The sequence below is a fragment of the Phyllostomus hastatus genome, unplaced genomic scaffold (assembly GCF_019186645.2).
Source record: "Phyllostomus hastatus isolate PE091 unplaced genomic scaffold, TTU_PhHast_1.1 phas_contig_40, whole genome shotgun sequence".
NCBI lineage: Eukaryota > Metazoa > Chordata > Mammalia > Chiroptera > Phyllostomidae > Phyllostomus > Phyllostomus hastatus.
The window spans coordinates 58451674-58573569 of record NW_025333872.1 but is presented as its reverse complement, the minus strand read 5'-3'; the positions used below and the strand labels follow the sequence as shown (position 1 = coordinate 58573569).

The 121896-nt window shown below is 38.2% G+C and overlaps 2 protein-coding genes across 5 annotated transcripts; one reads left to right on the top strand and one right to left on the bottom strand.

Moving 5' to 3' along the window:
* Positions 1-326: 326 nt before the first annotated feature.
* On the bottom strand, positions 327-52332 carry CDC40 (cell division cycle 40). Its single transcript, XM_045844080.1, has 15 exons — positions 52123-52332; positions 39676-39762; positions 30484-30613; positions 22746-22826; positions 21193-21332; positions 19972-20068; positions 17795-17934; positions 16914-16988; positions 14890-14935; positions 12667-12768; positions 11539-11654; positions 11152-11285; positions 3716-3792; positions 2126-2270; positions 327-1124 (listed from the first exon to the last, which is right to left on the bottom strand). Exons 1-15 carry the CDS (start codon positions 52309-52311, stop codon positions 947-949), a joined length of 1737 nt encoding a protein of 578 aa, XP_045700036.1. The 5' UTR covers positions 52312-52332; the 3' UTR covers positions 327-946.
* Positions 52333-52882: 550 nt separating this feature from the next.
* On the top strand, positions 52883-94250 carry WASF1 (WASP family member 1). 4 transcript variants are annotated; one of them, XM_045843328.1, is made up of 9 exons: positions 52883-53317; positions 75157-75317; positions 81286-81420; positions 85662-85815; positions 86912-87029; positions 88582-88751; positions 90380-90559; positions 91853-92481; positions 93391-94250. In XM_045843328.1, exons 2-9 carry the CDS (start codon positions 75185-75187, stop codon positions 93546-93548), a joined length of 1677 nt encoding a protein of 558 aa, XP_045699284.1. In that variant the 5' UTR covers positions 52883-53317; positions 75157-75184; the 3' UTR covers positions 93549-94250. The 4 variants fall into 4 exon arrangements, with proteins under 4 accessions (XP_045699284.1, XP_045699283.1, XP_045699282.1 ...); XM_045843327.1 differs by having other exon boundaries at positions 88579-88751; XM_045843326.1 differs by having other exon boundaries at positions 86912-87056; positions 88579-88751.
* Positions 94251-121896: the final 27646 nt, after the last annotated feature.

The window sequence follows — 121896 nt, the reverse complement described above, 5'->3', positions numbered from 1 at the left end:
AAGATTTAGAAAGAAGTCGAAAACTTTTCCAGTCTTAAAAGTTTTGTCAAATATATTCACAAGCCCAATCAGAATACTTTTAAAGAAGTTACAGGTTGATATTTTGTTCTTTGCCCTATCTCCACTGAGGAGTATTTCAGTAGTAACATCTGTGAAGCAATGCCCAAAGAGACCCTGATTTCTGAGAGTACCGCCAGGTTCTTACTGACAGTAAATAAAAATAAAACTCAAAGTTTTGACTCATTCTCTTGAGTTTCATCTTCAAAAATTACATAATTCTCTCATTATAGACAGATTGGGAAGAAAGTCAAGGAAAGAACTCTGGGTTGATTTGTATTTTACATTGTTTAATAATTAGAGGAATGCTGCCGTCAGAGGAGACTGCTGGCTTACAGTGAAAAATACACAACATTTGCCACAAAAATAGAGGAACCCCTGAATCCAAAACACCAGAACTCGACGCACTGGAAATAATGGAAACAGTCGTCATGGGTGGTTTTATCCTCCTCCCAGAGTCACGTTAAACTCGGTCGTCCCTGTCCCTCACATCTCTTCTGGTTGAAGAGGTGAGTACAGGGTGTCTTTCTGGGTTACTTGTCATTATTACACCCCTCAGAACCCCCAATTCATGAGGGATTCTTTTCTGACTCCAAAGGGATCCTTCCATATGTCTTGGGGGTAAGCCCAAACTGCCTTGTCAAATACAAAATTGATGGTCATTCTCTGTATAAATAGTATCTATAAAGAACAATTTAAAGTTGCCAACAAAATTATATGAGCCAAATTTACAAAGTTTTTTTTTTTAAAAACAATGTATATCAACTTTATAAGGCCATGTAAGGAAATGACATCTGTAAATAAAGTTATCATCCCACACATTTAAAATGACATAGTTAAATATGGTATTGGATCCAAAATAATCCAGAGAGTTTAAGGACTAGTCTCATCAATCCCATAGTTTAATGAGGCCATCCCAACCGCAGGTTATGACTTTAGATGTCTCGTGAGGGTGCCACACCGCACCTATGCACACTTTGTCATGAGCTTTAAACCGACTGTAGAGTTTTGTGGTCTTCCAGTCCCAGATGTTTAATTTTCCATTTCCATCTCCTGAAATCACATAGCTACAATGGGAAGAAAAAGAAATTCAAATTATTCAAACTCTTAAAACTGGTAAAGTAAATGAAGAACAGAGGAAGAGTTTATCTTTTTTATTGTAACATAAAATATCAATGTGACTATACTACTATATATATTGTAACATATATACTCAGTGAGAAGAACACGGTAGAGCATAAAGCAGTCTATAATTTAAACTTCCATCAAAAACCATCCCCACTGAGCACCGATCTAAGAGTAAAAAATAATTTTTAACTTAAGACTGAGAGACCCAGGGGCTGCAATGAATGTGATGTCACAGTCCCCCTCCAGACAGTCAGAAACTGTGTAGGGAACCCAGTGTCACACAGAGCCAGCAAACACATTAGATTCTTCTACTATAGTGGACTCGACCACCTTCACGGTTACTTTTTGGCTCCAATACCTTTTGAATACATCTAAGACGGACTCAGAGGTAGGAGTCTAAGGCCCAATTATCAGGCTAAACATATAAAGCTACAGGGATCTGTGAGTAACTTATACCTATATACTTTAGCTAAGAATGGGGAAATAAATGCAGAGTTTCACTTAGAAAGACTATAGGCTTCACAAATCTAGTATGACTTAGAATTATTCCCATCCCAAAGTAGCTGGATTTGAGATTTCAGCACAGAAAAGATGCAGTGAAGTTGTTAACTTCAACAATGCAATACAGAATTAATTCTTCTGGTGTGCAATCACAGCAATATGGCGATGACAGTCCTCCAAATCTTGCTCAGAAAAGCAGAGAGGAAAGAAGGCACTGCCTACACAGGCAGGGATTTACCATGTGGTTGAAGGGCACAAGACTGATCACTATGAGGAGGCATATGAAAGAACTTGCCCTTTCACCTGGCATTTTGACAATCTGCATATTTCCCATACAATTACATATGTGAATGTGGTGTGTAAAGTATTATTATTTGTACAACAGAAATTTATATCATCATATTTGAATATCAGAACACGTGAGAAGATTTAAACTTACCTCATGTCTGGTGAAAAGTCCACCTGACAAGCATAGCCAGCTACCATATGGCCCTTAAAAATTTTTTTCTTATTTAATCTAAATCTGTTTTGTGCTCCAAAAATTAAGATTTGGTTGTCCATTGATTGGCATGCTAGCCATTTCCCTGTAAATTCAATAAATGAGATATTTTAGAGAAAAACGGAAAAATTTAAAAAGAATTTTTATTCTAAATATATTCAGTCACCAATATTCATTTGTTCTCAACTACTTTATATTAACAGGAAAATAAACTTACCACACCACCTGTAAAGTGTACACATTTGTTGCTGGCAAGAGGTGTTTACATCTAAAGTAATGGAACTGGCTCATACAATCCTATGTCATGAGCACTCTTCATATATAAACTTTTTTTTGGTTTTGTTTAAATAAGGATATACAGATATTCTGGGTTTGGTATTAACTGAACTAAACTAGAATTTACATGAAATTAACCTGTATTAAATATAGACAATAGAACTATAGGGAGAGACTTCTCTATGTTAATTATATAAAAGGAAAGATCAACTTTAGGTGAGAAAAACTAGGATTATCAATAAAATTATAAAAAAGTGATTAAAAAATTTTTAGTATCTGTTGTTGAAGGGCCACATTGCTTTTATCCAGCCAGGATTTCCCAAAGCCCCTAGAGCCCAAATTGCAGTCTTTTTGCATCCCACACACTTGCAGACACTAGTAGCTAAGGGAATGATCCTAACAATGCTCACAGTCTGAGAGGGCCAACGGCCTGTTCAAGATGGACAAGCTATCTGTAATGTGTACTTTAAAAACACACCACATAAAATGCACGTGCAGCGTCAACTGGGACGAAGTCTACAATATGGTGGTTACTAAAAGAGGACCCAGTTGGGTTGCTCCTCTCATTACGATGATAGGGCATCTGACAAAATGATTACTGACTGGCCTGGGGCAGGCGCCCCAAGACAAGAGCAAACTGCTTCTTACCTTCTTGTCCCTGTTCTACACACACAGTGATTCTGCGAGTTAACAGTAGCTTTGATGACAGTGCTGCCCAAATACCAGACATTCCCCTTTCACACCCTCACGCAGAGCTATAATTATATCAGTGCACTGTCAGGACATCTGCAGTACACAAACAGTATTAAATAGATTTATCTTCTTTATTTTGCCTAAGAAAATATTTTATAGTGCATTGTTAAGATATTCTTGTTATGGGGAACCCGGTCAAAATTTTCTATCCACTGAAAGAAAGAATTCACAATCAATCACTAAATAAGTTGTGGAATACCATTCTGGTGGAAGGAGAATTATTTCAAACCTCCCCACCCCCCTCATTCTCAGATGGAAATACTTAGATGCCCAGTCAATATTAGTTGCCAATAGTTTCTTTTATTTTTATTATTTTAAAAAAGAGACTGGGTGAGGTGACTCACATGTGAAAACCAAGAGTTATTCCTAATAATGAACAGATTTCCTTACGCAGCACGGCACCGTGGCAGACCGCAGAGAGAACGGCCAAGGTTCTTTCAAACAGAAACCACACCATGTCTCAGAAGCTCGTTTAAAAACACATTCCCTCTACTAACTCACCGTTTGGAGACAAAGTCACTGCAGGCATCGAGTGCATACTGGGTTCTGCTATATACTTGAAATCCACAGGGATGTCCCTAAATAGTACAACAGAATAAGTAATTTTTAAAAAGTACCTTTAGAAGAATTATCCCTAAACCAGAATAGATATTCTTGAAATGTTATACTTAATAACCTTTCATAAAACTTCCTGGGGGAAGAAAAATCACAAAATGACATCTGTCGCTTATTGTAAATCTTTTACTTCACAAATGACTTTCTGTGATAATTATAACAGTGTCGATGATTTAGTTTTTAAACTCTATTTGATTTAAACTTTGGTCTTTATGTTAAAAAAATCTGTTACTGAAACTTGTTTAATAATGAGCTCGTCTAAAAATGTATCATGGTAGGCAGAAGCAAGAGGCAGAGGCAAGCCTGCGGGGAAACATTCTTATTTTACTTGCCACTCAACCTTAACTTCATTCTGCAAGGAGGTGGGAATGCTAGAGAGCCTTCAGCAAAACGAGCGGAGGGTGCAGCTGTACAGGGATCTGCACGCAGGCCGAGCCCCTCCAGAAAGGAGGTTTCAGGATGGGCAAGCAAGATTAAGTGCTTGGTACCGGGTCACTTTCTATTTTCTGTTTACATGTAAAATATTACAAACATGAATGGCACAGGAGAAACAGCATTAAAAAAGTCTCATGTGAATGATATAAAAGATAAAACAAAGCAAAAAAATCCCACACCTAGTCACCTAAATTTAGAATCATCAGAAGTTCAAAATGCCTTTCCCATTTTTAATATTCTCCATGATAAAAAATCCTTCAGTAATTCTGAAGGATTTTAGCCTTGTTACTTTTCATGACAGATCAAAAATGCTTTTAAAGAGTAGCATGTGGAAAAAGTAATCTCATGTTATCTCAGAATACAAAGCAATTTCAAACTATGGTTCAAGTTCTAAGACTTTACCTAAGTGGAAAATAACAATAACAACAACAACAACAACAACAATTTGCCTTTAAGTAAGGATTTTCTCTATCTATCCATAAGAAGCAACTGATTTTTAAAAAAACCCTATCAAGGTTTTGGTTAAAGGAAAGCATTTTCAGGTACAACCTGGGGAACAGTAGCATTTATCAAACTTCCGACCCTTTACACATCTAAGGTATCAGTGAAAACTGACATTCAGAATGACCCAAATGTATTGAAAAGAACCTCAATTTGAAAAAGGTTTAACTGTTTTCCCTCTTCATATTTATTAGTGGCTAACAATTTTTTATAACTTGAATTAAAACACAAGTGCATTTTCTAAATTAAATTACCCATAATCCAGGTTCATGTCAAAATGTTTTACTGAAAGTAAACAAAAAATGTAAACAGATCCCTTATTTCAATGACTCTTGATACAATAAGCTCTAAAACAAGTAATTAATCTGAACACCCTGTGGCCTTAATTATTACTAGTAAAATGTCTGCTAGGCATAGTTATATTTAATGAACACAACACTATTTTCTAATTAGAAACTGTAATTCAGTATAATAAACTAGTAACATATACCTTACAAATAATCTTCAGTCTGGAAATGAAATTATTTAAAAAACCCTTACAACAATCTATGAAAACTTAAAGCTAAAAGATAAACAACAGTATCAACCTCTGCAAATTTTTCTTTTAAAAATATTTTAACAACACAAAGCATTATAAGACAACATGTCTATGATACTTTATGAATTTCATCAATTAGAATACCACAGGCTGCTCAGTGTCTAATTATAATTTCTTAATCTCCCTTAAAATTATATGGTATTGCTTAAGAAAACCAAGTTTCCTTGGACATGTTTTCCTGTATCATTGTGCTACTCTAAACAGGTACGGGGTGTAAAAGTTTTAACAAACACCACCTATCTGAAAGCCCCAGTGATAATTTTCCTGACTACTGTCGGAGTCAGTTCTCATTTTAAGGTGGTCAGGGCATCCCTTTTCCTCCTGAGCACGCTGCCAGTGTCACCAGTAACTGATTTTGGGGGTGGCTGTGTGTGGTGAAGACAGCTCTAGGGATCCTGAGGTAGTTTTGCTTCCTACTTGTCTTTATAGCAACACTGATCCTCACATTTATCGCTTTCTGACTGTTCAATCTAGATACAGGTTATCCTCTCTCCGCCAGACCCTTCATTCATTTAACTATCACCCATATGATTAAGAGCCCAAGTTGTGGATGTTTTATGTAAGCCTCATGGTATCCACAGAGCAAAAACCTGTAACAGAGATGTACAAGAGAAAGGGAAAGGAATCAAAGCATACCACTGCAGCAAATCATCAAGTGATACAGGATGAGAGAAGAAACAAAGGAACTAGAAAACCACCACAAAACAATCAACCAAATGACAATAGTAAGTCCATAATTTAAATTTACATTACTAAATAGACAGGGGGAAGTTAAGAATAGTAGAGGAAATGGAAAAACCAATGAACTTAACATGTACAACCCATGGACATGAACTAAGGAGGTGAATGCTGGTTGGCGGTGGGGGGGGGGCGGGGGGGGTGGTGGTCCAGGGTGGAGGGGTATAAAGGGGAGAAAAAAATGGAATGACCATAATAGGATAATCAATAAAACATACTTAAAAATAAATTTATATCTACTTTAAATATAAATGGACCAAATTTTCCAAAAGATACAGAGTAGCTTAATGGGCTAAAAAAAAAAATAAATAAATAACAAGAACCACCTACATGCTGCCTACAAGAGACTCACTTCAGCTGTAAGGACACACATAGACTGAAAGCGATGGGATAAAGATGTTCCATGCAAATGGAAACCAAAAGAACACAGAGATGGCTATATTTATATCAGAAAAAATAGACCTTAAGCCAAAAACTGTAATAAGAGACAAAGGAGTAAGAGACATGGTAAAGGGGTCAATTCATCAGAAGGATATAACAGTTGGAAATGTTTATGTATCCAACATTAGTGCAACTATGTAAAGCAAATATTAATAGATTTGAGGGAGAAATAACTTATAATACAATAATAGTAGGGAACTCCAATACCCCGTGTTCAACAAGGGATAGATCATCCTGACAAAATCAACAGAAAACACTGAACTTAAATAATATGTTAGACCAGATGGACCTGACTGGTTCATACAAAACATTCCAACCAACAGCAGCAGAAGACACATTAGTTTCAAGTGCACAAGAAACATTCTCCAGGACAGACCACATATTAGGTCACAAAATGAGGCTTAATAAATTTAAGAAGTCTGAAATCGTATCAAGCATCTTTTCTGACAACAATGACATGAAACTAGAAATTACAAAAAAACTGGAAAATTTACCAATATGTGGAGATTAAACAGCATGCTGCTTAACCAAAAAGAGGTCAAAGACATCAAAAGGGAAATAGAAAAATCTTGAGACAACTGAAAATAGAAACAAAACATATCAAAACTATAGGATGCAGCATAAACAATTCAAAGAGGAAAGTTTACAGTGACAAATACCTACATTAGAAAAAAAAAAGATTTCAAAGAAAAAAGAACCCAAGCCCCAAGTTAGTAGAAGGAAGGAAAAGACAAAGACCAGAGAGCAAATAAATGAAAGAGAGACTAAAAAAATAATAGAAAAGACCAATACGGGGTGGTGAACACACACTATAGTATAGAGATGATGTGCTGTAGAACTGTGCACCCAAAACCTGTATGATTTTGTTAGCCAGTGTCCCCCACTAAATTCAATAAAAAAATCAATGAAACAACTTAAAATATTTAGCTAGACTAAGAAAAAGACAAGAGATGTAAATAAGTAAAATCAGAAATGAAAGGAGATATTAACAACTAATAATACAGAAACAGTAAGGATTGCAAGAATACTATGAAAAATTATATGCCAACAAATTAGATAACCTAGAAGAAAAAGATGAATTCCTAGAAACATACAACCTACCAAGACTGAATCATGAAGAAATAGAAAAACTGAAGAGATTAATAACAACTAAGGAGAGATGAAGTAATCCAAAACCTTTCAGGAACAAAAAAGTACAGGAACAGATGGCTTCACTAGTGAACTATACCAAACATTTAAAGAAGAATTCGTATCAATCCTTCTCAAACTCTTCCCAAAAACGGAAGAAGAGGGAGCACTCCCAAACTCATTTTAAGAAGCCAAAATTATAGCCCAATGTCCCTGGTGAACATAGCTGCAAAAAGTCAACAAAATATTAGCAAACCAAATTCAACAGCACAATGTAAGTATTATACACCATGACCACGTGGGATTTTTCCCTGGGATGCAATGATAGTTTTGAATATATATAAATCAACATATGTGATACACCACAATTAACAAAATACAGGATAAAAATCATGATTATCTCAACAGATGGAGAAAAAATAAATTACATACTTCAACACACTTTCATGTTAAGAAGTCTCAAAAAACTGGGTACAGAGGGAACATACCCATATGTGACAAGCCCACAGTTAATACACTCAACAGTGAAAAAGCTCAAAGCTTTTTTCCTCTAAGATCAGGAAAAAGACAAGGTTGTCCACTCTTACTACTTTTATTCAACATAGTACTAAAAGTCCAAGCCAGAGCAGTTAGGCAAGAAAAAGAAATTAAAGGCATCTAAATCACAAAAGAAAAGGTAAAATCATCTCTGTTTGCAGATGACATTATATATAGAAAACCCTAAATACTCTACCAATAAAACTGTTAGAACTAATAAGCAAACTCAGTAAAGTTGCAGAATACAAAACCAATATACAAACATTAAACTACTAGAAAGAAAAATTAGGAAAACAATCCAATTTACAACAGCAAAACCCCCCCCCCAAAAACCCCAAAACCCCCAAAACCAACATCAGTAAAATACCTAGGAACAAATTTAACCAATGCAGTAAAAAATCTATACACTGAAAACTATAAAATATTAAAAAAATTGAAGACATAAATAAATAGAAAGATATTCCACATTCACAAATTGAAAGAATATTATTGAATTGTCCATAATACCAAAAGTTATTTACGACTCAACACAATATATATCAGAATTCTAATGACACCTTATATAGAACCAGAATAATCCTTAAATTTGTATGAAACTACAGTAAGACTCTAAAGCAATCCTGAGAAAGAACAAAGCTGGAGTAAGCACATGTCCTGATTTCAAACTATGATACAAAGCTATAGTAACCAAAACAGTTTGGTACTGGCATAAAAACAGACACAGTGATCAAATGGAACAGAACAGAGAGCCAGAAATAAACCCACGTGTGCATAGTCAATTTTCAACAAAAGAGCCAAGAATATGCAATCAGGATAGGACAACCTCTTTAATAAATGGTGTTGGGAAAACTTGGTATCTACATGCAAAGAATGAAACTGAACCCCTATCTCACTCGAAATGGATTAAAGATTGGAACACAAGACCTAGAACTGTAAAACTCTGGAAGACAACATGGGGGATAAACTGCTTGATCTTAACCTTGGCAATTAACTTTTGGATTTGATATCTTCGTCAGGCAACAAAAGCAAAAATAAACAAGTGGGACTACTTCAAAGGAAAAAGCTTCTGTACAGCAAAGAAAACCACCAATAAAATGAAGAGTCAGCCTAGAAAATGGGAGAAAATATTTGCTAGCCAGTATCTGATATGGAGTCAATATCCAAAACATATAAGGAACTCACAGAACCAACAGCAAAAAACTAAATTAAAAAATGGGAAAAGACCTGAATATAGACATTTTCCCACAGAAGACATAGAAATAAATATCCAACAGTACATGAAAAAGTGCTTAATGTAACAAATCACCAGAAAAATGCAAAGCAAAACCACAATAAAATATCACCTTACACTGATGGCTAATATCTCAGACTAGAGATAACAAATGGTGAGGATGTGGAGAAAATGGAACCCTTATACACCACTGGTGGGAATGTAAAGTGGTGCAGCCACTGTGGAAAAAAAGTATGGAGGGTCCTCAGGAAATTAAAGCCAGAACTACTATATGATCCATCAATCCTACTTCTTCTGGGAATGTGTGGAAAGGAGAAGAAATCGCTGTGTCAGAGACACATCTGCACCCCCATGTTCAATGCAGCATTACCCACCAATGCCAAGGTATGGAAACGACCTGAGGTATCTGTCAATGGGTAAAGAAAATGTGGCATTTACATATAAAGTGGAATACTGTCTAACCTTAAAAAAGAAAGAAATTCTGCCATTTGTGACAACATGGATGAATCTGGAGGGTGTTACGCTAATTTGAATGCTTAAGACAAATACTGCATGCTGTCACTTTAGTGTGCATTCTTAAAAAAAAAGTTGAAGTCATAGAACCAGAGATTAGAATGGGAGATTAGAAGCAGAGATTAAAATTAGCTTTAGTATTTCTTAACTTTAGAAAAGTGTTTTTTCCCCCTCTAGGAAAGCAAAATTAACCACCATATTCTGATTATATTCTGTAAGTAAAACATTTGTTTTCTACCAAATGGACTATAAATGGCAGAACACAAAGAGGATTTCATGGAGCAATTTCCATTACTGAATAGTCAAAATGTAGATATTTTTAAAAAATTGAGAGATTATTTCAATGTTTTCTTTGGGTTGGTTCTGAGGCTAGGATCTTATGCTCAAACTCCAGCATAACCTATATCGTCTATACATTTGTGGCCTCTACTTCCCATCAGCCATTTTGCAAAGATGACTAAGATAGCTAATAAAGAATCTAAGACTGCACTACAAAACCTTTTCACCACTGCCAGAAAAATGACTCAAAATACATATCCTTTAGATAGATTCTCCAAAGACTATGACAAGTAGTATGTTTATATATATATATTTTAAGATTCTATCCATTTATTTTTAGAGAGGGAAGTAGTAGAGAGAGAGAGAGAGAGAGAGAGAGAGAGAGAGAGAAACATCAATGTGCAGTTGCTGGGGGTTATGGCCTGCAACCCAGGCATGTACCCTGGCTGGGAATCGAACCTGTGACACTTTGGTTCACAGCTCGCGCTCAATCCACTGAGCTACGCCAGCCAGGGCTGCATGTTTACATTTTTTAAAAAGGTTTTATTTATTCATTTGTGGGGAGAGGGGAAGAGAGGGAGACAGAGAGGGAGAGAAATATTGATCGGCTGCCTCTCATGTGTGCCCCAACTGGGGATCAAACCCACAACCCAGACACACATCCTGAGTGGGAATCGAACTGGTGATCTCCGCTTTGTGGAACAATGCCAAACCAAATGAGTCACCACCAGTCCAGAGTGTGTTTAAATTTTTATTTCCATATTCTGGATACTTAAGTAGTTAAAACAGTTTGACTGGCAAGCCACAAATCACAGTTTTGAAAATATTTAACTAGCTGCATATTATCAGGGTCTATCTTTGGCTGCAGATTTTTAAATTGCTTGCTTCATATAATCAGATTTTCTACTGATAGAAACTCACCATTCCCAAACTCTTAGGCTCTTATCATCAGATGTGCTCACAAATCTCCTGTTTTCATCAACAAAAACAATGGTGTTGACAGCTCCCAAGTGCCGGTCATATTCCTGCACAATTTCTCCACTGCGAATATCCCACTGTGCATCCATCGAGAAGAGATAAAGACAGAGGTGGAACAAATTAATGAAAGCAAAGATTGTAATTATGGAAAGTGGACAAAAAAAGAAGATCTCCAACACCCTTTTTTAATGATCACACTGTTTTCTACTAAGAAGAGCATCAGCAAACCCTAAAAATAGCAAACATTAAACAAGTTAATATTCCTTATTCTGTCCCCTCATACAACATAAAGCTCAGGAATCTTTATAAGAACACTGTGAGAAGACTTACTTGTACAATCTTTTTATCAGACATCCCGGCCACAAAGAGATTTTGCTTATCTTCATCAGGATTAAATTTGACACAATAGGGTACTTTTCGGTTTGTGAATCTTGATATACACTGTCCTAAAACCAAAGACCCAAGTTAAAACATGCAAAATAAATTTAACCACTTAAAGATAATTCTGGGATTAAGATCCAGAGATTATTTGCTTAATAAATCCTAAGGAAAGGCAGCCTGTTTGCTCTTTATTGTAAACCATATTATTCTTTTTCACAGATTTTTAATGATTAAAATAACTTTTTCAAAAGTAAATCTGTATCATGACTTGCAGAACAGATAAAGGTCTCCAGGTGATTATGCTGTGCAGCTGGAGTTGAGGACCACTGCTAAGGAGGTGAAGAGTTAGGGCTTTGGCATTAGAGAGGCCTTACTAATCAACCCGATTTGGCTACTTACCTGCTGTGTGACACTGAAAAAGTTACCTCTTTAAACCTCGGTTTTTTCCTTTATAAAAATAATAGCACTTTATCACATAGAGATATTTTAAGAATTGAATGAGAAACCAGATATAAGCATTTAGCATAATGCCTGGTAAACACAAAGTGTTTAGTAAATGTTAGCTATTATCTTTACCCTTAAAACACAGCAAGATGAAAGATGGTTCTTTAATTATATAAATTTATACTAGCCACAATGTACTGACGCAATTCACATGTCCGCGAATATATGAAACTAACTGGACCATGGAAGTTTAGAACTACATTTTAATCAATTTGGGTAATTAAGTTTTGCTCTGTCCATCAAACATCTACCGTGTTTCTATTACATGCAAGGCCATGTGCTAGGTGATGCAGAGGAACAAAAAGATCAACTGAATAGTCTATGGAAGATTTCACATGTCCTTGTCTATCCATATGTTTCCTTTATAAGCCATGTTTGGTGGAAACAAAGTTTCATAGTGAAAGAACTACTTACACAGCTGACTTTCAACTCTAGAAGCAAATGCGGTAAGTCAATGATAGGAGAATTAGCAGCTAGAGAAGGTACCATTTTGCCAAAGAAGACCACACACACATTTCATTTAAAAATGTTAACTCATAAGATAAATATCCATTAGTATAAGTGAGCTCTTACCTGTTTCCGTGTCCCAGAGCTTAAGATACCTGTCGTAAGCTGCGCTGAGGAACTGCGTTCCTGCAGTATTAAAGCAGATGTCCCTGACAGCTTTACTGTGACCTAAAGGCAGAAACAACAGAAAGGCAGGTGAAGTATCTTCTTTTAAAACATGAACACCATAAAGAACAGTATTAAACAGTGTTGTCCAAGCCATGCTGAGAGTCAAAAATCACTGGAACCCCATTCCCTGATTTACAGACTCAACTGGTTTTATGTGGAATTGGGAATACACGTGGTACCCACTCCTCACCCTCTTCGAAAAGCCCCTGAGGTGATTCTGATGTATAACCTCTAGGTACGAAGCAAGAGAAAAGACCTAACATTTTTAAAAAGTCTGTCATGGCAATCTCTTAATATGAAATATATAGAACTGATGACTAAATAGCTAAGAATTTAAGGAAACATAATAGGCCAATTACTGCCAATGAAAGAGAAATGACTGGTGACATTTTGGAGGCTCACTCTCAGATTACTCACGAAGCTGGAAGTAAAAACAGAGTGACCTAAACCTCCTCAAGTTTGTAAAACAAATCATAGCCCTTATTCGAGAACTGCACATTTGTGTTACCAAATTTCACAGAAGTGGACTCAGAGTCTAAGACTAAGTCTTTTTGAAACCAAATATTAACTTCTATTTTGTTTCAGGATAACATTTTGACAATAAAGTCATTTTAAGATGCTCTGCTTGGAAATCAATCTTGCCAGACCAATCAACTCTTTTGACAGTTACGGGGACAAATAAAACATGGCTAAATGAAAGCAGAAACTTCGTATTTTTTACCACCCCCGCATGACCAAGACTGCTAAGTACAATTGTGCAAACTGTGCGTGGCACGAATTGTCAACCAGGCACAACAGCCCCAAACCACCGCCGCCAGTGGGCTCTGGGGAGGCATGATGTGTCATGGCAACTAGGCAATCAGGAGATCTTTTCTATGGTGGCAGTCCAGTGAGAGCTGCTACCGTCTTCCTGAGCAGGAGATTTTCCCTTTTCCACTGAACAACTGTCTGCCAGCACAGGGCAGACAAATGGGGGCCACATCCACTACATCTGCAGGAGGCATTCTGTTCCCTGTATGCTGCTGAGAGCCTTCCCATGAATCTTTCTTTAGGCTGCTATGGCATCTCGGGCAGTATTTATTTGTGCAGTGAGGCCCTAAAATTACACAGCACTGCAGAACACACTCCCACTTCAATCTAAAAACAGAGCCACTAAGATTCACACACATACTGCTTAAATGCAATACAGTTAAATCGGGAAACCTTCGCACAAAATTTGACAAAGGCTATAAACTATTCTCTACCAAAAAGGCTAGTTGGCCACAAAGCTGTCCTCTGCTTGGCCCTCTTCTTTGCTTCAAGTTCTCTCAATCTCATCTTTTTCTGTGTTAGATGCCAATTCCCAATCTCTCTTCAAACTTAACATCTGGCTAGCTACTTGCTTACTAGACATTTTCATCTCAAAACCCTAAGGGTAGCTCAAATTCAACGAGTCTGAAACCTCGGCATCCCCCTTGGTTCACTCGCTGGGTGAATGACACCAGCGTTCATCCTGGTGTCATCTGGGCGTCACCGTAGATTCCTGCCTTACTCTTATCACTCACACCCAGTAAGTCCCATTGATTTTAACTCTCAATTACTTCTTTCCTCTCTATCTCTGCTGCTTTACTTCAGACTCTCACCATCTCTAATCCAGGCTGATGAAATAACCTTATAATTCATTTCCCTGCCTCCAGGCCTGCTCCTTTAATGCACCCTCCATACTGCCACTGTGATCCTTGTAAACTCCAAACCTGATTGTGCTGCTTTCCCGTAAGAGCCGTTTAATGTCTGGCTTTCCAAAGCCCTCAGCATAGAGTCTGAACTCCTTACTAACGGGACACACAGTCCTCCATACTCTGCTCCCTCTTTTGCTCCTTTCCTCACCCTATCATCTCATGCCCTGGCAGTCTGACATAAAAGTGGTTCCCCCAAAGTGGCATGGTTTCTCATACCACTTTTGCTTCTGCTGCTTGCTCTTCCTAGTTCTCTTTCTTTATTTATGTGGGGAGACTTACACCCTCTTCAAGACTCAACTCAAGTCTATGAAGATTTTTGTTCATATTAGTGCAGAAAAATTATAGTTTATAATGATAAAAAGTCTTTCTAAACAGTTATAGTAAGGGAAAAAAGAAGCATTACCAATAAATGTTCGCAGACAACGCCTGTCTCCATAAACTTCCCACAGCTGGAAAAAAAACCCATAAATAAGTATTAAATTTAATACTAGACTTTGATGAAATGACAACTTTCAATCAGTTACAGCAGCCATATGCTGCCCATGTGTGTGCATATCTCTGTGTGTGTGCAGGGGATTTAACCAAAAGCAGTCAATATACATCATTGAATCGATTGCTTGGCATATCTAATCTGTGTTGCACTATTTTGACTCATGGACTCACACACACACACATTTTACACTAAACCTTGATGTCAGATTCTAAAAGATACATCAAAATATTACCAGAACTTGGAGCTAATATAAGTGATTTGTTTTCTTCTTGTTCTTTTCTGTATTTAATATGAGGAAAAAAAGTTTCTACTTATATAATACCATGAACTATACTTTTAAAGAGTTAAATAGTATTAAAACTGTCATGTTTATAACATTTTGGTATTAAAAGGTTTTGTTTTGAACTTTTCTAAAGTAGTAAGTACTATAGAAGCTTTATTATGAAAATGATGACCCAGACTAAAATGTAATAGGTTCATAATTCTCATCACATCTAAAGTGAATTAACACAAGAGCTTCAAAGTACCTCTATTCTTTCCTGCGTAAACCCAGTTCTCAACAGAACTGCTAGTCCTCAACAACAGAAAGCACATCTGGCCACCCAGTGCCAATGTACAGTCTGGGCCCCCGCAGCGGAGCAGGCAAGGACCTCCAACGGGGTCCTCTGCTCAGGACTACAGTAGTCATTCTGTGTCTCTCAGATTTTGGCCTCCAGCTACACACACTGTAGTTTTCAGCACACAGCATGCTGAATCATTCTATTCACTCTTCTCAGGCACAGTCTACGCCCCACCCCTCCTGCACTAGTTACCTTCCTACTGAGGTATGCTTCCTCTTTGAAACCAGAACACTTTGTTTCTGACTCTATAATGATCATTAAAATCACAATGAAATGTTCATCCTAAAGGGAGAGACAGTGCCTTAATAATTTTTGGCCCTTGCACATCACAGGTACCTAATTCATGTTTATGGAAGTGAAATAAATTGTATTTTATGCTTTTTTAATTGGTTAAAGAAAAAACCTTAATCTTAATTAACAGAGTTTGCATAAAGTGAAAGATAAAGGAAATAAGCGTTTTCTTACTCCAAACTATTGCCTGTTATTTTAAGCTAAGTACAGACAAATGCCTAAATGGTTGCTCTCATTCAAAAAAAAATTGAAACAAAACAAAACATAAAACATCTGCCTTTATAGATACTGTTAATATCCATAAGTTATTTACAAAGAATAAAATTTTAACAATTCAACTTTCCAAGCTCCAAGAGCAGTACACAGTTGATATTTATTGACCATCACAATGAACCAGACATACAAGACAAAAAAGAGGTAAGAACTATTCTTTCGGATTTAAGGTTTTTAAAAAGGCTTTCCCATATTCAGGTTGACATACTCTGGCAACTGAGTTCTTCCTACCATGTGTCCTACAGCTAAACATTGCCCTAAAAGTGAAGCAGCTTTCCAAGACTATAAAAAGTGGGAGAAGCGTCTGGGAGCATTCCTGTTACTTGGTGTCTACTAGCATTTATAAGAAAAAAGGATGAATTACATTATCCACTCTCTAGAAATGGGATTTCTGCCACATGCCCCCTCTCCCTAATAAGGTTCTGAGGAACAAATAAACTCAGTTACATATACAAAAACCTCTATAAAAATGCACTGTTAGTGATAAAACATTTATGTGTCTGAAGCCAAAGTGATTGGTTACGTTCTAATGAGTTATCTAAGCTTACAAAAGAGCCTCACCAGCTGAAATCATACACCATATTTGAATCAACATGTTTAGAAGCAGGACATAAATTGCTGCATTCGCAGGGCCTAGGAGAAAATTATTAGCCTCTGATTACTTAACAAACCCAAATTTATTTATAATTAACCAGCTTTAACCAAAAACAGTAGCTTTGCAACACTCCTACTCTGTTACCAAAAACTCACCTTAATTTTACAGTCCATGGAACAAGACAGCAGTAAATGGCCGGAGAGAGGGAACAGCCTGACGGCACTGACGCCCTGTGAAAGGGTATTTGATTAGTTACCGATCAGAAGCATGCTAAAATCAGCTAAAATCAAACCTAAGAAAAAGGCAGTGTATCTTTAAGCAATCTAATTTATTGTTTTCTTTATTCCAAAACTTACACCCCAGGATAATCTTCATTGTATTCTAACAGCAGCCCTTATTGACACTAAACTTCTCAAGATTTCTTTTTTAACCTTAACATTGACCTCCTCACCTAAGGGGATTCTGAGTCAATCAAGCTGCCGATGCCCCACTCCTCTTCTCTTTCGCTCAGCCCCCCTGCCCTTTGCTAGGAGCTTAAAACGCTACTTGGAGTAGTAGGGATGGCAAGGATTATTAACATCAAAAGTTTTCAAGTACAATATCTTGTCCCTTCATTTGTTTAAATATTATCATAGTTCAGGGAACATCTGATCTTCTTGGAAGGGTGATGGCCTCAAGAGCTAAAGCAAAAGTGCTGAGGCTGTGGTGCTAGCACGAGCATCTATTACTCACTGACTTGGCACCCAAGAAGCAAATTGTGGCAGGAATTTGGAAGGAAAGGCCAGGGCTACCACAAGGGCAGAGGGGACCAAATCACAAATTCTTAAGTCATGGCCAATCCAGATGACCTTGAAGATTGACTCATCGCTGGTGACTGATATGCATGGATAGCTCCAAAGCCCAACTTAGGTTTCTCTTCAATTTGACTTCTCCACATCTTTACCAGAAATAGAGAATGTTCCATATAGTTAGCTGAAACTTATGTTGGCTGCCCTATTTCACATTACAGCAAACAAAAAACAACCAATTTGCTTACCTTTGTGTGTCCAGACCACACGTGAATTTGTTTTTTAGGAAGATAACATTTCTCAGGTGGCACAGTTGACCGCAGATTAACACCAACATCCTGGGGTATGTGCAGGTAAGACCGGCCTTGGTAGTCATACATTTCTTTAACTGAAACAAGAAGGTGAAGGAGAGCCATGAACAAACATGAGCCGTAGCCATGCAATCTATAGCCTTAAAATGACAAACATTTATTCATCAGGATATTATTCTACAGTAAGGCTTAGGTAATAACACTCTGGTGTTAAGGCCAACAATAGCTGAAATTTAGCTGCCTGAAATCACTGATCTTATTTATAATTAGAGGTAGTGTTTTGGAGCTCCTAAAGACCCAGAAAATATTAGATCTCTAAATAAGATCTATACTTCTTTTATTCACTTACCGATTTTAGTGACATATATAAAAGTCTTCACTGCAGTATGATTACAGTGAGGTAAGAAAAAATAATACTTGGGCCTTGTGAGTCACTGGCAAAGAATCACAAGCAAAACAGGGTAAGAAGGAAATTAAAACAAAAAATATCAGCTATTCTTTTCCCCTGCTTTCCTCTCTTGTGTCTGTCTAGGTTCCTTTTCCATTCTTTTTTACTTTCAACACAGATTTTATAATAAAGTCACCTGTGGGAATTAAATGACAAAGTGTATGAGGGGGGACCCCTGCAAAAACCAGAATTATCTTCTGAAAGCAGGCCCCTAGTAGTACAGGCTTCCCTTGCCAGGTGAGTGTTCTAGGAACCCATCTGTATCAGTGCACCCGCTGTCACTGTGAGAGGCTGCATTTGGTTTCAGTGAATTTGTTTTGAAAACTCTTTCAATGTATTACTAGAGCACCTTCCCACACTGGGCTGAGTGTTCAGTTTTTGACCAAAAACGGACTAGTGGACCACCCTCCCTATTCACCCAATCTTGCCCCAGGTGACTTTATTTTGTTTCCCTGGATGACAAAAGTCCTCCAAGGGAAATGGTTTGCCTATGTGGAAGAAGTGAAACAAAAAATGGCAGAAGCATGGGATCAAAATCAACATGTTCCAAAACTGTTTTGAGCAGTGGAAAAAAGGTCTGGATAGTGTACTGCATCAAATGGACAGTACTTTGAAGGTGACTGAACATTAAACATGTAAGAATAAATACACAATTTTTATAAATCAATTCCATTTTTTGCCTGCCCCCCCCTCCCCTGCATAGATAAAGCATTTAGTAGCATGCCTGAGTAAGCGAGTAAGCACTACATAAACGCTGGCCATTATTGTTGGTATGGCTGCAGCACCACAGTACTAAATGGACTCCTTAGAGACAAAAACTGGAGCTCAAGAAACCAAATATGGCTCCATCAAACCTAAAATGTTGATATATGATCTAACATTAGAATAATCAATACTATCAGTGCTGAATTATTCTTTACAGTTTCAGATAATCTCTACATAATTTTCAAAATACAGCTAATTATTAATGAGCCAGGTACATTCTAGAATATTTACAATTTATTTTGGTGTATATACCTTTCCTCCCACAAATCAAAATGAGTATGAGAGTCTTTTTTTTTTAAAGATTTTATTTATTTATTTTTGGAGAGGGAAGGGAGAGAGAAAGAGAGAGAGAGAGAGAAACATCAATGTGCGGTTGCTGGGAGCCATGGCCTGCAACCTAGGCATGCGCCCTGACTGGAAATGGAACCTGCGATGCCTGGTTCGCAGCCCATGCTCAATCCACTGAGCTATGCCAGCCAGGGCATGAGTATGAGAGTTTTAATCTCCAATCTATTCACATCAAAACAAAGTTTATTCTTTTAAAGTATAATTCAGTAACTGTGAGTAGACCTGCAGAATATTTGATTTGGGTTAAAAACAAAAAGTTAAAATGACAAGGGCACCACTGACACACTAAACAAAGACTCAATTCAGACTTCTTTATCATTTTAAAAAATTCATTAGCACTAAAAAAATTATCTGCAGCTATCATTAACCATTCTATCAGAACATAAAAGAGTTTGTTGTAGTTTCTTTGGAATGCAAACTGTCCAGTATAATTCTTAATATAATGAATTGTAGCAGCTACTTAATAAAGGCAATGAATATTATACAAACAGAGAACAGAGTAAATATGTGAAAGTTTAACATACAAACTGAAGAAGCATAACAAATATATTACCATGTAAGATTGTCTTTTCCTCCCCAGGTTTTTCTTCTTCCAGTTTGCCTTTTTTCTGCCTCTTTGCTGTGATTTCATCCAATTCTTTTTGTTCTTCCTAAGGAAAATAAGGAGTCAACTTTAAAAATGGATGTTGTAGGACCCCATCATGGCCTAAGTTGGTTATAAATTCTTTATAATGAGGTCCACTTTTTGCTGAAGGAATAGCTTCAAGTATGTCTCCCAGGAGAACAAGCTCAATTTGTCAACCAGATTATAAAATGATATTAAACACATAATAGGTACTAGTTAATAATTTTAAACTCATTTTATAACAAACCCATTTTTCTGGAACACCTAGAAATAACTTTAACATATTATGCTAATTATGCAAGTGAAAGGACAAAGCAATTAGAAAATCTAGTACCAGACAGGAACCTGGATTTTAGTACACAATGTTGTTCTTCAGTAAACAGTTTTTACATAGTCATAAGAATATAAACAATGCCAATAGGTTCATGACATGACTTTTATGGAAGAAGCAGTGGAACAAAGGGGGGGAAGCAGGAAACTTTTATCTATAATAACAAAGACGTCAATAGATGATATCTACAATAAATAGCAGCATACACATATATTGAGACATAATATCTCAATATAATAAAATGCATGCTATTGAGTGCAAGATATACAGCTAGACTATAAACTTCATGAGGCTACAATTTTCTTGAGCTTGTCCATTGTTGTACCCTTCAGACCTAGAACAGCGACCGGCTCAGAGACTGAAATTAGGAGGTGGGGAGGAATAGGGTAGGGGTCTGTCTATAGCTTTAGCTCATAGTAGAATGAAAAAAAATATGGATATATTACTTGGTTAATATATTGATACATTTTATATTGAAACATTTTAAATAAATTAATAAATAAATAAAATTCACATCAATTCTAAAATCATAGAAAGGCTGGCAATCTGGTACCAGAAGAGCAGCTACCATGGCAGCTTAATAGCATTATCAAGGTGATATTTATTAAAATTGTTAAATAAATCAGAAAAATATATGTAAAAATATTCTAAAGAAAAACAAAAGAAAATCTTACAGTATTTCCTCAGTTTACCTAGATAGAGAAATTTTGATGACTCATTTATTTCTCTAAGGAAATCTCAAGTTTACTGATACAGGCACCCTTCATAGAGACACAGAGCAGGCACCTGAACTGACAATGAAAAACATCAAGGCTTACTTCGGAAGGTTTAGCTACATCTTTTTCATCCACATATTTTGCCCATGGTCCCAGGAAACCATCAATATTAGATGCATCATTTTCTTTGAACTTTTTCCTCTTTTCTGTTTTCTTCTGACCAGTCTCAAACACAGTTAAACCTACATTAAAAAAAAAGAGACCTCACAAATAATTTTCTCAAGAAATAGCAGCATATATATAATTTTTACTTTATACTGTTCTTGTGACCAAAGACTCTATTAAAAACACAAAATAAAATCTATATAAATATGCTAGATATACCAAGTCATGTTATATAAAAAGGATTCAGCGTTCTAGGCAAAGAAATTTTCTACCACTGCAGTATTTTGCAAATTCTAATATACATAAAGAGAAGACCAGCTATGTAATCCTGTAGTAGTACACAATCCTTTTAATGAATTGTAGACCTATATCAGTGAATTTTACCACTTTTTGAAAGAAACTCAGCAATTTAATATTGTTAAATAGTAATAAAGCTACTTTTGAAGGAATAAATTAAAATTTATCATTTAAAAACTTAATTGAATTAAATTACATTAAGTAATTAGTAACTTATTTTGTTTACTTGTAATACAACAGCATAAAGTTTCACAAGAATCTGGTATTTCTCTTAAGTGATCTCAATCCAAATTTGACATTTAACAACATAAACCTTAACAGTAAGAGGGAAAAGAGGATGTTTCTGGGCTGGGATTTGGTCAGGAGAAGGTGGCACACTGTGCGTAGTCATTCAGTTGGAAATAGAAAGGTTCACGGGAGTCATAACTACAATTTAACTGTTAACTGAGAATCTAGCTACATAAATATGTGGCTTGCGGAAGTCCAACTTAAAGAAAAAAGCTTATCTATATTAATTCAAATCAATAATCTTTAGGTTGTATGTTGTAAAAGAATCTTGTTAAAATTCTACTTTAACAATAATCTAGCTTATACACTGAGGACAGCTTGACCACATAGGTCTGTAGCTACTAAGTGTCTTTGTACAAATAGCACATTCTGTTTTTAATGAGCATTTTATAAAAAAAGATTCCAATGGGCTGATAAGCTTTATTCAAATTAGCATTCAGAATAACTTTGCCTTATAATAACGCAAAATGAATATGAGCACAAATATGTATTTTAAAACATTCAATAACTGAACAACTGAAGCAACCTTCCAAGACAATCTCCCCAATGAAACATGTTCTGCTCTGTTAAAATGTAGCTTGACACTTAGTGTTGATAAATAAACTGCTAAAGTCAGGTATACATTGATTGTAATTTACTGAATGACTTTAACGGGGTTAGTGATATGCCAAGTACTCATAACATTACTCCCCCAAATAGGTACCATTATCTTCCCTATAAGGTTGTACACCTAGCACATGGCAAAAGCAAGCTCTAAAAACTATTAATAGTTCTAAACTGCAACACGCTACAGTATCAAATTGAAAAAAAAATCAAGAGCTAAATAAAATACTAGTTTTATTCCCATTGTCTAAAGTCAATCTGCAAGACAGTAATTACAGGTATATATAACTTCAAATAAATACCTTGATTTTTCTCAGCTTCTTCTACAGAACCAATATACTTAGTAGTCACTTGATTATCTAATGAAGGGTCCAATGCATAACCTAAAAGGAACAAAGTACAAATTACTGACTCAATTTTTTGCCATTTACAATTTATTTTAATTCTATACAAATATCCTCACTTCACATTTTCTTCACCAGATGTCGAAAATACTCCTTAACTTAGGACCAATCTTTCCTTCATGAGCTGTGTTTCTATTCAGAACAATTAACCCAAGTCTAGAGCTGTACCATGAATGACTTCAGCAGAGTAAGAAGGATCTTATGGGCTAAAGCTGGCATACTGGTGTTATATTAATTATTAAGATCCCTTCCAGCCAAAATATCCAACTGTAGTCTTAAATTTTGGAAGAGCTTAAAAAATACACATATATCATATATTTGGAAGTTTAGAAACTCTTTTTCTTCCTTTTAAATTTTTATTTATCTTTTAAAAATGTATTTTTTTGATTATGGTATTACAGTTGTCCCAACTTTCTCACCTTAACCCCATTCCCTCCAGCAATTCCTCCCCCCTTAGTTCATGTCCATGGGTCATGCATATAAGTTCTCTGGCTTCTCCATTACCTGTACTGTTCTTAACACCCCCCCATCTATTTTGTACCTACCAATTTGTGCTTCTTAATCCCTCCACCTTCCCCCTCTCAACTGATAACCCTCCAAATGATCTCCATATCTATGATTCTGTCCCTGTTGTGCTTGTTTGCTTAGTCTGTTATTTGGATTCAATTGTTAATAGTTGTGCATTTGTTGCCATTTTAATTGTTCATAATTTGGATCTTATTTTTCTTATATAATTCCCTTTGGCATTTCAAATAATAATGACTTGGTAAAGATGAACTCCTTTAGTTTTACCTTGTCTGGGAAACACTTTATCTGCCCTTCAATTCTATGTGATAGTGTTGTTGCATAGAGTAATCTTGGAGGCAGGTCCTCCAAGGACTTTCATGACTTCAAATACTTCTTCCCAGTCCCTTCTTGACAATAAGGTTTCTTTTGAGAAATCAGCTGACAGTCTTATGGGAACTCCTTTGTACATAACTCTGTTTTTCTCTTGTGGCTTTTAAGATTCTCTCTTTATCCTTAACCTTTGGCCTTTTAATTATTATGTGTCTTCCTAGGAGTGGGCCTTTACATCCATCTTGTTTGGGAATCTCTGAGCTTCCTGCACTTATATGTCTATTTCCTTCACCAAATTAGGGAAGTTTTCTTTCATTACTTTTTCAAATAAGTTTTCAATTTCTTGCTCTTCCTCTTCTCCTTCTGGCACCCCTATGATTCAGATGTTGGTATGTTTAAAGATGTCCCAGAAGTTCCTAAGCCTATCCTCATTTTTAAAAAATTATTATTATTTCCTTCTGTTCTGACTGAATGCTTTTTCCTTCCCTGTGTTCCAAATCATTGATTTGATCCATGGCTTTATCCACTCCACTGCTGGTTCCCTATAGATTTTATTTCATGTAATGCAATCTTCATTTCTGCCTGAGTCTTTTTTATGGTGTTGTAGTACCCAATGAGTTCCTGGAGCATCCTGATGACCAGTGTTTTAACTCTGCATCTGATAGGTTGCTTGTCTCCATTTCATCTAATTTGTTTTGTTCTTTCATTTGAGCTGTATTTATCTCCTCATATTGGCAACCTCCCTGTGTTTCTTTCTGTGTATTAAGTAGAGCTGCTCTGACCCCCTGTCTTAGAGCACCTGTTAAGTTGTATGGTGCAGAGCCTTAGGTAATCTCGCCAGGGCAGGGTAACCCATGTCACCACTCTGTTGCTGTGTGGAGGAGGGCTCTGAAGGGGCCCAGTGCCGCTGCCTGGCCTCTGGAGTTTAGCCTTGGAAGAAACTGTCTCCCCATTCCCACTTCACTTTCTCCCATATGCCACTGGTACCCTTCCTGCTGTTGTCCTGGCACTGAATGCCAGAAGGGATGGGTCTGTGTGAATCCTAAGTTTCTTGTCGGCCCTTTAAGAGGATTTATTTTTTTCTGCCACCCTAACCATCCTGGTTTTTACAGCCAGAAGTTATGGAGACTTATTTTCCTGGCACTGGGACCCCAGGCTAGGTGGTCTGGACTGAGGCTGGGATCACCACTCTCCATGGCATCCCTCCTGTTTTTTACCCACCACATGTGGATGTGTAACCACCCATTCTTGTCTCTGTGTCTCCACGCTTCTCCACATCTCTGCCTCTCCTACCTATCTGGATGACTGTGGCTTCTTTAAATTCTTGGCTGTCAGACTTCCACACAGCTCAATTTTCTGACAATTCTGGGTGATAATGTTCTGTACTATAGCTTTGTTTTTTGCTATTGTGCATAGAGGCGAGGTATGTTTACTTATGTCTCCATCTTGATCGGAAGTGCAGAAACTTTTTTTAATAGATAATACATGGTTATCAAATTATATCAACTATTAATATTTTTTAAAAAGAATCATATGTAATCTAGCTATTATTTTGAAAATCCTATTCTGAGTAAAGACAGTGTGTCCTACCAGTTTTAAGACAATACATTTCTACTTCATAAATCATTACTTATATTTCCTTGGTAAGAGAAGCAAGGGTATTAATTAGCATATGAATACACTCCTTCAGCTAGAGGTAAGAGTGTGGCTACATATAAATGTGGTCTTCAATGGCTTATGGGAACTTAAGCGAAAAAAGTATATATTAACTCAAATCAGTTTTTTCTTAAGTGGGGGTTGCTAGTATAATCAATGTTTGGTCAAGATCGATTTTAAAAATCTAGCATATTCACAAAAAGAACTAGATGATTAATCAATTGAGGGTTTAAAACCCATGCAAATAATCATGGAATACATAATAGTATCAGCTTATTTTTTTAAGGGTACATCTTAGTAGGTATACTTAACATTTTAATTTTTCAGCTAAAAATGAAAAGGATTGTCTTTAGAAAAGCATTTGTCATCAAACATACTTTTCAAACTAGCTAAGGATACAAGTGCCCAATTCACCCTAGTGATATGCTTAATATAGAACCAACCACCTGGCTATTAGCTCATTTGCATATAGTTTTTTTTTTCAGTATTTAAAATATGCTCTTAGCCAGAGGAGAGAGCTTGATGGCAGAAAAGCAGCTTTGGAATAGAATTTGTGAAATCACAGGTTCAAATATCATGAGTTCTTTTATCTTTCATCTCTGTGATGTACAAGTGTTCTGTAAATAACGTATTTTTTTAACCTCATCTAAGGACATTTTTTTTTCATTGCATTTACAGAGAGAGAGAGAGAGAGAGAGAGAGAGAGAGAGAAACAACGAAGTGCAAGAGCAACATCATCGGTTGCCTCCCATATGCTCCATGACTGCGGACCGAACCTGCAACCTTGGCATGTGCCCTGACCAGGGACTGAATCTGCAGACTTTCAGTTTATGGGACAATGTTCCAACCAACTGAGCCACACTGGCCAGGGCTAAATGCTGTGTTTTCAAAAATGAGACTAGATAAGGCTTACATAAAAATTTAAACACAATACCCCAAGTTAAAAAAATCCTCATCTCAATCATAAAAATGTATCTAGAATGTAATTGTCTTGAAGGAAACTTATGTCTACATAAAGTGTTGCACTGTGTGTTTGGAGGGATGAAGTAGGAGGCAGAGAGGGAAGGGTGACCCCTGGTCCTTCCTATATGAACTGTGTAAGCACCAATCCCCAGCTCATCTGGTCAGAGTCTTATTTCTGAGAAAAGGAACTTGTGCTCTCCTTTTCCAACCTCTGTGGTAAAATCTTTACTGCTACCACCACCATTACGCCTAGTGCCCCCCAACCCAGGTAATTAGGGGTTAAGAGTATGTTTCCTTTACAGGTAAGAGAAGTTAAATATTTAGCTGTCTGTCCTACTACAAGTCAGTTAGTAAAAGAATAAGATGTAACTCTAATACTACAGAATTTCAGTCCAATTGATTTTCTACTATTCTACGTCTCAAATAAATGAATATATTTGCATTTTAGTTCTGAAATATTCTCATTTGTCTTTCTGAAGCTTATTCTCCATTGTATCTTTTTAATGAAGCTAATGTCTACATTTTTCATTTGTAGTCCTATTTGAAATGGCTGTCAATTTATTACTTATCCTTAAAATTATAAACACTAACATCCTAAAAGGTAAATGAGAAGTGACTTTAAACAATTTGCAAAAGAATGGTGGTTACAAATACACGCACACCTCTAAGATATTGCGGGTTTGGTTTCAGATACAGCAATGAAGGACTATTGCAATAAATCAAGTCATAATCTTTTTGCTTGTGGAGGGAGGGTCTTTAATTGGTAAAAAATGCAAAATCTGTGAAGTGCAATAAAGCAAAGCACAATAAAATGAGGTAAGCCTATATAAGAAAAAACCTTCAATCTTACTAGTAGCTCAAAAGAATAAAATTTTAACAGAGATATATTTTTGTTTATCAAAAAAACAAACAAAGGAAAAATGATTATAAGGATCTTGGGTAAGGAGAAATAGGACTTTCGTACATGGCAGTATTAAGATGGGAGAATTCTTTTGGGGAGCAATTTGACAATCTATAACAAATGCTTTAAAAACATTTATATTCTTAGTCCTATTCTGAGAATTCTCTTTAGAAAATAATGAGAAAAACTCAACGTTTTATGCACAAAGATATTCACCATCACATTTTTAAAAAGTATTTTACTGTAATTTAATATATATATCACCACATTTTTAACAGCAAAAACTGGAACCAATTTGAACTTTAAATGATTCAAGAAATTTTAATATAAATATCTTCATTCAGTAGAATATTTAAAAATCATTTAAGAAGGTTAATAAAGAGTTTCTAGTATTGATGTTAAAACTAAGTTACTGATAACGTTGGTGAAACTAAAGGTATTTAAATTCTATTCTCCACTTCTATATACTGGTGTAGAGAAAATTCTGGGTGAACATAGAACAAAGGGAAGAAACCTCACTGAGAAGCCCCCAGGAAGACTAGTAAAGGAACAAGCGGGAACCCAAGAAGAAAAGGGAGGAAAACAGGACAAAAGAATCACACAAACCATTGAGAGGCTGAGAAGTCAGGAATAAATACCATAAATAGGAGCCAAGAGCAAAACTGTAGAACGAGTAAATGGAATGATACAGCAAACAAGATTATCTTTACTGATAAGGACCCCACCGGCAGGTTTTGTGATAAACTAAATGTACAATGTGAATCTTCCAGAAATAATAAACTTAGATTATACACTGCTACCACTAACCATGGCAGTAAAGTATACCCCAGCAGAATTACAGAGTGATAAATATAAAATTTAGGTATTCACGTGCCATCTCCTTCTATGTCTTGTAGACAACACCAGTACAAGGTCTGCTCCCTGGTACTCTGCAAATGAGGGAAGGTAACAGGAAGTTCTCACAGTCTTACATTCTAAAGAGCGAAAGAAAACTCTTTGTCTCACTCTCTGAAAGAAATCACTATCTGAGGTTAGACGAAAAATTTCTATGAGAAAACTACATGACTTTTAAATCAATAGAAGCTATACTTGCTTAATACTTGGGGGATAAAAAAAAAGACTGCTAAACCTAAGACTGATTAACTACTTTATTAATTAAATTTCAAAAAAAATTGCTCTCTGTTCTAAGATTATAATAAGGGAGACAAACAATAATTTTCTTTGTTTTGCAACTTTATTCTAAGCTGCCTTCTATAGAATAGCCACATTCATTTTTTGTCTTAAATTTCACTGAATAGTTCAACCTGGGCGCCCTAGCCCCACTCTTTCCCAATGGGAAAGGCAAAAATCACCAGCTATTAAAAAAAAAGTTAAGGTTATTTCTGAATGTAGGTCTAAAGACAACTAAATAATTTTAAATGGTTACTCTTTTCTATAGGATAATTTAAGAAAGAAAGTAGGTATCAAAATAAGCTTATTTGGACATTTTTTCCTGCCTTGTTTTAAGGTAGACTTAAGCTATATAAATTATTGCTTAAGGCCCTTGTAAGGTCTAAGAAAATAAGCAAAGTCTTTAAATCTGTTTTATTATAGGCTAAGATATAATAAATTCATGATGCAATAGAGTTAATTTTTATGCATTGCTTATATGCTTACATGGATCCCTTATACAAGCAATGGGCGCAACGCATTTATAACATTTTGTTGAACTGGAAGTGTCACTGAAGTCTTCTGGGAGATTGCAGAGGGTCACAGTCATGGCTGTGACATTGGGTTCACAGTTAAGTCAATTATAACACCTCACCATGCTGAAATACGATCTAACAAATAACAATCTTTTCACAAGTGGTTTTTAAGAATATATTGTGATGAATAATTAAGACTACTAAACTTCTAAACTAATTTAGAAATGAATCTGTTTGCATCACTAAGTATTAGAAAAAAGTAACTTTCTAACATTAGAATATAATGTAAATTATAACACAATCAATGGATTATTACATAGCTCTTAACACTAATAAGCTTTGAGACTGTAACACTGAAAATGTTGGTGATAAAATAGTGAACAAAAAAGTGAAATGCAGAATATTCAGTTTAGAAATGTTACCGCTCTGTAATACAAATATGAACATGAGAAAAGACCTGGAGGGACAAAGACCCAATGCCGAGAGTAGATCCTTTGGTACAGGGGGATTATGAGTACATTTTTCTTCTCTTTTCCCTAAATGTCTAAAATGTGTTTATATTACCTGTTAATGAAAGTAACTGTTACCAAAAACCATCACTGAAAACATAATGTTGTTCAAACTTTTTTGGTCCTATCTTATGACAATGGAAGTTAATGGAAGATAGGAGAGAAAAATTTGTTCAGAACTTTAAAAAAATCCAACAGTAAGAAATAAAAGAGTTACTAGAATTCTAACTGCAAAGAAAACTTTTTAAAAAAGACAATATTGCTGGTATCTAAAATGTGACTATTAAACCTATTCTAAAAGAAATTCAGAATTTTCTTTTTCAATTACTCTTTTGAGAAAAATATCAGCACAAGTACTTAATTCATAAAGAGGATAACAACTACAACAGCCGTAAGTCATTTACTCTGTGAGCCCACCCCTATTAAAAAGGTCTTTAAAGCAGAAGGTGATCAGCATGTCCGTCAAACTGCAGGTGTGGATTACAGGAAGAGAAAGCAAAGGCAGCACCAAATATGGACAAACCTGATATCTGTGACCAGAACCCTGATTTGCCAAACTCTCAACGAGGACATCATAAAGACCATCTTCTCTTAGAGAGGACAGCCAGCGTTGTATATGCACATGAACCTTTTATATCTTGCCATTGATAGCATGTGATTATTCTACCTAGTATATTTGTAGCCATTCTATTTCCTGACGTCCTTCAGTGATCAACAGAAAATTTTTCAGTGATAAGATCTGAGAAACAGAGTAAAGTCAACTAGTCTATACAACAAAAAGTGTAACCTCTTAATCTATCCTGTCATTTACTAACTTCGACAGCAATCTGCCCCTAATGGACATTCAATATCAAGTACAATGACAGAGAATACCCTGTTTTTAAGACCACAGAATGTTTCTAGTACTCAGAAATCATGATAGAATTAGAATGATAGCTAAAAACATTACTTTCCCATTTGTATAATTATTTATAGATGTGTATTAGAAAAACACAATACCCTTTTTGAAGGGTATTGAGTTTTCTTACACACACCCCCCACTTCTAATAAAGTCAAACTTGAAACTGTAAGTCTAATTACCTTACCATATGTGGCAAAAGTTCTTCTTTGCTGTTCAAACATAAAATCATTGATATGAGCTGGTTCAGCATATCCAGAAAGCATATTTCTAGGGGCAGCCATTTGCTGTGTCCTAAAGGGATTTTCTGGTCCAAACTGTAACATTATTTAAAAAAGAAGAAGAAAGAAAAAAACTTAAACTCTGAGTACATAAAGATAAAATTACTAGGATAATATACAATGTATAATGTATTTTCAACTTGAAATCATCCGAAGCTGAATAACCTAACTGGGAACATGCTCACCCCACTTAGTTCAGTGCCACTGGGAGATGGCTGCTCAGGACAGTTTGCCAACCTGAGGGCAGAAGGAAAGGAATCCAGCTCATCCAAGTCTACACGTGGCTCTTTCAAGTTAAACTAATTAAAACATTCAGTTCCTCACTCACACTAGGCACATTTCAAGAGCTCAAAGGCCATGCATGGTTATTGGCTACTATATTTCCATTACAACAGGGAGTTCTATTTGACAGTGTTTTTCTAGATAACTGACACTATAGTTTTGTTTAAACTATGATGTGGCCAGGTTGGGGTAACCTTTATATGAATAATGGCACCATGATGTAATTAAAAAAACACGTTTCTTCTCAACTAGATTATGAGTTCCTCAAAGGTAGAGACTTAGAATCCTCAAAACTCACCACAGGGCCCGGAAAATAGAAAGCACTAATAAAAGAAAGATTAATCCGAATACCATTGAGGGCAGAAGACGGTAAAATAGACAATAAAAGTAAAGTGCTTGAAAAAGTCTCCAGGAAGCCCTGGTTGGTATGGCTCAGTGGATGGAGTGCCAGCTTGCAAACCAAAAGGTTGCTGGTTCGATTTCTAGTCAGGGCACATGCCTGGGTTGTGGGCCAGGTCCCCAGTTGGGGGCATGCGAAAGGCAGCCAATTCATGTATCTCTTATACATCCACGTTTCTCTCCCTCTCTTTCTTCCTTCCTTCCCCTTACTCTAAAAATAAATAAATAAAATCTCTAAAAACAAAAGAAAAAGTCTTGAGGAAGAGACATTACGACTGTAAATAAAATTTCTCCACTCTGAAAAGTCAAACTATGAAAGCCTACACAAAATAGCACCATTATTACCTATTTGTTTCTAATGCTTTGAGTTTCCAGAATGGCTTTCCAAATGTTATTTAATCTGTACAAAAATCCTGTACAGTTAGAGAAGTATTTGCATTCTCATGTTAGAAATGAAGATGAAGGTAAAATATGATGTATTTCACCTGCCTTAGAGTCAACTGTTTTATTCATTAGAAGAGCCAAGGCTAGAAGAAATCCTAATCTAGCATTCTATTACATAATAATATTCCTTAAACATACAACCATAGCCTCTGACTTAAAAAGAAGTTATTGGGAAAATTCCACTCTTTTCCTTTTTTGTTTTTAAATAAAAAATAAAATGAACCTCCCTCTTCAGAAATAATGGAATCAGATATGATATTTTTATCTGAACTCTGGAAGGTGTACTGTCATGATGAAACATACTGACATTAGAGCATCTTAGGTCACTGGCCTTAGAGACCACATTTTCTATGATATACATCCAGAGCCATAAATGTAAAGTTATTCATCTTTTAACCAGAAGGTTGCTTCCTCTAAATATTAATATTATATTATACACCAAAATCTACATTTAAAGAATGTCAGATTTGTCTTACCATGTTTCTGCTTAAGAAAATAAATTACAATATTTTTTTTATTGATAGCTTCCATTTTAAAACGATTCAATCTTAAAATATCTCATTCATATATAAAGCTTTTACTACTATTTATCTAAATTAAAATAAAGGAGAATACAACACATTGTAGTCCATGTTAGCTTTTCCTGTGCTGCTAGGTGAAACAAAGAGGAAAAAAAATAGAAATCTAAATTGCTGAATGCTGGAATTTTCAGTTAACTTCATTCAGTCATGAAATTTATTACAAAACAAGAAACATCCATAAAATTAAAGATAATAAAATGATCTGAAAGTTTCCTAGATGCTCTACCTGCTATAGTTAGCTACCATCTGCATAGCTACACGTGATTATTTCTAAAACAATAAAATCCCCACTGCTCTTATTGTTACTTCTATCATATATAACAAACTACCAATCATAACTATAATTTCCATTTGAAAGTGGAAAATACAATTTCCACAGTCTTCTTTTATTAAGATTTTACAAAAGGAGAACAATTATTCTATAGGCCATACATATCAAACTGGCTCTAATTTTTAAAGAAAAATTCTCAGTGTTAAAGAACTTTGATTTCTATACAAATACAGATCCATATATTACAGTTAAGTATATCTTAATGTGGTATTATTCCTAACTCAGTCTAAAAATTTAAACATCCTTATGTTTTACTTTTTAAATTATATTTTATTGATCATGCTATTACAGTTTTGTCCTGATTTTTTTCCTTTGCCTCCTTCCACCTAACAATCCCCACACCTTTGTTCACGTCCATGAATCATGTGTGTAGGTTCTTGGGCTACTGCATTTGCTACACTGTACTTTCCATCCCCACAGCTATTCTGTACCTACCTATTTGTACATCTTAATCCCCTCACCTCTTCACCCATTCTCCCCTACTTCCCTCTCATCTGGCATCTTCCAAAACCTTCTCTTTATCCATGATTCTATAGCTGTTCTTATTTGTTCAGTTTGTTTTTCAGATTCAATTTTTTTTTAAATTTATTGTTGTTCAGTTACAGTTGTCCTGTCTTTTTCCCCTTTGTTCCCCCCAATACCATTACCCCCACTCCCTGTCAATCGCCCCCAATTGTCTGTGCCTATGAGTCCTCTATTTGTGATCTTTTGCTTGCCCCTTCCCCGGCTACCCCCCTCCTACACACCTTCTGGTCACTGTTAGTTTGTTCTTTATTCAATTGTTGATAGATTGTAATTTTTGCCATTTTATTGTTCATATTTTCATCTTCTTTTTATTAAATAAGTCCCTTTAACATTTCATATAATAATGGTTTGGTGATGGTGAACTCCTTCAGTTTTTTCTTGTCTGGGAAACTCTATCTCCCCTTAGATTCTAAATTGACAGCTTTGCTAGGTAGAGGAATCTTGGTTATAGGTCCCTTCTTTTCATTACTCTGAATATTTCTTGCCAAACTCCTCTAGCCTGCAAAATTTTTTTTTGAGAAATCAAATAAGTCTTATGGAAACTCCAATGTAAGTACCTAACTTCTTTTCTTTTGCTGCTTTTAAGATTCTCTCTTTATCTTTAACCTTTGGTATTTCAATTATCATGCATCTTGGAGTGGGCCTCTTTGCATCCACCTTGTTTGAGACCCTGTGCTTCCTACACTTGTGTGTCTATTTCTTTCACCAATTTAGGGACATTTTCTTTCATTATTTTTTCAAATAGGTTTCCAATTTCTTGCTCTTTCTCCTCTTCCTCTGGCAACCCTATAATGTGAATGTTGGACTTCTTTAAGTTGTCCCAGAGGCTGCTTGTACTATCCTCATGTTTTCAGGTTCTTTTTTCTACTTCTTGTTCAGATTGGGTGTTTTTTGCTTCCTTATATTCCACATCTTTGATTTGATTCTTGGTTTTATCCATTCTACTGTTGTTCCCTGTAAATTGTTCTTTGTTTCAAGTATCCTTTGTTTCTGACTGGATCTTTTTATGCTGCTGAAGTCCTCACTAATTTCCTTGAGCATCTTTATAACCAGTGTTTTGAACTCTGCATCTAATAGACTGCTTATCTCCATTTTGTTTAGTTCTTTTTCTGGAGTTTTGATCTGTTCTTTCATTTGGTTCATGTTTGTCTCCTCGTTCTGGCAGCCTCCCTGTGTTTCTTTCTATGTATTAGGTAGAGCTGCTTTGACTCAGTGTCTTAATAATGTGGCCTAATACACTAGGTGTCCTGTAGGGTCCAGTGGCACAGCCTCCCCTATCACCCAAGCTGGGTACTTGAGGTGTGCCCTTCATGTAGGCTACGTACACCCTCCTGTTGTAGTCAAGCCACGGTTGCTGCTGGCAGATAAACGGGGGATTCACCTAGGCCAGTCAGCTACAGGAACTGGCTGTGACTACTGAAGGCCAACCTCTGCCCTCTGTGCAGGGGCAGGGTACTGGTGCTCCAAAATGGTCTGTAGCTGTGTACTGGGTGCATTAGTCCTGGGGTTTCCCAGGAAGTACAAGCCAAGGTCAGCCCCCACCTGTGTTTTGCTCTGGGCCACGCTGCCTAAGCTATAAGGCAATCTGAGAGGGCTGCTACTTGTCCTGGGCTTAGAGATTCCCAGGGGAAGCCAAGCTGTGAATCTAGGCTGGCTGCTGCTAGTGCTGGGTCTGGGGCTCACTGAGGCCAGCTGTTGCTTGTTTGAGAGGATTTAGAAAGTTGTGAAACAAGAACCAAGATCAGCCATTCATATGGAAAAGCATGGTGGGTGGGCCCATAAGCTGGGTGGGGTGGAGTCTCTATAGATCTCCAGTACAGGTCAAACAGTGTTGTCCAGGTTGATGGAGTTTCAGATATGGCACCAGTTTACTGGCTCTGTGACCCAGTAAACCCCCTGGGAGGGTTTAGAGAAAGGACAATGGCCTCTGCTAACCTTGATGCCAGACACTCCAGTTTCTCCCTATATATCACTGGTGCCTTTCAAGCTGCTTCCCCAGGGGGCTGGAGCTCAGAGGAAGTGAGTCTGAGTAGATGAGTCTGTGTGTGGGTTTTTAAAGAGGAACTGCTTCGGGGGGTCCAGAAGTTTCTTCCACGGACTCAATTCCTCCTGGATTTTGCAGCCAGAAGTTGTGGGGACTTTTCTTCCTGGCACTGGAACCCTGGGCTTGAGCCTGGTATAGGGCTGGAATTCCTTGCTCTTGAGATATCCTTCCTGAGTTTCTATCCTTCCTGAGTTTCTATCCTTCACATGTGGGTGTGGGACCACTCCGTTCTGCATCTGCATCCTTCCTACCAGTGTGGATGGAGGTGTTTCCTGAATTCTGTAGTTGTCGGACTTCCATTCAACTTGATTTCCGACAATTCTGAGTGACAGCTGTTCTATATTTTAGTTGTAATTTTGATGTGATTTTGTGAAGTGGTCAGCCGTATCTGCCTACGTTGCCATCTTGACTGGAAGTCATCTAACATCCTTAAGTTTTAGGTATATTTATGCTGAGACATCAAAAAATATTCTAATGATATAGGAAGCTGTCTGGGGGATGTTCCAACTACTTCTGGCTCACCTTAACTGCCTGGTTACTGGCAGCTATTGAGTCTGACCTCACAGACATTAAATGTCAACAGACAAAGGCAGAGAATGTTACTTAGTAAGACTCTGCTCTTCTCAATTACTCAACAAACAAACAAACAAACAAACAAACAAAAAAACGCTTCCAGATGTTGCTGGTCTCTGTGAATGTGCAACTCTTTTAATTCTGGGTTAATCATTAAACAACAAAAACAATAAAAAAGCATATAAAAAACACATAACTGATTTCCAAATACTTTTTTTCAACCTTTAATAGTTAAGTGCAAGTTTGTAATTCATCAAGTGATTTTTAAAAATACATACTCAAGTTAATTAGGTATGAGTATTTAATAGTTCTTAGCTAAAACAATATTGAAATATGTAGTAGTCAATTATAATTGTAATCTCCTATATAAAAATATACACATTTAAGTATCAATTCAAATGACTACACACCCCAAAATGTGTGGTGTTCCTGGGAGAAGTAATTTTCTTTGCATTTTTCACCTTAGTGATGTACTTATAGAGTTGGGAGAAAAGCATTTTTAATTTGTTAAGGCAATGGTTGATAAGCCTACAGATCCGTACAGTATAAGGCAGTGATTCTTAAGTCTTCAGTGGGTAGAGAATTTGAGGGTCAATATCTTAGCAGTATATAATAACATCACAGGATTAAGGGAATTTATACTAGTAAAATGACATAAGCATGTACCCTGCACACCCCACCGTAGCCTACAAACTGGTCTTCTAGTTACAGAACGACTGCTAACAGTGATCTAGACTCAAATGTGCAAATCTGTCACTTGCTGGCAGTATAATATGAGACTTGGTTTCCCTGCTATAAAATAGGGATAAGAGTATTTACTTCATAGGGTTGTAATGAAGTCTAAAGGAGATGGGAATATAAATTTACAAGCCTCTCAGTACGGTACTTGGCATACGGTAATAAAAGGTAGTTTTATTTCATTAGTTTCTATCCTTGTTCTTTTCCATCATGCAAACCCTTACCAAATTCACCTTCCTATATTCAGCTTTATTTATGCCACTCTTCCCTTAACGAACCTTAGAAATCAAGACCAAATTTATTAAATCAAGACCAACTCTTCACCTTGGTCCCCAGAGCCCTGTGCAATGTTATACAAACTACCATTCTAATCTTACCTCCCATTCTCCCCTACTGAGAATGATTTAAGCATTCTTGTTCTTTAGAGCTTCTATGATTTAGCTCATGCTGTTCTCTTCTGCTTGGACTCTTTTCTCATAAAAGCCTTCCTAAGTATCAGTACCAGTAACGGTAATATAAATAACAGTAAGTGCTACCATTTATTAATGCTTACTGTGTCAGAGAGTTTCCTAAGCATATCATATATTATCTCATTTATCCTTATTAACTCAGTAAAGTAGAAATTATCTTCATTTTTATCTAACAAGAAAACAAAGATAATCCAAAGTCACATCAGACCAAAACAGCAGCCTGTTTAACTCCAAATCTTATGTTCTTAACCTGGGTTGTATTGCTTACTATACTATAAATACTATTTCTTTCATGGAACATTTTCTAATCTTTATAACAAGATGCAACCTCTCTTTAAACATGAATAGTACTTTAGAGACACTATAAGAAATAGTCTGGTCTCTATCTTTTAAAAAATATACTTAGCTTACCCTCTCTGGTAAACACTAGAGTTATACTTTGTTTCTAACAATGGATTCTCAAATATGGGAACTTGAATTTCATCTAGCAAATCTCCTGGTAATACCTTTCCAGACTTGGTCAAGTTACATACATCCTAGTCATAAAATCCAAAGTTAATAATATGTTATGTCTCAGACAATTCATTTGGTAACCAGGAAAACCTAGTTTTTTTTCACTTTTCAGTCTCATCATTCTTTTCTTAAATTGTGGACAAGCAGTGAAGTGTTTCTAATGTAAACTAATTTATATATATTAGGTTGGCCAAAAAGTTTGTGTGGTTTTCTCCATAAAATAAAAGACACACTTTTTCATTTTCACCAATAACTTGTTGGATTTGGATATTTTCAGTATGTCAGCTATCTCCCATGTGGTATAACATTGATTGTTCTCCCTTAATGTCTCGATTTGATTGCTATCAACTTCAACTGGTCTACCCAACTGTGGGAAATCTTGATTTCTCTGATACCCAACCATCAGCCAGTAAGAAATCTCCAACATTAAACTTTGCAAACCACTTTTGACACTTTTGATCAGTCACAGCACTCTCCATACACAGCACAAATCTTTTTTTGTTTCTGTTGTTTTTACCTTTCTTGAAATAATAAAGCATTATATGCCGAAAATGTGTATTTTCTTTCATCTTCAATATTAAAATGGCTACACAAAAATTCACCAATTTTGATAAGTTGTTTTTAAATGCATGCTCGTAATGACAGCTGTCACAATGAAATCTAACAAAATTGTTTCAAATGAAGTTAAAGACCACTAAGTGCTACTAGAGCCATCTTACAGAAAAAAACAAAAACTTTTTGGCCAACCCAATATTTAGTGGGAGGCTGCCTATCATGAGAATACAAAAGGACTGACAATCCCACAATGCCTACTGCCTTGTCAATATCACCACCAAAAATCTTGATCTTTTAAATTTTCTTGAAATTTTTGAAAACTGTAATCAAATAGCCATTTATTAGTTATATACAGGATCTAAAAATTTAAGAAAAATAGATTTCATAGAAAATACATATACTGACATAGGAATGTCATATCCCACATTACTTAGAATTTTCTCATTTTCTAAATTCAGCAATCCTATTTTATTGAAGTCCTTTTCATTAAAAAAAATCATGAGGCATATAAGTAATATACAACCTCTCTTCAATGTGATGGCTAAAATGGTGCTAAGGAATATGGGACAGCCTGTAGTTCAACAGGGTGAAGGATTTAAGAAATAATGGAATGAAATTTAAAATGTGCTATAGCCTCAGAGCATGAGAATGAGATTTTTGCTTGCTATATACCCAGAGAATAGCTAGAGTACTCTCTAAATACTACCACTGACATCACTGGCTGTGCTGCATATTTCAATTGCTATATTTTAAGCGACTAAGCAGGTAAATTTGACTCTGCTTTATCAAAAAACACAAAAACCAAAAAACCAATGACTATACACTAAAAAAGGAAAAATATTCAAAAGTACCTCTTTTTCTATCAAGATGCAATAAGATTTGGCTCTTTAAAGCGCTCCTTAACAGCCCTGCCACTAAAGACTCTTTGTTTTATGACCATTTCATGGCATTTCTATTTTGTCAATCAGGCATTCTTTTTCTTTTAAAGGCAAAATAGCTAGAAATCTTGTCTTTTCTACAATTCTTCCTAAATGCACAATTGTCACTGTTTCCCTTCCTCACCTTCTTTAATGTATCATCACACGGAACAAAGACTCTGTACGATGCCTTACGCAGAGCAGGCGATAAACCCTGAGACTGCTTTTGAGCAGTGACCACATCAGTACGGCACCTCTTTTTAGTGTTTAGCACAACAACATGCATAACCAGATGCTTCATAATGTACTGTGCAGTAATGATGTTAATAAACCAAATTCTTTTTCACTAATGGTTAATTTGCAATGTGCCCTTATCAACACTGAGAGGAAGATGTTAACTAAGTTCACATTTAAGAATCAGATATTCTGAGATTTCCTTTTTTCAAAAGCAATAGTTCAATGCTACCAGATGGTTCTATGTTGGTTGGTAAACATTAGTGGATTTTTAAAAGTATTCTCACAAAAGCATATACACTATTTAAACTTTTGTAGAAGGACATATTTTCTTTTTTCTTTTTAAACTGAGATGTAGAAGATATATAACAGAATATATTTTCTAAAAGCTTAAATAGTGTACTTTTGTGAAAATTTCACCATTTAGCTACCTATGTATAATTTAAATAGTTTGGTAAAAGGCAGAATCTTAAGTACAGCATGTTTTCTCACCTCAGGAGCAAACATGGTCTCATAGGTAGGATTATATTGAACCTCTTTGACAGCAGGGTCAAGGTGAACTCCGGTCTCCAAATCTTCCTAAAAGAAAACCAAATGAACATTAAATATCTGATAACTAGTTGTTTTATTTTAAAACTACACTAAGTCATTTTAACACCAATTTTACGATTATTATATTAGTGCCACATAACTAACAATTTAATAAACAAAGACTAATAAAAGTAACATATATAAGTATAAAGGTTAGAATGTATAACAAATTTTTTCCTTTCAAAATACTGACTTTAACCCATCTGAGCAAATTAAAAATTTCTAAATAAGTTAATATTACTCAAAGCCTTAAATTTAAGAGTCCAACCCCCCTCTTCTATTAACTCAAAAAAAGACCTGCTCTTCTAGGTCTAAATTCAGAAGCACTTTCTTTATTCACCAAACTTTACTAAATATATACTCAGATGGCACTGGTTAGGGACTGCAGAGGAAAACAAAAGAAAGTGGCAGGACCCAAATCTAAATCTCAAGTCTTATCATCTGTCAATGTTTCAACCTTCTTAAAAACCTCATCTCCACTAAATAATCAGTGGTAGTCTCTTTCTTGTGTAACCCTACCACTTATGTATTTTCAGACTATAAGATGCGCCCCTTCCCCATGCCACCCCTGCCCCACATTTGGAATAATGGTTGTTACTGCTGCTGTTGAGTTCTGTTTACATTTACATTCATGAAATATTATATTATTTATGTTATTAAATATTTTACATTTTTTGCTTCAAAAATTTTTTTCCTATTTTCCTCTAAAATCTAGGTGCATCTTATGGTCCGAAAAATATGGTAAACATAGCAATTCCCAAATTGGTATCTCTAGACTGGACCTCTCCCCTGAACTCTAGAGACTTGTGTATCTAACCTTCAATTTGTTATCTTTTCTCCCACTATGTCTAACAGACACCTCTGGTCTTCCTTTCCCTAATGACTCCTTCCAGCCTTCTCTAAGTTTACTACAATGCCATCCTTCCATTTGCTCATGCGAAAATTCCTGGAGTTATCTGACTCTCTTTCACTCTCACCTCAGTCCAATTTATTTCACACCTGGGTTATTGTAATAGTCTCTTAACAGGTCTCCCAGCTTCTTCCTATGCCCAGCAGCCTCACTCCACATAGGAGCCAGTGATTATTTTAAAATATTCATCAGATTATATTATTCCTTTGCTCTTAAACCCTCTGGCACCTTCCCTGCTCAGAATAAAGGCCTAACAAAGGCTTACAAGGCTCATTACCAGTTCAGAAAGTAAGTATGGTTCCCTGCGGTAGTCTTATAGAACATCTTTGTCTTCCTGTATTGTCCTGCCTTAGCTTTTACATACTAAAAAGAAGTTTTTATAGAGGTTTTATTTCCATATTAAACATGTCATAAATATCATTTAATTTAATTGGGACATTAAAGTTATGCTTTGAAATTTTAAAGGAAGTTACATGTCATTTATAAATTATATTTCAGTAAAGCTGACATTACAAAACTGCTGTTATAAAATTACGACATTTGAATCTAACTGGTTGGGAATTTACCCTCCTTGACCTGTCCCTCTTTCTCCCCTCTACCCCAGCCTCTGTCCTCATCTAGCCCTGTGCCTGTGCTCACTGTAGCCCAGCCTCATTGTCTCATATGTCATCCCAGAATTCACCAAAGGACAATCCTGCCTGAGGGTCTCTGGACTTACTGTTCCCTCTTCTTGGAACCTGGATATCTGCATGATTGTTCTCTCTTCTTTCAGGTCTCTGCTCAGTTTTCCTACTTTCCCCTTACACCTTGCTTCAACTATTGCCATTATACTTATCACCACCTGACACATATATATTTATTGTCTACCTCCCTCCGCTAAATATAAGCTACACAAGTTGGATTTTATACGCACAAAAGTATCTTTTTTAAAAATATATTTTATTGATTACACTATTACAGTTGTCCCATTTTTTCTCCCCCTCTGCCCTGTACCCTGCCCTCTCATTCCCCACCTTAGTTCATGTCCATGGATCATACATATAAATTCTTTGGCTTCTCCACTTCCCATACTATTCTTAACCTCCCTCTGTCTATTTTGTACCTACCATTTATGCTTCTTATTCCCTGTACCTTTTCCCCCATTCCCTCTCCTCCTCCCTGCTGAAAAACCTTCATGTGGTCTCTATTTCTGTGAATATGTTCCTATTCTAGTTACTTGCTTAGCTTGTTTTTGTTTTCTTAGGTTTGGTTCCTGATAGTTGTGAGTTTGTTGTCATTTTAATGTTCGTATTTTTTATCTTCTTTTTCTTAAATAAGTCCCTTTAACATCTCATATAAAAAGGGTTTGGTGATGATGAACTCCTTTAACTTGACCTTATCTAGGAGGCACTTTATCTGCCCTTCCATTCTAAATGATAGCTTTGCAGGGCAGAGTAATCTTAAGAGTAGGTCCTTCCTTGCCTTTCATGACTTAGAATACTTCCTTCCAGCCCCCTCTTGCCTGTAATATTTCTTTTGAGAAATCAGCTGACAGTCTTATGGGAACTCCTTTTCTCTTGCTGCTTTTAAGATTCTCTCCTTATCTTTAATCTTGGGTAACTTAATGATGATGTGCCGTGGTGAGTGCTTCCTTGGGTACAACTTTTTGGGGACGTGCTGAGCTTCCTAGACTTCCTGGAAGTCTATTTCCTTTGCCAGATTGGGGAACTTCTCCTTCATTATTTTTTCAAATAAGTTTTCAATTTGTTGCTCTTCCTCTTCTTCTGTTACCCCTATGATTCAGATGTTGGAACATTTAAAGTTGTCCCAGAGGTTCCTGAGCCTCTCCTCATTTTTTTTTGAATTCTTATTATTCATTCTGTTCTGGTTGAATGTTTCTTTCTTGTGGTCCAAACCATTGTTCTGAATCCTGGTTTCCTTCCCATCACTGTTGGTTCACTGTACCTTTTCCTTTATATCACTTTTCATAGCCTTCACTTTTTTCCTGTATTTTGCAACCATACTCTGCCATTTCTATGAGCATCCTGGTTACCAGTGTTTTGAACTCTGCATCTGATAGGCTGGCTATCTCTTCATCACTTAATTGTATTTTTTCTGGAGCTTTGATCTGTTCTTTCATTTGGGCCATTTTTTTTTGTCTTGGTGTCCCTGTTACATAGTAAGGGGAGGAGCCTTAGGTATTTGCCAGGACAGGGCAACCCAGGTTCCTGTGTTGTGGTGCTGTATGTGGGAGAAGGGTCTGAGAGGGAACGATGCCACTTGCTTGGCTCTCTGCCAGCCATCAGTCACTTCCTCCACTACCCACAAGCAAATGGGCCTTTCTGGTGCTGATTCCCAGGTAGGAGGTTTTGTGTACATTCTAGGACCCTGTGGGTCTCTCCAGTGAATTCTCCTGTAAGGCTGGGAGTTTCTCCCGCTGCTGCAGCAAACCCCACAGGTTTTTCAGCCACAAGTTTTGAGGCTTTATTTCCCCACAATGGAACCCTGGGTTGCAGTTGCAGGGTCTGTCTTACTCCCAGTTGTTCCTCCCAGTTTATCTGCATGCAGATGTGGGACTGCCCACTCCACCAGCTGCCTTGCCCACCCCGATTTCCAGCCATCGTCTTGCCATGAGTCCTCTCCACTCAGAATGCCTGTCTCTCTCCTCCTACCAGTCTGGATGAATGTTTCTTCTTTAACTCTTTGGTTGCCGGGCTTCCATACAGTTCAATTTTCTGGCAGTTCTGGTTATTTTTTGTTTTCAAATTTGTTGTTATCCTTATTTTGGTTGTGCGAGGAGGCAAAGTGTACCTACTTACGCCTCCATCTTGGCCAGAGGTCCAAAAGTGTATCCTCAATCACTAGAACTATATCTACCATATCACCATTTTTCTTCTGTTAGCCTCTTGCTGATGGTAGGACACATCTGTCAATACAATGCAAAGGCAATGGAAAGCAACATGGCAAATTTTGCAAAACAGGTGGGGTATCATGACACTGACAGTGATGCCGGGGAAGAAGCAATGCCACTGACAAATGAAGACTTGATAGAATTAGACCATTTAATGACCAAAGACTACAAAACTGACAAGAAAAATAACACCATCGGCACACAGATATTCTTCCAAAATTTTACATATTTTAAAACACCCTTCACCAAAGCAGGCAACTTAGTTTTTCTGCTTCTCAAAGGCAGAGTCCTTCAGATATGATGCCATTAAACTTCCTTCCCCATTAGTTTCAAAACTGCCCAAATCTTTACCATTATCTTATCCTCTTCATGATTTCAATTTCTACCACAAATTTTTATCTGCAGCCTTGACTGCACTCCTGGCCTCTGGATCTACATATCTAACTTGCCTTTTGAACTTTATGGTATGGGTGTTTCACAGAATCAGACTCTTTGCTATGTCTAAAACAGAAGTTGTCATTCCCCCATGACTCAGCCTGCACTCCCTAACAAATCAGGCACTGAGTTTTACAGATCCTACCTCTGCATTATTTCTGCAGCACCTCCACTCCCAACATCCCTTCTTCACATCGCAGCCACCACTATCCTAGTTCAGGGCTTCATTGTATCTTTCCTGGTCTATAAAGCTTCCTTATCAGGTTTAATATTCCCCTACTTTTGCCGCATTAGGCTGATTGCTGATTTTTTAAAATACCAAGCACTTTCACACTTTCTGTGCTATTGGCAATGTTACTCTTTGTTTGTTATGCATTTTCCTTTATTATCATTAAAGGCTAACCTGATGATAATGATGATAATATGTCATCTTATTTTCTCTGATAACTTCCCTCCTTCTGGCTCAAGAAAACTGCTTTTTCATCCACAGTCCTAAGGGATGTTTCACATAACTCTTTACAGCATGTGATATTATATTATTTGTTGCACATGGCCTTTACTTACACATTTTGTATCTTCACTGCCTAGTATTATACAGTGCACTCAGCAAATGTTCAATAAATATTTCTTAAATTAAACTGAAGAAAAGTCAAATCCATAGAATGAAGGCTGACCAAAATCAATAAATTTGGCGATCATGTCACAGAAAACCTTTGCCAGAGCAATTCTGGCAGTAGGTGGGAGATGGGAAGCCAGCTGCAAGGGCCTGAGGTACAACTGAGGATTTAGAAAAACAATTCAACAATACTTTTCACTCTTTCAAAACATTTGGGGATAAAGAGGAGAAGAGACAGGGTGCTAGATTCAAGGACTTTCAGGGTGAAATTAAGTTTCTTTTTTTCTCTCCATAAGAAAAAACTAGATCAAAGATTTAGTCAGTCATAGGCTAGAGGACCAGGTAGGGAGAAACACATGGAAAGGAGGGGATAATCAAAGGCATGGAAGCGGTAGAATGGAAGGGAGTCTAGGGGAGTTAGGAGATAGGCCTGTGAAAAGAGAAGGAGCTCTTTCTGAGATGAGACAGAGATGACAAAGATAAGAACCGACAGGTGATAGATGTGTAGAGTTGGTTGGAGGTGTAGGGAGTCACAGTTGGTCTTTTTATTTTCTCTGTGTAGTTAGGGGCGTAGGCATCTTAATAAAGCAAGTAAAGTAACTTCATATTTATTTATCCATTTAACAAATACTGATTGTGTGCCTACAATGTGCCAGGCTGCTCTTGGCCCAAACAAATAGAAAAAGATCCCTGCCCTTGTGGAACTTATATTCTAGTAAGGGATACAGACAATAACCACTATAAATAAATAAGTAAATTACCTCTATAGTTTGCCATAAAAAAAAAGTATTTAACAAGTGCCAGGACTGGGGTAAACACATTACTTCATATAATCCTTATGACACTGTGAGATAAGTATTAGCAAGATTAAATCACTTACCCCAAAGTATTAACAGAATAAATGAGAAGGGGAAGAATTTAAAGTAACCACAATGAAGGATGTCAGAGACCCAATTAGCAACAAACAAACAAACAAAATCATTGGCAGAATATCAGTCAGGTTCCTAGTTGCCAGCAATTGAAAACCTCACAGGCTGATTAAACAGTATTGAATCCTTCTAAGTTTCTCTTAGCGTTGCCAAGAAGGGTGGAAAATGAGCTTAGGAAAACTCGCAGAGATAAAGGGGTGAGTATACAGATGGAATCACAATTCCAAACCAATCATATCACAGAACCAGTCCTGTGAAGACAAGAGCTCACCATTTCTGTAAACCACTGCTATGGCTGCCACTGGATGCTGCTGTTGAAACTACTGGCCCAAGAAACTAAATAATGTTGGCTACCACTGTCACTTAAAATATTTTCTTGCTTCTTAGTGGATTAACATTAGATTAGAATTTAGGTGGTTGAATTTGTTGGGCTAAGCCTGAGCTGTAGTACTAGACTTTAAAAGGGAGTTGGGAGAATGAGAATCTGAGTTTTCAGCTCCTAAAGGTAGGGTACAGGGAGGGATATTCTTCACATTAAGACTCTTTAAAAAGCGGGTTCAAATGCTGGGCCACCAAAAAGATGATACATAGACGTCATGCTGGAATGCATGCTAGAATCTTCAATGATTAGAGATAGTATCTTGCCTAGGGCTCAGAGCAAAATCCAGTCCTATAAAGTTGAAAGGTTATATACAAATTGCTTAAATTGCATTAAAACCAAATAAAGTAATTTCTCTCTTAACATTCAACTTGTAGTGATTAAACTGCTTAATTAACAAGAGGCCCCATAGATGGATTTTATAGAATACAGCTGCTAAAACCACTTTATAATATGGTTTACCAGATCTTTCTAAATTTTAATTATTTTGAACAGAGTACCATGAGATACCAAGCTTTAAATTTAAAGTAAAATTTATAAAGAATTACCCTTTACATATGCACCAGTGGCAACTGATGGGAAAAATACAAATAGATCTTTGGCTCCTCCTAAAATCATGGAACAAACTGAACAAACTTCCAGAAAATAAAGGGTTATTACATTAATTAGAAAAACTTTGATACTACTACAACCTTGTTTTAAAACTCATTAAAAGTTGAATAACAATTAGGCATGCAAATGAAATTACTCTAGAATTACAGAGGATATCTAGCCATATAAATTAAAGTGCAGTAAGTGAAGGGAAGACCCTACAGACCAAATAAGTGTCGCAAGTTTATCTTTTGTTGATTCAAAGAAATTTGAGAACAAAACTATATGATACTTATTTTCTAGTCCTTTTCATATTTCTTACAATAAGAAAATAATGTGAACTTCTGGCCAAGATGGAGGCATAGGTAGACACACTGTGCCTCCTCGCACAACCAAACTAAGGACAACAACAATTTAGAGACAAAAAAACAACCAGCACTGACAGAAAATCGAACTGTATGGAAGTCCGACAACCAAGGAGTTAAAGAAGAAACATTCATCCAGACTGGTAGGAGGGGTGGAGTCAGGCAGTGGGGATGAGAGTGTTCGTGGCAAAGCAGGGGCTGGCGGACCCCAGGTGCAGAAGGAGGCAGCCGGTGGACCCACCGAGGCAGCGATTGTGGAGGGGCAAGGCACACAAGGTGGTTGGTGGGCCCGGTGGTCTCACATTCACATGCAGATAAACCAGGTGAAACTGGGGAGCAAGACAGACCTTGCAGCCCAGGGTCCCAGCACAGGGAAATAATGCCTTGGAGCACCGACTGAAAACACCTTTGGGGGCTGAGGTGCGGGGAGAAACTCCCAGCCTCACAGGAGAGTTCGCTGGAGAGATCCACAGGGTGCTAGAATGTACAGAAACCCACCCACCAGGGAATCAGCACCAGAAGGGCCCAGTTTGCTTGGGGGAAGTGGTGGGGGTGACTGAGATATGGGCAGAGAGCAGAGCGAGTGCCATTGTTCCTTCTCGGACTCCTTCCCCACATACAGCGTCACAACACAGCAACATGGATTGCCCTGCCCTGGTGAATACCTAAGGCTCTGCCCCTCACTACATAACAAGTGCATCAAGACAAAAAAAATGGCCCAAATGAAAGAACAGATCAAAGCTCCATAAAAAATACAACTAAGTGATGAAGAGACAGCTGACTTATCAGATGCACAGTTCAAAACACTGGTGATCAGGATCCTCACAGATTTGGTTGAATTTGGTTGCAAATTAGATGAAAAAATGAAGGCTACAATAAGTGAAATGAAGGAAAACGTACAGAGAACCAATAGTAATGGGAAGAAAACTGGGACTCAAGTCAATGGAGTGGACCAGAAGGAAGAAACAAACAACCAAACAGAAAAGAATGAAGAAACAAGAATCTAAAAAAATGAGGAGAGGCTTAGGAACCTCCAGGACATCTTTAAACGTTCCAACATCTGAATTATAGGGGTACCAGAAGGAGAAGAGGAAGAGCAACAAGTGGAAAAGTTATTTGAACAATAATAAAGGAGAACTCCCCCAATCTGGCAATGGAAATAGACTTCCAGGAAGTCCAGGAAGCTCAGAGAGTCCCAAAAAAGTTGGACCCAAGGAGGACACACCAAGGCACGTCATAATTACATTAACCAAGGTAAAAATGAAAGAGAGAATCCTAGAAGCAGCAGGAGATAAGGAGACAGTAACCTACAAAGGAGTTCCCATAGGACTGTTGGCTGGTTTCTCAAAAGAGACCATGCAGGCAAGAAGGGGCTGGAAAGAAGTATTCTGAGTCGTAAAAGGCAAGGAAAGACCTACTTTTAAGATTACTCTATCCAGCAAAGCTATCATTTAGAATGGAAGGGCAGATAAAGTGCCTCCTAGATAAGGTCAAGTTAGCCCTTATTATATGAAATGTTAAGGGACATGTTAAGAAAAATAAGATAAAAAACATGTACAGTAAAATGACAGCAAACTCACAATTATTAACAACCACATCTAAAACAAAACCAAACTAAACGAACAACTAGAACAGGAACAGAACCACAGAAATGGAGATCACATGGAGGGTTAGCAACAGGGGAGTGGGAGGAGGAAAGAGGGAGAAAAGGTACAGAGAATAAGTAGCATAGATGGTAGGTAGAAAATAGATAGGGGGAAGATAAGAATATTATGGGAAATGTAGAAGCTAAAGAACTTGTAAGTATGACACATGGACATGAACTAAAGGCAGGGAATGTGGGTGGGAGGGGGTGTGCAGGGTGGAGGGGAGTGAAGGGAGAAAATGGGACAACTGTAATAGCATAATCAATAAACTATATTAAAAATAATAATAATAATGTAAAAGCACTTTATGAACTATAATGCAGACCACAAATATTAATCATTATTATAAACTACTTATCAATTTATAGTCTAGTTTTTTTCCCCAAAGAGTAGTAATGAATAAACTTCCTAAAATGGGAGTCTAGGTGGATGAGTTAAAAGAACAGAAATTCATACAAAGTCATCCTTTTGGTTTGGTTATTAACAAATGCAGTGGAAAAAGGTGATCTATTTGAAGCTCACAGTATGAGAGAGATCACCCAAGAAGAAATTTTAAAATATGCTCAAAATTAGAGGCAGAATTTTCACTTTACTCAAGTAGATTATGCTAAAGCAAGGGATACACTGGGGCAAAAGTAAGTCATAAACTGAAATGAGAGAAAGCTAGGTCTGCTTCATTTTTTAAATTATTGCTATTTATTGATATGAGAGAGAGAGGAAGGGAGTGAGGGGCAAACGGTGAGAGAGAAGGAAAGAGAGAGAAACATCAATTTGTTGTCCCACCCATCCATGCATTCATTGGTCGCTTCCTGTATGTGCCCTGACCTGGGATCAAACCTGCAACCTTGGTGTACTGGGACCACACACCAGCCAATCGAGCTGCCAGGTCAGGGCCTGGAGCTTTTAACTCTAAAGTTAAATAGTAAGCAACTCTTACAACCCAACAGGGCTAATTACATGATTTCCAAAGTGCACAATATGATAATGTTGCATTAAAATACATTTTTTTAAACCAGAAAATACTGTAATACACTGCAGAACACAAGTACCTGTATACCTCTTTGAGAACTGAACCCTATATTCAGGGAAATAAATTAAAAACACTAATCCATAATGTTTTTATGCATTAAGTTCACTCTGCCAAAATGCTTACTATTAGTCACAATACAATTAGTTAAATACAAATGAGTAGATTTGCATGCTTCACATCTCCTCCCTTGGTCGCTTTTCTATCATTATATTTACTACGTGTAAACCTTCCCTCCCCTCTTTTTTCTGCATAGAAGCAAATGTTGGTCCACAAACTAGTGATGATTAATGTCCTTTACTATTACCATAGAACCCAGGTCACTGGGAGGTCAGCCCCAGCTCTGGTATCTTATGCAAACTCTTTTCCTGGATTTTCTTAAGTGATTGAATTAAGTGGGTTCTAGAGACATCCCCTCATCCCCACCCAATCAATATACATCGATTCTCAATGTATATATTTTTTCAAAGACTTTCTTTTTCACTTACTCTTTCATTTTCTCACCAAATATATTTTCCTTAGTCTCGTGTACTAGGTATTGGAAATATAAAAGTGAATAGATGCAACAATCACCTGTTACAACAGTCCAATGGGGGCAAAAGGCTAGCGATCCCGGTAATGTGGCAAGTGCTACAAGTGATGTCTGAAAAGGTGCTAACATAGACAGAGGAGGAAATATGTAGGAGACCGGAGGACAGTATAGTTTGGTTGGGGGCGGGAGGCAGTGGTGAGGGGGAAGGCACAAAGCAAGGGATTTCTAGGCAGAGAAATTAGTATGGGTAAAATCTAGAGAGGAAGAAGGAAGAAAATAAGGCTTTTGGGAGAATGGAATGCCACGTATGTTACATAAAGAACTTACATATTAGCCCTGGCTGGTGTTGCTCAGTGGACTGAGTAGTGGCCTGTGAACCAAAGTGTCGCCTGTTCGATTCCCAGTTAGGGCTTGAGTTACAGGCCAGGTCCCCAGAGGTGGGTGCTCAAGAGACAACAATTGGTGTTTCTCTCCCTTTTTCTCTCCCTCCCTTCCCCTCTTTCTAAAAATAAATAAAGTCTTAAAAAATAACATAGAAAATATTTTTAAAAAAAAAGAACTTAGAAATTACCTACTAGGCAACACAATGCCCTTGGGCAGGGAAATGATTAGAAAGATCACTCTGGGTGCATTTTGAAGGGAAGAATGGGGTATAGAACTGGGAGACAAGAAAAGAGAAGGTAGAAAAACCAGTTAGAAGACTTTTATCATTGTCTTCACTCTCTCTAAAAATAAATAAAATCATTTAAAAAATCATAAATACAATAGATCACTAAAAAAAACCTATAAAAAACTTAAGTGATACACACACTGGACTTGAGAACATCTTAAATACAAAGGAATTTTTACACAATCCCTTCCCTCACATCTTGAGCTTCTGATCACCCCCCATTAGGCTCTGCTGGGCCCATACAACCAACTGGTGGACATTCTCCTCCAGCTCTAGACACACTGACCTTTCCTCCGTTCTTCAAACACACTAAACTCTTTTCCATCTCAAGGCTTGCTGTCTCCTTTGCCTGGAAACTCTCGCCTTATAGTTGGCATATGGCTGGCTTGTTCTTCAAAGCTGTTTTTTCAGAGAGTACTACCTTGATCAATCTATTGAAGTCCTACGCCTGCACTATTCTCTGTCGCAGTACTCTATTTTTTCGCTTCACAGTACTCAATCCAATCTGTAACCACTTTATTTGCTCACATTTTATTGGCTGCCTCTTCCACTAGAATGTGTGCACCACAATGGCAAAGATGTCTGGCTTGTTGGCCTCTGTGTCTTCAGCCCTTAGAACAGTTTCTGATAAATAACATGTTTAATAAATACTTGTCAAATTACCCATATAACCCAATTTCTCTCTGAATCACCTCTCTCCATTGGCATCGTTCAGTCCTTAAACCCAAGTCCTTTTCTCACTGTACGGACCTATGTAACCAAAAGAGCTAATTTTTATTCCACTTTTATTAGATACCAGGCTTTGTGCCAAAGATTTATTTACATCATTCCGCTTAATCTATACAACAATCCACTCATATGGATAAGTGTTTTCAAAATTATCGCCATTACACAGGGAGGAGGAAACAGAAGAGGTTGCAGAGCCTGGCCAAGTTCACACGAATGGTGGAGCTGGTATCGGAATCTAGTTCGAACTTCGAAAACAAAACATAGCCAGTCCACTGCTCACTTCCCGTGAGGGCATATGCTCTAGTTTGGGAAGTCCTGCATTAGCCCTTCTTATGTTTTGAGATTACACCTGCTGTACCCAGGGCACATCCTAATCCATTAATTTTCACTCCCTCTTCCCACTTGCTTTCTGATGGTGGGAGGCGAGGGCGGGGAGCAGTGGAAGGCTGTACTGAACTTCAAGTTCCCCGCTTCTCCCAAGGAAGATGCAGGTGGGAAGATGAAGAGTTCCAAGCGTTACCATCTTATTTTTTAGCGTTGAGGAAAAGGTAACTGGGGCCTGACAAGCGACTGCCAGGTTCTGCAGCAGAATCCAATTCCCGCATCGCATTAAAGGCAAAAGCGCTTACCTTAACTGCCACCTCCGGAGCCGAGTCCACCGCCACTGCCAGAGAAGGCTTGTCAGAAGGCGATTTAGTCAAGTGCATGAGGGAGTCAGCGGTTGGCAGCGGACACCGTCCGCCCTCACTGTCCGAGTCAGACTCGGACCCCGAACCCGAACCATACGAGGCAGCCAGAGATGCAATTGCAGCCGACATGACTGCAACACAACAGGGGACACCAGGCCCCGGCGGAAGTAGAAGCGGCTTCCAGGTCCTAACAGATTGCCATGACACACAATATTTACTTCCCTTGCTAAGACATAATTTATGACATAGTAAACAAATTAATTAATATTAAAATAATTAAAATATAACTGAGGATTTAGAAGAATTTATCTTGGACAATAGGAAGAATTATAATAGGTTATAACTTTTAGGACCTTTTTGGCTAGCTTAAAGACTACGAGTTCATACATGCCTTGCGGCCGCGGGATTCTGCACTCCCGGCGTGCAGCGCGACAGGATGTGAGAGGCACATGGGAAGTGTAGTTTGGAGACAGGGGGCAGGATGGGGAGGGAAGGCATCTCTTCAACTCCGCCCCCGAATGGAGATTCATTCAATTGGCTATCACTTTCCCTCATTCCCTGGCCAAGCACTGTTCCCTCCGTCCCCTTCCCCCAAACTGAGGATTGGGCAATACCATAAAACCTCAGAATGGGGGGGGATTGATACTCATCCCCCCCCCTACTGATGGGTGAGTGGGCGGAGGCTGAGTTTCCCACCAAGGCTGTACCTAGGCACTGGAGGCTGAAGAGGAAAACGAGTCTTAAATTAGAAGACTCTGACTGTTGGGGAATAGCTCGTAGGAAGGATGGGAGATTAGGTGGCGAGAGTCCTGCGGTCCCCCCTGTTTTAGGCGCGGGTCCCTGCGCCCGGTTGTGGAGCTGTGCCTGCGAGGAGGGGGCGGCTAGGGGGCGGCGGCGGCGGCGGCTCTCGGTGTTGTTCGCTCGTGCGTCGATCGCACTGTGGGTCCGGTGATCGGTGGGCGCCGTAGGCAGCGTACCCCGTGGCCCGGTGCGTTGGACGCTTCTCTGAGCGGGTTCCACCAGGGAGCTTGACTTTCCTGGAGGCTCTAGGGGGAGTCCCGGGAGCTGAAGAACACCGGCGGCTGCCGCCGAAGCATGAAGAAGGGGTAAAGTAAGAGCCCCCCAAGATTTCTCGGTGAGCTCGAGTCTCTCAGGAATTTTTTTTTTTTGGAGGGTTGGAGGGTGCTGGGGAGGAACTCTTCCACACCGACCACAACAGAGAGGTATGTGCGGAGCTCCAGCCCGGCAAAGGTTACGGGGATGGGCGCGCCTCCCCCGCAACGGCCCCCACCCCCACTCGCGGGTTCCTGATCTGCCGCCCACCCGCTTGCCGGCTGGGCGCAGATGGAGGGGCCGGCGAGTCGGGGTCTCGGTGGCAGAGACCCGCCAGAGGCTGCTCTAGGAGGGGAGACTGCAGCTCTCACCTGAGGTGCCACCGCCTGTGCGACCGTGCCTTGCGCCCACGGGTTGCCCCCGTGCCTCCCGGGTCTGGGGAAGGCTGCAGCACCCGCTGGCGGAGAAGACCACGCTCGCGCTACGTGCCCGGGGCTCTGTGAAGGAGGAGGCTTATGCGTTTGCGTGTTTGCACCGCGCGTCTCTGCCTAAAGACCTAACGGTAGAGGAAGTGCTGGGATCCCTTTCTTCGCTCGAAGAGCGAGGCGAAGCGGGGCCGTCGCTTCTCACGGCTGTTAGCGAGGGTTGCCTCGAGGAGAGTTAGGGGCCCGCTCACTGGGCACCGATGTCGGCAGGACTCGCCCATTGTGCCACCCAGATAATTATTCAACTATGCAGCATCCATTGCACCTTTCCCATTTTTCTTTTCCCCTTGCTACAGCATGCCCCCTAGCTTCGGTACTCTGACGCCTTCTCTTGCACTTGCGGATGATGAACTGGAATAATGATGAAAAGAAAGCTCATCTGACCTGAACATTTACAACCTGTCCTATAGCCGATTAATTAACTAATCCCCAGCTAGACCGGTTACTTTAATACGACTGGGTCTAATCCTATCCTTGGATTATATTTTAATTTTTTATTTGGTGTTAGATTCACGTATTAGCTAAGTTTTATTTCTGTCCATTAATGTAATTGATTTATTGGTTAATCGACTTGTCCTAATGTTCTTGAATTTCATTTGTATGGTAGGTAGGTGACTTTCATTTTTCTAATTGTTTATAGTACTAGTATATCATAATTACAAGTGCAGTTTCAATCTTTGAACTCTCAGGAGTAGTTTTTCTCATGCTCTAAGTTTCTAAGTTAGGAAAAGTATATTTGTATCAAATATTTGAATGAAATACGTGACAAAATCTCTCAAGTTTTCAATACGGAAAGTTTTGTATTTATTTTCTAGTAACAATATTTAATTGCTCATTACAGCCTTTAGAAGCATTTAATATTTAAGATGGAGTTTTAACTACTATAATGATCATTTCCTAATTTATCTAAATTTTATTTTTTATTCAGCTCTTTATGGGGAGTAATCATGTATTGGATTATTTATTATATAATTTTTCTCATTTCTCTAACTTACGTCTGCAAGGATGAGTAAGCTCCAGTTTACATGATCTATCTAAAAGGTGAATTATTTTTTTAAAACAGAAGAAACAACTGTTGGTTACTTGCTGTTATGTTAAAAACTGTTTACATCTTACTAATTTAAAATAAATGGTTCACTACCAAAAGTGTTTTCTTTTTGTTTTTGTAGTCCTCCCTTTCTAGCTTTTCTTGCTTAAGGTTGTTGCCATAACCCTCTTGATAAAACGGAATTGCACCTAGGCATTGCAGAGGCAGTGTTTTAAGATACAGTAATTATTTTATGGCACTTGGAAGTGGCACACATATAATATAATTAATTTGATGGAGTAGGGTCAGTTGCTTGGTTAGGAAATGACCTTGCAATTTATGAAATGGACACCTTTGTGCCTTGGTTTCCTTGTATGTAAATACTGATAAAATACCTACTTATTCCACTAAGTAGAATGCATAAATTTGGTAAAGATGTTTTTATAATGCTTTTAAAGATTTTCTAAATGTTTTAGCTGATGGATGATGAAAAATGTTTCAGTGTAAAATACAGTGAAAAAATGGCCTTTTAGAATGGCTGATTTATACTGAATTTTGCTTTGAAACAGTATGGCCCCAAATTCAGGAATGTCTCTCATCCATCAAAAGTTTTTAATAATTTAATAGGTATTACAGTTAATATCTGTATGTAATATCTAAATATAGGTATAGTTAGTATTGATGGGAAAAGTTATAGGACTTGGTAATAAGTAGAATATTGATTTAAGTTTGTGAATAATAAAATCTCCAGAAAACATTAAAGCCTTTTTAATTAAAAGAACTTGTAGCTGACAAAATCCAAAATACATAGTTGTGATCATTTGTAGGTATGATATGGAGCTGCTTAATTATTCAGGTTCATGAGTATATACAGAGGCAGTGTGTGACTATTGCATAATCCTATATTTATTTTGCTTTATCTTGAGAATAGTCTGAGGTACCATTTCCAAATGCTTGATTTTCATCATCACAGTAGCTGGTAGCTTTTGATTTCCTTATTGGAGGATTAACTCAGTTAATTTTCATAGCAAAACTACTATTAAAGTATATTATTAGAACTTCTTCCAAAACAGTGCTTTTGATTACTTTGTGAGGACACCTAACATAGGTAAGACTATTCAATGTCCTTAAAATTATTGTTGTATCGGGTTTCTTTGAAGAATTAATTTGATTACATTTTTTTAAATAAACTGAAATTCAGCTGTCATTATCACTTGGGTACATAGAGTTAACTCGAGGGTTTTTGTTTGTTTGCTTGTTATTTTTTTTAGGCTTCTTGAGGACAGCAACCGACTTGATGCTTACTATCATAAATCCAAAGTTATTAGCAGAGAGTGTAGCAAGCAGGAGGGGCTCAGTTTTGTTACTGTTGGACAAATGAATGGCTGAAGAACGTCTGCTGATGCAATGTACTGAGTAGAAATTTTAAAAAGTAGATTTATCAAACATTTTAATTCATGAAACATACAGCTTTATATCGAGAGAAAAATGTGTTTGGGGGTTCTTTGAATTTCATTTATCTCTTCAGATGTATAATTCCTTTACATATTTAGAACTAGCTCTACACCTACATAATGTATACATTGTCAACCCTTTATTTATGAAATGATAATAATTTTCTTCTTACCTCTTATTGCTTACTTCATGAAAATGTATATTTTCTTTGTTTTCCTAAATGAGTATAAACATGTGTTTGATTCTTTTTGACTTTCATTTTCCAGTGAAATATCAACAAAAACATGTATGTAAATTATGTCATAGGCTAAATGTACCAAACTACCTAACTTTAAAAATAACTGAGGTAGAGCTTTGTATGAAATGAAGCTTTTTCTAAAATGTTTTTAGTTTATCACATTCAGTTTATAATTTTGAGTCTCTATTTATTGATAGTTGCTAACACAGAATGGGATTGATTTTACTTCAAAACTTAAAAAATGATTTAGAACTTGCAACTTTCTCATAAACAAGAAGCTTAGTGGCGACATTCACAAACAGCCCATCAAGTTAACCCATAATATACTGTAATTAGAGAATTAGGCTAATAGTAATATTAGAGAATTTAAAGCTTATATTGATAATTAGTATAAATATAACATTGACAATATCTGTAATACTGGTAAAAACAATGTTTCTGTGGGAAAATCAATTCAGAATCTATCTTGAAATGCTAGGAATACGTTTCTCTTGTGTTAGACCTGACAACGTTATTAGGAACTTGGCCTGTGACACCCACTGGGCATGGAGAAGAGGGGGATCTCCTTCAGGCAGTGGTGCAGCCTTACGTCTTCTGGGGCAGTGACCAGAGGATGAGGGAAACTGGAAGGAGCTAGGATCTTCTGTGTAATGTTGGATAAGTCGTTTTACCTCCCAAGCAAGGTCTCTGGTTTTCTGAGTTGTAAAATGAGGACGTTGAAGTAGATGACCTCTGTGGTTCTTTTCAGTTACAAATAAAATTCAAAGGCACTTAGAAGCTCAGTATAACTCCCCCGTCCTGCCCCCCCTTTTTTACTGAGGGTTCATTTTTTCCGTTCTCATGTTACTGCTCATTATTGTCAGGGAATTTCTCCTTTCTGGATCTACCTCTGAAAAGATCGTAGTCTTTATCTTTTTTTCAAATGCTTAGTCTTGAAAGCTTTTTAGGATTTTTTTAAAAATTGATTGTATAGAGAGGAGGGGAGAGACAGACAGAAAGATAGACAGGCAGACATCGATTTGTTATTCCACTATTTATGCGATCATTGGTTGCTTCCTGTGTGTGCCCTGATGAGATTGGAGCGAAACCTTAGCCTATGGGGACCATGCTCTAACCAACTGAGCAATGCAACCAGGGTCTAGACTTTTTAGGTTTTTAGAGGGTTTTGTAGTGGTGGTAGTAACTGATTTGTTGCTGTCACTAGGAATAGACAAGTCCAAAGAATGGGTCAGTTTTCTTTTGGGAAAAAGCGGCAAGTCTTGGATGATGAATTTGATTTTGGATATGTTGACTCTGGGTTAATGAAACAGTGCTATGTTGCTGTCTGGCAGACTCCTAGCACAGGGCTAAATGTTTACAAGGATGTTAGTTAGGGTTGTTTGTGTTAAGTGCTGTAGAGGTGACAGTTGAAGATTCTGGAAATAGAGGGGTTTATGCATAAATAGAGTATAGAAAGAACTGGGATATAACAAAACTGTCGACTTCTGGCTTCATAGTTACCAAGTGGGAATTAAGGAGAGCCAGAGAGGATGCAGGACATGTGATCGGAGAAGAGATAATGTGCCGCATTCTGCTTTGACTGCTCTGTTGGCACCAGTGTGTGAGCTTTGGGGCAGTTCTCCTTTGAAGAGGAATATGAAATGTTAGTTGAGGTAGGAAGGGAAGCAAAGGCAAAAATATATTGATGGTTTTGAAAATAGAGGACAATAAAAGGATTACATAAAGGAACTTGGTAAGGACAAAGAAATTTTATAATGAGAAGTTGGCTAGAAGACTAGGTCTGAAGGATATTTTAGAGATGGAGTTCATAGAGGTAGAACTTTTAAGAGTGTACAAGATACTTGATGTGTGCTTAGTTGTAGAAGGGAAGGTGCTACTCAGTCTTCAGGACTGGAAGTACTAACTGACAGTGGGAACCCTCGGGAGAGGTCGGGTACGCTTTCGAAAACCTTGTGCTGGTCCCCGTGCTTCTGACACTGGGTTTAGTGTGCAGTACAAGCCACATCATTTGAGGTAGGAATCTTAGAAGGAAGAAAGGGTTATGCATTAGTGGGTGCTTAATTATAAATGTATTTTCTTTCTAACTTGCAAAAATAAGTCTTTCATTGTGATAGAGGCAGCCAAAAGCTGTGTACTTGTTCAGTGTTAATGTCATAAAGAAGCATCATTTTCATTGTCAGTCTAGTCATGGAAATAAATGAAATAAAGTATATCTTTTAAAGGATGTGTATGTAAAGAACTTAGTTCCATCCATTAGCATTCAAAAGAAAACGTAAATTTCTTTTGTAATGTTACACTAAGTATGGAAAGGTGACATTAATGACCTGTCATCAGTTGAACATAAATTTTAAAATATATTCTCATAATAGGGATGGATTTAAGAGTTTTTCAGCTAATTTTAAATTCATTAAATTTGCTTATTAAGTCTGTTATATGAGAAGTCATGAAACTGCTGGTTAAAATAGTATTTTCTGTAATATCCTTATGGAGTCCTTTTTTAGGGTAAAATGAGGTGATTGCTATAAAAAGCTTTTTAATCAAGTCTGTATTAATACAAGATATTACTGTTATAGTGCCACGGGACGAGGACCATAGTTAAGGCTCTGATTTATGTTTTAATGAAATATTTAATGTGATATTTAAATGTTTTTAGTGTAATAAATGAATAGAATAAAAACTATTTGTTTTGGTATTTATCAATTTAGCTTTATTATTTTTAACTTTTAAGTGACTCCCTATACTAGGAATATTGAACTTTAAGAAAGATGGTGCTGTCTATTGAAAATTTTCACTTAATTTTCTTCTTAACTTTGTTTCTATTTGAATCTGTTTTTTATCTGCAGCTGCCTCCCCAAATAATGGTAGAATTATCTATAATTGACTTTATTTAAGGATGACAGTGAACCATACAAGTTTAAGTTAGATGTAGATGGATATCTCATTTTAAGAAATTTTAATGTGAAATCACTAATGAAGTGAATATGGATAAAATTTTTTTTAAAAGGTCCAAGCACTAAGTCTTAGAATACTCTAAGATTTAGAGGTAAAGAAGATAAGGAGGAATGTCAGGAATTTGAGGTCTTCTGAAAGCCAAATTAAGGAAGTGATTTCAAAGAGTGAACAACTCACTGTGTCAGATGCTGTTAAGAGATTAAAAGAAGAGGCCTGACATTAACTACTGGATATAGCAGTAGCTGACTGTGGTGAGGTGGTTTGGTATAGCGCCGGAAATGAAAGCCTGAATGGGACATATTTACGTGGGGATTGGAGGAGAGAAATCAGAGAACTCATTCAAGGAATTTTGCCATAAAGAGCAGAGAAATCAAAGTGTGTGTTGGGATGGGGGCGGCTGGAGGGAGAAAAGTGGGATGAAGAGAGGTTTGCTTTTGTTGTTGATGTTTTGTGTTTTTAAGATGGATAAAATTATAGCGTGCGTCTATGCTGATGGCAATGATCCAGTGGCAGAAAACAGTGATGCAGAAGAAAGAAGGGATAATTAACCCCTACTGCTTAAATAGGGTTTGGGAACCGGTTTGGAACTGTGCCACCATGTGAAATGGTTTCTGTGGGGAAATACTGACTTTGACATAGGCAAATATAAATGCCTAGTGACCTAACCCATCTACTATTTTATACTTGTAGATTATTTTTAGTGATGGGATGGGGATTGATAAAGTCACACTCGCTTTTCCATTGTGGTAACTACATTTATTTTCAAGTCAAGAATAGGATTGTAATATATTGATCGAAGATAGTAAAGCTCACTGATTTACCTGAGTTTGTCTAAACTTGCACTGTTGTAATCCATTAGTCTTCAAGTTTTTTGCATACATGTTTCTAGAGATATTGTTGAAAAATCATACTCTCTTGCACATTTGAAGTTGATGTCTTATATTACTATTATAAATTTAAATCATGTATTGTTGGAAATAGTTGGTAGAAAATAATAAACATTTTTAGCATGATAAACAGTAATGGAATATATAGTTAATTCTATTTGATTAGGTAGGTTTTTGAGAACTTTATTGAAATATAATTGCCAAATGATATATTGTACAATTGGGTAAGTTTTGATTTACGGATTCATTATAAGACCATCAGAACAACCAAGATAATGAACACCCTCCTCCCCACAATTTCATAGTTCTTCTTTGTGTTCCCTCTATCCTACCTCTTTCTGCTCCTTCCACCAACCCCAACACCCATTCTAAGCAAGCACTAATTGACTTTCTGTCACTATAGGTTAGTTAGCATTTTTTAGAACTTTATGTAGAATCATACAGTATATACTCTTTTATGTTTGGCTTCTTTCACTCAGTATAATGATTTTAATTTACCCACGTTGTTCCATACATCATTAGTTCATTTTCTTGCTGAATACCATTCCATTGTATGAGTAATATTCCAGTGGATAACAGTTGGTTATTCTTTCGTCTGTTGGTGAACATTTGGGTGGTTTTAGGTTTTGGTATTACAAATACAGTTGCTGTGAGCATTCATGTACAAGTCAGTTTTTGGACACGTGCTTTTATTTTTCCTGAGTGATACCTAGAAGTGGAATGGCTAGGTCATACAATAGGCATATGTTTAGCTTCATAAGAAAGTGCCAAAGTGTTATTCAAAGTGGCACTGTCATTTTATATTTCTCCAAGCAAGGTAACGAGTTCATTTGTTCCACATCCTCACGATTCTAGTTTAAGCTGTTACTATAGGTTTGTAGTAGTATCTTATTGTGGCTTTCATTTGTATTTCCCTAAAGACTAATGATGTCAGTCCCCTTTTCATATGCCATTTGTATATTTTCTTTTGTGAAGTATGGGTTCAAATCTTTGACCATTATTTAATGGGTTGTTTCTTTTTTAATTTTAAGGGTTCTTTATTTTACATATGTGTGGTTTATCATATGGGTTATTTGCAAATACTTTCTCTCAACCTGTGGATTGTCTTTTCATTCCCTTCACCAGGAATTCTTAATTTTGTTGAATTCCAGTTTAGCATTTTTTTTCTTTTACGGATTGTGCTTTGGTGTTATGTCTAAGAAATTTTTGCCTTATCCAAGGTCATAAAGATTTTCAGTTTTCTGTTGGAAGTTTTATGTTCTCCATTTAGTTCTATGACCCATTTGTACATGGTTTGAGGTAAGGATCAAGGTTGTTTTGTTTTTGTTGTTTTTTTTTTTAATATAGAGACCCAATTGTTGCAGGACTGTAAGAAAATATCATTTCTCTATTCAGTTGTTTTTGCACCTACATCAACTTCTGGACACTTCCTTCTGTTCTATTGACTATTTATTTGTCTGCCTTCATAAGAATACCATACTACCTTGAATAATATAGCTTTCTAATGAGTACTGAAGTTGGGTAGTATACATTTTCTAACATTGTTTTTCTTTTTCAAAGGGGAATGTATTTCTTCTTGAGTAAGCTTTAGTAGTTGTGTCTTTAATGGAATTTGTCCATTTCATTCATGTTTAATTCGTTCACATAAATTGTTTATAATATTCCTTTTAATTGGAATGTTCAGGTCCTTTATGATTAATGTGATGACTGATATAGTAGTGTTTAAATCAGTCATTTTGCTACTTGTTTTCTTTTTGCCTTAATGTTCATCAATCCCTTTTATTTCCTTTTTTGTCTTAGATTTAGTAGGTTTCTTTGTAATGTTTAGTAGGTTTCTTCTTCCATTTTGTCTTATTTGTTGGCTTAATACCTGTGACTAGTGAAATTTTAGTGTTTGCTTTAGAGTATTTATCTAATAATTCTAATATTAACTAATATTAGAATTAATTAATCTAATTTACTAATTAATTTGTCCAGCTTTCAGATTAAGGATTTGACATTTTGTCATTAAGATCTCATGCTCATTTGAACTTTGGAGTCATAGTCACCTGGATATGACTCCAAAGTTGTTTGTTTTGTTTTGTTTTGTTTTAATCTCATTTTATGGCTCCAGTGGGCAGAATAATGTCCTCCTCTACTCACTGCCAAAGATGTCCATTTCTTAATCCCTGGAACCTGTGACTGTTACCTTTCTTGGCAAAAGGGACTTTGCAGATGTGATTAAATTAAGAATTTTGAGGTAGGTTAGCCTGGATTATGCAGACATGATCAGTGCAATCACAAGGGCCCTTTATGGGAAAGAAGGAGGCAAGAGAGTCAGAGAGGATGTGAAGGCACAAGCAGAGGTCTGAGTGATGGATTAATGGTTCTGAAGACGAAAGGCCAGGAGCCTGGGAATGCAAACAGCTTCTAGAAGCTAGAAAAAGAAAAGAATGGATTCTCCCACAGGTCCTCTAAAAAGGACCCCAGTTGTGTAGATAGTGTGGCCTTACCCCAGTGAGATGTATAACTTCCAGAACTGTAAGACAGATTTGTGTGTAAGCCACTAAGTTGTGGTAATTTGTTAACAGCAACAGTTGGAAACCAATACATTGATAAAATCTGACTTGAACTGATGTGGGACTATTTATGGTCTTTATTTATTAATGCTTAGTAAGTATAAATATTCATATATTTCACTATAGAAATAATAATGTTTGATTATAGGGTGCTAACCTAGATCTTGCTGAGTAGGTTACTAAATATACAGTACATTTACTTTTCTAAAATCTGAGAAATTGTAAATGCTAAACTGTATTTGTCCCCAAGGGTTTCAGAAAAAGGGTATTTGGACTTAGAGTCATTTACGCTAAATAACGTCGCTTTTCTTCTAAAAGATTATAAGCTACATGAGAGCAGAAGCGGAAACTTATTGCTCATCTCTGTGTCTCCTAGCTTAACGACTGACAGGTAGTAGGTGTAAAAAAAAATTACTGAATTGACCTTAAGTTTCTGTATACAGTGTGGGACGTATACAATTGTGGGATGGTCTGGGAACTGCCCAAATCATCATCTCAGATCCTAATGAGGGAGACAAGACATGTGTTGACCCCTGATGAGGCACTGTAATGTAAGTGCCATACAAGTAGTATAAGAGAAGGAACAAAGTAATCTGTAAGTGTTCCACTAAAGAGGGAACTTTTTGGCTAATAACAATGACCACCACTGGGTTTACTCTTTGAAGAGAGAATAGCGTGACCATTAGTCTATAATTGGATGGTAGGTACCTAATACATTCAGAGAATTAGGTTTTCTTTAAGAGTGTATCTACATAATACAGTAGTTGATCTAAAATAGTTATTTGCTGAATAAAATGTTAACTGGTATTCTCTCTGGTTGCTGGGCTTTGGCATGATTTTTATTTTCATGTATGTTACTATTTTTCATATGTTCTTCAAGAAACGTTGAATATGTAATATAGCGATAAATATTATTTCACAATATTAAGAGACAGGTGTGTTGTTTCTGAATATAGTTGGGGAAACACTTCATTTGATGCTAACTACTACCCAATATAATTTTTAAAATTAGTGAGCTACCTAAGTTTTAGATTATTATGCTAATTATATGCCATACAGACATGTTATTCTACGTTAAAATAACTGACCTTAGAAATTCTCTCTGCAAACATCATTATTTAAAAATCTGTTTTAATACAGTTATTTCTTTTATGCCAGAAACAGTATAATTTTGTCTTTGGAACTACACTGTACTGTATTTAGAAATTAGTGCACAAATTCCATTTCTATATATTTCAACATGGTATTTCTTCTGTAGAGAAATAGAAGCAGTGGGGTGGGGAGCGTATTGTGAAAAGTCACACTAGCAGCGATATGATTATCTCTGTGTTTCCAAGTAGCAGACTACTAACCCTAGGTGCCCCAGGCACATAAGAACTAGATTTTATTCATCGGATAATTAATAATCGAATGTACTGTTAACCGATACTCATTTCTTTTTAAATTTTTTAAATTAATGTTCAAATACAGTTGTCTCCACAGGTACTCATTTTTAGGTAATATTTTATTTTCATGTTGGGTGTTGACCCTGGAGGCCTCTTCATATTCATTCCCTGTGATTAATTTACTTTTGTTTATCCTTCTTTCACTCTCTGCTGTTGTTGGAGAATAAACCAATATGGTACCATACAAAAAGTAAAACTTTATTTTGAAAAGTATTTATTGAACACTTACTATGTTGCAAGCAGTATGCTAAATGTTGGGACAGTAATGAATGAAACAGTTTTTACTCTCATGGAACTTACAGCCTAATAGGAAAGATATAACAGACAAGTAAATATGTACTTATAAATTGAAAGCATACTATAAAGGAAACAAAAATGGACAATATAATAGGATAACAAGGGGATCTATGTAAGAGGAGTTAGGACAGGCCTTTCTGAGCCTTGAGAAAGAAAACTGAGCCAGTGATGCCAAGAGGAAACAGTGCTTTCTTGGTGGAATCTTTGGGGTTCCCCATGTACAGGATCATGTCATCTGCAAATACAGTTTTACATCTAGAACTGACAAATGAACTCAGCAAAGTAGCAGGATACAAAATTAATATCCAGAAGTCAGTTGCATTTGTATATGCCAATAATGAACTAATGGGAATTAAGGAAACAATTCCATTCACAATTACTAAAAAAAGGAATACAATACTTAGGAATGAAACTAACCAAGGATGTAAAGGATGAGTACTTGGAAAATTATAAGCTATTGAAGAAAGAAATAGAAGAAGATATAAACACGTGGTAGCACATACTGTGTTCATGGATAGGAAGAATTAACATCATTAAAATGTCCATACTCCCCAAAGCAATCTGTAGATTCAACATAATTCCTATCAAGATTTCAATGATACATTTCACAGGACTAGAACAGATATTTCAAAAATTTATATGGAACCACAAAAGGCTGTGCATAGCAGTGACATTGAGAAAGAAGAACAAAGTTGGAAGAATCATGCTACCTATTATGAAACTATACTCTAAGGCCCTAGTACAGCATGGTACTGGCATAAAAAACAGATACATAGATCAATGGAACAGAATAGAGAGCCTAGAAATAAACCCATCCCTTTATATTCAATCAATATTTGACAGAGGAAGCAAGCACATACAAGGGGCTAAAGATAGTCTATTAAATAAATGGTGTTGGGAAAATTGGACAAATACGTGCAGAACAATGAAACCACACCACTGTACACCCCACACAAGAATAAATTCAAAATGGATCAAAGGCTTAAGTGTTACACCTGAAGCTATGAAAATCATAGAAAACATAGTCAACAAAGTCTTAGACATTGCTCAGCAATTTTTTATCTGATATATCTCCTCAGGCAAGGGAAACAAAAGAAAAAAATAAATAAATGGGACTACATCAGACTAAATTGCTTCCGAACAGCAAAGGAAACCACCAACAAAATAAGAAGACAACTCATAGAATGGGAGAACATTTTGCCAATACATCTGATAAGGGCTTAATATCCAAAATATATAAAGTACTTAAAAAACAACACCAAAAAAAACACAACCTAATTAAAAAATGGGCAAAGGACCTGAATAGATACTTCTCCAAAGAGGACATACAGATGGCCAACAGACACAGGAAAAGATGCTCAATGTCACTGATCATCAGATAAATCCACATTAAAACCACAATGAGATACCATCTCACACCTGTCAGAATGGCTATCATCAATACATCAACAACCACCAAGTGCTGGCGAGGATGTAGAGAAAGGTGAACCCTTTTACTGTTGGTGGGAATGCAGAGTGGTGCAATCACTGTGAAAAGCAGCACGGAGATACCTCAAAAAATTAAAAATGGATCCATCTTTGACCCCATGGTGCCTCTTCTGGGATTATAGCCAAAGGAACTCAATGCATAATTCGAAAGAACATAAGCACCCCATGTTCATTGCAGCATTATTTACAATTGACAAGATATGGAAGCATCTTGAGTGTCCATCAGTAGATGAGTGGATAAAACAACTATGGGACTCTTACACAATGGAATACTGCTTGGCCTTAAGAAAGAAGGAAGTTTTACCCTTTGCAACAGTATGGATGGACCTGGAGAAGATTATGCTAAGTGAAATAAGCCAGTCAGAGAAATACAAGTACCATATGATTTCACTCATATTTGGAATCTAATGAACAAACTAAACGAACAAGGAAAATGGAGAGAGGCTCATAGATGGAGAGCAGGATAACAGCTAGTGGTTGGGGGGTGAGGGGGTGGCGAGATTGAGCAAAAGGGAAAAAAGGACTCATGGACATGGACACCAATGTGATTGCTGAGGGGAAGGGGATATATAGGGACTAAATGGTAATGGAAAAACGTACAATAAAGATTAAATAAAAAAAAAACCAGTGCATACAATGGTCCTACAGCAATAAAGAGCTTGGTGTGACAGGAATGAGGGTAGTGTGACTGGAGCAACAGAGGAAGGGCTCAGGAGGGATTGAAAGGTAAACAAGGCCTTAGAGGCTGCAGTGAAGGGATTACATTTAGGATAGAAAGCCATTGTGAAGGATTTTAAGCCTGAGAAAGCACAATCAAACTCATTTGAACAATATCACTGGCTCCTCTAACAAGGCAAGAATGAACACAGGGAGACTAAATGGGTGTCAGTTCTAGTCTGAGCAAGACATGATGGGGCTTGATCCAAGGTAGTGTTAAAGGAGGTGGAGAGTAGTGAGTGGACTAGTTACATATTTTGAAGGTAGGATCAACCAAGTGGAATGAAAGATGTGAGTGATGAGTAGAGGGAGGAGTCAAGAATGATTGATAGGCTCTGATTTCAGTAATTAAATGCATAGTCGTGAATATCTATTAGTAGGTGACTCAGTTTGTTGAACTTGTACTTACTCTTGCAGAGTTTAAATGTAAAATGGAATATACTTCCATTGTAATAGTAGACCCCAGACATTTTAAGGAGGGCATCTTAATATGGGGGAAAAATTAATGTTTATGAGAGCAGATTATCATGATGTATCTTCAGTATTTAATACAGTGACTGGCATAGGCAGTAGGCATTCAGTAGAAATGTGTTGAATGAATTTTTTTAACTTTTTATGCTATTACGGTTGTCCCTTCCTCCCCTTTATTCCCCTCCGCCCTGCACACCCCCTCCCACCTGCATTTTCCCCCTTTAATTCATGTCCATGGGTCATATATATAAGTTCTTTGGCTTCTACGTTTCCTATACTATTCTTAACCTTCCCATGTCTTTTCTTTAATTTGAAATATTTTTTATTGTTTTTCAAGTATAGTTTTCTACCTTTCCCCCTACCCCTCTCCCCTTTTTCCCCCCTCTGCCTTTTTAAAAATTCTTTTTTATTATGCTATTACACTTGTTCCATTTCCCCCCTTATTCTCCTCCACCCTGCACCCCCACCCACCTCCATTCCCCCACTTAGTTCATATCCATGGGTTGTACATATAAGTTCTTTGGCTTCTCCATTTCCAATGTTGTTCTTAACCTCCCCCTATCTTGTACTTACCTATTATGCTTCTTATTCCCTGTACCCTTTTCCTTCGTTCTCCCCCCAGCTCTTTTCCTCTGATAACCCCCCATGTGATCTCCATTTCTGTGATTCTGTTCCTGTTCTAGTTGTTTGCTTAGTTTTTTTTTTGTTTTTTGTTTTAGACTCAGTTGTTGATAGTTAAGTTTGTCATTTTAGTATTCATAGTTTTGATCTTCTTTTTCTTAGATAAGTCTCTTTAACATTTCATTTAATAATGGCTTGGTGATGATGAACTCTTTTAACTTGACCTTATCTGGGAAGCCCTTTATCTACCCTTCCTTTCTAAATGAGAGCTTTGCTGGATAGAGTCATCTTGAATGTAGGTCCTTGCCTTTCATGACTTCCAATACTTCTTTCCAGTTCATTCTTGCCTGCAAGGTTTCTTTTGAGAAATCAGCTGATAGTCTTATGGGAACTCCTTTGTAAGTAACTGTCTCCTTTTCTCTTGCTACTTTTAAGATTCTCTTTTACTCTTGGATAATGTAATTATGATGTGCCTTGGTGTGTGTTCCTTGGATCCAAGTTCTTTGGGAATCTCTGACTTCGTAGACTTCCTGGTGGTCTATTTCCTTTCCCAGATTGGGGAAGTTCTTCATTTTTTGCTCAAATAAGTTTTCAATTTCTTGCTCTTCCTCTTTTCCTTCTGGCACCTCCATGATTCAGATGTTGGAATATTTAAAGTTGTCCCAGAGGTTCCTAAGCTTCTCCTTATTTTTTTGAATTCTTGTTTCTTCATTCTGTTTCAGTTGAGTGCTTATTTCTTCAGTCTACTCCAAACTGTTGATTTGAGTTTGGGTTTCCTTCCCATCACTGTTGTTTCCCTATACATTTTCCTTTATTTCACTTTGTACAGCCTTCACTTCTTCCTCTATTTTTCAGCCATCCTCAGCCAGTTCTGTGAGCATCCTGACTACCAGTGTTTTGAACATCTGATAGGTTGGCTATCTCTTCATCACTTAGTTCTTTTTCTAGAGTTTTGATCTGTTCTTTCATTTGGGCCATACTTCTTTGTCTCAGCGCTCCTGTTATGTAGTAAGGGGTGGAGCCTTAGGTATTCGCCAGGACCTGAATTCTTCTCTTTGAAAGAAAAATGAAGTTTCCCAGAAACAAACCGAAATAGGATAATTCTTTTGCCATGTAAACTGCTTCTTTTTAAAGTTGACCACATGTAATATGTTAAGCTAATAGATTGTAAAACTTACATCTCAGCTTATGAGGTAAAATGTTTTGCTATGTGACATTATTTAGAGGCTGCTTTATGGAAATGTTATAGGACCACTAGGATCTTGCAATCAATATCCTTAATAGCTTAGGATGTCACAGTGGAGAAAACATTGAACTGGATAGGACCAGACCTAGAAAACCTGATTTTCAGTTTTGACTCTGCTGTTGATATATTATTTTGGACTAGTTACTAGCTCCCTAAACTTTAATTTCCTCACATGTCAAATAGCTATAGCCTATTTTTCTAAGTACTTTTTGCAATGATTTCATGTAATGTTTAAATACATAAAAACATACACATCTATACCTATATAGCATTTAGCAAAGTACCTAGCACTTACTAAGAGTTACATTTTCCTAAAAGACATTAACACAATATCAAATATATACCTCTGTGGTGATTTGCAAAAAATGACCACAATAAGCACCTCCTTGATGCTGTTCCTCAGTTCCTCCATCCTTTAAGACTTAGTTTGCCTTGTAATGTGCTTTAGGCAATAAACTCAGTGGAAGTGATGTTTTGTGAGTTTTCATACTGGGTCTTAACTGACTTTACATGTTTCCACATGTAATCTAGTCTAGGCTAGCCAGGTAGATGATTGAAGACCATTTAGAAAGAAAGAGGCCACCCCAGCTGAGCCATCTTAGACCAGCCAGTCCTGTCTTCCTGGCAGCTGTCCGTGGGCACATGGGTGAGGCTGGCCGCAATCAGTAGAACTGCCCAGCTGAGCCTAGCCTAGTTGCTGACTCAGAATTGGTTATTTTAAGCTACTAATTTTTTAGGCCGTTTGTTACATGAGAAAAGCCAACCGGTAAGATCAAGTTTCTTAAATCTTACTAAATGATAAAAAAATAGAATTTATTGGAATGCTTCTTACTTCCTAGAGACTCAACTTACATGTATTTCTCATTTCTAACCCTTAAAATAACTGTTAATGATCACATATAGCATTATTGAACTTAGGTCTCCCTGACCCAAAGTCTGTGCTTTGTCCACTGTGCCATGTTGCTTCTCAAATGAGATTATTTAGAAATCTTTTATAAATGTTTAAGAACCATTCAGATTGTAAAGATAAGAAATGCCCAGATTTCCTTAGGCAGTGGAGGTTCACTCCTGAGTAGGGAAGGAGGTCAAGTAGACATACACAACCCCCCAGGTCCTAGTGCTCACTGGATACAGGTTTACATCAGGTTGTTCATGATGCAGTAGCAGTTTTAGTGACCAGGATTTCAGTGTTTATATTGCATTCATTTTACCTAATAAAGGATTTCAGTTTGTCACTCTCTTCCATGGGGATGTCCGTTGGGGCAGACTTTTGTGCTGCATCACTTTGTAGGTGGTAGGGGTTTTTTTTTGTTTGTTTTTGTTTTTTTTTGTTTTATGTCTTATGTGACTGCTTTTAGATCAAATACCATACCAGCAGTTATAATCAGATTGGCAGGTTTGATTTAATTGAAGGTAAAAAATAATACTACTCATTAGTTTTAGTTTATGCCAAAATAATTTCATTTCTTTAGAAGGGGGTTTTTGTGCTGTATCTTCTCTCCCAAAGGATAATAAACCACACCTAATCTTGGTGGCGCAAAACTACCATTTCACTTGTTTATGATTCTGTGGGCCAGCATTTTGGGATCAGCTGAGCCCTTCATCTGCTTATCTTCTTAAGGCCACTCATGTGGCCACAGCTGTCTGGGCTGGAACTGAATAATCTAAGAGGAACTCATTTATGTGTCTGGCAATTTGTTCTGGATATTGACTGGACACTGTATCTCCAGGATGCCATCTGAGCTAGTCTGTGGATGGGTCCTAAGAGAGCTGAGGAACTGAGGTTTTTTGTGAGGCCTAGACTTAGAAGTCATGCAGTGTCACTTCCACCAGATAATATTGCCAAAACAAACCACGAGATCAACCCATATTCAAGGAGTATGAAGATAAGGGATTAAAGAGTTGCAAAGAATTTGTGGCCATTTTTAATCTATAGGTCCTGAGGCACTTAAGGTTGCATAAAGTGGACAATACCTATGGGTAACAATGTACAATTATTTAAAAATTACTACATAAGCGCTGGCTGGTGTGGCTTAGTGGATTGAGTGCAGGCCTGCGAACCAAAGGGTTGACGGTTCAATTCCCAGTCAGGGCACATGCCTGGTTTGCAGGCCAGGTCCCCAGTGGGGCACATGTGATAGGCAACCACACATTGATGTTTCCCTCTCTTTCTCCCTTCTCCTTTCTCCAAAAATAAATAAAATATTTTTTAAAAAAGGCATCTATAAAACAAAACAGTAACAATAAAAACCCTGTAGCAGACATGTTGTGAAATATTGAAGATTTTTCATTGGTTCAGGAAAAATACAAGAGTGCTTATTATCATTACCTTTATTTCACATTGTTAAAGGTTCAGTTAGTGGTAAGGGAAAAAAAAAAGATTGGAATGGAGGAAATTATTATTCAATATGATAGGTTATGTACATTTTTAAAATCCAAAATATAGATAAGTTAGTAGAGATTAGGAAAATATCTGGATATAGGATCAATGTTCAAAAGTCAATTTTTTTGCATATATGATAAAGATGATGTAAAGCACACAATATATGCATTTCTAGCATTGTCAAAAAAAATCACATATATACCAATAAATCTAACAAAGGATGTAGAAGACTTCTTAAAACTATAAAACATTATCAAGAGACAGGTATTTACTTTAAAAAACCTGAAATAATTGGGGAGATACAATATGTTCATAAATAGAAAGATAGTGTTGTATAGATTCAGTACTCCCTAATATGAGATAGAGATTTAATACAGTTCCAGTAAAATTTCCAGTAAGGGTGTGTGTGTGTGTGTGTGTGTGTGTGTGTGTGTGTATAACTTGATAATCTGATTCTAAAATTCAAAGTAAAAAAAAAATTACATGGAAATAGAAAGGGCCAAGAATAAGTGCCATTTATTTTAAAGAAGAAGGTAGAAGGGCTTGCCCCATTGGATTCCAAGACTTACTATAAATCTTCATTGAGATAGTGTGTCATTCGTTCCAGGTAGGCAGACCAATGGAATACTATGGGGCCCCAAAATGGATGTAAAAGAATATAAAAGTTTATGACAAAAGTGCCACTGTAAAACAACGGGGAAGGAATAGTCTTTTCAATAAATGGTGCTAAGGTAATATATAAGGAACTTGACCGCTGCCTCACACCATTCATAAAAATTAATTCCACATCAGTTATAGGGTAAAAGTATAAGGCAAACAATAAAGCTAAGAGATAATATAGAAGACACCTTATATATGATTTTATCGTAGAAAATGATTTCAAAACCTATGCTTTCATATTTTAAAAGAGGATTGTTAAATTCCACCATACTGAGTGTAAAAAACCTATTCACTAAAAGACATCAAGAGAGTGAAATAGCAAGTGACATGAGAATATATTTGCATCAAAAATAACTTTCAAATGGCTTCTGTCCGGTGTTTCTACAAGTCAGCTCTAACACAGCAAATGATAAATAGAAAGCAGGCAAGAGCAAAATCCTGTAAGATCAATAAACATGAAAAGGCACTTAAATTTATTTGTAATTGGGAAAGTACAAATTAAAGCTACAATAATTTATCACAACATACAAGAATAGCTAGAATTTTAAAACAGATAGCATCAGTCAAGTGCTGTGAGAGTGTGAAGTAGCAGCAGCTTCTCACACAGCTGAAAGGAGTGTCCACTGATGCAGTCGCTTTTTTAACAGTTTGACACAATAGCCTCAAACTGGAAACAGCTCAACTGATATCAACAGTAGAATGAGTAAATAAATTGTGGTGTAATTATACAGTGGACTGTAATACAACACTAAAAGTGTTGTATCCCACGTGTATACAAAGCAATGTGTACACAAAGCAACATGAATGAGTGGTACAAATAACAATGTTGATTTGAGGAAAGGTCAAGACAAAATGATACATATCATTTGATTCTATTTACATAAACTTCAAAAAGCAATCAAAACAAAACTATAGAGTTACCTGCTTAAGTGGTAAAAGGGTGAAGAAAAACAAGGAAATGCTTATAAAAATCAGAATAATAGTTATTTGGGGGGGGTGGGAAGCAAGGGCGACCGGGGAGGGGACCGAAGCAGGAGGGGAGTGGGGTCCAGGCACTGTCTTCTCACGTGGGGCCGCACGTGTTTGCTTAAATCATTGAGCTTTACAGTTTTATACTGTTTTGTGTTTCATAGTGTACAATTTTAAAAAGGTTTTAAATGTAGAGAGAATGATACACAGGTCAGAGGAGACAAATTTCATGCAAAAGTTTGTTTTTAAAGAATGTTTATAAGGAACACTTCAGTGCAGTTAGATTGTCTAAAACTTTTCATTTGGCAATCCTTAAAGCTCAGTAAATAATTAATTATTTTCTTCAGTAACCATTGTTTCCAGCAGGTAAATATAGGCAGTCCTCACTCTGCACGATAGATAGAGTGGGACCAAAAAGACCATACAAACTAAAACCGTGCAAAAACTACCTTAGTAATCAATGGGGAAAATTACAGTTGTTCCATGACATTTTTAAAAAGTCAAAACATTGAGAACTCTCCTAAGTTGGTTATAAATGTATAGAGAAATAAAAAAATAGTAAAATATATTAATTTAGTACAATGTAATATAAAACATTAGAGACAGAATTAAAGCATTTTATTTCTTCGTGAAAAAGCGATCCAGCCTAGTTTGGACAGTGCTTATTTTGCATTGTGTAACAGAACAGCTCGCAGAGTGAGCATCTGTTCTGTGCCTTGGCACATTGTCTTACTCCTTTCTACTAAATTTAGGTTAGCTTTCAACATTTTATTCTTTGCACTTTCAATGTGGTGAGATATCTCTGAGTTCCTTTTAGTGTGAAGATTTTTGCTGACGTCACTTCCTCTGGGACATCTTTTTGTCACGACCACTTTTCTTGATTATGGCAATAAGTTCGACTTCACTGATTTCTGTGACTGGCTGTCTAGAGTCTCAAGCAGTGGCAGTGGCAACATACCTAAAATCAGCTATTTCTTTTATTACTCTAATTACATTCAGTTTGAATTTCATTATTTTTTAGCATTATCATTTTTTGTTTCTCTGCTGCATTTTACCTTTGTTGGCCATTTCCCTCCTTCAGTTACTCATTTTGTAAAATTTCACATGGGTGTATCTTTGGGAGGCAAGAAGGTTGCCCAGCTACTTGCTTTGCTGTTTATAGGCAAATTGAGGAGCAGATGAGGAGTAACCAATCACCAACCTACTTTGAAAGGAAGCAGCGTGATTGGTCACTGATGATTATGTGCGTCTCCTTAACATAGTGATGTGTGGACTGAAGTCCTAACAAAAAAAGTTCATATTTATGCAGTTACAGTTAATGTACTGGGGTGAGTGAGACTGGAACCATGTTGTTGAGGGACTGGTGTGATGGTTGACATTTGTGCATATGGGAAGCCTGGGAAGTAAGGACTGACTAATTCAAAGAAGGTTGAACTCTTTGGTCAATTAAATAAAGATTTGGTTGGTTTTGATGAGTTTGAGAATGTGGGGCTACTTGGACTCTTTGGTCTCTGAGCTATTGAACACCTGATACATTTTATGTGTGTCAACATAAGAAACGCCCAAACCTGTAGAGAATTTTTTTGAGTTTATTTGAGACAATTGCTGGGAAGCAAAATCTCAGTGGATTAAGAAAATGCTCCAGAGAATGGCAGTTTTGCAGCCTGTTTTGTATGTTATGATAAAAGGAGGAGGCATAGAGCAGGTGGGGGGATGGTTACATGAAATCCATTGGTGGTAGATTTAGGAGGTGGTTTTAGGAGAATAATAGTGATGGTAATTATGAAATCACTGTGAAGCAACTGATATTGAAAGTAAGGGATTTTAAAAAATGTTTTATATAATGTTGACGTTCTATTAATTGAAGATAAAAGAAGGTGAACAAATCAATTTTAATTCATTTAGTTAGGTGATCCCATTTTCGTTGTCTTATACTAACAAATATAAAATGTGAAAGATAAGGTCTCACTTTGTGTTAGTTGAAATTAAATAATATTAATTGACTGTGTGATTTTTCCACAGGTGAACTGGCACAGAGGTTGAGCTCAAGATGCCATTAGTGAAAAGAAACATCGACCCCAGGCACCTGTGCCACACGGCGCTGCCCAGAGGCATTAAGAATGAACTGGAATGTGTGACCAATATTTCCTTGGCAAATATAATTAGACAACTGAGTAGCCTAAGTAAGTGTTCTCATACCAACTAAAAATATTCCTTCCAAATCAGAATGTTATGCTTTAGAGTATTCATTAAGAGGATGTTCTTGTGATTACTTGGGGAGAGAGGGGAAGATGTTTGGTGAGAATACAAAATTATCCTGAAAAAATGTAGTCATTTTAAGTGAAGTTAATGTTTTAGAGTCATTTCTTCCCCTGTGTGTTTCCTCTGGGAAAAGGAAATAAGGACAGAATGTTTAGGAACATAATCAGTCACCTGATAGATAAGAATTGCTAAGATTGTTTTAAAAATATGATTCAGTCTATGAAAGGTAGAGCCAGAGTTACATTTCTACTATGGCTGTTACCCTTTCAGAGGCTTTAGCTATTTATGTTTTGGGACGCTAGTGTCTCTTTCTTTACATATATTTTATTAGCCTAGGGAAATATTTTTATATTATCAAATAACTACAAGTGAAAGGTATGGGGCAGTCAAGACTCAACAGATTGGGTTAGTCACATGAGTTGTCTCCAGGACGTGAGGGTGTCAGTCAGGAGTCTGATGCACAGCAGGATGTGGGAGTAGCAAGTGAGCCTGGCCTCTGACAGGCAGAAGGCACCCGCTGGCCAGGTAATAAAAGGCCGTGGAAGGGGCTTGGAAGGGAGGAGGGGGGAGGCAGTGTGTTCCCATTGTAAGACTGCAGAACAGAGCACCTGGGTTAAGGAATTAAATTTAGAATAATGGGGGATTATTTAATGTTAGGAAATTTTAAAAAATAAATAAACCCAGTCTATCTTTTGAATCAAAGAGTTAGTTTTTTACTAAGACATTTATATTTCATTTTAAAGGTGTTTCTTGGCCTAGAAATATTACCTAAATGGTCTTAGACTTATCTTCTCATACCTTCCCACATAGGGTGTCCTTACAGGCAGGATTGGCTCTTCTTTTCTGTACCTTTTAACTTTTTTTCTTTCTTTTTTGTAATTGAGCACTTAGCACAAGATAAAGAGAGGTTGTTAATCTAATTTGGTTCAAGTGAGATCATTTGGACATAGACATATGTAGTTAGAGCGACATAAAAAGTTACATTTGAATGCTATTGGTGAGCGAATTAAATTTCTATATTGCCTATGAAATCAGTTGTAAGAATAAGTTAAAAACTGTTTCTTTGAATTTAAGTATATTCCTTGCCCCTTTTGGTGGTTATTTTTTCAGTTATTGGCAGTGAATCACTAACATTATTGTTTACTTGTTTCTTCCTTGGGACAATTAATATAGAATAAAGTCAAAAGAAGAGTCCCAGATACTGTATTAACGTATGATTAACTATATTGTTTAAAGGTATTAATAGTTTTTTTGTGTGGTCTAGCACTAATTGTAACATAACTTCATATATAGAACTTATATGTAATACATGTACATGAGGACATCTGCATGTTAATATTAAAATCCATTTTAAGAGCATAGAAATGACATTAATAAATTTGGTTAAAATATTTCTTAAAATTAAAATGAATTTCAGGTTTCATACTGGCATCTTGTTTTACATTTATTCCCAATGTAGAATTTAGAATTAGTATAATGATTAAGGTTGTTAATTTGCAGGACTAACCTGTTTCTTACTTAACCTAAAACTAAAAACTTAAGAAATTTTCAAATCTTACATAGTTTATATAAGCAATAACATTTGTTAGCAGGCACATGGTCATGTTGCAGCCAAACCCTTAAAATAAAAATATAGTGGAAAAATATAACTAAATTAGGTTTTGGTTCCTTCAGATTTGGATTAGAGGCATTTTATAAGCAGTGTAGAAATTCAAAAACAGGAAATCAATAAAATATTTTACAATAGCAAGGTGTAACAATAGTTTACTGCCCTGGAATTAAATTGCCTGGTAGCTTTCTCACTTGATGTAGTGGAGAACCTGGAATTAAATTTGGAAGTCCTCTAGATGGCCAGAATAAGCAAGCCCATGCACTAAAGACAATGTGCATAAAATAACCAGTAGATCCCTTTCTCAGAGTCTGTTTTACTTTACTTTGGTAGTTCATACAGATTTGATGATCTGGTTTTCAAATATTTATGCTTCAGAGCATTAACAAGGAGGTAGGGGAGATAATATATTTCAATAGAAGCAAGTGTCACTGAAGCCAGCCAAAAGAGGTAATTTCCAGCAAAGGAAGTTGTGTAAGAGAAGAAGCAACAGAAAAACTGGAAAGAGGCCATTTAATGTAAAAGCAAATATACATTTCAAGACTATTTTCTAGCCTGAGACATTAATTGATTTTTATAATCAATTCATGACTGTAACTCCTCAAGACATGGTTAAATTATGTTTAATTTTGTATTCTACTTAAGACAGGGAAACTTAGAATAGATTTTATATTAGTTTCCACCCAAAATAGTATAAGCAACTAATGTATTAAATCATCTCTGAATTACTTTGAAAACTCAGCTATTCAACTGATTTAGGTAATTGAGTTGTTTCACTGTGGTACAATCGGCAGCACCAAAAGTGCTAGGAAACAGCAGGGAAGTTCAGCTGCGGGGTCTAGCATGGCCTGGAGAGGAACATCATCCTCGCCTCTTCCTTGCAAAAGTATACATCCCAGTTTTTTTTCATGATAGGACTCATTTCTGTTTTATAATACATAATTACAGAAAACTGAGAATTTACTTTATATAAATTTCTTCTGTTACAACAAAATTCTTTCCCATTTTATTTTCATCTTAACTAGTGGGACTCTTATTTACCTGTAGGGTCTTTTACCATTCCTTCTACCCACAGCCTTGTTGAATATTGTCAGTTCATACTGCCAAGATGAGCCGATAGAGCCTACTTCTTGATCTCAAACATAGAAAAGTTAGAAAACTGGACAGATTATAGATAGCAAGGTAGATGTGGAGGAGAATGGATAGATTGGCTCAATGAAACTGATTGGATGCGTAGACAGACAGGAGGCAGATGGCAATATGTGGTTCTTGTCCCAAAATAACATACCCCAGTTTAGTTGGAGAGTCAATGCCATGAGTACTGAAACCATTCTGAACAGTATGCACATGTATATAATTGAAATCATGGGTTTTAGATTACAGGAACTGCGAAAAGAGAGATAACCATAAAGTCAAGTCATGACAGGAGACCTGCTGAATGAAATGTGAATAAATAAATATATAAGGAGGATTGAAGGTATGAATGATTGGAGAAGTATGGTAGAACCTGATTTTGGAAGACAGAATGTTAGACAAGAGGACTTAGATTTTTAATATCATAGATAATGAGAATTTGTAGGCTCTTGAGTGGAGAAACAGTACAATAAATGTCAGGTTGGTTGAAATTCAGAAACATACACAATCAGTTGTACCTTGCAAACATTCCTCCCTTCACTTCTCTGTGGGAGGGAAGGACGAGGTAGATTTGGAAAGTAATAAAGGATATGAAAAGGGAGCTGATGGGGTGTTTATCTTATCCATTGAGGTACCTGACACCTAAACTTGTGGTGGGGGTAGTATAGACTCTTTTAAAAAATCTGTTGACCAACTATGGGCCCTCTTTCCAGAAAAATGCAGATGCATTTAAAAATCTGCATATAATCTCAGGTGGTATACAGACTCAGACGATATGTTAAGGATCTCTGTGTTAAACTAAGCTCTTTAGGAATAGAATTGTGTCTTCCATCACTGTCCCTCACATTTGTGTCCCTGACATTCAGTGAATAAAGGCATAACTTTATACCGGCTGCTTTTGGCTCTTTCTTCAGATTATAGTAAGAGCTGTATATTTTTGAGCTCCTATCCTGTATTAGGTACTCTGTTAGGCCCTTTGTGTGCTGTGTCTCCTATTATAACTTTTTTTAAATCTGACCCAAAGATATGTTTTTATTGATTTTAGAGATGGAGGAAGAGAGGAGAGAGAGAAACATCAATTATTACCTCCTGTACATGCCTAGCCAGGGATTGAACCTGCATCTTTCTGGTGTGTGGGACGATGTTCCAGACAGCTGAGCCCCCAGCCAGGGCACTTATAACTTCTCTTTAAAGCAGATATTTTTATCCTTGTTATATAAGTGAAGAAATTGATACCAAGATCTTAAAGCAAATAGAGCAAAGAGTTGGACTTATTTATTAAAATGCTTTTCATGTTTATTTTTTTTTAAAGATTTTATTTATTTTTAGAGGGGGGAAGGGAGGGAGAGAAACATCAATGTGTGGTTGTTTCTCACGCACCCCCTACTGGGGACCTCATGCAACCTTGGCATGAACCCTAGACTGGGAATCAAACCAGCTACCCTTTGATTTGCAGGTTGGCATTGAGTCACTGAGCCCCACTAGTCAGGGCTGTCTTTTTATCTTTTAAACTTTATTTATTTAGAGAGAGAGGATGGAAGAGGAAGAAGGAGAGAGAGAAAAACATCGATTTGTTGTTTTGCTTCTTTATGTATTCATTGGTTGATTTTTCTATGTTCCCTAACCAGGGATTGAACCTGCAACCTTGAAGTATCAGGACAATGCTCTAACCAACTGAGCTGGGTGCTTTTCATGTGTTTAAGTGTTTGCTGAAAACTTATCAATGGCAGAGATCTTCTTGCAATCATTTTATGTTTCCCAGGTCTGGTACAGTGTTTGGCACATAAGACATTTTCAGTCATTTTGGTTTAAAGAACTGTGAGTAAATGAATACTGTGTTTTTGGACTATAAGATGCACTCCCTTCCTCCCCCAAATTTGGGAGGAATAATGGTTGTTAATGCGGCTGTTGAGTTTTGTTTACATTTACATTGGTGAAATATTATGTTATTTATATTATTAAATATTTTACCACATTTTTTGCTTCAAAATTTTTTTTCCTATTTTCCTCCTCTAAAATGTAGGTGTGTCTTATGGTCTGAAAAATACGGTATGTATAAAACTATCCTTTAAATACATACAGAGAGATTAAAGTTCTGATTTTTTTTCTTAAAGATTGTAAAATCTTCTAGGACAGGAATTTAATGTTTTGCTTTGTGGTGTATTCAGTAGGTCATATACCTGCCTGGCACAGGATAAGCTCTCAGTAAATGTCTTCCTGTAACTGATAATATAAAGATATGCTTTGAAAAAATGCAGCATTATTCAAATAGAAACTGGTGAGATTAATGAATTAATTTAATAAGTATTTAGTACTTTTCTATCATAGGAACTGTCTTGATAGAGCTTACTATTGAGCTGGATTTAACCTAGACAGTGTGCTTGGGTCTAAAATGTCTTGATTTAGGAAGACCATTGACTTTTTTCTGTTTGAAAGTACAGATAGTAATTGACTCATCTTTATGTTGTAATTATGCATTAGTATATATGTTCTAAATATATATATTTAGATATTTAGAAAAAAATATATTTTCATTGTAGGTCATCTAAAATTCCTTTTAGAATAGATTATCTTTGTCTGATTCTTTCCAGTAATGGAAATTTGCCTAACGAGAGAAGTACAGTGATTTTAGGTTTATGATGATTTTTTAAGAAACTGAAACAAGGGAGAATAAAAATTATTTTATAAATTTTCAAAATCTATATTTTGGGCATACTTGAGATAGGTCACCTGCTAGGCTTATGAAGAATTTTGGATTCTGCCACTTTACCTGAAATTTAGTTCTGGTGTAGAGTTTATTTATGAATGCTCAGTTGGGGTTAAAAAACATTATTTGTATGTGCTGTCTCTTTTTTCTATTTTTGTAGATACTTTCATATCATAATCTTCTCTGACCCTCGACAGATAGGTAGATGTGGCTAAAGCAGGTAGAGCATTTCCATTTCAGACTGAATTATATGAACCAGATTTCCCAGGGATTGAGTTTGTTTTCCGATGCTGTCACAGTTGGGTTACTTTAGGGTTTAAAGTTTAAACTAGTTTCAGAAAGCTCCAGAATTATCAGGACAGTACCTTTAAATATTTAATTGTTTGATATTTATCTCTTATCACATTAAATTTATGGTATATGTTTCATTTTTGCTTAGGTAAATATGCTGAAGATATTTTTGGAGAATTATTCAATGAAGCACATAGTTTTTCCTTCAGAGTTAACTCATTACAAGAACGTGTGGACCGTTTATCCGTTAGTGTTACACAGCTTGACCCTAAAGAAGAAGAATGTAAGTTTATTTGTATTATGTTTCTTTCACATATATTTTAGGTTAGATGATTCGAGTGAAATATTTAAGAACAGTATTAAACACAAATTTATTACAAGTTTTTTCTACCCATGACCTTTGGTATACTTGCTGTAATAAATCAGTGAATTATCTACAAATGCCATTAGCATGGCTTTTCTTCCCTACTTCTTTTCTTTTTGACCTGTTCTTTTTGTATACTAAATCACTCTTTAAGTTTTTGACATAAAAAAAGTTAGCCAGATTTTTTCCTCCATTGTCTTTATCTTTTCTTCCTTACAATTTATTTGTGTACTTTTGTCTTAGAAATAAAAATTATTTGAAAATTCCTTGAAATTCTTAGTAAATTGATTCTGTAAGAATGTAATCTGTTTTAATATGCTTTTTTATGTGCATATGTTAAATTGCTAAAACCTGATCTAGTTATTTGAATGTCACTTCCTACTTTAAATGAATATTTTTTAAAAACCCAAATTGCCAACTATGTAGGAAAAAATGTTTTATAATGAATTAAATCAGGGATATCATGTAAAAAACAACATAAAACAAAAAACTCCCACATTAGAGGCTAAAATAATGCTAGAAACTTTAGTGGTAAAACAGTTCATGACCTGACGGAATGTTGAACACTGATGTTTCTCTGACCCCTTTCTGTTGCTGTTTTTTTAAACGAAATGAGGTGGAGTTACGAAGGACAGTAATTTTCACTTACCCTAGAGTTACTTACTGTGAATTTCTTGTAAACTTTTCTTCAAAAAATACTTTTTTGTTGAATAATATTTTTAGTATAAATGCAAATTATACGAGATCTAAACTTGAATAATAAGTATATTAAAGGATCTGACTGAAAAAAAGCAAAAAGTAGAATGTGTAATGAAAGATGTTTTAGTGATTAAACCAACATGTTTTAATGTAACCTAATTTAATGCCTAAATAAGGAGAGGCAAATACGTACTATGCTAAGTTTCTACTACTTGCAAAGATATAAACTGATAGTTTTGACATAAGTTTTGACTCTGGTTTAGACTAAAACCAAAACAGCACCTTTCTTTAAACAGTTTTATTGAGATATATTTCATACACACTACAACAAGCCCATCTAAGGTCAAATTGTATAATTCCGTGGATTTTAGCATGTTTGAGAGTTATGCGGCCATCACCATAGTTGATTTTAGAACATTTCGAAAAGGAATTCTAGACCCCTTAGTAGTCACTCTCCATCTCCCCTTCCCCCGGCCTCTGCAGTCACTAAGCTGCTTTCCGTCTCTGTGGATTTGTGTGTTCTGGACACTTCGTATGAGTGGAATCACACAATGTGAGGTCTTTTGTGACTGGCTCCTTTCACTTAGCATGATGTCTTCAGTATTGGTCCATGTTGAAGAGTGTGTTTGCATCTCCCTGATGACTAATGATGTGGAGCATCTTTTCATAGCTTACAAGCCATTTAGAGATCAGTCACTCGGCAGGAAGTGGTAGGGCTTGGATTTAAAACCAGGGTTTAAATGACTTATCAGTAATTTGTGTACCATTTCTGGAGAAATGGCTACTCAGAACCTTTGACCATTTTTAAATTGGATTATTTTTCTTTTAATTGTGGAGTTATAAGAATTCTGTGTATATTCTGGATGCAAGTTCCTTGTCAGATAATATGATATGCAAATACTCCTATTCCGTGGGCTGTTTTCCTTGGTACCCTTTAAAACATGTGCATGTGCGTTGGTCATATTTCTTGAAATTCTTGATGTAAAATCACTGCTACTAGTGAAAAAATATTTATGGCCATGCTTTAAATATATCATTTACATCCAAAATTTCTGTTTTAAATAACTTAAACATTTACTATGCCACATAATAATGCAGAGATACACAGACAGTCCTTATAACAATGGAATTAAAAGTTAGCATATAGTTTCAAAACACTGTTAAATTTTAACAAGTATATTTGCACACCCCTATTAAAATTGAAAATGAAAATACAGATACCAATAAATAACTAAATGTTTTTTTTAAAAACCCTAGCGTGTTAACAACTATCAGAATTGTTTACAGTTCCTTTACAATTATGTGGAGCAGTGGGTAAGAATTCAGAAGGTGCAAGCTGAATTCCTTAATTTAGAATTGTTTTGGGGACATTGTTTGGAAGGAATTTTCAAAGTTATTAACCTAGATTTTTTTAACTCAGAGAGAATTCAAACAAAATAACATTATGAATGCAATACTAAATTATAGAGTACAGTATCAATATTTTTATTTTAATTACCATTTAATAATAAGTAACAGTGAGAACTACCAATATAATTCAAAAAATATGTAAAAATGAGTTTTAAACAAAGACTTGTACAATTATATTTGTTATATTTATAAACATTGTGCTATCTTACTGTATTATATATAATACTATTTAAGTAATATTAAATGTTACTGTTGGCAACCGGAAGGGGCTTTGTCACAGTGGTTTGTTAACAAATAAGACAAATGATAGAGAAGTTGAAGATAGAAAAGTGCTTATTACTTTACTTGCTCTTTACAGCCTTCTAACAAAGTTTTGGGAGAATGAACGCTAGGCTCCATCTGGTTACCTAAGGTTACTGAGTGGGGTGAGAGGGTGGCAAGAATTGACCCATTTTGACTGAAGAAAGCACAGGCCACTTCTGATAGGAACCAGAGGAACAGCAGGCGGTTTGTGGCAAAAGGATCAACCTCAGAGGCAGACAGATTCGGGTTTTCAGTCTGACTTTACTGCTTGTTAACCATCTAGCCTTGGGCCAGTTATCTAATATTTTATAGCCTTTGTTTTCTTATGTTTAAAAATGTAATAATAATTCCACTTTCATTGAATTGTAAAGATTAAATAAAATTAAAATTAATAAAAGCATCTGGCACATACAGTGTGTACTCATTAAATATTTTTCATACTACTTTTTAGTGAGAAAAAACTATTTCTTTGGACTTTAATTCGGTGTCTGAGTGTGTTACGAGTAGTGCAGTGGTGGGGACACAGCCGAGGGGTGGCCGGTGCAGAGGCAGTCTCACTGCTCCCCCCAGTCCACAGGTCCAGGTGTTCACGTGGAGTGACTTGACTGGTGAGCATGCCAGAGATACTACTTTAGGGAGAAAAATAACTTAAGAATCGTTAATGATTATTTAGTACTACCTTGCAATGGTATAAAGCATTTCTCTGTATACTTAAAGCCACATTAAATATGTAAAAAAATCACCTAGTTTTTTAATATTCAGAAGTCACTCTAAGAGTTGAAAATGTAGTATTCCTGGCTGGTGTGGCTCAGTGGATTGAGCACCAGGGGTCACCTGTTCCATTCCCAGTCAGAGCACATGCCTGGGTTGCAGGCCAGGTTCCCAGTAGGGGCCACGCAGGAGGCAATCACACACTGATGTTTCTCTCCCTCCCTTTCTCCCTCCCCCTCTGTCTAGAAATAAATAAATAAAATCTTTAAAAAAATAAAAATAAGATTGTAGTATTTGGGTATATTACTTAATATGATGCATAGCCCAAAAGAAAAGGAGTAAAAGAAGTTATTTTGAATCATCATATGTGATGGTGGCTGTGCTAGTTCCTGGACATACTAATGTACAAAACAGTCTCAGTCTTCCGGAGCTCATAGCTAAGTAGAGATCCTTACGGCACAAGAGAAAGGATAAGTGATGTGGACAATGATATAGATGTCTCAGTACTTGAAAATATTTTCTTTACTGTCAAGTTTTTTTAACTTTATAGTATATGTAATATAATATATAGTCAATATAGCAGCAAGGTAAATGGTGTATTTAGTCCAGAATGCTACTGATAACTAAGTTATTCCTTCAGTGTTATTGGTATAAGCTAAATAAAAGTAATAAAGGGTGATGGGGAAAAGGTTATAGAAAAAAGGAAGAGAATGTATGTTGGTAGGGGCTGGGGGTGGCAAACAGAGAAAAGAAAAAGGTATATTTTGGCGGAAATATAGATAAGCTTCAGGTGTCACTAGAGCCTTCTTATCCTTACAAATCACAGGTTGCATTAAATCCCGCCCGCCTGGGGAAACTGGGCACGAAACGTTACGGGGCACACTGATAAGGGCACTCAAAGCACGGTCCCTGACTCAAACCACTGCTGTCAGCCCCGGAGCCATGCTGACTTTGGAACAAATACAGTGTGTGAATTTGTTCTTATGTTAAATCATCTTAATAAAGTAAACAAAATACATTGTTGATTTTTGTTTTAGTGTCTTTGCAAGATATAACGATGAGAAAAGCTTTCCGAAGTTCTACGATTCAAGATCAGCAGCTTTTTGACCGCAAGACTTTGCCTATTCCGTTACAGGAGACATACGATGTTTGTGAGCAGCCTCCGCCTCTCAACATACTCACTCCTTACAGGTCAGTGGACGCATAAATGAGAGGGCTGGTTATTTATCTCAGACTTCAGGTTCACGTAGGTAGCAGTCTGCCTTTAAATGCTACGTCCCCAAACATTCTTTCTTTCACTGGGCTCCTGACCAACACAGAGAACATCCCTGATCTAGAACCTTTAGAAAACGTTTGCTTTATTCACGGGGTTCCCACAGGTCTTGCATACAAAAGACAAGACTAATTTAAGGGAGCTGTTTTCACAAGTATTAATAAGAAAACCAATGGCAAAATTAGTACTATGCAGGGCCAAGGAGTTGTTATTGTCTTTTAAATTTAATTTCTGATCAGATGGAAAAGAAAAAATAAAGAGCTCAAAATTCTCACACTAACAAATACTATTTTTGCTTGTCTTATTTACTGACCTGTATTGATCTGTATACATTACTTTTACAATACATAATGAGTATATAGTATTTGTTTTTAAAATGTAATCTACCATTTAAAATAAAATCTGGAATTATTCAGCCTTTTTTTTGGAGCCCTTTCACATGATTTGTTAAATAGGTAATTTAAGATGCATTACACATATCCTGAATAAAATGGTATTCAGTTAGTTATTTGAAACTATTTTTCAGTATGCAAGTCATTTGGATATAAATAACTGTGGTACTACAAGAATGACTATTAGGTGATATTTTGGGGGTTTGGTAAGATAATAAGTAAATTAGAGTATTGGCAGAAACTCTGTATAATTTCTCTATTCTAAATGATATTATGTCCTTTCAGACTTTTGTCTTGGCAGAACCATTTATAATTACTGGAATTTCTCAAAGGACTTTTAGAAAACTTGTTATTCAGCAGAAGTTAGGGATGAAAATTATCCAGCTGTACTTTAAATTATTAACGCCAACTCTGAAAAAACATCTAGTTTTCTGTTTTTCTCAGTTTCCTGTCTGACTTGTGAGAACTATTCTATTGGTATAGTATTCTAATTTATTTTGCCACTATTTTTAAATGTGCTATAGTTTGTTAATGTAAGAGAAAAAACATTTCACTAAACTAGTTCTATTCTGATTGCCTAATACTTACTAATACATATTTTAATTGATATTTTACATTTCAGGGATGATGGTAAAGAAGGTTTGAAGTTTTATACCAATCCTTCATATTTCTTTGATCTATGGAAAGAAAAAATGTTGCAAGACACAGAGGATAAGAGGAAAGAAAAGAGGAAGCAGAAGGTATTACAAGAGATTCAAAAAATTGAAGTTAGTTTTCATGCATTTGTGTTTTATTGCACATGGGGACTTCATTAGTTCTGTACTTTGACAGTTTTATTTTATTGGTTCAGTGTAGTCAAATACTGAGGTGTTTATAATCACACAGAAAGATTACAGTATAATTTGAGTAGATTAGATTATTATAATGACATGATTATATGTAGTTAGATATATACATAATATAATTATTATAATATGGTGTGATAAGTGCCATGACAGAGGTATGCACACAGAAAAAAGCATTTGATTTAAACAGAGGACAGGGTTGGCAACCACTTTCAACAAAGCTTGCAATGTATCTTGAACAAAAAATAAGTGGGCCAGGGAATTAAGTGGGCCAGGGAAGAGAAGAACGTTCTAGCAAGAAGGAACAAAGGGATATTGTCTGGGTTCGGTAGAGTAGATCCAGCTAATATTTTCTAACTGTAGAACCTATCCTGATGTTTTGGAAAGGTTATTATACTCTCTCTAAATTCCTGTTATCTGTCTGCTGTGTTGTTGTTTTCTACCTTCCAATAAAATTCACTTGGATTTACTTTACTCCGAGTTAATGGTAATTAGAAATACAGGAGGAGGAAGCAGTGTTGGCTTTAGGCAGAACGATGAAGGAGGCAAAGTCTGTCTTCACCACTCCTCTGTAATGAGAGAGCTCTTACAGCTCTCTCTGCTTCCCTCTCCATAACACATTCCTGTTACCATTTGTACTGGACAGTAAGTAGCCCTGGGTTCTAGCTAGAGTTTGCACAGTGGTGATGGGCAGCTCACAGATTACACCTGTGAGCAGGGTTGTGTTTGATAACCACAGAGGTTTTAAATTTGTTGAACTGAAATGCCTTCAAGAGGCATGGCTGTGTGGTTCACTGCCTTCCCCGAGTTACACCCTGCTGTCTCCTTTTGTGTATGTTACCTTCTTGGCCCCTTATGGCATTTGACTTTTTGGTACCTACTCTAGACTTTTCTGTGCTTGCTCCCACAATTTAAATGACTTCTTGTTTTATTTTTTAAATACACTGTTTTCTATTGAGTGACACCGTTTTAATGGGCTAAATGGATAATTGGATTTTATTATGGCCTAATATATTGACTAGCCAATTGGTAACTTCCCAGATAACATAACCCTAGTAAATTTTCAGGTTTTGGTTAGAGATAGACAGTGCCATTAATGGTAGAAATTTCACAAAACTAAGAGATGTGGTAGCAAAGTTGGTGAATCGTTTTTCATCTGAAAGGGCTTTCTGACTTCAGATTTTATTATGTAGGCATACTGTTTTTATCTGGTACATCAATTCCAATTAGAGATTAAAAAAACATGAGAAACTGGATTATAAGCAAATTAGCTAAGATTTAAATCAGTGTACAAATGAACTGTCTCTGTGTTACTTTTACTATATTATCATGACATTGTTTTTTTTTTCAATGTTAATGTTAGAATTTTATTGTGATTGTTATAACCTCTTTTTAAAAACTTGGCACTTCAGTGTTTGGCTTTGTCTCAATACATCTGTTATAGCAGAAAAATCTAGATCGTCCTCATGAACCAGAAAAAGTGCCAAGAGCCCCTCATGACAGGCGGAGAGAATGGCAGAAGCTGGCCCAGGGTCCGGAGCTGGCTGAAGACGATGCTAATCTCTTACATAAGCATATTGAAGTTGCTAACGGCCCAGCCTCCCATTTTGAAACAAGGTTTCGTTTCGTTTCTTTCTTTTGTTTGTTTTTTAACAAAATTAGTGATAAAAAACTGGTTTTATTTCTACTATCTATACCTGTAAGTGTTAGGACCTGAACTGCTGACATGGCAGACCCTGTTACAAGCATAGAGATGGTTTTAAAGCCCCGAGCATCATGAGCTTGCCGAGGTCTGATCTCGGGCAGATTGTTTGCTGAGGTCTGATCTCGGGCAGATTGTTTTCGTGCTGGGGCTTTAGTTTCGTCATCTTTAGAAAGAGGTGGTCAGAGTCGGTGATCTTCAGTGTTGTTTTAGCTTTTGTATGAAGTCTCAGCTTCCGCAGCGTTTCAGGCAGACTCTGCTAGAGTTTCACAATACAGGAAGGGGGTCTGGAATTATTTTTTGAACTATTATTGACTTACTACATATAAAATAGTTGAGAAAGGGTTATATTTTGTTCCTTTTTCTTTCTGACTTCCTTTCTCTGCCATATGTCTCACTCAGATATATCAGGACTTTAAAACAAAATTACTCATCTCCCTTTGCAAAAATATGCAATAGATCCTTTCCTTTCTCAGTGGTTAGGGGCCCTGTATAAGTGACATGCCAGCCTAGCAAACATGCTAGCATCTTTCTGTGAAGAAATTAATTTTTGTATAGTTGATTGATTATTGTTATTACTGTATATATTATAGTTACTGATTTTTGAATGGAAAGACCTTAAGGTTTTCTTTTGAATAATACATATAAATTATTGGGCCATAAGTATGAAATATTTTGGCCTATTTTAGGAGTAATATACATATAAGACACTGTATGAATTGCTGAAAAAAATAATGAAAGAATTGGGATTTTTTTTAGAAAGATTAACCTACAGGCAAACATTTATTTCTACTGTTAGGTAACTGAGGTGTTTAGCTGACCCGGCAGTGTAAACACGGCACTTCTGACTTGCTTTGTGCATATGTTTGAAATCCAGCTTTGTCCTGACATGCACTACAATCAGTAAATATTTATGTCTTCCCATGCTTGGGGTGTCTAAAATTTTGCTTCAATCAGATCTTCAGTCACATGTTGCTGTGTTAATGAGCATCTATTTGCTGAGAACCCTAGCATTTTTGAAAACACAGAAAAGCCAAAAATGATGTTGCCAGCCCTGCCTGTGGGGCCAGTGTCAGGGAGGCATTTCGCCTTGGGCACAAGACATTGGGGAGCCATGTAGGTGTGGGAGAGCAATAAGACATCCTGGTGGTAGGAAGTCCCAGGTTTGATATTCTGTTTGTCATTGGCATCTTGTTGTAAAGAAAAAAATGAAATGGAGGCAGATTGCTTTGAATGCAGTTTGCTAAAAGTTCATTATTTTCTTGTTTATAAGATTATATATGTAATACTTTTTATCCTTGTGAATTTAGTATTGTGCTATAAAATAATAGAATAGCTGAAGGTCATCATAACCTGAAGCAGCAAGGAAAATTTGCATTATGAGCAGCATTTTTTGTTCTAAAAGCAGGATGGATATGATGAATTTCCAAGAGAAGTTTCTTAAAGGTGGTTAAAATATTGACATTCAAAGGATAAACTTTATCTCACGTAGAACACTTTACTCCACCAAAAAAAATATACTGATACTGTGTTTTTTTTTCAGACCTCAGACGTATGTCGATCATATGGATGGATCTTACTCACTTTCTGCCCTGCCATTCAGTCAGATGAGTGAGCTTCTCACTAGAGCCGAGGAAAGGGTCTTAGTCAGACCACATGAACCGCCTCCGCCTCCACCAATGCATGGAGCAGGAGATGCGAAGCCCATACCCACCTGTATCAGGTACGTGGGGACAAGCACTTGGCGTTTATCTCAGAGGTTGGTAATCTTTTTTATTTTTTTAAGGCCCAGATGGTAAGTATTCTGGGCTTTGTGGGCATATGTTTGTGTTATACATACTCAACTCTGCCATGGTTGCATGAAAGCAGCCATGGATTCTATGCATAATTAAATGAACATGTTTGTGTTTCAGCAAAACTTTATTTACAAAAACAAGGAGTGGGACAGATTTGGCATATGGGAGGTACTTTTCTAACCTCTAATAAAAGCTGTCACAGTCTCTTGGGAAAATTAACTAATGAGAATTTACTTTAGAGGTTAAAACATGTTTCATTTTATTATAGCTTTGTTATTAAACACAGGATGTGCAGGAGAGGAGAGCAGGTCCTTGAATAGCATCATCTTGTACAGCATTGTTTAACATTGATTAGATGCTATAGGAACTTAATTTTTGTTTATATTAATTAGCCTATGGTAAAATTGGTTTTGTTATAAGATGTTTTCACTTAAAGTCCTTGAACCTGTCAACATTTATAAGGGAAGACTTGCTGTGTATTAACACACAAAAATTTTTTTGTGATGTGTTAAGGGACTAAAAAATGGAAACCAAATGTGTGATTATAAGTGCTGATTTAATATTAGGGGAAATACTCTAAAAATTTCAGAATAGGCAGTTGCTCATAGTGTTTTAGCAAAGCTGTTTTGAACCTTTATTTTGTCCGGTGTTATCCAAATTATAAATTTTTAAAGAGAAAGCAAGGTCAGCTTTATAATTTTCAGTTAAAAAAAGAAATCAATGTTCTGTCACCGACTCATTTGATGTTTCATCCTCAGGAAGGAAGAGGGCTGTATATTTCCTTTTGTGGTTTGTAATTAGTTGTCAGGGATTTAACTGAAATGACATATGATGAGTCTTAATAGCTTCAATACAAATACAGAATTTTACTGGGCACGGGTATTGATACAAACATTGTAATATGATAAATGTTGAGTCATTGCAAAGACTCATATCACAGTACAAAATTGAGCATCTTACTTACCAAAGTAAGCATAAAATGCTTGAGTGGATAGGAAAGTTGCACGAGAGGTTGAAATTTCCAAAGTCCCACCTATTCATTTTCTTGTTGGTGTACTTTTATTTCTACTTTCATTCCACAGTAAATACTGCTGCAAATTTTTTAATTTCTATAGGAACATGTTAATGCATTTACCTTGATATAATCACTGATCATTTATATTTTGTGTAATTAACTTTTTCTCTCTTAATAACTTGCTAGGATCTCTTTATCATTTCAGTTCTGCTACAGGTTTGGTAGAAAATCGCCCTCAGTCACCAGCTACAGGCAGGACACCTGTGTTTGTGAGCCCCACCCCCCCACCTCCTCCACCACCTCTTCCATCTGCCTTGTCAACTTCGTCATTAAGAGCTTCAATGACTTCAACTCCTCCCCCACCAGTACCACCCCCACCTCCACCTCCAGCCACTGCTCTGCAAGCTCCAGCAGTACCACCACCTCCAGCTCCTCTTCAGATTGCCCCTGGAGTTCTTCACCCAGCTCCTCCTCCGATCGCACCTCCTCTAGTACAGCCCTCTCCTCCAGTAGCTAGAGCTGCCCCAGTATGTGAGACTGTACCAGTTCATCCACTCCCACAAGGCGAAGTCCAGGGGCTGCCTCCACCCCCGCCACCGCCTCCCTTGCCTCCACCTGGCATTCGACCATCATCACCTGTCACAGTTGCAGCTCTTGCTCATCCTCCTTCTGGGCTACATCCAGCTCCATCTACTGCCCCAGGTCCCCATGCTCCATTAATGCCTCCATCTCCTCCATCACAAGTCGTACCTGCTTCTGAGCCAAAGCGTCATCCATCAACCCTACCAGTAATCAGTGACGCCAGGAGTGTACTTCTGGAAGCCATACGAAAAGGTAATGTTCTCGGGGCCATTAAAAGTATTGCTCTTGTAGCACTGGCAACTTTCTTATTAAACAGTAAACCTTTGCTCATGTATAAAATTTTAAATGATCATGTTTTTGCACAAATGGCCTTTAGAAAGTAAAGCTGTGTTCAACTTTTATTTTAAATCATTTTAAAGAAAATATATCACATTTGGTTATTTTATTTTCATATTTAGTAGGGATTATAATGTTTATTGAATGAATGAGAAAAGTATCAGACTTAAAAATTACAGAAAAATTAGTTAGAACCCTTTATATTATGTTTAATATGTATACTAACTCCTTTTAAAAAACACTGTATTTTCTTCAGAGTAAAGGCTCTCCGTCTGGTGTCTCAGTGACACTTGCTCTACCAGATGCCTTTAAAGCTTCCTCCCTTATTTAAAAAAAAAAAACAAAACCTGACATACTCATTGAGTTACTCTGCCAGCATTTCCTAAGCACCTACTATATGCCAGGTGCTAACAGTATAGAGTGAATAAGAGTGCTTTTTCCTCAAGTAGAAGGAGAATAAAGCCTCAGAAAATATCGTCAGCAGTGTTTATTTTATTTGACCGTAGAGGTAACAGAAGAAAAGTATTATCTGGTTAACTTTGTAGGATTTGGTGAGCAGGGAGGCATAATAGACTATAATGTTTTAATAAACTATAGATAGCCACTGGATGTCTGGCAGGTTCTACCAACTAATGTCACAGATAGCATAATGAAGAAATCAGTGCCTCTCTAAATACAATTCCTTCAGGATCTTTTTAACAGATCTTGCTTTATATTTTTCTATTAGTATTTCTTCTGTGCATTTGATTTCATCCCAGAAAGATTAATGATATCTAGCATTTGGTGTTTTGGTTTACAATGAATGGTTTGCATTTACTGTGTCAGGTATTCAGCTACGAAAGGTAGAAGAGCAGCGTGAACAGGAAGCTAAACATGAACGCATTGAAAACGACGTTGCCACCATCCTATCCCGCCGCATTGCTGTGGAATACAGTGATTCAGAAGATGATTCAGAGTTTGATGAAGTAGATTGGTTGGAGTAAGAAAAATGCATTGATAAATACTACAAAACTGAATGCAAATGTCCTTTGTGGTGCTTGTTCTTTGAAAATGTTTGGTCATTCCAGTGTTTTGCTTTCTTTTCCTTAAGATAAATAACCTTTTTCCTCCATAATTTTTGATTTCTAAGAGAACTATTAGCATACATTTCAGACTAAATGTTTTACAGTGGCTTATGTTTTTTATTTTTCCCTGAAAAGGCAATTTGGTCAAATAAACCACTAAGTATTAAGCATGGACAGCTGTTATTAGAGTAGCAGACTCAGTTTTTGATGTATCTTAATTGTGCACTTTGTGAATTTTAATTTAAAGGAAGCGACTGAGATTGAAATCATGAGGGCAACTGTATCTATTAATGAGCCTTATTCCACTTCTTGATGTTTTCAAAAGAGAAACACTAACTTGATTACATGAATACACTCAGAAAGTACATTTAGCTTGTAGTATTGGATTCTCTTAAAGGAATGCTTGAATTTTTTAATTATTGTTTTATTGTTTTTAAATACTTGCCTTATTTGAATGTTTAGCAGTATCCTTTCCCACTTATATATTGTGTGGTACAATTTTGCTTGCCTATAAGAGTTTAAAAGATTTCCATGTGAAATACTCTGACATAAGCATACATGTAACTTACGTAACTGTTAAGAATAACAGTCTGATTTAATAAATGGTTCACTTTAAAGGTTCATGGGTGTTGCTCTTTGAATAAAAGTATTTCTGAAAGTTTACCAAATAATATAAAGTAGTTTCTTAATACCTGGATAGTAAACAAAGGCATTTAAATCCACTTGTGCTGCGTGTGTGATTCCCTAATCGTACAGATTCATACTGTCTAGTGTAAAGGGGTAACTTTTGTAACACTTTCATCCTAAGTTCACAAAATCAGTATTTTTCAACTCCTTATGCTCTTAAAGTCTTAACTTGCTCGTTTCAGCACACCTTGACTTTAACATTATTCTTGAAATTATATTTTGCAACATCAAAATGAGTTGTGAATGTTTGTACAGCCCAGATTCAGAGGTAGAAGGGAAGTAACATTGATATCAGGTTATTTAGCATGAAGAAAAGTCTAAATGACGTTCCTTGCTTCTGTCTGCTCCTTTTGCAATGCAATTTCCAACTCCTCCCCTCAAGAGATGGGTTCCAATCCACCTCCTGAATCTGAGACTTGTTTTAACCAAAAACATGTGGCAGAAATGGGCTCAGAAGCCTGCTAGAAGATCAGAAACCTCGTGGAGAGGGCAATCCCAAGTGAGGCCATCTTGGACCAGCCAAGCACAATCTCGCCTACTGCCTGATTGGAGGCAGATGAGCAGGCCTTGCTTAGGTTAGCCTGGACCAGGAGAACTATTCAGCAGACCCATAAGCTCATAAAAATAAATGCTTATTGCCTCATACCTAGGTCCTGAGGTGGATTATTTCACATAGCATTATTGTGGCAATAAACAGCGGGTACACACACTCATTGATGACTTGTTAATTTGGGGGTTATTTAGGCAGATAACCAATGACTTTGTATCCTTGTATTATAGGAGTGATGAACTGAGTTTTACTGTAGCAATACAGTTTGGGCATAAAAAACCATTTCCTAATGCCTCTTTAATAAACAAAAAGATTTGCTTTGGTCTTTTGGTAGCTTTGCCTAAGAACAAGAGATTGCATAGACATTTGAGATTTCTTTCTAACCTTACAAAACTGTAGTGTTGAATTTAAGTCAAGAAAATATGGCAGTTTAAATTTTGTCTTTTTTAAGTGTGCTGTGGTCAAAGGAGTAGCTAATAAGTAGTTTTTATAAAGCTCAATTAGAGCCAGATAATGAAGACATAATGGTGCTGGTGTTGGAGCAGTTAAGGTGGTAAAAAGAAAATGAAAAAAGATTTCTTAATAACAGGAGTGTATCTGTTGTAAAGCCTGGATGTATGTGGCCTAAATAGTTTGTGATAGATTACTTTTTGTTGGTTTTTTTTTTTTTACAACATTCCTAGAAGATAAGAACATGTCCATAGACTGAAGAGGTCATATATCTATATATGAGCACTTGTTTCGGTTGAACTCATCCATTCACCTCCATATTACCACACCCAGCGAGTACTCTCTAGTCCTTTATTTGATCTTTATTCTCTGTGTGCTCTATGTCCTTGAAGCTGTGAATGCCTCTGGCTTTTTTTGCAACACTGTTCCTTCCTCTTCCCAGTAAGGGTGGGACAGAAGAAGGGGAGGGAAATGCCAAGCTGTGGTAGAGTTTGGGGGAAATTCAGTCATTGTGGCGGGAGAGAGAGTGTGTCTATTAACTTTTTCTCTTTTTTTTAAGCAACTTTAATTTTAGATTTTATTTATTTATTTTTAGAGAGGAAAGGGAGGGAGAAAGAGAGAGAGAGAAACATCAATGTATGGTTACTGGGGGCCATGGCATGCAACCCAGGCATGTGCCCTGACTGGGAATCGAACCTGCAATGCTTTGGTTTGCAGCCCGCGCTCAATCCACTGAGCTACGCCAGCCAGGGCAACTTTTTCTAAGTAAGGAATATTTGTAAGCTTCAGATTTATAAGGCATTTTAAGCTATAACCACTGCTTTTCATAATTTATGATATATTGGCAGAAGAGATGACTTCTGAAGCAGTTTCACATTATAAATATTAATTAAAAGATAAAAGCCAAAATTTTCATTTGGGTTGTATTCTGTAAATTATGAAGCGTCCCCCCTTTAGTCCACCTTTAGAAAGCCCCACCCTTCCTTCAACAGCCACATCACGCTCGTGTTCCCATGAACTCTTCTCAGATCACCACAGGGAGTTCTTACTCCGTTTCAATTTCTCTAATTCTTTTACTGCATGTAAGCTTTCTTTAGGTGGCACACTTATGACCTATTCGAGCTTGCCAAACAGATTTCTCACAAGACAGCCAGGGCCTTTTTTAAAATAGGCAACTCGCAATAGCTCTTCGTGTAAATAGGTTCAGAAATTCCCCTTTTTATTCTGTCCACGAGGGCTCTTAAAATCATACCTTCCTAGACCCTGCTCCTGTTAAAAAAAATGTTCACCACTAATCTCAGTAACCAGACTGACTAAAACTAGTGCTCACCTCAAAACTGTGTGTGTGCAAGTGCATGTTAATTTAAGAAATGGAAAACATAGGATCAACTCTTCTGGCCAAAAGGAGGAAGTTATTAATATTTATTTCTGAAGTCACTGTTTAGAGCAGAGAGCAAAATTAACCAAGTATTTTAAATGCAATGGGAATTCTCGTGAATTACTTTTAAAATGTAGCTTTATCTTTGCCTTTTTGTAAACACACTATTGCTGTTTATTTATTTTCACTCTGCTACATTTATCTTGACCCTAGTTTATTTTTAAACTATTTCCCTAAACTGAAGAAGGCATAAAATAAATTATTTAAAGCTCCTAAATAGTTCAGGAAATTTCTTTTGGATTTCACAATCTCTATATCGTTCATGTAATAAAAAATGCAAATAAACCAGTGCAAGATATTCCTCATGCAGTATCAGGATTTAAAGATTGCTGTGCTGTGTTGAACTAATGAAAATATCAAATTACAATATTCTAAATTGTGTCATATAACTGTAACTAATAGAAATCATCCTACTGAAGCCAAACAGAAGGCATAGGACCCTTGTAATACAAAGAATAAGTCTTTTCCTCCTTTTATTCATTGCTGTGCTAAGAACAAATTTATTTATGTTCTCCATGACTTGGCTGTAGTATGCATCAGTAATCTGTTGCTTTTCAAGCCTGACAACCAGGCTCTGAATAAAGAATGAATACCAGCCTTGAATGAACATTTCAGGCACTTTTTTTTTACAGCCCAGTTATCAATACCTTTTCTTATTATTGTAAGGCCAGCTGCTCTTTTACTGTTTAGAAAAAAATATTTAAGCACAACTGAGCATGTATTGAGGTCATCTTTCTCAGGATAGTTATAGTTTGTCTTCCCTATAATAGATACATTTTTTAGTAATAATGAATATTTTATCATATCTAAATAAATATGTTCCTTGTGTATATGTGTGCATTTTATTCAAAGACTTCCTGATGAATTTCTTATTTATACTTCCTGTAGGTAACTAGCTTTTCCAGTACTTCTAGTCTTATGATACAGGATATTGATGTCTACCAAAGTGATAAAGTTCTTGTCCACTTTTCTGGCCTGGAAACAATCTAAAAGATGCAAGAGCCATCAAATCCCAGTCTGTTTTCTATTGTAACAGCTTCAAATATTACTTAAAATTATCTATTTCATTCTTACCTATGAAAGCTGTGAAATGTTGCACTCCTAATTTTAAAGAAAATCTATAGAAACTATTTTCCAGGTAAAGGAGCACATCTCCTATTGCGAATGGTTTATTTATATATTTTTTATATTTGCCTCTGTCTATTCAACAAACATTTTTGGTGCTTGCAGAGTTACTCTGCTGAGTCTTGGAGCCGCATTGGTGAACAGACAGTGCCCTGCTTTCCGAGCATACAGATAAACTGACGGAGAACAATGAACGTTATGTTGGGGAGGCTCAGCACAGAGACCAGACCTCATCTAGGAAGTCAGGGAAGGCCTCCGAAAGGAAATGGCATTTAAAATCTGAGGAGCACCCAGGCAGGCAAATGCTAAAGTGCCGGTGGACAGTCCTCCTGGCAGAGGAAATGCGTGATGCAGAGCATGCGATGAGTGGAGTAACTAAAAATAATTAGACAGGTGAGCCAGAAGCAAATCATGAGAGGACCTTAGGAACCATGTTAAAGAGTTTGCCTTTTATTCTGTGGGTAATAAAATTGAGGAAGTAACATCAGAACAGCGTTTTGGTAAGATAATTGGCAGCTACAGGAGTGGTAAATGACTTAGAAGTGAACTTGGAGGTAAAGAGATCAGTAAGACTGTTACAGTAGGTGACAGATAATTGGGGATGGTGGTGACAGAGGAGATAACCAGGCAGATTCCAGAGAGATTCAGGATGTGACATGCGCTGAATGCACTGGACTTGGTGATTGGAGAGGAAGGAGGCAAGGACAACTTTCGGAGTCCTGCTGCGCTGAGAAAGGACCACTAGAGGAGGAGCGGGTCTCGGGACGAGTGGTACAGTTGGGGACATAGGCAGAGGACGGGTCTCTGTCATGTTTGGAGGGAGGGATCAATCTTGTATTTGTGAAAGGAAATTTCTGCAGGAAGGGGAAAAGGATAGCTATGTAAACAGATTGGAAGGTCTGCTACCAGAAAGTTGAGAAAATTTCCTTCTAATGGTGCCTATTTTCCTTTGGAAGCAGACCCCAACACTGCTCAGGGTGGTTGGGAAGCAGGAGTGTCAACATTTGTAAGGAAAGTAGTCAATGCGAAAAATGGAGATTTCCAGGGAAACAAAATTGTCAGGCAGTCTTGAAAGCATTGCTACAGCTGGCGAGCTGGCTTTACAGTGGCCCCAGGCTGCAGTGTGTGACTCCCCACAGCGGTCTGTAGACAGTTTCCGGAGAGGGTCGGGTTCATTGAGGTGAGTTCTCTTTGTGGGATGGAGGGACCGTCTCCAGCGAAGATTGTCCAATCTCCTTAGTATCTTAAACCTGTCATTAAACTCCCATGTTGAAGTCGTCGTCTGATTTGTCATAATGCTAATTTGATCGTCTTTTCTCACTAAGGACAGTCTAGTAGACCATCCTGGATGGTCACACCATGCAGATGAATCTTCTGTCTTTGTAAGACTTCACGTTTCACTTCCGAAAGGCTCAGTGTCACCTTGGTTTTCTCGGTACCTTGGTTTATCTGCAGTTCCTCCTTTTTATTGTTACGCCTGAGGAGTTCTGCCCTCTTCTCCTTTTAACATGCTCAGTTATCCTTTACTCTGCCATCTTTCAGATCTGGAAATCTTCCGAGGATTCTGTAAAAGATGGTTCTGCCACAAAGGTTACGTAATTCAAAACAAAGGAGAGGCCATGGGAGGCTCCTGGGGGTCCGACTCTTCACCTGTCCCTTTCCTGCCTGAGGGAGCTCAGCCGCCTCAGTTCCTTTGTCAGCAGGGATCCATTTTCCCTTAAAGACACTTTGCTCAGCTCAAAATATAAATGCTATGCTTGATTCTGTTAATTTCGTTTCTTAGAGCATGTTAAAACAGGCCAAATTTTTAAATTCGATTCTTGGGTTGGTTAATTTTCCACAGCTCCTTGGCAATAAATTTGTTGGTTTTTTTTTTTATATATTTAGCCAACCATCTCAGAAATGTCTGGCATAGAGTCTCAGTAAAAAAAAGCATCTGGATAATTCAGTGTGAACTGCTTACCATTATCAATGAAATAACTCAAAGAGAAGGGCCTGCTAACCAAGTAGTAAGCCCTTCATGTTGATATCAAAGACCAGCCATTCCTTTTCTTTGGTGGTTTAATCTGTTTTATTATGAAACATGCCTACAGAAAAGTGCGTAAACATGTGCGCTCAGTAATCTGCCACAGTGTGATTGCCAGTGTCACCGTCATCCAGGCCGAGGAGCAGATTGCCGCCATCACTCCAGAAAGCCTCTCCCATGCTTCCTTCTAGTCTCCCCGCTTCTCTCACCTCCAACCCCACAGGTAACCACTGTCCTTATTTATGATAACCACTTCTTGCTTCCATCCAGGCTTTTCACCACCTAAGCATGTGTTTCTGAATATAACAGTTTAATGTTGCGTATATTTTAAACTTCATATAAATGGAATCCTTTAGTATGTGCTTTTTAGTTTTTCTCTTAAAATTTGACCGTGCTGTTCTATGTAAACAGCACTTTGTTCGTTTTCGTTGCTTTATAATAGTCCATGGTATAAATATACCACAGTTTATCCACTCTGTTGAGCAGTGTTTCAGTTTGCAGTTTGGGGCTTTTACAGATGATACTGGTGTGAATGTTTTTCCATATGTTTCTTATTTAAGACAAGAAACCTATCTCCTATCTCCTATCTCCTATCTTATCTTGTCTCATTTCTGTTAAATGTATACCTGGAAGCAGAATTGGCTAAATCATATCCTACACATGTCTTCACCTTTAGTGCATAACGTTTTCCAAAGAAGTTGCACCAACTCCCACTCCACCAGCAGTCTGAGAATTCCTGTCACTCCATGCGTTTGTCAGCCTCTGGGACCATTCTGCTTCGTGTTAGCTATTCCAGTGGTTTGTGGTGGTGTCTCATTATGACTTAAATTATCTTTTCCCTGGTTACTAATGAGGTTGGGCATCCTTTCATGTTTATTAGCTATACTTCTCCCTTTCTGTGGCTTGTCTTCTCACTTTAATGGTGCTCTTTGAAAATAAGTTACTAATTTTAATGTAGTCCATTTAGCAATCTTTTTTTATGGTTAGTGCTTTTCCTGCTTTGTTTAAGAAATATTTCCCTGTGCCAAAGTTGTAAATGATTCTCCTATCTTGTCTTTTAGAGGCCTCGTTGTTTTACCTCTCACAGTCAGATTCTGTCTTTTTTTAAAAAGATTTTATTTATGTATTTTTAGAAAGAGGAAAAGAGAGGGTGAAGGAGAGGGAAAGAAGCGTTGATGTGAGAGAAACAGTGATCAGTTGCCTCTGGTACCTGCCCTGACTGGGGTCAGAACCCGCAGCCCTGGCATGTGTCCTGACTGGAAATCGAACCAGTGACCCTTCACTTTGCAGGATGACACCCAACCAACCGAGCCACACCAGTCAGGGCAGATTATCAGTCTTTATACTCTGTCTGGAATTGATTTTTCTGTGCTGTGTGAGGTCAAAGTTGACTTTCATTTTGTTTTCATATGGATATCCGATCAGGTTAGCCCCGTTTATTGAAGACTGGCCTTTCCCCAGCGCTCTCTCTGCAGGGCCACTTCATCAAATATACAAAAACACAGACCAAAAATAACTACATTTATGTTGATGTACTCGAATGGTTGATGTAACTATATGATGATCACAATACAGATACACACAAATACAAGCCCATTTACACACTTTATTCTGCTCTGCTGGGTCTAATTTTATACCAACATTATAGTTTTTTTAATGGTTATAGCCTGATAGAAAGTACTGATGTTCAAGAAAGCATGCCCATCTACCTTGTTGGTGTAGATGTTCTTCACTATTCCTGGCCCTTTGCATTTCCATATACATTTTAGAATCATAGGCTGCTAATAGATTGGACACTTAGAGGCAGCCACAGATAGACTGACTTTGGTAAGTAGGAGCTCACTACAGTCCTCATGTCTGCCACTGTGGCCGTGCCGTTTGTGTGCCCCCATGCAAGTTTCCCTGGCCTTGGCCTAGCAGACCTGAGTCAATAGAGCATTTCAATGTCTCTGGAACTCTGTGACTCTAATGAACAGGTCTTCAGTTGGCTACTCAGTTGTATCTACAACTCTACAGCCAGAATAGGGGCCTTTTCGTAAGCTACCAAACTAAGCTCTCACCCATAGACTTTAACTGCTTGTTAACACCCTCATATTATTACCCCACTGCAAAGCATCCTTGCAACTTGGCAATATCTAGCCCATCCCACTGTCATTTTAGGTATTGTCATTTCATTCCTGAATCACTACACTGGCAAGGACAGTCACCTCCCCAGGATGTTTTTCAGGTCACCACTGGTGAAATCTTCAGCAGTGTGGCCACTCCCCCGTGCCAGGGACTGTCTGCGCTCCACACACCCAGCAGGATGACAGTCCTCTTTGCCCATCAGGTGATGAAAAGTCAGTTTTCTGAAATGCACGTGCCAAGACAGGCTTAGATGTGTGTGATATTTATTGGGGGGCAGGCCCATGAAGGAAAAATGGGAGCAGAGGAGACATGTAGAGAGCCTTTAGATGGTAAAAGAAGAGGAAGGACAAAGGAGTATGGTTGAAAAGTGTCTTGGACCACAGTGTTATTCTAAGAAGCTTGGCCAGATCTACAGAGTGTCCTTTACTAAAGTTGCCTGTTAGGGGAATGGGCCAGTGTTCCTCACTTTGCTGTGCTTAATCATTGACTGGGAGTAGCATACAGTAAGCCGGCCCTGGCATGGTAGTACTAGATCCAGAAGGGCAACAGCTGGTGCCTCTGTCAACTCCGCATCCTCCAGCAGGAGATAATAAATGAATGGTGCATTTTTGTAGCCAACAAGAGAAAGTAACTAGGCCATCAAATTCCCCAAGATCTTGGCCTGGCAATTCTTTCCTAGCTTGTAATCTCTCAGATAGTTTCAAGCATACATTTTTACTATTTTGTCCAACTTTCTAATTGTCCTCGGCAAGAAGGTAGATCCAGTGGGGTAATGGCATTACCAGAAGACATTGGCCAGCCCAATTTCTTTTTTTATTCCTTTATCCAGAAAAAGGGAAATTAATGTGAAAGCTATTTTTGGTACTTATGACAAGTAAAAATTAATAACTAAATGTTTTTACATCTTGAGCATGAGGTGTGTAAAACACAGTGTCCAAATTTTAACTAAGTTCTCCAAACTCACAATTGAACTGTTTGCTGTGAAACTGCATGCAGCTGCACTTACAGACACACCAGAACAAAAAGAGAACTGTGAACAATCCAGGTTATTTTTAACCAACAAAGGCAAGTGTTCCAAAGAATAGATACAGAGAGGCTTACATAAGTGGAGACGGTGCCTCCCTGGAGTTTTCTGAAGAACGACAAAAGGCAAGTGACAGACCTGTCAGATGGCTCCCGATTTACTGCTTGGGGACTTACAGGGTGCTATTTAAAGTTAAACAACTTATAAAAACTTTGTCATAAATCAAAATTCCCTAGTGGCACCTTACTTTGAAGCATTCTTGCTGAAGGGAAGAATGTGTGTGTTTAGAGCATTTATTTATACTTCCAATTCTATTTTTAACTTTTTGGTGACTATAGGATCTTTGTTGATTACAAATGGTGCCCAAACAGGTATTGCTGATAGTACCTCTGCCAGAGGATAGAGACTGTCTTTTTTCTTTATCCTTACCTGAGGACATGCGTATTGATCTTAGAGGGAAAGGGGGGGAGAAAGAGAGGGAGAAACATCAGTCAGTTGGCTCTCCCTGACTTGGAATTAAACTGACAACATCTTGGTCTACAGGATGATGCTCCAGCCAACCAAGCCACACCAGCCAGGGCAAGAGACTGTCTTACTCATCCTCCTGCTCCCAGTTCTTGGTACAATACATGTTTGTTAAAATAAAACATTGCCTGTATAGAATTCTTGAGAAATAAATCATCTGGATAAATCTCCTTTCCATATAACTAAAGGTTAAAATTTTACATATTATAAAGCAAGTTTTAGTATTATGACCGTCACCACCCTTACCCCCACCACCCTGTTAACCATCTTTTATTTTTGTGCTGGGCACTGTCCTAAAATCAGGAGAAGCTAGGAGCTACTAATAATCCATGTCGCTGAGAAAGGAATAGAGGTTTGGAGTTGTGACTTGGCTGGCCTGTGTCTCACAGCTTATAAGGAGTAGAGCTTGGATTTGAAGCCAGTGTGTCTGGCTTCTAAGCCCATGACCTTAATCACTATTATTACTGAAAGCTACAAGTTTTTCTGTCTTTTTAAAAAGAAAATCCTGGGCATCATCTCTGTGTAAGAATCACATTAGTATAGCACTTATCAGAGTGTATTATAATTGTTCATATTACTGTCTCCTTATATCAGACTGAGCATCTGAGAACTGTATCTTGTTTGTTTCTCTGGCCCCAGCCCTCAGTGTAGACCCTAGCCTCACAAGATGCCTTCGGTAAAAGTTTTTTTAAATAATGAAAGGAGGAGTGAGTTGGTGTCATTACTGTTCGTACTGGTCTCTGTGAAGAGTCAAAGCAGATGCAGAGGCAGACACAGATGCTGACTGTGCTGCGTGCAGCTGAAGGGCGGTAGTGCCTCCGTCCTCGTCCTTCCTTTGAGAACCTGCTTCCCTTGAGAAGAGCCCCAGGTGTCATTTCTCTTTTCTGTTCATTTATTTTATTCATCCAACAGCTATTTACTAATTGTTACTATGTGCCAGGCACCTGTACTGTCCTGTGCTTAGAAAGGAAAGGAACACACAGAGCTTTAGCTACTTTAGTAGCTTATAGCAACTTTCCCATAGTGACGCTAGCACCTCTTTTACCTTAGAGAATTTTCTGGCCCTAAACAAGCTTCTTTTTGACTGTTCTATTAGGTTGACTTGTCAGCATGATTGATGCCTCATGAACACAGTGAATAAGCAGATCACTCTTACAAGCCTCAGTCCATTCTTCCAGCTCACTGGCGTTATTAGCTCATGGAGTGAGGGAGAATTGCCTACCGTTTACACGGTGGTGGTTAAACTTGGTGGATCATCAGGCTCATCTGTGGACCTTTTGGAAACTTAGCCGTTATGTCATCAAATATTTCTTTGGCCCTGTTCTCTCTCTCTTTCCCTCCTCCTCCCACCCCACTTCTTAGGTTCCGGTTATGTATATGCTTGGTGATTTGATACTGTCTCAGCCCTTGGGATGCTGTGCTCTGTTTCATTACCACCTTCACACAGTTTGTGTTTGGTCAGCTTGGGTAATTGTTGTTGTTTTATCTTTGAAGTTCACTGATCCTCACTGTAGCTTTGTGGAGTAGACTGTCAAAGCATCCTATAGCTCCATTCATGGGCTTTTTTCTTTCGTAGCATTTTTATTTAATTCTTTTCTTACCATTTCCATCCCTTTGCTAAAACACATGTTGTCAACCTTTTCCATTAGAGCTTTTAACGTAATAATTACTGTTGTTTTAAAATCCCCTGCCTGGTATTCCAATAAGAATAAGCAATAAGAATAAGGTGGTGTGCTGGGTGTCTCTCGCCTTCTCTTTTTGTCATAACAGTTCTGGGGGAACAGAACAGAAAAGTCCCACTCAGCATCCTGTTTATAGTTAGATTGTTACTAGATACCTTGTAATCGGCTTAATTGTAGTTAAAGGTATCTGTTATTTTCTAAATGCTGGTACACACTATTTTTCAAAATATTGGTACATTTTAATCAACCTTACTGATCTTGCCTAATAATCTAATAGTTTATGAACTCTGGATTTTCTAGGCAGAGATGGTAAAATGTTTGGGAATAGGCACGCTGTCTTGTTAAACCTGGGTCCCTAGCATTAACACAGTTCTGGGGCAAAGAAAGTGATAAAAAAATGTTACGTGAAATGGGTGGAAGCCCTGTGTGATTAAACAGTAAACTGTTCTTGACTGAAAAAATAAAAACATTGAGCATCTCAGTGACTCTGTACCTTTGAGATCTTGGGATGGAGAGAGGTGTTTGGATATTTGAGAAATTACATCCCATCAGTTCTCTTGTGAAACCGGAACCTTCAGTGAGGACTAAGATGCAAAGGAGCAAGATGCAACTGGCTGCCGCGAGTATCTGGGACAGGAGAACACTCAGAGGAAAGCAGTCCAACCCAGGGCCTGCCACCAAAGCGCCAGGCCCTAGAGGGCCAGAGGAAAGGCTCCGGGAGTAGGAAACAGCTGCTCAGGGAAAGAGACAAGTAAGGGAGACCTTCCCCATCCTCCCTGGGGGTGCCAGCCTCCTTACCTGCAGTGGAACTGCCCTGTTCCTCTACTCCTTCTATTTCGTAATCAAAGATGAGAGCTTGGCCTAGCTAAATGTACTTCCCTGCCCATCCGTCTGTTCCTACCTAATAATTTTCCTATACAATCCACTCGCTAGCTCCATCCTGAAAATGCTTGGCTGTGACTGATGAGCTGGACTGTGCTCCTCACTAGCACGGTGCTATTACTGAGGAGTGACTCTGCTGAGAGATGGCCCGCCATGGCTCTTGGGCTCTGACAAGTCCCTGACCGCTCTTCATCTGGGCCATTTCTCAGGGTTATTGAGGCAGTGAACAAGCTTGGGGAAGGAGATAATGTCTCCCTGCCGAAATCCACCTTGCTTGTCCCCGCCCCTGCTTCCGCTTTCGCTTTAAATCAGCAGGCACTGTAAGCTCAGTGTTACAGCGCAAACCCGAGACGCAAACCACTGCGCAAGCAAGTGTACCTGCATCCAGGCCCGGCCCCATCACCCTTATGGGAACCGGAGCTCGGGAAACCGTGGAGAACATCGAACACATTGCTACTGCTTTTACTGTGAGTAATAACGCCTTTCATTTCCTGTTCGTGTCTTCCGTCAGCATCCAGGGAAATACAATAGCTTGCAAGTAGGATGAAATCTCAGACCCTTGACAGACTCAACTCTAACCACACTCACTGCCAATCAGGTGGTTTGGGACTTGGCCGGCCACTGGACCCATCAGAAATGGTTGCGTTTTTCCTCTCCACATCATTGCAGGGACATTCAGGAAACTGGGTGTGTCTCAGAGGAGGCCCTCACTCTGAGAGCCACGGTTCGGGCTCTAAACCAAGGCCAGTAAGGGACACTTTCCTCCCTGGAAACATGGTCGTGTGAAAGTTGTCTTCCTGTGATGAATGAAGGATGACAGCTGGTATCACCTCAGCGCTGGAACTTGTCCCTGGGCCTCGGCCGCGGGGGACTCGGTGTGTCTGACCCAAAACTTAGCATCTGCCCTGTTTCTTTGTCCCCCCTCCCCCGCCCCCCGAAATTACTGGGAAATAATTTCAAACAGACAGAAAACTTGTAAGATTAGTACAAAGAAAACTCAGCCCAGACACCTTTTACCCAGATTCTCTGGTTATTAACATTTTACCTAATTTTCTCTTATTTCTTGTGTGCATACATATTTTTTAACAAACCATTGGAAATTATATGCATTTGGGCTATTAATTTCTGTAGATAAGCTTACACTTCCGATCCACCTTTTTCCAAATTCCATTAAATTGTGAGTAATGTTAGCCTGAAGTTGCTGTTTCCTCATTGTCTTGAGAACTTAATAAGGAACTTGGTGATTGAGTGTTTGGGTACCTAGTATTTCTCCAATAAAATTACTATTTTCACCTTACAGAAATATTATGATTTTTTTTAATCATAGTTTCCACATACAGTATATAAGATAGTATTGTCTTCAAAGTATGAATTTTAGAGGTACCTTTAAATTATTTAATTTCATTTCTTCCTTAGGATAGAATTTAAAGTTTCATAGTTTCTACTATTGGAATGTAAGATTTTAAAACATTTACTTAATTTTCTCAAGGATTTGATCTATGTTGGTGACATATGATTTGTATTAGAAAAAGACAGCTAAGGAATCCTGGCTGATTATCTCAGATTGAAAATACTTTGCAAATGCTAACACTACACAGGTATTATTAACTATGGCTTGTTGTGGCTGCACATGGTACCAGTCTTATGTATAGGAAAAATAAACGTAGCTTAAAGAAAAGGTACAAAAATGAACCAGTTCATAATAGATTAATCTCTTAATTATCTGGAATTCTGTGCCCGTGGTCTCAGCACCACTCTGACCCCAGGAAAATAAGGCGGAAGATATTCCCTGAATATTTAAATGAAAAATTCAGGAATAATATTAATGGTGGTTATACTGCATTAAAATATGATTTCATTATTAGTTAGTGGTAACTCATAACACTGAAACCTGACTAGAGATGAGCAGAAATCATAGCGAGTTTTCTGACACCAATTTAGACACTTAGCACCACATCCATGTTAAGTCCAGAGTTAGTTTTGGGAAAGAGAGGAGCTGGTTTTAATTAGGATTGGCGGTTCCCACTGTGACGTGTGCTTGGAACAAGAGACAGAGAGTGCCACCTCAACTTACAATGACATGGGTCTGTCTTCCTAAGAAAATAGAGCCAGCAGCTTCTTACTAGAATTTTATATTGTGGGAAGGCCAATAATAAATGAGTGTATCACAATTTCAGCTAACTTTAATAAAATATCTGAACTATCTTATTATAATAAAAGCTGGAAGGCATTTTGGTTTTGTTTGTTATGTAATACATAAAATCTGTAAAATACATAATGGACACCCACATATCCTCTCCCCATCTGAGGAAATGCACACTGACCAACACAGTTGTATCTACTTCTGTCCTTCCATTTGTAACTACTACAATAAATTTGATGTGCTTATTATTTCCTTGCATTTATTTATATTTTTATTACATATATATATGTATGATTATATATATATATATGCATTCATGCATATTTGGGGGAATATATATTTATAGGTAAGGATGTGTGCATGGAATTGTGTATCTCTCCCCAAGAATATAAGTATGAATATATGTGTGTGAATGTGTAAATCCCTAAGAAATACAGTGTTGCTGTGCATAGCTCTCAAACTTTGTGTTCATGATACACCCACTGTGCGCATTCTTCCGCAGCTTTCTTTTTTCTCTAGCAGTGTGTTTGTAAGTTTCAGCTCATTGCCAGAGTATGCCAGGGTGGGAATAGATTATAACTGACTTATTTATTTTTCCATTGATGAAAATAAACTTCTGTTTATTTTCCATGTGAAATTTCTGTTTTCCCAGAAAAAGGCAATCAACTTTCTAACATGTTAATGTGTACACAAAGGATGTGACGGACAAAGAATGACCTCCCCTGATATGACTTAGATATTCTAAGGACGGGACAGGGTATGCAGTGAAAAGGAGGATTTTCAGGGAAGATGTGGGTGGAGAAATACCCTCCTGGGAAGCAGACTGAGATAATTGAGTAAAGGGAAAGACCAAGGGCACTCAGCTCACTGCCATACCAACTCTGACATCAACCACCAGGACGGATAAACTGAAAAGTTGGAATCTGCTGATGGAGACAGCTGGCTCTGGATTAGTAACACTGGGTAAGGAGCTGGGGCCAAGAGTGGGGGCGGAGGGAGGAGAGAGGCATGCTGATCCCCTAACAAAGACAGCAGGCAGGTAGGTCTAGGGAACTGGGAAGGCAGACCCAGACAGGGAAATATCCTGCTTCTCCAGAAACAGCCAGCCTGTCTGAAAGGAGAACTCAACCTAGCATGGGGCTTTAGCCCTCAGGGCAGGCAAACAGCCCTCCCCCTTCTGCCCCCAAGGGCTGAAAACTAGGAAAGGGATTCATAGGGTTGTTTGAATCTGACAGTTTAATCTGTGTCAACCATTTGAGTTACTTAAGATTTGCCTTGCCCTGCAGTAAATACTACAACCAACAGCAATCATGCTGTGTTACAAGGAAGGGGGAAGTGATAGGAAGTCCAGCTATGAAAGAAGAGTGGAGAAACGTCATGAACACAGGGAGCAGACTGTTTAGGCGGAATTACCCTGGTCCCATTTCGGGGAGTGGAGGGGAGAAGGACTTCTGACTAGAAGCTGAAAGTAAACCAAAGCAAGTAACACCTTGACAGAGTTTGGGGGAAGGGCGGGGTGTATGCCATGGGACTTAGGTGTTATTACAAGGGAAAAAGACGACATTTAAGATAGTAATTATTTCCTTCCTTAGTAAGAGAATATTTAATGCTTTTTTTAAGGTGAAGAAACATTCAGATTTTTAAAAATCTTATAGGCATAATCCCAAATATGCAAATATAAACACTTAGAACACATAGATGAAATATGCCAAAACATCTTTAGATTCTAAGATTGTCATTTTTCTAGAGATAATATGCATTTCTACATGAAATCATCTTTTTTAAAACCATATTTTACAGTTTAGAAAGATCTACAGAAGGCCTCACTGTTGCTGGGTTAGAATCACTAGCCAGGGCCAGCCTACAGCAGGAGGGAAAGAAAGATGCACACACATGCACACATGTGTTGTTTACTTTGGATACCTTCCATTCTCCTTCCAGCACAAATGTCTCCCCACCCCACCCCAGGCCCAGGCCCCCTCCATCTGCTCCCACTCCACACATCCCTTCCTATTGCCTCTGCTGCCACCTCTGTCCTCTGTGCTGGCAGCTCTTTCTTACACACTCCCAGTAAGCTAATGAGCTCCTCACCAAAAAGGTTCATCACTCATTTATTTTATTACCTATAGGATCTTTACCAGTAGGTAGTAAAGACTGAAAAAGCTTAAATCAAAAGAATGATGACAGGTGATTTTTGGCACTTCAAAGAAAGTTTGGGCCAATGTTTCCTGAATGCCTCTGAACTACACCTGAGAACTGAGATTGTGAATTAACTTTACGGCTTTAGGTGTTTTGATTATTTTGTGCTTTTAATACTGAGAGAGAGCCTGTAGGTGGTATATCGACAAGCACAGCTGCAGAGGAAGGAGCAGCGTGCTTTACGCAGCCGCGGGCAGATGAGTCTTCCAGCCCTGCGTGTTATGGGGTCCTGAAGAATCCTATTTTTCTTTGGTAAAATGTGCCCTTTTGAGATCTTAGGATAAATTAAATTGTGCCAGGTATTCTTTTATCCAGTATGAGATTTAGTCTGTCTAGAAATAGGATAAAAGAATTAAAGATTAGATAACTTAGAATAGGATATGAAACAGCCATCTCTGGGCTGACTTAAAGTTAAAATACTTCATTCAGTTTCTTGGAAAGTTGAATGGAGGAAGAAAATATATAATATGCATGTAAATTGAATACATTCTTGCAGCACGAGCTACCTTTCAGGCATAGTTTACATGCTTCTATAATTCATCAACACGTTTATTAGACCTCTAACATCAGTATTTGATTTAGCTTTATATTTTCAGCAGGAAATGATTTTCTTCTCAAAGAAAATGTGCAGTCTCTGGTTTCTTTCAAATATGCTTCATTTCCATACCTAAAAATAATGCTACCGAAGTGAAATTTTTATCAGTAGCAGTGCAAACTGTCTTGAGGTTATATGCAGCTTTAATTTGATATTCATTAGCTAAGCTAACAGGTAAAAGGACTAAACTCACTATGTTTCTTTATTGGGATCCTGCTGAAGTCCACAAAAATAGAAATTTGTCAAAACAATATGAAATAGAAATTTTCCTCCTGTGGTATTTTAAAAAAGCTACCCTAGTTAAATGCTCAAACACCGAGGATGTGGCATCTAAATGATAATAGTTCTAAATATTTTCAAACACCCAATTTAAATGCTTAAGGTGACTGTTACTTTTCAATAGATCAACAAACGGCAATTAACATTTATGTGACAGGCATTTTACACACAGAGAAAGCACTCAGCAAGAATATTCAACAAATATTTGTATAGCTCCACAGTGCAATGATAATAAACACCATGAAGAAACAGACCCATTCATTTGGTGTCTTTTCAGACGTTCCTCAGTCTTCAGCGGTGTCAGTTTCCTCTGAGCCCTGAGGTACCGCAGAGCTCCTCCTTTCATCGAGATGATACATTCAGATGGACCTGGTTTCTCCGCTAGCTGAAGAAACTGATATTACAATGTGACCTCTCTAAAATCTTACTTTGGTCTATACATTATTTTTTTTAAAAGACATGGATGTGGAATATGTTTCTATGTGGTGTCTTTTTTTGTTTTAATTCTCGCCCAAAGACTTCTTTTTTTTCATTGCTGTTTAGAGCAAGGAAGGGAGAGAAAGAGAGACATCAATTGATTGCCTTCTCCCACAAGCCCTGACCAGGGATTGAAACTGAAACCTGGGTGTGTGCCCCAACCAGGAATCAAACCCACGACCTTTCTGTTTAAGGGATGGCGCTCCAACCAAGCCTCATTGGCCAGGGAATCTACGTGGTGTCTTTTAACTGCCTTGTCTCCATTGTCAGGGGTGCTTGCGTGAAGCAGAAGGGAGAAGTTGTTGGCAGAGTTCAGTTGAAATTGGACCTCCTGCCAATGGAGAGTGTGACGATGAAGGAGTGTAAAGCGGGTTTACGTTGCCCTGATGGGAATGACAATTTAAAGACAACTCTGAAGAGTCCCCTGACACGTCTGCCACTTAGTGTGTGGCTTAACTGCTACCATCCCTCGCCACATGCAGATGCCATTACTAGACCCTGGGACACCAGAGGGAAACTCATAATGGATTTTTTTTAAAGCTAGAAACTGCTTTTTTCCCCTACTTTGGTCCCATTTTAACAAACTAAAATTAAATTGCAAAATTAAATGCCTGCAAAACGTGAAGTAATAGGAAACATTCCAATTAGCAAGTAAAAGCACTAACTGCTAACACTCATATGGCTTTACCTGTGTGCCATGCACTGTTCTAAGTGCTTTACAGGCAGTGTCATTTCATCCTGACGACCGCCCTGTGGGGCAGGTACTGACATGGTCCCAGAATCCAGGCATGGCAGGTTAAACAAATGTCTTGAGGCCACCTGAGTAGTGATTGGCAGAGCTAGTTTTAACCCAAATACCCTGGCTGCAGCCCGTGCCCTCCACCACTGTACTGTTCTACTTCTTACACAGCGGGAACGTTTGCAATGTCGGGTGCCGGAGGAGGCGAAGCAGTAAGTGTCTCCTTTAGCTGGACCTCTGGTAAACCTCGCTGGATTAGAATTGGTGACTGCTGTATGCATGCATTATTGAGTTTCTGGCTCCAGTCTGAGCATGCTTGCTCAACATAGCAGATCAGCTGTTCCAGTTGCACTCAGTGTAACTGGGGGTGTGGGGAACTGTCTCTTTAGAAGAGCTTTGGATGTGGTGATGGAGTTTTCGTTCTCCAATAAATTACTAAATATTACATAATCCCAAGTAGGGAAGACATGGACCCCACGTCTGGTCTCTATTGTGGACCCCAGAAAATCACACCAAAACAGACTGTCTGAAAATGTGGAGAAATCTTACTTCTATTGTTATCTTTTGAAAGAAATAAATGGATGGCTAGAAAGTAACTTTGTACCTCACACAAAAATAGGTCTCCATCAGTAGGCAACAGTCTGGTTAGGAGAGAAAAGCTTTGGAATTAAGTAGTCCCCATAAACCTTGACCAACCTTGACATTAACCAAAAGCGAGATTTGAGGATTACCAGCTCATCTGAAAAATTAACCATGAGACCCAAAACTTCCACACTTGTAGGTGCATTCTCTTTTGTCTTAAGGCTTTATTTCTTCGTGGGTCTTTTTTTACAATGCAGCTACCCCTGGGAGAGGGTACAGTTTTGCCTTTATCAGCCCACACCTGATACTGTTCATCTCTTTGGCAGGGCTTGGGTGACAGGCAGCCGCATGGAAGAATAGCCCAGGGACTCAGGCAGAGGGGTGAAGGAGAAAAGGGGCCGAGAAGAGTAGGAGACAAACTCCATTACCTCACCGATTTTCCCATGCCTGGCTTGTCTCTGAAATTTGATGAGTACTGTACTCAACCCAGAAAAAAAAAATAAGGGCTTTTGAAAGCCCTCTACAAAGAATGTCTTGTTCAACAGTGACTCTACCATTCTTCTGGTTGTTTGAGCTTCAAATCTTAGATTCTAAGACGTAGAGGCTGTTCACTCCCTTCTCTCCATTCCCTGGACCCAGTCCGTTATCAAGTCGCTTCACATTTCTCCACATTGTTTCTCCTCTTCACCCCGTCCTTTGAATTCCAGCCTTTAACACCATAGCTCAGACCCTTGCCATTCGCCCAGACTACCTAGTGAAAGGTGGCTCAGGGGGAGCGTGGGTCAGGAATTCCTCTGAGATGTGTAATTCCCAGATGAGGTCAGGAGTCTGAATGGTCTGCTGTTCATGGGCTTTGTTGCACCTGAACTGCAAATTCAGGACCACTTCGTGGTGAGAGGCACTTTCACAAAGAAAGCACTGAAAAACCAGTCCTGAATGGGGTCAGGGGCTCAAGAGGCTGAATGAGGTCGGGGGTTTGAGAGGCTTTATGGGCTCAGGGACCCAGGAGGGGAAGGACACTCAGATTGGGAGAGCTCTACCCTCAAGGACAGAAGAAAAGGGAAGAGAGCAGGATGCTGTCGATACTGCTGAGCAATGAACTCAGACACACGGTTATAACAACTTTTAAGGTTCTAGAGTCTCTGTATGAGCCCTTTTCATTCCCCTTAAAAATATATAAAAGAAGAGCCTGTATGCTTAATTTTGGAGATGAAAGAAAAAGAATAAAAAGCAAGTTACTGATCACTGATATACACAGTATTTGCTTGTATACACACACACCATCTCTGCAGAGACACCCCAAGGACTGGAAACCGGCGGCGTGGAAACCTTCACCGGGTTTGGGCCCTATTAGCTGTCTTGGTTCTCGAGAGTGTGCTGATCTCTCTCTGGGTCCCGTGCCAGCTTACAGCAGCATGGTCACAACCGCATCCCTGACAAAGGGCCTCCTTCTGTTTGCAGGAGCTCCACATCCACTCTTCCCAGCTGCACTGCTCTCTCTCGTTCCTCACCTGCCACTCCGCAGTCCCCTGTGGTGCTGGGACTTCAGAAGGCTGACTTTCCTTCTCGTGCCCTTTGCATCTCCTGAACGGCTTCTCTCTCCACGTGGTGTGACAGCGGGAGGTCTGACAGGGCCTACCTGATTTTTGGCACAGAAGGAACAACTTCCAAAGCGAGTTGCTATAGTTACCAAGTCTTCCCCACTGCACAGCAGTCACTGACTCTCTGCTCTTTTCTGTGTTGCTGTGTCAGACGTTCTCCTCGGGCGCAGCAGCTTGGGGTTTTGTCATTAATCATTTCAGGCCCACTCCTGCGTGGGCTCCACAGAGTGAGGAGCACAGGGACTCTATTATGGGGAGCACATGCATGCCCCCGCACGCCCAGGCATGCATATCTCAAGTTTGACATGCCTTAAATCTTGCATGTTTTTCAACTGGGATTTCTTGCGCTGAATCCATTTTAGAAGGTCTTCTACAATAACAGATTGTATATGGAATTATTTTGTACATGCCAGGGAAATGCTTGCTTCTGTGTTTCTGAACACAAATTATGCCTGCGGAAAGTTCTCCCAATTCTTTTCTCAGTAATTATCTATTTTATATCTCTAAGAGAAAAAAGTTGATTGTAGGTGAAATGATTCATTTGTGAGCACTTCTGAAGGTTAATATTTCAAATCAGCCCCATTGTGGAGCATTTTGCCTTTTTATGCGTGACGGTAATTACTGGACATGGTGACACTTGGCGCCAAGCTGAGCTCCTCTCTTATCTGACAGGCACAATGTTCTAAGCAGAAGTTCAGAAAACTACTGTGGTGGGGGATGAACATCGTACAGCTCGCAAGGGAAACACAGAGACCGCAAACTAGAACTGTGGTTCCTTCAGGTCCCAGTGCAGGCGCGGTGACAGAGCTCCGTGTGAGCCTGGACTGGGTCTCCGTTCCCACCAGCTCCTAGCCGCATCCTCTGGCCCTTGCCCTTCCCAAGCTATCTCACCTGGCTGGCCGCAGGTGCTCCTGGGAGTGAACAGGACATTGACCCTTCTCTGAGCTGACTTTTGGGCTGGAGAGTCTTTGCTTTGCATTTCTTTCTGGGCTGCACTGCTGCAGCAGGGCTGTTGGGGACCACCCCAGCTCTTTGACTCCCATCACTCATGCCCTTCGGCAGGCTGATTTGGGGGTCGCTTCCTCTGTATGGTGTTGGTTCCAAAAGTGGACTGAAGCCAAATAAGGAAGCTGTTCTCTGTCACTGCGTCTGAGGTATGCCCAACCGGGCTGCCCACAGGGAGGGGCAGCCTGGGGTCTGTATAAACTACAGCATGTGGAAGTGGTGGGTCGAAAAAGAAATAGCAGCTGCATCTCTTTTGCAGGGGTGGGCTTCCAGGCCTGATGGGAGGGCTTCTATTAGCTGTTTCTTATTGGGAAGTTCACAAACAGATGTGATGGTGAACTTCCAGACTGGTTTCTCCAAGGACAAGCCCAAGTAAGAGCAACCCCAGTGAAGGTGGGGGCAGGCACCTGCACTGGCTAGCACCCTGAAAGTCCCCACAGCCTATGTTACCCCCTCTCACCCAGTCCCTCACTACCAGTGAAGTCTGGCCCTCTTTTCCTCTGGACTTGCATGCTCCAAGCAGAATGGGGACCCTCCGTCACTTCCCATCCGGGCTGCATGCCCTGTTTTCACCTGTTCATTACTCTACTTCAGCTAGCTCCAAACTCTCCTGCCCCGGAGGAAGGCGCAGTGTGAGACCCAGATTTCAAAGCACTTCAGGCTCTCTGGAAGATGAGGAGGTAAAGACTGAATCAGTCTCCCCAAACTCCCACTGCCGTCTCCTGGGCCCAGGAAGGCCACCAGGCCCTACTCAGTTCTCCCCCCAGGCCTGCAGCCCAGAAGCTCTTCAGTGGACTCTGCCACATGCGGGACTCCCGCACTTATTTCTCTCCTCTGAGGGATGGCCGTCCTGCGCTGCCTGTTTTTTAATGTCTGGAAAACCATTGTTTCACATACCCTGTCTGTTTCAGTGGGTGTTCAAAGCCAAGGGTCTTCTGGCCCCATTGTGGCCAGAAGCAAAGTCTTCTTCTTTGTGAAGCATGTCCTTTTCTATTGGATTCCATGACCTGACATTGTCCTGCTGTGTCTCTTGCTCTAGAAGGTCCCCTGAGCCTCCTTGGCAGGCAACCAGTCCCTGCTGGAGTCCGCCCACCACCACAGCCTCCTCTCTCCTCCCACTCCAGGACTGCTCCCTCCACATCACTAACGAGATTCCTCGCGCAGAGCTCCTGCCACAGATACGCAGCTGCCTCGCTGGCTACACTCCGGAGTGTCTCTAATCACCTGAAACTAAGCATGTCTGACATATATTCATTATCTGTCCTCAAATTTGATCCTCTTCTTACTACATAACCAGTTTTGAAGCCAAAACCCACGTATCTCCCCGGACAACTCCCTCTCCCTCACTCCCACGTCACATCCACTGCCAAGTCTTTCTGATTCTTCAAAAAGCTCTCTAATACCTGTTCCCTCTATGCTAACCCCTCACTGGTCCCCATTGCCTCTCCTATTTTGTTCTCTTCGGCAGCCAGTAGTGATTTTTTTTTTAAATGCGCATCTGATTATTTCTTGTAACAGCTTCAAATACCTTAAAGACTTTCCACTGTTCTGCTCAGTGTGGCCCCTCGCTAGCCTCAGCCCACTCACACCGCTTCAGTCTCCGTCCTGCCCTCGCTGGCAGTCCTGACAGGCCCTTGTTCCCTCTGGCCTGGCCACTGCTGCCCGCTGCCAAGAGGGCCATCGCCTGCTTTGCCAGATCCCCCTTCAGAGTCAGCCCAGTCACCACTTCTTTGGGAAGCCTGCCTAGCTCAGTTCCCCTGTGCCATGCTCTCACGGCACCATGTCCCTCCTTTTCTTGTCACTTGGAACAACTATAGTTTTACTTCTGTTTGTCTAATTCTGTGATCAGTGTCAGTTTCTCTCCCTGGACCTGGTAGGTTCTCTGATGGTTTTTAAGTTGATCTTTCCCCTTGCCATCACATCCCAGCTCTGATGCAGGGTTTGGCTCCCGGCCAGGACTCTGGGAAGACGCTGGGGAGCACAGGAGTGCCAGGGCAGGTGTCCAGGAGGCAGGAGGTGTGGCCTGGCTCCACAGGCCTGGGAGGGCCCCTGCAGGGTGAGTGCACAGATGAAGGGTGTGGGGACCTCCCCTGCTGGGTATTCACTAACTGCTATGCTTCTGACTTTGTTCCTCAGAACTTTTCTAAGCTTTTAAAGTGATTCATTCAATTTTCTTATTCTTCCAATATTTTAATACAACTTTTAGGAGACAAAAAAAGCAGAAGCTGCTACTCTAAGCTGTGGGCACTTGATGGGCACATGAGGCAAGACCCAGGGTTACAAGTGCTCAAAGCCTGACCCTGAGCCCCTGTCCAGTGCCCCCTGCAGCCCCAGAGCACCTCCCGCTGGGACCTGGCAGGGCAGCACCCCAGGCTCCGTCCCCCAACCCTGTCCACATCTACCCTGACACTTTTCCTGGGGACAGAAGCACCAGGGGGGCATGGGGGCTGAGCTTGGGCCAGGTCTCACGCAGCAATTTGGGATGAAATGAACAACATGGCATGTGCACATGAGCACCATGGTTAGAAGTCTAGTGGGCGGGGGCATCTGTAGTTTCTCCTGTGTGCTACCGCCCAGCAGGGTTGCGCTGCGGGACAGCAGCAGGCCCTCTCTGCCCAGTGGGGGTGAGCTTATAGCTCCAGTGCCTTTCTGACCTCAGGCTGGCTCAGGGTGTTTCTGCTACCACACAAACAGGATCACCTCTTTAAAGAGTCCTGGCAAAGACCAAATAGGTTTACCCTTAGCCAATATTTCAGCATGCAGCACATTGATGGGGGCCTGAGGGGGCGAGAGAGAGAGTGTATTACACCTAATGAAGGCTCCCGTGTTGTTAGCTGTGCTCTGACCGCAGAGGGCATTTGTCCTTAAAGAATTTGGCTTTGGACACTGGAATCCGGACTCTCCCAGCTCTGGTCTTTTCCAGGAATAGGGGTGGAGGGCAAGTGGTGGGAGTCAGGAAATGTCGAGGAGCCCAATGCAGGCAGTTATTCCTGGAGCCTGGTTGGTGGCCTCTCCTCCTTAGAACTCTGCAGGGGAAGCACGACCTCGGCCCTAGGGGGAATGCCCAGCCAGCCAGAGTCCCCTCTCCCAGCCCCGGGGGCCTGTGGTCCCCCACTCTTCTTTGGGAATTCCTGACATGAAAGAGATGGTAATCCTGAAGGCAAAGAAGTGTGAGGGTGTGCATGCATGCGAGAGTATGCGTGCACATGTGTGTAATGTAACTATAAGTTTGGGGCATGATGCTTTACAGGGAGGACCTGGGAGCAGGCAGATAAGTGAATTACTCCTCGTTCCTGCCCCAGTGAGGGCCAGAATCCCTCAGACCAAGAAGGCATCCAAAGGTTTGGGAGTCAGACAGACACAAAGGTTTGTGGTTGAAAACCATTCCCCATTTAACCAAGTTACTTCAGCTCCCAGAGGCTCAGTTTCCACATCTATAAAGCATGACTATGTGATATCTCACCTCCTGGGCTTGTCTTAGGAAACAGACTTCGAAGCAGAGATTTTGCATGTAGGAAGTTCCGTGGAGAATGTCCCTGGGCCAACATGTGTAGGGAAGGGAAGGGAGCAGGATGGGGCAGGGGGTCAAACTGGGGACAATCAGTTGCAAGGTCTCAGCCAGTTTCACAGGAAGCTCAATGGATGGCCTCTCAGAGTTGTACCACCTTGAGCGAAGGGGCCAGACCTTTGTGCATCCCTCACAATCCTGGATGAACCAGGTGCTGGACACGGGCTGCCCCTGGGGACAGGGTGTGACCTTGGGTAGAAAAAGCGACTCCAACACTTCCTCCCCCTCCCTACCTGCTGCGGAGGACCTGGCATCGAACCACAGCGACTACTACAAGATACTGAAGGGGATTAAATAATAAAACATCTATGTAATAAGGTCGGAATGAAAAATAAATGAATGAAACCTAACTGGTTCATCTTTTCCCAGCCTCATTCTTGGAAAAATGGCATTGTGCTATTAATGTTCTGAGCTGTCATCCTCAAACTCAGCCCACAAAGGGGAGAGAAAGAGCTTTTGTATTTCAAACTCATTCAGGCAGAGCAGGCTAGATGGTCGCAGCCCAGAGGGAATGGAGACACCTGGAGAGAAGGAGAGGGAAATGGTCCTGAATTAAAGGGAAAGGAAGAGAAATTCCCTAGAACTGAGAGATGATCGGTGAATATGAACTCCAATCTGAGAGGGCTGGTCTCAAACCACGTGTATGTGGCCCCTGGTAGGTGGGGTGTGCATTTCAGGGGAGAGAGATGGTATATTTCCAGTTGTTGCTTTGAGACTGCTCAGAGAACACCCGCTGGGCTGGTGCCTGGCAGAGCAGCAGCAGAACAGCCTCTGTGCTAAGGCTGCACAGAGTCCCCTTGGAGATACCAGGAGGAGTGAAACATTCTAGGCTGCATAAGGCTCATTCTCCTGAGACTTCTGCATGACCCTAGGGAGGGAAAGCTCCCTCCATCACTGAGATCAGTGTTTGCCATGAGCCAGGTGGGATGGGGTCTAGGGTGGTTACCTGGTTGAGAGAAATGAAACATTTTGTGGAAGAAATCTCATACCCACACCAAATATTTAGCACCAAGCAAGTGCCCAGTGCTTAGTGGGCACACAAAGAGAAATTCATTCCTTTCTCCTCCCTATCCTCTTCTGGCGAGGGTATACCTAAACCTTGCAACCAGTAGAAAACCTCTTCGGGGGCAGGGGGCGGGAAACCCTGGAGAGAAAGACATGCTTTTTTGTTAGATTCTCTAATCAACCACAAACAGCTATTAAATATTTACTGTTAGGCTCCTCCTAAGATGGCAAACTAAATCAGGCTGTTTGCTAATCAATACTGAAGAAATGTAGAAGCAAGAGGGAAATGTGCTCTTGGGGAAACAAATAAATAAAAACTAAAGAAATGAACAACCCTCCCAAGAGGCTCTGGGAAGGTGGCCTTGAACTCTTGTATGTGACAGGGGTGACTGCAGCTTGGGGTGGAGGAACCCAGAGGTGGCAGTGAAGAGACTGGTTGGAGAGAAGCCTTTCAAAGGCTGTCCTTGCGTCTCCCTGGAGTAGCCTGTGGCCGTCATTGCTGCTTCTTCAGTGCAGAGCTCTGCGGGAGTAGCATGGACTATTGGTGCTGGTGTCTGCAGGGAAATTCACAGCAGTACAGAAGTCTGCTCAGAAGAGGGGATAAAAATGGGTGTGGACTCCACAGCTAACCTCTGAGAGTTATCCCTCACCTCCTCTGTCTCCACACACCTAGGGTTGAGGGTTTGCAGGCTAGGAGACCACCTCCTCCCCATCCTGCCTGATCCTAAAAATTTAAAGATGAGATCTTAACTGGAGGGGTTGCCTGACAGAAAGCCAACAGCCCAGAGGAATCAGTGGGGATTCCATGGTGCCTGAGACTCCCCATCCTAGGGCTCTAGCCCGTCCCTTCTCCTTAGACCCGCTGGAACTGACCCAGTCTAGTGTCTTGGGCCCTTTCCCAATACATATTACAAAGTAGAGGGGAGGAAAAATCAGCAGGTAATAGAAGGGGAGGAGAAAAACTGAAGCTCACGAGCCAAAATGACTGGAGAAATACAACTGCTAAACAAACAGATTGCACGACATATGCCATTGGGCAGAAGTATTGGAACAGATGGACCAAGAATTTAAAATAAGCACTATAAATATACCTAAGAAAGAGGGAAGATTTTAACAAGAATTTCAAAATCATCAAAAAGAAGCAAGTATTAGGTTGGTCAAAAAGTTCATTTAGTTGTTTTCCATGAAATAAAAGACATGCTTTTCATTCTTACCAATAGCTTTGTTGATTTGGGTATTTTATGTCGGCTATCTTCCCTGTAGTATGACTTGATTGTTCTCACTGCCTCCATTTAGTCGCTGTCACTTCAACTAGTCTACCCGGCTGTGGAACATCATCCAGTGAGAAATCTCTAGCACTTTTAACACATTTAATCAGTCACTACACCTTCTTCATACACTGCACAAATTTGTTTTTGCATTTCAGTTGTTTTTACCTTTCTTGAAATAATAAAGCATAATATGCCAAAAATGTTGCTTATTTTCTTCCATCTTCAATATTAAAATAGCTACACAAAAATTCATCAATTTTGATAAGTTTTTTTTAAATGCCACAGCT

Bases quoted from the DNA above. Each gene is read 5' to 3' on its own strand.
- CDC40 (XM_045844080.1), bottom strand. From the start codon at position 52,311: ATGTCGGCTGCAATTGCATCTCTGGCTGCCTCGTATGGTTCGGGTTCG. The intron at 11,655-12,666 runs GTAAGAGCTCAC...CTTTGGTTTTAG, and splicing joins GCTCTGGGACACGGAAACAG to GACAGTGTATATCAAGATTC. The intron at 3,793-11,151 runs GTGAGTTTCTAT...TGTACTATTTAG, and splicing joins AGCCTAAGAGTTTGGGAATG to GGACATCCCTGTGGATTTCA.
- WASF1 (XM_045843326.1), top strand. From the start codon at position 75,185: ATGCCATTAGTGAAAAGAAACATCGACCCCAGGCACCTGTGCCACACG. The intron at 75,318-81,285 runs GTAAGTGTTCTC...ATTTTTGCTTAG, and splicing joins TAGACAACTGAGTAGCCTAA to GTAAATATGCTGAAGATATT. The intron at 92,482-93,390 runs GTAATGTTCTCG...TTACTGTGTCAG, and splicing joins TCTGGAAGCCATACGAAAAG to GTATTCAGCTACGAAAGGTA.